Genomic DNA, 140,432 nt, shown 5'->3' on the forward strand with positions numbered 1-140,432 from the left:
TCCTCAGGCGAGGACTACCAACAACAAATTAGATATTTCTTTGGTGCTGTGCTTGCAATACCAGGTGATCACAAAATGTTCTTTAAGAAGCTCATTGTACTTATGAGACTGTAAGAAGCATTTACAAATATTAACTCATTGAATATTCCCATTCTTTTATTCCCAATTTCATGAGGAAATTGAAGCAGATTAAGTGGCTCACCCAAGGTCACATGCACAGAAACTGTTGGTATCAGGATCCAAACCTAGGCAGCATGACTGCACGTTTGGCAACCATCGGTATGACTGCCTACGTGCAGAGAAAGGCCAGAAAAGCCTGTTTGGAGAGTCTAGACAGGTATGTTGCAAGATGAAATTTAGCAGAAAGGGTGGGGCCTAGAATACCCGCTGACAGCTTTGCTTCAGCTCCACTTGCACATCGAGAGAAATGAATACAGGTATTTCCTGTCTAGCATTAGCTATCCAGCCCTATCCTGAGAAGTTGGTACGAATCATTAAGATCATCTTTCTCTGGTTGTAGGGAAAAGCGAACACTATACTGAGCCCCTACTTTCCAAAGACAGTATGTGGTAATGACACCGAGGTCAGCACTGGCTGGTCCTGGGGATAAACAGGATCCTGCCTTACATCTGGCTCGCTTCCAGGAAGCCTGCAGGAGGTTGATGCTCTTGTGCAGGTTCCACTTTCAGTTGTGAATTTGGGCAATGGAGTCTTTGTTCAAGTTTTCCCATCTGAAACTGGGTTAGATTAATACCCATTTCAGAGTTGTGAGGATTAATATATGCAAATACTTAGAACTAAGTATTGCAAGTGCAGTTAGTTTAAGCAGACCATCTACATGTTGCTTTATCAGTTCAAAAAGCCAACAAGCTGTGCTCTCCCTAATTACGGCTACAGGAAATAGCTCCCATTCCCAAATCTATTATCCTCTGGCCCTGAATACCATTTGTGAAACTATCTGGGCATTCCACACAATTTGGTCAAACCCACCACCCAAACCCCAAATACACACTTCCCTTAAATCTGACCACAAAGGCTCCTAAATGGTTTAATGGCTATCTGAACCCCAAGCACCAGGATCGACTCTACCTTCTAGATGGTCTCCATCCTTCAGGGCCTATTACATCCCATCCCTACAAGGCTGGCAGTCTGTACAAGGGCTTGACAAAGCTTCCATTGTGACCCAACCTCACATCACCCATGGCAGTGGTCTTCCAGGCTTAAGGGCTTGCTACTTGGACACCAGTTGTCTAGGTTTGACTAGCCTAACAGCAGTGGGATTGTAACATTCCTAACAAATCTTGTAGTTGCTAATGTAGGTGAAACATTACCCAGATTTTAAATTTTAACCAGGTATCCAACTACTTAATGAAAATGAGATCTAGCCAGGGAATCATATAAAGCTAAATACAAAGAGCACAAGACAAAAGCTTAGGGTCTTTAGGGTGCAACTAATCAGGCATTAATTGCTATAGCACTCCATTATGGAACACTATCTTTGGCTATCACACACTCCTATATGAAAAAAGAAACCACACTAGTAAGTATATAGTCACCTTTATTATAATTCACAAATACATAAGGATTTTAAAAAACATTTAGACTTACATGGGCTTCTGTTCATTTAGCTATGCAATTAGAAAACCAACTTTGAGGATAAAAAAAAACACAAAGTATCATTTTAGTTTCATTTTTTTGCATCACACATTCTGACAGGTTTTCTGGGCCTTTTCAAGGACCAATACTGTCTCAATAAAGCCGCCCAGCCCTAGCCAGTTTGGCTGCGAGTAGAGCGTAGGCTGAAGAGTCCCAGGTTTGATTCTGGTCAAGGGCATGTACCTCGGGTGCAACCAATAGATGTTTCTCTGGCCCTGACCTGTTTGGCTCAGCGGATAGAGCGTCGGCCTGTGGACTGAAGGGTCCTGGGTTCGATTCCGGTCAGGGGCATGTGCCTCGGTTGCGGGCAATATCCCCAGTGGGAGGTGTGCAGGAGGCAGCTGATCAATGTTTCTCACTCTATCCCTCTCCCTTCCGCTCTGTGTAAAAAAAAAAAAAAAAAAAAAAAAAAAAAAAAAAAAAAAAAAATCAATAAAATATATTAAAAGAAAAAAGGCCAAAACCGGTTTGGCTCAGTGGATAGAGCATCGGCCTGTGGACTGAAAGATCCCAGGTTCGATTCTGGTCAAGGGCATGTACCTGGGTTGCGGGCACATCCCCAGTAGATGTGCAGGAGGCAGCTGATCGATGTTTCTCTCTCAACGATGTTTCTAACTCTATCTCTCTCCCTTCCTCTCTGTAAAAAATCAATAAAATATATTTAACAAAAAGAAAAGAAAAAAGAAAAATATACTCTGGTGAGGATTAAAAAATAAAAAAAAGCTGCCAATGCTCAGTGCCTTCTGTAATGACATAAATTTCAATGGGCCATCCTATTAGTCTAACAGTTAATACAGATCTGGGAATGACAGAATTTGCATTTAATTTTCCTTTTACTCCAAAGGGCAGCTACTTATCCTCCAAAAGCAGCCATCACTTTAGAGGAATCCAAAAAGCATTAACTGCCAAAATGGTGAGGTGGCTCCTCTTCTTTCCTAAATAAAAACAAAAAATGATTAGAATCACAGACTCTTAAATTTAAAAATTTCACATTTTAGCGTACAAGATGTTTCCTGCATGGTTTGTCTCCTCAGTCATTGTCCACAGGACTCTGAGAAGCTGTAGGAATATGCAGGCGCAGACTCAAGGCCCAGCTTTCTCTCCAACGTTGTGGAAAGGGACTGTACATCACGGGGCAGAGCCCTCCGCTCCCCTGCGCCACCTGGACAGAGCCCGGGGAGAGTGACCTCCCGGGGTATCCACGTTGGGAGCGTCTGATAATCAATTACAAACAGTAGTAATTACAGTACAGCTAAACAGCATCACCCCTCAAAACTTCTTAGATTTTTATTACATACGAGAGGCCTGATGCACAAAATTTGTGCAAGAGTAGGCCTTCCTCCTTTGCCCACGCACACCCCATCCCTAGCTTAGTCCAAGGAGGTCCGGTCTGATTAGCATATTATGCTTTTATTATTACAGATCACACTACATGCAGTTGTTGGTTCAGTAACTGTTTTTAATCAATTTCAAACAAGTCATTACTATGTACTATTTCACGATTTACTTCATCAGTTATTCCTTGTTGAAGGCGTATGCAGACAAATATGCCCAGCTTCAACTCCAGTATCATGAAAAGGGTCTGTGCATGAGACCAAACCCTATCTCCTGTGGATGGACTGTAAGGGGCAAAACCGATAAGCCAAAAGCAATTCAGATGTACTTACCCAAATCAAGTTATTTAGAATCTTGACCGAAGGCTGCAAAACAAGGTAAAGAGCTTAATTCAGCAGTACAGTAAAGCTGGTTAAAGCAAAAAATTCACTTCTGATCAACCTATATCCAGATAGGAAGCTCCAGAGCAGCAATTGTCAACCTTTTTCACCTCATGCAGCACAAATTACTAAAACTGCAGCACACAAAAAAATATGTATTTTACCGACCTGCCAAAACAGGTAGCATTTTTAAATATAGGTTTTTATCGATTTCAGGAAGATAGAAATATCAATGAGAATCATGGATAGACTGTCTCCTGCACGCGCCCACCCTCCCAATTGGCCATGTGCCCCGACCCTCTGGTTCATGGGTCAATGCTCAACCCTGAGCCAGGCCAGGCCAAAGGTAAAATTTCAATTGATTCACACCAATTTCTGTGTTGGATGTTGATTTTAAATTTGACAATCCAAGGGAAAAGAGGTCAGTGCCCATGACTAAACTGGCAGGTTTTCAATTTCGTGCAGCACACCGGTTGAAAATCGCTGTTCTAGAGAGATGTTTCCTGCATGGTTTGTCTCCTCAGTCATCGTCCACAGGACTCTGAGAAGCTGTAGGAATATGCAGGCGCAGACTCTAGGCCCGGCTTTCTCTCCAACGTTGTGGAAAGGGACTGTACATCACGGGGCAGAGCCCTCCGCTCCCCTGCGCCACCTGGACAGAGCCCGGGGAGAGTGACCTCCCGGGGTGTCCACGTTGGTCACTACACTTAGATTCAGACTACGGTGCTAGAAATCCCACCCAGCGACAGCGATACCTAAATCCCCCCAAAGTCGTCAAAACTCGAGTTCAAGACTGGCCAGAAGTCCTGCCAGGAACCTAAGTTCACTTTCAGCCGGGCGCCGCAAACACACATCTAGAAACAACAGCCATCAGCGCGCTCCCAGAGAAACGGCAACTGCAGAGCCTTTCAGGCAGCAGTTAACCTTTCCATCTTTAAACCGGCCTCCAGCCGTGAAATTACCCCAAATGTTACACTGGCAGCACTAAGAGCCATCGGTTTCGAAATCAGGACTCACACGCGGGAGGGGCCAGGAATAAAATATCCTGTGTGCAACTCCCCCGAGGGCAACGCGGCTCCCGGGAGGAAGGGCAACGACTGGGCGGGGTGGCTGCGTTCCCGGCGTCCCGGCGCGCAGGGTGCAGGTCGGCGCGCGCGCGCGCGCCCCAGCCCCAGCCGCCCAGCCCCTCCGCGCGGAATAAGGTAGTTGGCACGGACGCCGTCGAAACCAGCCCTTCTAAGTAGCACCGTTTCCACCGGAAAGGCCGGCTGGCGGGATCGGGCACTAGAGCTGAAGCTGACAAACCAGGGGGATACACACACTTACCACACACCACGAACGCTGAGCAAAGGTCTCCCCCTAAAAGGCTGAGCGACTGCGAGGCGTCCGTATTTATACCTTTTGAAGCGAGCGGATATGTCTACTGCGCCTGCGCCCCGCCATGCGCAGTCAGCGTATCGGCAATTCGCTAGATTAAGCCCCACCCCCAGAGGATTCTCGCGATACGAGAGCCTTCACGCGCGACTTTGCTGAGGAACGTAAATTACAGAAGTTACGTACGTAGGCGGGTACGTTTCCAATGGCAAAGTTACCGTTCTACCCTCGGTTCACGCCGTCTGGGGAATGTGCTGTTAAACTCGTCAGAAGTAGCTTTGGTGTCATAACTATGCAAAATAGAAAAAGACATCTAGAAAAACGCGAGAAGTCTAAAAAGTGGTTGCATCTGCCCTGCACACTGAAATAGACATTTGACAAATGCGTCGGTAAAGATGACGAGTGCTCGTACGCGAACTGGTTAAACTTCAAAGCCTCTTATGCACAACTACGGGAATATACTGTTGAACTGTACACTTACAAATGGTTAAAATGGTAACGTTTATGTTAAGTACATTTTAACACATACATCGCTAATCTAAAGACTTAGGCAAGTAAAGAATTCCGAAGATATATATTGCAGTAAGATGTTACAAATGGGATAGAATTTCGGATATGGTGTTAGGTGAATAAATGTTAAATGGACATAGAGCGATCACAGCTGGACTCTAACGAGTAGAAATATTTATGGTGTTCCTTCTAGAAGATGTTTGTGCTGGGTGGTTTACATACATTCTTTACTGTCACAGCAATTCTAAGACATTGGAATTATTACCCAAACTTTAAGATGCAAACAGGACCAGAGCAGTGGTTCTCAAACTGTAGTTGCTAGACCCTGGGGTCTCTGAGACTCTTTTGGGGGTCCTTGAGGTCAAAACTATTTCATAATAATGCTTTCTTTGCCTTTTTCACCGTGTTGACTCTGCACTGATGTAAAATGAAATAGTGGGTAAACTTGGCTGGTGCCTCAGTATGTTTCAAGGCCTTGTCATCAAACTGTACTGGTTGTAGTGTTTTTCATTATCAAAGATATACAGTATTTTATTTTTAAAATATATTTTTATTGATTGCAGAGAGGAAGGGAGAGGGAGAGAGAGATGGAAACATCAATGATGAGAGAGAATCATTGACTGGCTGCCTCCTGCACACCCCCTACTGGGGATTGAGCCCACAACCTGGGCATGTGCCTTTGACCGGAATCGAACCCAGGACCCTTCAGTCCACAGGCTGATGCTCTATCCACTGAGACAAACCAGCCAGGGCTGGACTTCCCCTTTTTGATAGTGGTTTTCCAAACCTCTCACTCTACTACAGTCCTCCCTCTCCTGGGATATAGAAATCTAAATCCATAAGAACTCTAAACTCATTTATTGTTTCAGCCAACACTGGGCAATGAGCACAGGCAACAATGCTTAACCTCAACAAGAGGGTAATGGCAACTGAGGCCTCTTTGGAGGACTTGAAGGAAAATCTGGGAGCAGGTGGAACCCAATGACATGAGCTCTGACTCATGGTTTCTTTAAATCCCGGGTAAAGGGTGGTGGACTAACCAAGGCCAGTCTCTGAAGTGACAAGTAGAAAGTGAGTCACTGGTGAGGCCACCATGAATGAAACTGGGCTGCTAGCCAGAGAGGAGTATACGAAATATGACCTGTCTTATTGTGATGCCAGCCTGTGGTCTAATATATGGTCCATACAGAGTAATCCTTATAGGGATGATTGGGATGCAATTGCTTGTCCTCGAATATATGCAGAGTGGTCACACGATGTGCTTTGACCTTGGGGAAGCAACTTCCTAGGTTCTTTGCTGGTAAAATGAGTCTACTTCTACTTACTTCCCAGACTAGGGGTGGGATAAATAGGATAAAGGACCGAGAGCAGTACCTGGTACATACTATGGGGTTCACAGTTGGCTTTCCTCTCTGCAGCCTATTCTTTTTCTGTATGTGTGCATTCATAAACATGACTGCGTATCTCTGGCTACACTTAATGTTCTTTTTTTCTTTAATATACCTTTACTGATTCCAGAGAGGAAGGGAGTAGGATAGAGAGATAGACACATCAATGAGAGAGAATCACTGATCGGCTGCCTCCTGCACATCCCCTACTGGGGATCGAGCCCACAACCCAGGCATGTGCTCTTGGCCAGAATCGAACTTGGGACCCTTCAATCTGCAGGCTGACACTCTATCCACTGCACCAAACCGGCTAGGGCTACACTTAATGTTCTTCCTATTATCTTTTTCCCCTCATCTACTTCTCACTGAGGCTGTCTAGCAGTATTTTAGGTATCATTTTTAAGGAGGCTTAAATCTTTTGGAATAAGGTAGAATATAAAATAAACACTTCATACCAGAATAGTATAGTTGTTTTTTTTAAATTCTAAAATACTTTAATAATTAATGTTGGTAGGAAGACTGATATACAATGCAATTACTTATTTTACAAGATTCTGTACATCAGGGAAGCATTTTAAAGTACAATACATCAGACTTTTATTTCTTCTATACATTATGACTGTAAATTGTTACTTACAAGGAAAGGACACAAAATCCTTTATATTTATATGTATATATATAAAAATCACCTGAAAAGACTTGACCCCCAAAGTATCTTGTTTCAAAAGAACATGAATGAGATGAAAGATGAATTAGATTTTCTTGGTGGCACATAGAAAGCAAACAAGAAGCTCAGGAAATCAAATCCTATTTCAAGCTTGGCACATTAAGGGAAAGAAAGGCAGTAAAGGGTTTGAAAATGTCATCTTAAGCCACAGAGAATTCTGACATAAGCCAAGTAATCTCCAAACCAACAAGACAGAAAAGTTAGAAGTCAAGTTAGCAGTTAATGTGTTCCCACCTTATATACAGACCTCTGACAACACTGTGGAGCTGTCTCTTATCTTTCCCCCATACCACAGGTTAATTAGTTTCAAGGAGATGTGAACCCAGTATATTTCCATAGCCATAAAGCATTTGACAGTCACTGAGAAATCCAATACCTCCTATTACCCATACAGAGAGAGAACACTACTTTTAAGGTCACTTTAGCGTTTTGTCTTAACATGATATTCTGACTTCACCAAATCTTACATGACATAAAGGAGAAAAAAGGAAAAATCTACTGAAAGATTACATACAGAACAATGGGGACTGCAGAAGAAATCTATAAAACAGCCACAATTTCCTGAACATTAAAAAGAGAAAGCTACATTCATTAGTTAACTAGAAACTATTTTTTTTCTTCCATTAAGTGTGGATAGGAATTAGAGGGAAACAGTGAGGCTGTAAGGTTTTCAATAAAAATTCAAAGAAAGCAACTGAATCTTGTTTTAGGAAATCATATTAATATATATTACAAAAGGGGGTGGGGGCTAAGCCAATGGCCAGGCACCGACTCCACTGGCTCCAGCTTGGAAGAGTAGGGATGAGTGAGGTGGAAGCTGCCAGAGCGGCAGCAGGAGGACAGACATCTGTGTGAGGAGGAGAGGAGCAGTGGGTCATGGTTGTGCCCCTCCTAATCGCTTCTCCGAAGACCTGATTTAGCACCCAACAACCCTAGGACTTTGCTATGATTCTGGCTGGACGTGTGGGGGCCAATAGCATGCAACTCCCACAGAGTTGCTACAACTCTGCTTTATGGAGGAGAATGTATCTATTGGGCAAAATGACTTACAGTATCATTTGGTGCAACAAACGGACAACAGCTTTTAACATTTAAGCCATGAGTCAGTTTTCTGCCAAGTTAGCATTAACATAAAGGCGTGTTTTGGTTTTGTGTACAGGAAACACATGCTTTTGCCTTTTCCCAACTTGGAATCTGGTTGCAGGTGAGACTGAACATAAGTTTCCATCACTTCCAGATTAAAATAATAATAAAAAAGGAAGCACTTGACAGATCCTGAGCTGCTTTCAGGCTGTGCCTGCAGAGGACGGTATTGCTGTTACCAGAGGTAAGTGCAAGGCTGACATGCCAGTGTGGAGGAAGCTTCCCCGAGAAGTGGGGGCCCCTTTGCTAGAAGGTGGGGCCCTCTCGGTTTTCCCCCCCACCAACTAGATTCAATGGCTGGAATTTAGCGCCTACACAAGTGGGTCCCACAGCTGGACAGAGCAGGTAAGGCTAATGGTGCGAACTGTGCCTCGGCACAGGTAGTCACATTGGTGTGGTGCAGCCAACAAAACGCGGAACCTGCAAGTGGCCCAGAACGTCTGTGGCTGGGGAGGGAATACCCCTCAAGTACGCTGCAACAGTAAAAGGTTCAAAGCACTGGCAGAGTTCAGTTTTGTTCAAGGCAGCACATGCGAATCCATTCCAGTGAAACGCTACATTCATAGAAGTGCTGTTCACCCCAGAAGACTCAATTCTGGCTGTGCTGGTAAGCGCTGACGTTCCCGCCGTGTCATTCTGGAGACTGAAGCAGCAAAGTAGCCCTGTTTTGGGGGGTTGTTTAGTTCCTCTCAAACTTCAGCATCACGGACGATGGTAGCTAAAACAGGTAATCAAAAAAAGCTGAGTTACCAGATATTATAGATTGCTTTGCTTTTTAAAAAAATATTTTTTATTGATTTCAGAGAGGAAGGGAGAGGGAGAGAGAGATAGAAACATCAATGATGAGAGAGAATCATCGACTGGCTGCCCCCTACTGGGGATCGAGCCCGCAACACAGGCATGTGCCCTTGACTGGAATCGAAGCCGCACCCCTTCAGTCCCCAGGCCGATGCTCTATCCACTGAACCAAACCACCTAGGGCAGTGTGCTATCTTTAGATCTTGTTTTTCCTTGCACTCTAGGCTGAATATTCAACTGTCTCCTAGGCATCTCCTCTTTAATGTGGCACAGACTCGTCAAGCGCAACATAGATAATTTATTTTCCAGTTTGTTTATTGCCTGCCTTTCTCTATTAGAAGCTTGTTAAGAGCAAGGACTTGATCTTGTTTCCTACTACGTTCCGAGTGCCTAGCACTGTATCTATCATGTAGTAGCTGCTCAATAAATATTTTACTGAAGAAATGTCCTAAACTGTTCAACTGCACGCCTTATTGATATCGGAGACCTCAGTAATCACAAGTTAGACATCTGAGTCATTCTGACTACTTCCTTTGATTCATACCTGGAATCAACAGATTGCCAGGCGTTCAGATCTCTCTCCCTTGCACTCTCTCCATCACTTCCCTGCTTTGGGCACGAGGATGCTTGCTATGGCTATTCCAGTTCCTTCCTAACTGCTTTCCTGCTGCTCGTCTCTCCATCCTCCCATTTCACCTTCCACAGTGCCACCAGAGCCTGCTCTGAAATACACACAACGCCAATGTTTCCAATATCCCAGCATAACAGTCAGAGTTCTTCAAAGTGTGGCTGCACCTCATCTTGTGGGTCTCAACTTCATCACACTGTCCCCATGCATCCTCTGCTCCAACTACACTTCCTGTTACCCAGAAACATCTTTTTTTTTTTAAAATATATTTTATTGATTTTTTACAGAAAGGAAGGGAGAGAGATAGAGAGTTAGAAACATCGATCAGCTGCCTCCTGCACATCTCCCACTGGGGATGTGCCCGCAACCCAGGTACATGCCCCTGACCGGAATCGAACCCGGGACCCTTCAGTCCGCAAGCCAACGCTCTATCCACTGAGCCAAACCGGTTTCGGCTACCCAGAAACATCTTGTACTTTCCTACCTCCCATAGCCTTGCTAAAGCTGGTCCTTCTGCTTACAATGTTCCTTTCTTCCTTCTTGTCCAAATCAATTATTTTACACACTCCAAGATCCAGCCTAAATGTCGCCTTCTCTATGACTCTTTCTTTTATTGTTGTACACTATAGTACTTTCTTTAAAAAAAAAGTTATTATTGATTTCAAAGAGGAAGGGAGAGGGAGAGAGACAGACAGAAACATCAGTGATGAGAGAGAATCACTGATTGGGTGCCTCCTTCAAGCCCCCTACTGGGGATTGAGCCCGAAAACCTGGCATGTGCCCTGACCAGGAATTGAACCATGACCTCCTGGTTATGGGTTGACACTCAACCCATGAATCACACCATCTGGGTGTATTCAATACCCAGAATATCTAGGGATGGACCCAGGCATCAGTGTGTATCAGTGTGTATCTAGGGATGGACCCAGGCATTCGGTGTATTCAGTACCCAGTGCCTCCTTCAAGCCCCCTACTGGGGATTGAGCCCGAAAACCTGGCATGTGCCCTGACCAGGAATTGAACCATGACCTCCTGGTTATGGGTTGACACTCAACCCATGAATCACACCATCTGGGAGTATCCTTCTTTTAAACGATGTCATTAGAGTCTTTCCTATCTGAACAACTCTGGTGGTATGTTTGCTTTTTAAGAAATGTTTAGCTCACAGTATTTGGGTCTTTTGGCTCTTACCGTGTAAAATGCTTGCTCTCTTCATGAACCTCCATCTCTGAGCTTTTAAATTCATTTAATTCTTTTCTGATGGCAGCCTGTGGAGAAAAAGTGAAAATGTTTCAGCATTTTCTGTCTGCTATAGTATAGCAGTGGGATTTGCCATCTAGTCTCTATTGTACTTAACTTTGTGAGTCATTGTAACCCTCAGCAGGCAACCCAGAGGGAAGAAAGAAGCCAGGGCAACACATAGGGTGAAACACTGAGCTAATAGCCACTGCCTTCCCTGACACCAATCATCTCATAATAAATTTATAATCTCAGTGAAATCAAAACACTTGGGGAGTTTAAAAGAGATACTATAACTTTTATAGTTTCCACGCATGTAAAAATGCCTTTCCTGTTTAAAAAGTGAAATATGGTAATTACTAAAATATGCTACCCAGACTCTCTCCAACCAACATAATCACCAGTAAAAATATGTCTTATTTCCTTCCAGATTTCTGTACTGGGATGTAACAGGGACTTTCTTCCAGTTTTGGTGGTGGTGGTGGTATCATTAATATAAAGTTTTATATTTTGTAGCTTCGATTATAAATTTAACATTATTATTAAAAATAGAAATTTTGTTTATGTTTTCCTTTCCAGTTAGTGTTTTGCATAAAGAGAGAAAGAGAGACAGACCTTGTCAGCAGGGGTCAGTTTGGTCCAAGGTTTGTCTGCTCGCCGGTCATAATCTTGAGCATCTGTTACCTCCACATATTCATTAAACCTCAGAATCTTCCTGGCAAGGAGTTCGGCCACAGTCGGCCTTTGACTTAGCTGAAAGAAATGGAGCCTCTTAGTTGACTATGCCAAGTCAGGTATCAATCATGCATTCAAATTGCCTCTAATCCAGTGGTTCACCCTTCGCTGTACACTGGAGTCACATAGGGACCTTCAAACACTACTGATGCCTGGGTCCATCCCTAGATATTCTGGGTATTGATACTGTTGTTTTTTTTAAATCCTCACCTGAGGATATTTTTCATTGATTTTTAGAGAGAGTAGAAGGGAAGGTGTGAACCATCGATTGAGAGAAACATTGATGTGAGAGAGACACATTGATTGGTTGCCTCTCAAATGAGCCCTGACCAGGGCAGGGATCGACCTGCAACGTAGGTATATGGCCTTGACTGGAACTGAACCTGGGATCCTTCAGTCCATGGGCCAGTGCTCTACACACTGAGCTAAACAGGATAGGATGAGAGGTTTTTTAAAAATATATATTTTTATTGATTCAGAGAGGAAGGGAGAGGGAGAGATAGATAATCACTGATCGGCTGCCTCCTGGGATGAGCAGGTAACCCGGGCGTGCCCCGACTGGGCATGGAACTGTGACCTTCTGGTTCATAGGTCAATGCTCAACCATTGAGCCACGCTGGCCGGAGGAGAGGTGTTTTTTTTTAAAGCTCCTGAATGCACAGCTAAGCTTGAAAACCACTGCTATAAACAAGTGTAAAGTATTACCAGTGCTTCTCAAACTTTAACATGCATACAAAACACTTGGGGGTCTGGTTAAAATGTGGATTCTGAATAAGCAGGTCTGGCAGGGCCTTAGATTCTGCATCTCTTACAAGGTCCTGGTAATGCCAATGCTGTTGGTCCATGGGCCGTGTTTTGAGAAGCAAAAGGATTAGGGCTATAATCTCACATATAATACATTAGAAAGTGAATATATTTAATATGAAAACAATATCTAGTGGGTAATATTAAGGGTGAATTTCTTTTCAACATGAACGATGTCCAGGACAGCGGATTCTGCAACACATTATGATTTAAGATTGCACCATCAGGTGACCTGCACATTCTGAAGGCAGCGAGTCAGTCCAGCTGTGGCCTCTAGCTACCCTAACTCTATCAAAGATACTTCTAATCTGGGGGAGGGAAGAAATGAGGAAGAAAATGTCTAGATCCCCTCATTCTCTTGTGGATTATTATGTTTAAGAAATATCTAGAGCACTCAGACCAAATCAGAATCTACAGGAGGCAATTACAAACCACTATGGTGAGAAGAAAAGGAAAACAGGTATTAATCCTAGAGCAGTGGTTCTCAACCTTCTGGCCCTTCAAATACAGTTCCTCATGTTGTGACCCAACCATAACATTATTTTTGTTGCTACTTCATAACTGTAAATGTTGCTACTGTTATGAATCATAATGTAAATATCTGATATGCAGGATGGTCTTAGGCGACCTCTGTGAAAGGGTCGTTCGACCGTCAAAGGGGTCGCAACCCACAGGTTGAGAACCGCTGTCCTAGAGCTTTAGAGCTAATAACACACGTCTGGTACAGAAAAGATTCTACCCTAACTGATCTGGGATCAAGGAAAAAATCCTAGTTAGTTTTTCATGCTTTTCAGATATCAATAAGGGTCAGTTCATTCTTTCCCATATTAGAAAATAGCCAGCTTGCCTTGCAGAATTGAATGTTACACAATCCTGTTACCATCTCTATACTTAAACAGATTTTAGAATCTACATCAAAATCCCAGGTCTACCAAATAAAAGGTAAAATTTTATGCATGTACTGAGCACCTTCTTATGCCAGGCTTTCTTTAAAATAGTAAAAGTGAAGGGAAAAGAAAAGCTCTTGATAATGCTGTGTTGTTTTCTATATTTGCATCACGTATTCTATTTCATAGCAACCTATGGCAATTCAAGTCAAGTGATTTCTTTCCAATCAATAAGGTTATTCAAATATAAGACATGCACTCAGGAGACAGACAGAAACCGAACACTGGGCAATGTACCTTTCTAGTGAGCCGACGTTTAATCTCCCGTTTTTCTGCCTGACGATCAGCTTCGTTTTTCGCTACAGTTGACAGTCAGAAACAAAAAAGATTACTTCACAATGGCAACCTGCATATCAAGCTTTTCACTAATTATAGTGCAGGTATTTCTTACAGACTCCAAGTCAGAATAAAACATGAATTTTGGGGAGGCTAACCAAGACAATTTTCTTGTCAACTGGTAGTCTAATACTCAAGAGCAAGGGTAGCAAAAATGGTACCAAGTCCGGATAGTAGCCTATATTTTTACTGCCCGTGAGCTGAGATTGATTTTTACATATTTTTAAAAAGATCTTTCCCCCCCACTGTGCTTTATTTTATTTTAAGGTTAACTTCTACCTCTGTGTTAAATATGTTTTTACTGGTTTTTAGAGAGAGAGGTAGGGAAAGAGAGAGAGAAACACTGATGAGAGAGAAATATCAATCAGCTGCCTCCTGCACACCCCCCACCAGGGATTGAGCTCGAAACTCAGGCATGTGCCGTGAGAATCGAACCAGTGACCTCTTGGTGCCTGGGTCGACGCTCAACCACCGAGCCACACTGGCCGTGTTGGTTTTTTCACATTTTTAAGTGATTATATTTGAATGGTTTGATAAGTACCTAAATAATAGCTTCCTTTTATTTTGGCCTGCAAATCTGAAATTATTTACTCTGTGTCCTTTAAAAAAATCTTTGCATCCCTGGTCAGTGTGGCTCTTTTGGTTGAGCCAACGAAAGGTTGCCTGTTCGAATCCTGGTCAGGTTGTGGGCTCGATCCCTGATAGGTGGCCATCAATGTTTCACTCTCACAGTGATGTTTCTCTCTCCCTCCCCATCCGCCCCCCACCCCCCGCCTCTCTAAACATCGATAAAAAAATCTTTAAAAAAAAAAAAAAGATCTTAAAAAACAACAAAAACCCCTTTTCAGATTCTTGCTCAAAGGTAACCACTTAGAAGGGAGATCACATTAAGTTTTGCGTGATAGGTTTGTAAAGACTCCCACACTTTAAAATTTACTAAGTGATTAAGTTGCATATATCCGAATAGCGATGAGAACAAGGTCAAACTGAGCATGCCCCCAAGTAACCCTATGAAGCCTAATCCTCTTTGGTGTGTGGAGGTTTTTAAGTCCAAATTTCACCCTATAATATGGAAAAATAAATCTGACCTAGATTAGAATGCTGTTTCAGGAAGTTAATTATGTATGGGGAGGGGGAGATAAATACATGGTCCTATTTTGTGACTTTAGAGATATGAAAGTCTAAAGAGATGAAAAAGGCAGCGAGTCTGCTGCCCTTGGAGTTGCTTTGGGCCCCAGCCCTTAGATCACACTAGGAACAGGAAGGCCCCTCCAACTGCGTGGCCACTATTTGCTTCCTTGAAGAAAGAGAAAAGTTGGGCAGCGTCTACCACACACTGTGAAATCCTCCCAAGTGCCCAAGGCAGTCAGTCTCAAGATACTGTAAGAACATTAAAATTTTCTGTAGAATCCCAGTACACTAAGCAATACTATTATGTTACTTGGAAAGAAAGTTTGGGGAACTCTGTTCCTTCAGGGGGAAAGCTACAAAAAGTCCTTCCTGGGCGGGAACACTCTCTCCTTGGCCCTTGCAGAAAATGCTTCTCTTCTCTGTTATATATATTAAAGTTGGAAATATATACAGAAAATCTATACAACTTTATTTTCATAACTGGACTCACGTTGTAGTATATTTCGTTGTTCAAGTTCTTCTGGTGTTGGTCTTTGACTCAGTCGTCTAAAAAGAGATAAATAAGAATATTATCTATGTTAAACCTCTCAATCCTGTTTATAAAGACCTGTTTTGGTCTTAGTTTATATTAGTCCCTACACTGGCAAGAAATCAATAAAATCTCAAACTGTTTTGATATTTCATTTGTTTATCTGATTCACTGTTTATGAAACAAGTTTCACATTGAAAGTGTTCATACAGATGTTACAACATAAAAAGGAATTGTATGTATAAACAGGCGGCCAGAATTCTAGTTCTAGCTCTGACATCAACAAGCCCTAACACTACAAAAAAGCTCAGTCAGACTCTGAAAGTACTCATCTGTAAAATGAATGTTTGGACTGTACTGGTGGCTCCCAAAACGATTTGCTCCTTCAGCAAATCTGTTAACACAGATACTCCAGGCATATTAAAAATTTTGATTCAGGAAACCAGGATAAGGACTGAGATTTTAAAATATAAGGTCCTCTCTATCAAATATTTTATGAAGTTTCTCATCCCCTACAGTTCTGAGATGTTACCAATGATGTATCATTTTTGGAATCAGAAAATTATTCATTTATTACCATCTATCTATATATAAAACCCTAATATGCAAATAGACCAAACGGCAAACAACCGAACAGCCGGTTGCTATGATGTGTGCTGACCACCAGGGGGCGCGCGTGGAACATGGTGGGCGTTGGCTGCAGTGTGATGGTGGAGCAGGTAAGCGGGGGAGCCAGACCACGGTGGGGTGCCCACTGCTGTCATGGGGGCAAGCCTGTGGTGGTCACTGAAAATTCTTTGCTCCCGCATGCCGTGGTCCTGCCAGGCACTCACACCCGCTGCTGGTGCTGGCCCCACTCGCACCCGCAGCTAATGCTGGAGCCGCCACTCACACTTGCTGCCAGTGCTCGGCGCCGGTCTCAATTGCTTGGTGCCATCAGCAGGTGCGAGCGGCAGCTGCCAGCCCCAATCGTCCCTGAGGGCTTCTCCACCTCCCCCTGCTCCTGCTGCTGGCGCTGGCCCCAGTCTCTGCTCTGTCAGTGCATGGGAGTGGCAACAGCGACAGGAGTGGGGCTGCCAGCAGATAGGAGACCACGGGCCGCAGTGGGAGGGGTCGGGTGGGGGTGCAGAGGATGGGCCAAGACCTGCACCTGTGTGCCCACCACAGCCTCTCGGCCCACCGTTCCTTTCAAGGTGCACAAATTCATGCACTGGGCCCCTAGTTAATTTATAATTCTCAGACAGTCTTTGAATTACATGCTAATAACTATTTTTTTTAAAGTATTTTTATTGATTTCACAGAGGAAGAGAGATAGAAACATCAATGATGAGAGAGAATCATTGATTGGCTGCCTCCTACACATTGGGGATCAAACCTGCAACCAGGCATATACCCTGACTGGGAATTGAACCATGACCTCCTGATTCTTAGGTCAACACTCAACCACTGAGCCACGAAGCTGGGCAAAGATCCCCATTTTAAACTAATTCCTAATTTTGATGGTCTCTTGGTGACAATCAGAGGACCACAGTTTTGCATTAAGAGTGCCAACCTGGCCAATAGCACAACAGGTGTGTAAGATAGGAGAGGAGAATATATTTTAGTTAATGAACATCCTTAATTACTTTGTAAGTAATGTGTCACCAGTTCCATCTCCTTTTCCTCATTCTATCAAGAGATACATGTGAGTTGGGAAAATACCTGTCTATATACCTGGACTCTAATGTGTATTATATGTGCAGGTAATTGGCCTGCATTCAGTTTCTCTATGCGTTGGGTTCCAGCTGACTTGAAAAATATAGTAACTTAATGGAAAAATATGTATACTAACACTTTGAAAGGAGGCAGTTACATGGAACATGTGTAATAGATATAATAAAAAATGTGGGTGTGCTCTTTAATTGGGCTGGCATCTCATGCTTGAGCAACTGGATAAATGACAGAGGAGTCTCGCTATTCTGGGAACCACCTGAATTCTCTAAAACTTAAAACAACAACAAAACGTATCTTATGGTTTAATTGCCAAGTTCTTAGAGAATACTCAACTGGGCACAATAGGGTTTGTTTGTTTGTTTTTAGAATATATTTTTATTGATTTCAGAGAGAGGAAAGGAGAGAGAGAGAGAAAAACATCAATGATGAGAGAGAATAATCGATCAGCTGCCTCCTGCACACCCCACACTGGGGACTGAGCCCGAATCCAGGCATGTGCTCTGACCAGGAATCTAACCGTGACCTCCTGGTTCATAGGTCGAAGCTCAACCACTGAACTATGCCAGCCAGGCCACAATAGGTATTTTAAAAATATTATACTATTTCTAAAATTTAAAAAAAAAAAAAAAAAAAACAGTAACAAAAAGATAAATGAAGCTTCACCACAAAATAAGTCTCCAACATACATACTGTCCAAATCAAATCAAATCAAATCAATGTATTCTAACCAGTGGGCCTACCGGATCAGCGTGTTCCCAATCTGGTGCCGTATTTCATTCCACTCCTCTTTGCTTTTTCGAGGCCAAGAATTCAAGTTCAACTCTGGTTCACTCGGTCTGTGATTCAACTTCATTGCCAGTGTGTCTTTCCTCTTCACTTTGTTGGCCAGAGCACCTTTGCACAAGAAAAGAAAATGTTGAAGCTTAAGGCTCAACCTCACCTGCTTGAGCTTCAGGCAAGAATCTGAACAAATAATATCCTATCTCCCAGCTTCCACATGACCTCCAATCGTCCAGCTAACAAAGAGGTGGGGGTAAAGCTAAGAAGACATCTAAAAATCTCAGCCAGATGGCCTCAGATGGGCTAAAGATATCTTCTCCCTTTTACCAGTCCTCTACACTTTCATCCCTAATAAGAATTGCTACAGGAGACAATCTAAGCATGGGACAGCCCTCTGAATTATAACAAAAAGTATTCACACTAACACACCTCATAAAGTTCCTATCTTAAGGCTGTTCTCTCACTTTCAGGATGCCATTATTAAAAACAGATGAAAAAACTGAAGGATGCAATCTACTTGGCTCCCGCTCACGGCTTGTTATAACAATGGCAATATCAGAGACAAGAGTTCTTCATAAGCCAACATCAGGCAGTCAGATGGCTCATGGGAGAAGGTGCCTGTTTTTCACTTGCTAAGACCAGCCAGTAGCTTTAACTATAAAAGAATTTTCTCTTTTGCTTTCCCTCCTTTTCTTACTGTTCTGGCTTTCATCCTCATCCTCTTCGTCTCGGTACTGAATGGGACCTTCTGAGTCTGAGTCGCTCTCCTTCTCTTCCTCTTCCTCCTGCAGACACTGTGGGAGTGTAGGAGTGACTGAGGTAGGAGGCATATCTTCACTGAATGCAGATGGGTGGGTTTGCTCCTCTTCTTCATCATCTGGACTAAAAAATTAACATAATTACATAACCTTTCAGAAAGGTTAAAGAACATACAATACAAGCTAGTAAGTAAGAGATAGAGCTGGGATTTGAACCCAGAGCTAGCTTACGCCAAAATCCATGCTCTTAAGCACCATGTATCAAAAAATACAGGGGTTTCAATTTTCAAGTATAACAGTTTATAATTTTTATATCATCATGAAATTGTCTGCTATGGAAACCATGTTATAGAAATCAGCAGGGTAAACAAAGTTCAAATTCTAGAACATGTCTTATTTGTTGAGTATTCTTTTTACTTTAAATTTATTCACATTTTTTTTTTATAAGTAATTTTTTTCCAAGAAGGGCTAACTAAAAAAGGAAAGTAAAGGAGAGGAAACAAGAGGCAAACTTTTAAGGCACTCACACTTTCAGCATTTCAATAGTGACGGGAAGTGACCTGGTACGACCCAGAGTATTGCTGTCCTCAGAAAAGTTGTCACTGTTCTCGAAGAGCAACGAATGAGCTCTGTGAGAGCCCTCCAAGGAGGAAGAGATGGGAAGTGGGCTGGTCAGGGCCTGTTGGATTCGGATATGCAGTGGGAGTGGGGGCAGCCTAGAGGTTACATGGGGCTCCCCAAAGCTGTGGTCCAACATCCTCTTGGGTACTTCCTTCTTCTGGTCTTCCTGCGGGGAAACCTCCTGGGGTAGATCTGAAGAAGGTGCAAACTCAGTTTCTGGCACAACTTGAAAAGTCTTGGCAGGGAGTGGAGGGGACCGTGGGGGCTCTGGCGGTATATGAGTGGGTAGTGGGGGGGAAGGAGAGGGAGGTGGGATAAGCAGCAGCTGTTCGGAGCCCCCAGAGCATGTGCTCTTCTCTCTTTGATCACTTGGTGCTTTTGTGGTGGTGGTGGCGGCGGCAGACTCCGAGGTGGGTACCAAGGTTGATGGAATGCCTCTCTTCGGTGGTAAAGGTGGGGATGGTTTAGATAACAATGTTCCACTGTTTACTGCCGGAAAAAGAGAGAGCAACATCTCACTATAAGATGGCTTTACAATGCTTTACAATGCTTTGAAGGGCCAGCCCAGGGCATAGAATTAGAGCTGAGCTGTCTTAACCTTTCAGGCAAAAAATTACATGTCATGCCTTTGCCATTCCCTAGATACCTCATTCTAAATTACCCTTCAATATCTATGAGACCTTATACATGTATAGAGGTATAGGAAGACCACTATCCTAATAGTCTGATAAGAAAGTTTTACCAAAAAGAAACAAAAACAAAGAAATGTTTTAGTTTTTTAAAAAGAAATTTATGAGAGAGAGAGAGAGAGAGAGAGAGAGAGAAAGGGAGATATCAACTTATGATCAAACCCACAACCTGGGTATGTGCCTAACTGGAAATTGAACCCACCACTTGGTGTATGAAATGATGCTCCAACCAAATGAGCCACACAGGCCAGGGTGGTAATCTGATGTTTTACTGTAATTTATCGTGTGTGTGTGTGTGTATATATATATATATACATACATATACACACACACACATATATGCATATATATGTATATATACATATACATACATACATACATACATATACATATATATATATGTATATATATGTATTTTTATTGATTTCGGGAAAAAAAGGGAGAGGGAGAGATAGAAACATCAATGATGAGAGAGAATCACTGATTGGCTGCCTCCCGCACAGCCCCCACCAGGGATTGAGCCTAGAACCTGGGCACGTGCCAGATCAGTAATCAAACCATGACTGAATCAATACTCAACCACTGAGGTACCTCGGCCGGGCTCATCGTAAGTATATTTTTAAAAGGACTTTCAGAAAAATAGCGCATACACATTAAAAAAAGGATTCAGCCCTAGCCAGTTTGGCTCAGTGGTCAGAGAGTCAGCCCTCAGACTGAAGGGTCATGGGTTTGATTCTAGTCAAGATGACGTACCTTGGTTGTAGGCTCCATTCTGGGCCCTGGTTAAGGTGCATGCGAGAGGCAACCAATTGATGTGTCTCTCTCACATTGATGTTTCTCTCTCTCTCCTTCTCCCTTCCATTCCCTCTTTAAAAAAAAAAAAAAAAAAATCAATGGGAAAAGTATCCTCGGCCCTGGCTGGTTTGGCTCAGTGGACAGAGCGTCAGCCTGCAGACTGAAGGGTCCTGGGCTTGATTCCAGTCAAGGGCACGTGCCTGGGTTGCGGGCTCGATCCCCAGTGTGGTGTGCAAGGGGTGTGCAGGGGGCCGCCGATCAATGATTCTCTCTCATCACTGATGTTTCTACTGGTATTTCTCTCTCCCTTTCCCCTTCCTCTCTGAAATCAATAAAAAAATAAATTTTAAAAAAAAAGTATCCTCGGATGAGGATTAACCACAACAAAAAGGATTAAGCCCTGGCCGGTTTGGCTCAGTGAATAGATCATCAGCCTGTGGACTGAAGGGTCCGGGATTTGATACCAGTCAAGGGCACATGCCTGGGTTGTGGGTTCCATCCCTGGTAGGTGGCATGCAGGAGGCAGTCTGTCAATGGTTCTCTCTCATCTTTGATGTTTCTATCTCTCCCTCTCCCTTCCTCTCTGAAATCAATAATTTTTTTTTTTAAAAAAAGGATTAAGCCGAAACCGGTTTGGCTCAGTGGATAGAGCGTCCGCCTGCGGACTGAAGGGTCCCGGGTTCGATTCCGGTCAAGGGCATGTACCTGGGTTGCGGCACATCCCCAGTAGGAGATGTGCAGGAGGCAGCTGATCGATGTTTCTCTCTCATCGATGTTTCTAACTCTCTATCTCTCTCCCTTCCTCTCTGTAAAAAATCAATAAAATATATTTTAAAAAAAAAAGGATTAAAAAAAATGTAAATCTTAGGATCAGTGAAAGAGATACTTTTGGGTAGACTGGGCTATTGCTGCCTCTCTAAAAAACAGCAGTTGCTTACCCTGAAAAGAGTATACTACTGGTTTAGAGCAGTGGTTCTGGTCCCTGTATATGCAGCATCAGCATCACCTGGGAACTTCACAGAAATGCAAATTCTCAGGCCCTATTCCAGACTTACTGAACCAGAAACTTTAAATGCAGGGTCCATCAATCTGTATTTTAACAACCCCTCCAGGCGACTGTGATGAGAACACCTGTCTTGACAACCATTTGCGAACACAGGTGTATAGAACAGATCTGTACCCAAGAGTTGAAAAACCTATGTTTGATTTCTATCTTTCACTAACTGCAACCTTGAATTGAGTCACAATTTCTTCTTGTTCTGCTTGCCCTAATTATATAATAGATAAAATCAATTTCCTACTTCACAAGGAGATTTTGAAAATAAGTATATGAAAGCTTCTCAAATTCCTCAGAGATAAGTCAATCTAAGGTGGTGATAACAGGATAATAATAATAACCTTCATCCTGTTTTTATCAAGCTACTCCAGCTTGTCATACAATAAATTCTAAGCCTGTTTTTCAAGGTTCTAGTCACCCCACACAACTTGATGGTTATTAGCCATTTAACAAGCATATATATATTTTAAATCCTCACCTGAGGACATGATTGGAGAGAGAAAGGGAGGGAAGGACGGAGGAAGGGAGGGAAGGAGGGAGGAAAGAAGGGAGGGAGGGAGAGGGAGAAACACTGAGTGGCTACCTTCTGCATGTGCCCTAACCAGGGATTGAACCTACATCCCAGGTACGTGCCCTGACCGGGAATCGAACCTGCAATCTTTCTGTGCACAGGACGACGAGACACTCCAGCAGGCATACTTTTTACTCCTCCAATCATTAACAAAAACTTAAACAGTACTAAGCCTAGTATCATTTTTCCTGAAAAACTATCTTCCTTTCTCTCCTCCTTTTCTTGAAAATTCCTCTAAGAAGGTATGCATTTATATAAAGAAAATAGACCTAAAAAGGATTTCAGGTAAATATAAAAAATTTACTAAAACCAATTATCCTCCCTTTCTCTCTTCCACCACTGATTTTACTCAGAGTAGCATTTTTAACTCTCAAGATAAAACATGATTTTATCAGAACCATTTAAATAATATCTTTTGCAGTTCCCCTTGAAGACATTATGCCAGATTCTGAACCACAAGTTACACTGGCATCTATACAATCATCTTCTCATCTACTGGGCTTATGCTGGAGGAATGCCCTGGCAGTTTAAAGTAGGTTAAAATAAATCTTTTCTTCGTGCTGGTCAAACCTGTTGTGATTTTCACATGCCCAGTCCCCCAACTATAGACGTATTCCAGAAACAGTTTAAGGAAAATAGATATGAATCCCCCACACCTGACCTCATTTTAGTGGTTTCTGACTTCAGAAGCCTGTTGCCGCTCATAGTCGCCTGCCTCATTTTAAGACTTTTCTATAGAGTGCATTCAAAGGGACAAGATATGGAAACTCCCTCACAGACCAAATCAATATTGGATCAGCTATCCTATAAAATAACCATCTAAAACCCAACCCAACCCAAAATGGCAACCTAAAGACTTACTTACCAGTGACAGGGTTGCTATTTCTGTGAGTTGGTTTAGGGGGAGGAACAGGGGGCTGCTTGGCAGGGAGGCTGGGGGGAGCAGTAGTGTTAGTGCTGACAGGAGCAGCAGGAAGAGTCCTGGGTGCTGGGGTAGGGGGCACAGAGGCATTAATAACAGTTTTTGGTAGGTTTGTGGCGGCAGCAGTGGCAGCAGGTGCTGTGGTGGGGGCGGCGGTAGAAGTGGAGGAGATGGGCCTTGCTGTGCTGCCAGAGCAAGTGGTATCCTTTGCTTGCCCTTCATTTGCTTCATGAGAAGAGGACAACGGTCTTTTAGGGGGAAGTAAAGGCTGTTTGGGTGCATTCTCAGGAACGAACTCTGCTTCAGAATTAGGCCGGCTTCCAGTTGAGCCTGTGTAATAACAGATATGATTTAAAAGGAGAGAGTAACAAGACAGACTCAAAAAGCTAACAATTTATAATCAACTTCACCCATTATTTAATTTATAGATGAATTGACAGGCAAGTTTCCCAACCTCAAGATACTTAAGGTAGATGACACTTTTTAAATCAGGAAGTGAAACTTATTATCGTAGTGATTTGTCATACAAGAGCCAGGAGGAGGCACATTCGATAGAATGCCTTGGGTGGAGGAAGAAAAATGTGTATCTTAAAAATGTCCTACAGTTATCTGATACTTAACATCCTCCATCCTTGAGAATCACAAATATATGTACTTTGTGAATAAAAGAATGAGAAGGGGGAAATTCTACTTAAAGTTACAACTAGTTGGAGAATTGCTAGAGAGAATTCCCTCTGGGTTTTATTTCTCCCCTTGCTCTTGCAAACCCTTGAGGTAAATGAGAATGACCCATGGCTCTTTTTAAAAAAATTTTAAATTGATTTTTACAGAGAGAGGAAGGGAGAAGGAGAGATAAAGAGAAACATTTAGCTGGGCATGTGCCCTGACCAGGAATTGAACCAGTGAGTGACCTTGTGGTTCATGGGCTGACACTCAACCACTGACATACTGGCCAGTCTCTCTCCCCCTTCTCTCTTTTTTAAAATCCATGGCTCTTAAACTAAAAAATCCAGTTTCTTACCTAGTTGCTTCTTTGTGTCCTCTTCTGGAACAGGTTTTCCAAGACTTGGTATTCTTTCTGGCTCTTCCTCTACTGGGACTGGACTAGAAGATCTGGCATCCCCAATGGGGGTGGTGTGGCCATTCTTTAACATGGCATGGTTCAACTTTCCTGGATCCTCACCATCTGCAAGGTCCAAACGGAAAGGGCAAACTGATGAAACTGGCATGGTCATCTTATCCCATTTCCTCCTCTTCCTTTTAGTTTATCATTTAGATCTAGGTTGTTATTATTATTATTATTACTAAAGGCCCGGTGCATGAAATTCGTGCATGCGGGCGGGTGTCCGTCAGCCTGACCTGCACCATCTCCAATCCGGGACCCTCTGCCTGCCTGCCTGATTGCCCCTAACCACCTCTGCCTCGGCCCCGCCACCATGGCTTTATTCAGAAGGACATCTGGAAGATGTCTGGTCTATCTGGTCTAATTAGCATATTAACCTTTTATTAGTATAGATTTTTTTTATTATTTGGATCCTTATAGTAGTGGAAATTAAGTAATTCCTTTTTAAAATAGACATTTGATTGCCTATTATGTGCCAGCTGCATTGCTATATGAATAAGATGGACTTATTATACATGTAATTACAATATTAAACATTAAGAGCTATAATGGATGAAGTGGTAGGAATAAAGAAGAAATAATGATCCTGTGGTGGGAGTGGGGTTAGGAAAGCTTCACAGAAAGTGATAGCTAAACTTGGTCTTAAAGGAAGGATAGGAACCTACTAGACTGATAATGAGATAGATTCTTTAATGTATCTAGGAAGAAGGAACAGCATGTAGAAAGATGTGAAATTATTTGACATTTTTGGGAACTGGCAACTAGTTAAGTCTGGCAGTAGAATAGATGCATATAAGGAAAAGTTGTGTACAGGACTGGAGAGGCAAGCAAGAGCCAGGCTATGAAAAATACCAAACATCATGTAAAAGAGCCCAGACTGAATCCTGTAGGTAACAGGAAGCTAATGAATTAAAGTAGGAGAGAGATCTGATCTGACCTACCTTTTAGAAGGTTAACTCAGAGCTGTGAGGAGGATGGATTGCACAGTGATTGAACAGGAAAACAATTAATGAGCTACCGTTAGAATATATAGGTGAGAAGTAGCAGAGGGTGCCTGTGCGTATTATGGGTCGAGAGCAAGGGGTAGAACTGACAGTGCATCAAAGGTAAATATGAAATACAAACTAAACTGCAGGAATCATCACTAGGCTGAAGGCTTTGGGATGACCACTCATCACTATGAAAATTGTAGGTAAGATTCCTTCACGGAGCAATTAGACCAACATTCTCAGCTACTGCTAAGGTTTTTCTATACTCCTTTGGAGGAGAAAACTAAAAAAAACACACCACCACACCTAAGGTTGGAGACTAAAACCTCTGTCTCAGCTGCTAGTGTGCTGACTGGAACTAGATGCTTTCTAAATGGTGCCCTTTATTAGACAGTGTTATTCTTCATGCAGGCTAAATAGGAGGTGGAGTTTGGGCTAAAAGTAGTGAAGAGACTAAGGCAAATGAGCACCAAATAAAAATGTACTTCTAAAGCTGAGATTCTGACACTACTTTATTTTTTTAAAAATGGGGAGGGGCAAGAGCCCAACAATTATGCAAATGTAGTAAGTTATTACTTATGTTAATTCAGACCAGCGTTAACAAAAACAGGTCTTTCTGGAATACAGAGCAATGAATCATTTCAGTGCCAACATAGACTGCTACTTTTGAAAGCAATGTAGTGAAAGGTTAAGACACATTATTAATTGGTTTCTACTCAGCACATATTAGTAAAATATATGTAAAAGCAATCAGTTCTTTTCCAAGTTACTTAATCAGGATTGCCTACTTTTAAGTAAAATTTCTTATATTTAGGGTTTCTGCAATGCTAGCAGAATGAAGCAGAAGTAGTATTTGGCTTTAATGCCTCTGAATAGCCTCCCTCTCAGAAAGTCTATTAAGTATTTTAAAATACAGTCAAGTCAAAACCATAATCAAGCCAAATGCCATATTCAAGTATGAAAAGAGCGTTAAGGTTCAAACACTGCTTTGGGGCTAAACTGGCTATATGTCAGGCCCTGAGGTCCATCTCTGAGTTTCTTCTTACAGAATAAAGCTTAGGTCAGTTTTGTGATTGGCATAATGGCATCTTGTCCAATGGCTGCAATTCATTCATCAATTGGGCCTTTGAGCTCCTAGGCAAAAACAACTTTGAACCAGAGCCAATAGGAAGCAGAGGGAAAAAGAGACTGAATGAAGGTGAAAACCTGGCTGGTGTAGATCAGTGGTCAGAGTGTCGCCTCCACACACTGAAGGGTCTTGGGTTTGATTCCCAGTTCCAAGGGAGGCAACCAATCAATGTGTCTTTCTTATATCAATGTTTCAATTTCTATCTCTCTCTCTCTTTTTCCTTTCCCTCTCCTTCTCCCTTTCCCCCTTCCACTCTCTAAAACTCAATGGGGCCCTAGCTGGTTTGACTCAGTAGATAGGGCGTCGGCCTGCGGACTGAGGGTTCTTGGGTTCAGTTCCGGTCAAGGGCACATGCCTGGGTTGCAGGCTTGATCCCCAGTAGGGGGCGTGCAGGAGGCAGCTGATCAATGATTCTCTTTCATCATTGATGTTTCTGTCTTTCCTCCTCTCCCTTCCTCTCTGAAATGAATAAAAATATATTAAAAAAAAAAAACTCAATGGGAAAAGTATCCTTGGGTGAGGATTAACAAAAAACAAACAATAAAAATAAGAAAGAAGTAATGTACAGGGTTTTGTGGTGAGTGAGCAAGAAAGGTGAGAGGCATGGAGTGAGGAATGGCTATTAGAAAAAAAACAAGGGCCAAAGGTGCTGCAACTGAGGGGTTAGAATTTTAAACACCTACATACCTGGAAGATTTTGTGTCCTACTGTAAAAACAAGCAGATGCATGATAAAACAAAAACTACATGTGCTCATAACTAACCATGTAGAAAATTCATAAAAATAGAAAGAAAAAAAATTATTCCCATCTCATCACCCAGAGGTAACCAATGCTAATAGTATTTTTCCTTCAAGCTTCTTTCCTCTGCTTACTTTTTAAAAAAATATATTTTTATTGATTTCAGAGAGGAAGGGAGAGGGAGAGACAGAAACATCAATGATGAGAGAGAATCATTGATTGGCTGCCTTCCACATGCCCCACACTGAGGATTGAGCCTACAACCCAGGCATGTACCCCGACTGGGATTCGAACCATGACCTCCTGGTTTATAGGTTGACGCTCAATCACCGAGCCATACCAACTGGGCCTCTGCTTACATTTTATAAGGTTGAAATAATAAATCTTCAATATACACAACTTAATTAAATTGTGTGAATAAGCAATACATTCACACAGTTCAAAACCTAAAAAGTATAATATGCCATCAGTTTGGCTCCTTTTTCCTATTATCCAAAGGATATGGTATATTTTAAAAACTTGGTTTTCAGATTTTTGTCTCATAAAAAGTAACTCTAATGAAGAGAAATAAAATGCAACCACTGTACTATATAGTCTTAACTCCTAAGTTGCTTTGTAAAAGTCAGACATTGGAGAAAGTCTTGACATTATTAAACCAGCAATGACTGTTGAAATACCAAAACATGATCTTTATGACAGACTAAGATTAGAGCAGCAATATGGGCATGAGACAAATTTGGTCAAAAAAAAGTAGAAGAAAGAGAAATAGATAGATAGATAGATAGATAGATAGATAGATAGATAGATAGATAAAGAGAGGAAAGAAAAAAAGAGAGGAAGAAAAGGAGAAAAGGAAAAGAAAGAGAAAGAAAAAGAAAGAAAGAGAGAGAAAGGAAGGAAGGAAGAGCTGGAGAAACCAATGACCAAGTACTGCAGCTGGCACAGAGAATGTGTGCTCCAACGATCTTCACTCAATTTCAGAGGTAAAGATCACAGCCAGATAATTTAGACATGGACTGAAAGGTGAATAGTTGCCCTCTACCCCTGCCAGAAAATGGACTTTAATAAAATAAATTAGGAGGTAATTATTAGAATAAAATAATTTTATACTTATACCCCTAATTTGACATTTTGTCCAAAAAAGAAAACAAAACCCAAACACTCCGTTATTCTCACTTACTAGTATGTTTTAATCTTTCATTTATTAGATATTTTCATTTCCACAAAAACATATGCCTTCCTTAAATAAATCAAAAATAGGTGAAATGGCATTAATTCTATAAAAATATCTTATTAATACTTATTTTTTTCATCATGTATAATATCAGTAGAGAAAAATGCACAGAACATAAATGTAAATTTCAATGAAATACTACGAGGAGAACACTTGTATAATCATCATGGACATTAAGAAATGTTTCCAGACCCCAGAAACCTCCTTTTCTGCCTAGTAACATTCCTTTCCTTTTCCCACAAAGCAATCACTCTCCTAACTCTGTGACAATCCTTTGTTTTTCTAATTATAGTTTAACCAGTTAAACGCACATCTCCAAACTCTATAGTTTAATATTGCCTATTTTTCCTTTACATTTACAGAAATAATACAACATATTTTTTCATAACTGACTTAATTGCTCAATATTACTTATGAGATTGATATTACAGCATGTAGGTGTTTATTTTTAAAAATATATTTTATTGAATTTTTATAGAGAGGGAGAGGGATAGAGAGAAACATAGATGAGAGAGAAACATCGATGAGCTACCTCCTACACACCCCCTACTGGGGATGTGCCTGCAACCAAGATACGTGCCCTTGACTGGAATCAAACCTGGGACCCTTCAGTCCACAGGCCGACGCTCTATCCACTGAGCCAAACCGGTTAGGGTAGGTGTAGTTTATTTTCATTGCTGTGTAAGTATTTTATTTTATAAATGTATCACATTATGTTTTACTATTATAGGCATTTGGGTTGTTTCCAATTTTGCTCTATTGTTAGTAAATACTACTGCTACAAGTACTTTTGTACATATCTTGATATAAATGCATACACATTTTTGTTGGATATATGCAAAGTTCTGGACATACCTGCACATAGGTTTATATATATCCAGCTTTCACAGATTCTTTAGTGAATTCAATGCTTTTGCAGACTTTCCTGTTGAGGTTTTTTTCCTTTTTTAATGGACATTTAAAAAAACATATTCTAGATGTATGAATAGTTTTTGTTTTGTTTTTAAAGTTGATCACCCCCCCCGACCCCCATCAATGGCAAAAGAATGAAAGAAAATTCAAATACCTAGTCAGAACCAAAGACCAAGTACACAGACAGGCATATGCCATTGGTGTGCAAACTCACCCTGTTCAGAGTCTTCCAACAGAACCCCTCTTTTAACCAGCTCTTCTCTCGGTTTTCGCATAGATATTTTTCGCTCTAAAACTAACATTAAATTGGAAAACAGCACTCAGAAATGTGGCAGTTAAAGGTTAACTTTAAGCATTCTAACTCCACAGGTAAAAGTATAAAGTGGTTCAATTTTCTAGTCTCTGGAAAGAAAAGAACAGGAAAACTACCTTTATAATAAAAAACTTAATTTTTTCATATGCTGTGTTATCAGGAAAATAGTATTTCCAAAAGGAACTATCCTTATATGATTTTATCTTTTTTAATTAAAATTTCAACGATAAGGTATTTATGAATATACTTTCTCTGGGAGGACGTGGCCAGAGTAGAAAAAAAGAAGCATCTAAGATTTGCTATAGTTTAGAAACTCCATTTACCACTTGATAAACTTTAGTCCCATCAATATTTCAACTTGGGAATGAGGCTATAATATATAAGGCTTAGTGAGTAACCATTGGTTTTTAATTCTAAAAGATTCAATTCCTTCTTCAAATAGGGGGTTATCAAAGCCTGGGAAAGGAATGAAAAGTTAGGTAACTTCCATAATAAGGACCTCTTTAACTCAGAACATATATCTAAATCTTTATTTTTTCACATATATGTTTTTATTGTTGATAGTATTACAGATGTCCCCATTTCCCTCTCCCCTGTATCCCCCTTCTCCCAGTCCCTCCCCCGCTCCCCCCAGGTCATCACCACCCTATTGCCCATGTCCATGGGCTATGCATATAAGTATGTAAATTTTAATATCTCACCTTCTGATGTCTCTTTGAATTTATCACTACTTTTTTTTTTCCGCCATTTCCAGGGCTTGAAGATCTTGCCAAAGCCTGAGAACTTGCTCTTCCTTTTGGTGGGAGGCGTCATGTCTCCTCCTGCTTCCACACTGTCCATGATCATGCCTGGGTCGGCAGTGGGCTGGCCTGCTTCTTCTGTTGCATGGTGAGAGGGAAGAGAATAGCCAATTCGTTATTTCGGCATAATCTAGAAATTGTCCCTGCCCCTTTCTTCCTGTTGTAGTTGGAAAGGATCACAGCAATGATAAACAATCATGCAGAGACGGACTCCTTGACATCACATAGACACCAAACATCCAAATCCATGACAGATAAACTACTGAGGAGGAAAACGAACCAAACCAAGTTGACATCATTTTAGGACAAAAATTCAATGAGATGATTATAACCAGCTCAAAATCTCTTAAAGGCACACATACAAATGTGGATGTCTTCCCAATAGGCATGAGATCTTGCCCCATGAAGCCTACTGTTGTTAGTCTTCTCATTCTTTTGGCATGGGGAAGGTCTTCCCCAGCTAACATACTATCTCCCCTGTCACTGAAGCAGGGAATTTCATCATTTGTGAGTGAGTCATTATTCTTTGTTAAACACTACCCTCTCCCTATCCTCCTCTTTCAGGACATAAATAGTTCAGAGAGGGGGTGACACATTAAGTGTTAACACCTTTCTTACATCTGTTTTTCAGATTGTATTCTGCCTTCACAAGACCCTAGGGAGTTCTGGAGCACTGTAAGGGGACTAAGGTGGGGGGGCAGGGGGGAGGGGCATAGAAGGATAGTGGTTTAAAATGGAAGGATTTTTACTTTTATTTTTGTTGGGGGGGAAAGTAGAGGTGAGATGAAATTCCAGTTTGCTTATCACAATATTGTCTTAGGGACAACTCTGATTTTAAGGATTTCACAAAACATAACTGACATGGTAAATGTACAGGATTGAAATGAAAGACCATAAATAAGTCCCTCATAATGACTATACATGCAGGGTTTAGTTAGGTAGCTTTAGTGGCAGAGAAAGGAGCAGCCAAGACTGGGCCAAGAATAATACTTCTAAAAAGCAGGAAGGCAACAAAAAAAAGCAGGAAGGCAACACAATATAGTTTTGCACTCCACCTACTGTCCCAGGGTTCTCTGGAGAAGTCTAGAGGAGAAGAAAAAAAGAGAGTCATGTGGAATAACAGTCCTGAAATTAAAGTGGAACCTTTACTTTATAGAAATATATCAAGGACCACATACTGTATTATCACATGTAATAAGTTAATATATTTATTGTAAAAAAAAGTTTCCATCTGGAGTAAATAACACTTTCTGGGGGGATATAAAAGGACATAACTTCACTAAAACTAATTTTTAATACTGTAGATATATTTTCATAAGAGAAAATATACAATCAATATGCATTAATTTTTTTAAAAACAGTATCAAAATTAGTATTTTTCTAATCAATAGATGTGAGTCTAGGAAAGTCCACTGATGAAGGTCAGATTTCCATAACCGTAATTACCAGAGTGAATATAGCAATGGCTGCTGATGCATTATTTTGATGTATCCAGATTACAGGGCCAAATAGGGTCCTGGTCACTGAAGTACAGCAGATCAAGAGGACGGAGGACAGGGACTCTTTTCTTCCCAGCTGCATGATTTAGTTATGGGCATCCTGGGTCTCAACTACTTTAACTCCCATATGAAATGCAGTGGAATCTGATTATAAAAGTGGACCATATTTTAAAAAGTGTCGTTGCCAGAGACATTAGAACTCCTGTCATAACAATTCCCCCTCAATGGTACCCTGAGATGAACCCCCAAGAGTGAACACATGGTATTGCTTTCAAGAGTTAGTGCTTTAACTAAGACATTATTCTCCCAATTATGGAATGTCAATCAGACCTCAACATAGCATAATATTTAACATATGTTAATGTAACCCTTTCAGAATAGAGCTAAGTAACATAAACTTATCATTCTCAAATTGTAACCTTACTTGCAGAGGGAAGGAGGGACTAACATTTTAAATATCCTAACTGAAAAAACTTCTAAAAGACAATAGGAAAATGCTTGTTTACTTAAGAGTAATGGGGTAGATTTAAAAAAAGACAACCCAACCACAAAAAAAAACACACACACACACAAAACTCCCAGACTAATAATACTTAAAAAAAAAGGTTAGTAGTATTTGATGCTTTTACAAAGGAAAAAAACCACGAAAGCTTTAGAAATGTTAGATGCTAATATCTTCACAAAAAAGTCCCTGTCTGTAAAGTCCTTAAGTGAAATATAGCCAATCTAGCCTGCTCCCATTGTCTTCTCAAATATCTAATCATTTCTAAAGTAGAACTTAGTTCAATCCAATTTAATTCTTCATTATACTGAACAATATATTTATGTCTCCCTTTTCTCTTAAATATTAAAACAATAAAATCATGATATCCTTTTAAGTATATTTATGCCTGCTAGCATATGAACTAAAAACAAGTGTTGTTTATATAAAAAAAAAAAGTACAGCGTGTATAGAAAATACCAACAGCTTATGATTAAAAAAATGAATGTGTCCACTATTACATCTATTGCTAAAAAGAGCCTTCTTCTTTCTTTATGTAAAGAAAGTCATTGAGCCCTAGCTGGTTTGGCTCAGTGGTTAGAGTGTTGGCCTGTGGACTGAAGAGTCCCGGGTTCAATTCTGGTCAAGGGCACATGCCCGGGTTGCAGGCTCAATCCTCAGTAGGTGGCAGCCAATCAATGATTCTCTCTCATCGCTGATGTTTCTCTCTCTCTCTCCTCTCCCTTCTTCTCTGAAATCAATAAAAAATATATTTTTTAAAAAGTCACTGAATATAGTCAGTAAAAAGAGTATTTTTTTCTTTGATGCTTTATGCAAATGTACTTAATTTTAATGTTTATATAACTTTTACAAGTGGGTATGCCTCTTGCCTCATGCAGTGGGGTTCAGCCATACCCAACCCTGAACTAGTGATTAGTCCAAATGTATTCATTCATATTCTTATATTCTCATGTTCTTTTCACTCCACCTCCCTCTTCTCCCTATGACAAGCAGAACATTATTTCAGTGACTCCCAAATCTGTTCAAATACTTTGGAATCAGCCCAGTTACCCTTTCAAAATACAGAATCTCTGGAAGGTGGGACTTAGAAATCTGTTTTCTTTTCTTTTAAATATATTTTTATTGCTTTCAGAGAGGAAGGGAGAGGGAGAGATCGAAATATCAATGATGAGAGAGAATCATTGATTGGCTGCCTCCTGCATGCCCCCTACTGGGGATCTAGCCCACAACCTGGGCATGTATCCTTGACTAGAATCGAACCCAAGACCCTTCCGTCTGCAGGTTGATTATCTATCCACTGAGCCAAACTGGCCAGGACTAGAAATCTGTTTCTAAAAGTCTTCACAGGTGCCCCATGGGTGTGGCTCAGTGGATTGAGCATCATCCTGTGCACCAAAAGGTAACCTGTTAAGAGTCCAGGTAGCGGGCCTGATCCCCAATAGGGGAGGGGATGCAGGAGGCATCTGATTGATGTTTCTCTCTCACATTGATGTTTTCCTCCCTCTCTTGCTAAAATCAATAAAACATATTTTTAAAAATATCTTCACAAGTGATTCTTATGATCACACAGGTTTGTTAAACCCAATCCCAGATTGTTATCTAGAAACCTGACACAGGTTAAAAGAGACAGAGACAAACGTTCTCTGCATGCCTGTAACCGAATACATTGTTGATGAAAAATGAACTAGAAAATCATGGCATCATTACAGTGTTTCTTACTCATATACAATATTCCTACAGAATTGTGAGGGGCTCCCTGAGTTTCTTAGTTTCAGATATAGTTTAAACTAAAAATAAACAATATAGTTCTGGCTGATGTGGCTCAGTTGGTTGGGTGTTGTCCCTTGCACCAAAAGGTTGCTGACTGGATTCCTGGTTAGGGCACATGCCCAGATTTCCGGCTTGATCGCAGGTACAAGACAAGCAGGTTTCACTCTCACATCAATGTCTCTTTCTCTTCTCTCTCTCTCTCTCCCTTCCTTTCTAAAAATCAATAAACACATTAAAAAATCAATATAAAAGTTTGCAGTTATTTTAACATAGTATGTCCCATGTGCACTTGGAAAGAAAGTGTACTGTGCAATTACTGAGTGAGTGTTCTATACATGCCAATTAGGTCAAGTTGGGTAATCATCGTGCATAAATAATATCCTTCTGATTTGTTGTCAGCTTACTCTATCAGTTACTGAGAGAAGTATGTTAACATCTCTACCAATGAAAGTGGATTTGTCTCTTCTTCTTTTTAGTTCTATTAATTTTTGCTTGATATACTTTAATGCTATGTTATTAGGTATATACAAATTTAGAGTTATATCTTCCTGTTGAATAGATCCATTTATCACTAAATCCCCATATCACTCTAATAACACTTTTGCCTTGATTTTGTTTTTCTATTTAGTTTGACAATTGTTGTCTTTTAGAGTTTAATCCATTTATAGTTAATGTATTTACTGACACAATTGGGCTTAAGTCTACCATTTTGCTCTATTTTCTATTTGTCTTGCTCTGTGCATTCATTGTTCTAAAACTGATTTTAGAGAGAGGAAGGGGAGAGAAAGGAGTGGAGAGAGAGAGAGAGAGAGAGAGAGAGAGAGAGAGAGAGAGAGAGAGAGAGGAGAGAGAGAGAGAGAGAGAGAGAGAGAGAGAGAGAGAGAACATTAATTTGTTGTTCCATTTATTTATGCATTCATTGGTTGCTTCTTTGGCATATTGGACACTGAGCATATGGGATGATGCTCTAATAAACTGATTTACTCGGCCAGGGCCTGTTCATTCTTAACTGGTTACCATCTACATTAAGTTAGTATGTTTACTACTTATTGCAAGAATTTTACAACATTTCAACTCTATTTGCTCTTTGTGTAAATAGTCATGTCTTATTACATATACATAACAATAAAACAGAAATTATTGTTGTTTTAACAAACAATATTATTTTATATTTCCTACATATTTGCTTTTTCAGATACTCTTCATTTCTTCCTGCAATTCTATGTTTCCAATTAGGATAATTTCAGTTAATCATTTTTGAAGGATATGTGTACTGAGTATGATATTTTCAGTTGGAAGTTGAGGTGTTTTTGTTTATTTAACTTCAGCACTTCATACTGTCATTTGGTTGGCTCTCGCCCCCCGCCCCCCGCCATGGACTGCTTTTCTTTGTATGCTTCATTTTTTAGGTGCTTTCTATTTGCACATAGCATAAGTGATAGAAGCGGGATGCAGATCTTTATGTTGTTGATAACATACATGGGAAAGAAATCTGAAGTCATACTATTAGGCATTTTTGGTGGAGACTAGTCTGGGAGGGCTCTGGAAACTCAACTTTTAGCGATTATTCAAGAGCAACACCTATAACTGATTAAAATAAAGTGTTGATAAAATTCTTCCCACACATTTTTTGCTTAGGTAGGTACCTCCTGAAAGAAAGAAATTCTGAATCATGAGAGTGTTCCCATGCATGAAAGATATTAGAAAAAATAATAATAAAGAGAAGTAGATTAATCATTCCTAATGAAATGGGAAAGAAGTAAATCATCTTTTCTTTTCACACTCAATCCATTATGCTGACACCAAAGGGAAATCACAAAAACTTGATTCTATCAAATGTCCTACATAGGAAGGGAAGGACCTTCAAATAACTAAATGACAGTGGGGAGCAGCCAGTCAAGCCTTCCCTAATTAAATCCAAGAGTATTTTCAAGAAGGAAACGTAGCAGACTGAAAGTAGACTAATGGTAAAATTCATAGGAAAGTCCTACTCAGCAGTCTGCCTAAATCCAACTTTGAAGAGTCCATGAATCAGGTATTGGTCTCTCACTATTGAATTCCATTTGGGCATATCTTCTTTGTTATCTAACTAGGTATTACTTATAACTAGAATAGTGGCTAGGGTCATGCACATATTTTTTTCAAAATTTTAATTCCAACTCTATATAAATTATATGATTATTTTTTCTAATAAAAGCTTCTCAAAGATGTTACTTCTGATAGTGCTATTTAGGGTGGTAAATCATTGGGGATGAGTTGAAAGTACAATAATAGGTATATGAACAAACTGAAAATTTTATATAAAACAGCCCTGGCTGGTGTGTCTCAGCGGTTAGAGTATTGGCCTGAGCATCAGAGGGTCTTGGGTTTGATTACTGGTCAAAGGCACATACCTGAGTTACAGGTTCACTCCCTGGCCCTGATCAGGGTGAGTTCGGGAGGCAACCAATTGATGTGTCTCTCTCCTATCTATGTTTCTCTCTCTTCCCCTCCTCCCCCCTCCTTATTACTCCCTCTAAAAGTCAATGGAAAAAATATTCTTGGGTAAGGAGTAACCAAAAACTAAAAAAGGGGGAAAATTAATATAAAATAATATATAATCATTAAAATGATTTCTAGAGTAATAATCCTAGATTAAAAGTAGAATATAAATATATATGTAAATTACACATCACATTATTTAAACTATGTTAATTTTTGTTAAAAGGAGAATGAAGGAACTAAACCAAAATGTAAATATATTGTAATGGTAGGATTATGAGAGACTTGTGTTTCTTCTTGCTAGCTTCCTATATATTTTTTAACAATAAACATGTATGGCTTTTATAATTGGAAAAAAACATTTACTTTTTACAATGGGAAGTGAGAGCTATCAAACCATCACAGTTAATAAATGAAGTCCAGCATATACATAAATACACAAAAGAAAATAATTCTTTCTACACATTAAGCTTCCAAAAAAAAATTATTTACCACATAAAAATCATAGTCTGAAACAGTAAGAAAATTAAACCACTCAAGGATATATTTTTTTGGTATTTAAAGTAGTGACACATGTTAAAGTGAGCAGATTTGGATTACCCAAACGACACCTTCTAGTCCTGTATTCTTTAAGTGTACCACCCTTGTTTGCCATGAGTACAATCTTGTGCTAAATAAGTTAGAAACTAAATTTAAAAGTGATCTAAATTCACCAGCTGTAAACTTTCCAGCTATAGAATGAAGGGCTTGAAAGTATGCATAAATCCTGAGGGCAGGGCCTGACTATATCTAACTGAAGTCACTAATCTCTGGAGCGTTCTTGGATCTATTAAAACTGGTACACTAGTCCAGGTTTCTGACTATAAATCTTTGTCTGATAGGAAGAAAATTCAATTCCATCACTTAGAAAACTGCAATAGAAAGAGAAACTAACAAATCAACAAATTGTACGACAAAAAGTATATTCATGTAACTACAAATCATCCCTCTTTTTTTATTTTTGATACAATTATACCTCAGATTTGTTATCCTATATAATAAAAAGCCTAATATGCTAAGTGTCTGGTCGTCTGTTCAACCAATCAAAGCATAATATGCTAATGATATGCTAAGGCTGTTCAACCGCTTGCTATGACGGGCACTGACCACCAGGGGGCAGATGCTCCGACCGGTAGGTTAGCTTGCTGCTGGGGTCTGGCTGATCCAGATTGAACGAGATGGGCCAGACATACCCTGGCGCCCTCCTGCGGCCTCTCTCCCCAGCCAGCCCCGCCCCTAATGGGCCCCCATCGGGGTAGGCCAGCTGGATCCCACCTGTGCACAAATTTGTGCATTGGACCTCTAATATACCCATAAGAGATGTGAATTTGAAACTGTTCTTAGGCAAATTTGTACATGAACCACTTGTTCTCAATAATTCTGATTTTACGACCATCTCCCTCCCATTTCCAATTTGACAAGAAATACAGGCTTGGAGTCACATTTGGGTATTCCATTATTTCTGTTTAAACTAATTATGAAGTTTAAAATGGCTTTATAACCCCATTCTTTCCGTGAGAGCCAACACAAGGTAGTTTCCCTCCAAGTTTCCTTTTGTTTGACAGAAAACAGGGTGTAGGATGCTGGCTTTAGTTTTATGATTGTGTGTTCCAAAGAAAACATCTTTTTCTTTGAGTCATACAGCTACAGGCAACTAGGAAAGCAATTCACAGAGTTGGAGGTCTTGATGTTTTCTGGAGGGGGCGGTTGTTGGGAGAGGAAGATAACTAATCAAATCAGAGTTTGGAGTTTCCAGTTTGAGTAATACCCTGAAACTATGCCCTGATATTTAAACTACTTTACTCCCTCATTCAAGTTGTAGCACCTCACATTTAGTCTTGTTTCTATATTATGTATTATGCAGAGTTTTAGTAGTTTCTTTCTTCAACTCCCAAGTTTTTATGGCCAACATTTAATTCAAGTTTTTTAGTTTAAGTTTAGTTGTTCCAGGTGAATTTCTAGGGTGATTTTTAAATAAATGGATAGTATTATTAAAATTTACTTAGCCTTTTTCATCTTCAATAAAGTTATCATTAATTATTTGCTATAGATACATTATTATACCTACTTTACTTTCTAGAGATAAGGGATAAAACAGAGTTCAACAATAAACCCTAGGCCAAAGACAGTGTTCATTTTAGAATCCGTATTACAACCAATTCTTTTTTTTTTTAAATATATTTTATTGATTTTTTACAGAGAGGAAGGGAGAGAGATGGAGAGTTAGAAACATCTATTAGAGAGAAACATCGATCAGCTGCCTCCTGCACATCCCCTACTGGGGATATGCCCGCAACCCAGGTACATGCCCTTGACCGGAATCGAACCTAGGACCCTTCAGTCCGCAGGCCGACGCTCTATCCACTGAGCCAAACCGGTTTCGGCTACAACCAATTCTTAATCAACCATGTTGGAAGGCAAGGTAAGGTACAGGCAATTGGGAGTCCATAGAAAACTTACTTTTCAACATAGCCTTCACTACCTTCTCCCCGTCACTAGGTTTGGTGATAAGCAACAAAATTACTGAGTCTTAATTCTACCTCTACTTCTTATACCTTATCGGGTTTAAAAAAATATCTAGATTTAAAGTGTATAAAGTCTCATTTTACCCATGAAACTTCAGTTGTTTGTCCAAAATTTTAAAATCTATAGTTTTTTGCAACCAGATACTTACTCCATTATCTAGAGGTGCCAATTTCTTTTTTTTTTTAAGTTTAAGGTGTACAGCATAATTATTTGACTTACATATATTGTGTTTCCTTCTATTTATAATCTAATAGTTTCATCTGTTTATTTATCTTTCATGTCCATCTAGCTTGTAACAGATCTTGCTTTTACACAGCATTTTAACAGCATCAGAACTTTGTAAATGGAAAACATTAATTTACAGTACTTACATTATTGTACTGACTCACTTATGCCTTCTAAAAAAAGATTATTATTGGATCTAAAGAACTATTTTAGAAAACTGCAACAGAATTAAAGAAAGCAAAAGCTGTCACTAACGAACAAAGCAGGCTTTGTCCAGTACAGGTCCATAGCTTTCCTTGGAAGCATTGCATAGTTCTGGCCTTTGGGAAATAGAATTGATAGTCAGGGAGAAGGTCTTTCTACTAGTATGTAATGTCCTTGCAGGTATAAATAGTCCTGAGATTCAAACTCTGGGAAAACAGTTTTCTGACCATAATTGCATCAAAAAGTGATGCTGCTTCGCCCTTGGCAACTTGATATACACACTTTTTAAAAATGTATTTTTTTAATTGATTCCAGAGAGAAAGGGAGCAGGAGAGAGAGGCAGAAACATCAATGATGAGAATCAATGATTAGCTGCCTCCTGCATGCCTCCTACTAGGGATTGAGCCCGCAACCAGGGCATGTGCCTTTGACCGGAATCGAACCTGGGACCCTTCAGTCCGCAGGCCAATGCCCTATCCACTGAGCAAATCCAGCTAGGGTGATATATATACTTTTTTGATAACAATTCCAAGTTAATAGGAAGGTGGGTTTTTTTCTTTTTAAATTGATTTTAGAGAGAGAGGAAGGAAGAGAGAGGGAGAGAGAAACATCAAAGGGTTGCCTCCTGCACAAGCCCCCACCAGGGATTGATCCTGAAACCTGGGTATGTGCCCCGGCTGGTAATTGAACCCGCCACCTTTTGGTGTACAGGATGACACTCCAATCAACTGAGCCACACTGGCCAGAGCGAGAGTAAGTTTTGGTGGTGAGGTGATAGAATATAATATATTTTCTCATTAAAAACAAAACAAAACAAAACAAAAAAAACCTTAAACTTTCCAAAGTTTTACTTGCAAGAAGAAAGAAGGATACATTCTTGTGACAATAGGTTATTCAGAAAATCCAATGGAGTAGAAAGAGAGGGCAATAATTTTTTATTGCTATTCCACATTCAAAAAACAGAAAATTCTATAAGGAGTCCACGACAGACTCCTATACTATCGCTTCCTCCTCATTCCTGGATTTTATGCAGAAAGTATGCCTGTTGCTTCTTTCTTAGAAGAAAGCATTTATTGTTAGACCTATATAGATATATGTCTCCAATGCCTTTGATGACTAAATAATGCCAAGTGTTTTTCTTTAAAGTCCTATGAAGTTTATTTTTAATTAACCCATCTACTATTTATTCCTATGTTAACACTGTTATTCATCCAGCAGTCTCCTTACTAATTTTGCCTCGAAAGAATGATACATTTTGAAATCACCATTCCCAGAACTACTCTCATTATCATGTACAGATTTTAGAGCAAAATGAATCAAGTGACAATGGAAAAAAGAACGTAAGTGGAAATATTATAATACAGTATCTTTTAAAACAATAAATTCCTATGTAAAAGCAAAAAAAAAAAAGAGGCTAATTAATTAAAAAAAGGTATGTGAAGAGTCAAAAAAGAAGAGAAAAGCTAAAGATAGGAAATGGAAGGCAAAGAGAAGGAAAGTTCCAGACTAAATGGTTGGGGAGAGGTTATTAAAATTCTTTGGTCTTGTGCCTAATTTAAGGACATGTGCACTGGTTGTTTTAATATGATACTAAGTAAAGAATTCTAGTAAACAGAGAAACAGCTCTTATGTTGATCAAGAACTACGAAGCATTATTTGAAAGTTTTTAAAAATACATTTTTATTGATTTCAGTGAGGAAAGGAGGGAAAGAGAGAGAGAAACATCAATGACGAGAGAATCATTGATCGTTGCCTCCTGCACGCCCCACAATGAGGACTGAGCCCGCAACCCAGGCATATACCCTGACCAGAATCGAACCATGACCTCCTGGTTCACAGGTCAATGCTCAACCCCTGAGCCTCGCTGGCTGGGCTGAAAGTTTTACCTGAGTAAATCTACAGACTTTCTCCTACGGACATATTTCACTTAAGGATAATTTTTAAAATATGAACTTCTGAGGATGACTACTTATTTCCTTGAATGGACACTACAGCATAAATTCCTACTCAGCAGTCGAATACTCAATTAGTTCACCAGTTGTTAAAAAGATCCTATGGTAAAAACTGTTTGGGTATTGACAGCTCATAAATTTGCACATGAGTCTCAAAGATTATTTTTTTGAAAGCAGGCTCTTTTTGGTTAATAGCTCTGGACGTCCATCATAAGTCAAGGGAGTCAACTAACTTAGAAAAAGAAATATGTTTATCTTAAACAAATTTATTAATATTTTGAATTCAGTTATTTAAATTCTTAACTAGATATGAGATATTCCTATAATGGTTTACTATTATATTCACAATGCCTTACAAATAATAAATTAATTCAATATATTCAGTAACTTATTTTACATCATTTGGTTTGTCCAAAACTAGTACTATCAATTTTAAAATTCAAAACTCATTACCATATTATAGGCCCAGAAACATTAAAAAATTATTATTATTATTATTTTTTTAAATATATTTTATTGATTTTCTACAGAGAGGAAGGGAGAGAGATAGAGAGTTAGAAACATCGATGAGAGAGAAACATCGATCAGCTGCCTCCTGCACATCTCATACTGGGGATATGCCCGCAACCCAGGTACATGCCCTTGACCAGAATCGAACCTGGGACCTTTCAGTCCGCAGGCCAACGCTCTATCCACTGAGCCAAACCGGTTTCGGCTAAAAAATTATTTATGTCTTAATTCACTTTGGACATCATCGTTTCAAAGAATCTGATAAGACTTTTCAGACCCCTTACCCACTGAAATGCTTTTTGAATTTCATTAAAAATTGTTACGTTTGGTAAAAGCCTTTAAAACAATGGTATAAGTCCCCAAAGTTGTCAATGTTAAACCTTCATGACCCAATCCTGATTTACTCGAATAGAATACATTCTAAGTTATAAATACTATAAACAGAGCCTGTCCATTAAAATAGCTTATAGTCACCTAGAAATTATCTAGGTAATAGGAAATAAAACCCCCCAAATTAAATCTAGAGAGAATATAAAAATTTTTGTTAGATACTTGAGTGATTTCTATTTCTTCTTTAGCAGTCTCTTATTAGGGATACGTGGTAGTTAGAAAAATCTATGAATTTGATTCTCATTTTTCTTTAGAAGCATAAGAAATATCAAACTATCTACTCAAATGATTTTTTGTGTGTAGTATATAGATGTTAGATGGGCTTTCTTCATAAATATCACCACCCATCATTAAGTTATACCTGCTTACCCATTTCTTGCTTTTCAAACGCTCTCATTTCCATCTCATAAATAAATGCCTAGCATTATTTAGGTCCTTATTATATTTGTAAATAAAAAACTAATCTTTGAAACCACAAGAGAATTTAGTGGCCCAAAACTATTCTCACCAAGTTCTTTTTTTTTTTTTTTAATATATATTTTATTGATTTCTTACAGAGAGAAAGGGAGAGAGATAAAGAGTCAGAAACATCGATGAGAGAGAAACATCGATCAGCTGCCTCCTGCACACCCTCCACTGGGGATGTGCTCACGACCAAGGTACATGCCCCCGACTGGAATCGAACCTGGGACCCTTCAGTCCGCAGGCCGACACTCTATCCACTGAGCCAAACCAGTCAGGGCACCAAGTTCTTTTTTAAAAAAATATATTTTTATTGATTTCAGAGAGGAAGGGAGAGGGAGAAAAAAAATAGAAACATTAATGATGAGAGAGAATCATTATTGGTTGCCTCCTATATATCCCACACTGGGGATCGAGCCCATAACCAGGGCATATGCCCTGACCAGGAATCAAACCATGACCTCCTGGTTCACAGGTTGATGCTCAATAACTGAGCCACAACGGCTGGGCCTAATATCACCACATTCTGGAGAGTGGTTACCTCTGAGAGCAAAGGCTCAAAATGTCATCGTAAGTGAATGTGGACACAGAGAAAGGGGTAAGATAGGGTGGGACATATCTCTGTTTTAGATTTCATTTCTAAAGCTGGGTAGTGGCCCCAGAGGGTCCTTTATATTCTTTTCTACAACTTTCTCTATTTATAAAACTTTTTTTTTTTTGAGTTAGTGAATTGATATGGACCTAGCCCTGATGATCAAGGAAGGTAAAGTGAGCCAAGTCCTGACTGCAGTGTTAAAAATCTATTGTTAAATGACTCATGTTGCAATCTGTGTGCCTCAGATTCAGTAAAACATCAGAAATACTTTGTAGGAATTTCATCTGGCAAGTTTTCAGGAGAAAACTTACCTTTAGAAATTAAATCATGAGACATTTGGGAGTGTTAATCTGTGTTCCCACTCTTTTATACTTTTCTTTAAAGTCAACCACATTTTTCATTTTTGAAGAAAAAAAAAAAGCAACCTAGGACTGAACATGTTTTCTGCTGCTTCCTAAGTGTAAAAAAAAAAGGTATACATCTTTTTAAAAATAGATTAATGTCAAGAAATGATTCACAGGATTTCCTCCACTGTGCTTATATTTAACAACCCTTTAATGAATATCCATTTAAAATTATTTTTCCCTCCTTTCTATCTTCATCTTATACAAAACCTCAGAAGTTTGGAAAAATAAGTCTTCAGTAACAATGGACTTCCACTTCACTTAAAAGCTCTGAAACTCTGAGCTACACTCACAATCATCAGCCTGATCTCTAGCTATCTCTGAGAGAATAACACTTCAAATGTAAAGTACTGACTTCAGAAATATTTATACCAAAGTATTGCCTCATGAGAAATGGAAACACCAGCACAATGGAAAAAGCCTGAGACTTATTTGAAAATTGTATAAATCAGTCTAAAAAATTAAATCAACTCTTTAAAATGGTCCTGTTTATAGAAGTCAACAGGTCTAGTTCTACACCATATATACCTATCAATTGCCCAAGCCCTGTAAAATACTAGTAAAACACCACTGAATTCTAAATATGAGTTTCTTATAGCACTTATCTTCTGCAAAGTCAAGAAATTAACAGATGGTTTCCTAGCAATATTATAGATTAAAAAAAACTTCAAAGGGACAAAGTAAAACAACTATGTGTGGTAGATTAATACAACTAAGTGAAAAATAACTGATATGTTTTCATTTATTCTTCACAAAGTTATAAATGTCCAAAGTTATAAACGTCAAATTCCTTACATTCAAATCCCATTAAAACATTCAACTTCACCTGTAGATCTGCCTTGTCTGTCAAGATTTTATTTCTTTGCCTTTTATTACTCACCAATTGCATCTGGATTTACCGGTCTGGAGACATCAGCTTGCCCCATGATTATATTGTCTGATGTATCTCACGACAACAAACTGTCCCGGACCAAAGCGAACTTTTCTTAAAAGATAAATCCACATAAGGAGGGGACGTGCATTCCTCTCTCAGTGTCACTGCCAAACATCAGGAAATGGCATGAGGTCAATCTGCCGGAGTTTCTCTGTCCCTGTATCCCGGCCTGGGCACTGGAGGTTCTTATAAAAACGTCTTCACGCTGGCTCTCTTCACACAGGAATGCCTGTCATTCCAGGGTGCACACTGTGAAGAGCAGAAGTGCAGGAAGGGGAGGAGACTGCCAACCACATTCTAGCTGCTGAGCGGCAAGCCCTAAAAGTCCACACCTACTTTTCCTGATACTGAGCTTGGTTCCTGCTCTCCAGACTTGAGACACAGAAGAATGGGCGCTTACGCAAGAGCCTACCAAAGAACTTATAAATTTAAGCACACAAAAAACCATCAGGGTTATGCATAGCAGGCTAATGGGAGCAGACATCCATTCAAAGGTATGTTTTAGATACAGGCTTGCCTAAAAAGTATCAGACTGTTCTCACATTTCCCTGCTTGCTCTAAAATTGTATTTCTACCTCTGAGTGGCATACCCAAATCAGAAAAAGATCTACGTACTGGGAATTAATAACATGAGGAATGTTATTTTAGGATTGAATATACTTTTTCTAAAAACAAGAAGAAATGTTTCTGAACACTTTGCTTACTAAGATAGTAAACTTGACATAAATATTTGGAAGGTATTATACAATATTTGTCTTTTTTGCCATAGCTCAATAACATATTTGATCTTGGGGAATACAAAGGAGTAGGCCCACATTTTTGGTATAATACATGGACATATCCGCTAACCACAAGTAGCAACCAAAAGTCCAGTTTACATACTGACATTTCATTTTCATTGATATAATTTACATATAGGCAGCATTAAGAATACAACATGATGAATTTTTATTTACATACATGCCTGTGTATGCTAACGTTAAATTTTCTAAATGTAAAAAAGCCACACATAACACAAACTTACCAGTGTTTGGCCAAATGCTCTGGAGTATTTCACTAACACGTGAAGATGAAATGGGGAACGAACAATTTGAGCATTGTATTAAGGAGTTTTACGTAGGTTATTTCATTTCATCATCATCACAACTAACCATGTGTTGTGAAGAATATATGATTTACTCTATTATCAGATAAGAAAACTAAAGCTAGTGAGGTCAAATCCCGTGATTGTCACCAACTTTTTAAGTGCTGAAGCCCTAATATTCCTTTAACAAATAACAGCTACCCCAAAACACAGAGCTTTTAGTTTAAATCCTTGTTCTCCAAACTGAGATCACAGGAAGATTTCTAGTACCTGGGCTTTCCTTTTGCCTTTTCTTAGGTAGCTTCTCCCCCCACCCCCATTGTCTTATCCCCATTATCTGCTTTGATACAGGGGGGAAAAAAGAAAAGAAAAGAAAAAAGCAAAGGTGGCAAATAAGAAAATGACAATGCTAAGGCATCAGTAAGGAAAGAAAGTGAATACTCAGCCAACATTTAATTGTTAATACTGATAGTAGTCAGAAAAATGGTATACATTGACCATTAAAATAGGAAAGGGAGTAAAAGGAAAAATAAATTGAAAAAATGCTCCAATGTAAGAATTTCTAATACCTTCTAACTCTGGCACTTATAATAATAAATATATTAGCCTAAAAGTGTAACATATGCAATAACAGTTTCTACTACTGTAAAATGGGGGAGGCAAAAGGGGGCAAATAAATTGCCCAGTACCCAGTAGGCACTTAACATATTATAGTTATCATCACATCACCACCATCATCATGAAGATAACACAGCATACTGCTTAAGAGGATGAGCTTTGGAGGCAAATGAAATTTTAATTTCAAATCTATTACTTGGTGGTAACACTAGGCAAGTTACTTCACACCTCTCTGAGCCTCAATTTTCTAATTTGTAAAACGGGCAATACAATACTAAACAGTACAGGGCAGTTATAGGGATGAAATGACATGAACATTTAAAAAAAGCCCTTTGAGCCCTGGCTGGTTTGGCTCAATGGATAGGGCGTTGGCCTGCGGACTGGAGGGTCCCAGGTTCAATTCTGGTCAAGGGCACATGCCTGGGTTGCAGGCTCCATCCCCAGAGGGGGGCATACAGGAGGGAGCCTATCAATGATTCTCTCTCCTCATTGATGTTTCTATCTCTCTCTCCCTTTCCCTTCTTCTCTGAAATCAATAAAAATAATATATTTTTAAAAGCCCTTTGTAATGTTCCTGGCACATGAAAAGCTCGCAATAATTATCACAGTTCTTACAGGAAAAAAAAAAGTCATAAAGGACAGGCCAGGTTAAGAGCAGCCAGATAATAGTACATGACAAAAAACTTAGTCATTACAAAGAGGTTAGTCAGAAACGGAAGATGACATTTCTGCATCATGAATCCAAAGAGCAAATTGGAAGACACAGGCCAAGGGGGAAGTGTGAACACAATAAGGGTTGGTGCACAGAAACATCAAGCAGATGGAACAGTCCAGACAAAAATATTACTGTCAGTAAGTTTAAATCAGGTAAATTACACACACACTCACACACACACACACCAGAAACAGCATTGTAAAATCTATGCTGACAGGACCACAAGAGTAGAACAGACAGATTTATGGATCTTGGTATAGCTGCTTTTTGCCACCCACCAAATTTAACTGTCCATCTTGGCTTGCCTCAAGGCTGATTTTAAGTTATTGTGAAGGTGGCAATAAAACCTAAAAGAATGACAAGATTCTTAGTGATCATTTGGCTCAATCTCCTACTCCTTACAAAAAAGAAAATTGATGGTCAAAGAGGTTAAATGCCTTGCTTACAGCCTGGGCTAAAACACAAGTCTCTTGATTCTAACGCCAGGACTCACTTCAGCTCTTGTATAAGTGGCCAAGGAAATATTTACTTCCTAAAGATATACTCATTTCCCAGGGAAGTCCGTATTTTACAACAAGATTTCTCTCAAAACTGCTAATTCTGTTGCCTATGTAACCAAGCCAATAAATGTTCCTTGACCAACAATATTTACTTTGTGCCAACTGGAAAAACAGACAAGCAGAGAGAGGGGAAGATACTGGCCCATTGACGGCTTTAAAATTTAACAAAGCCTTGAATACATTCTAGTTTTCCATGCGTTATATACTATTCTAATTGTCATCCAATAAAAGATACTCTTTTTAGAGTACTTTTCCTCCAAGCTCCTTGCCTCAAGGAATGGAAGAGTTAGATAAAAAATTATGAATCTTTTCCTATTTTGTTTAGGGAAAGAGCAAGCAGGCCTTATACGAGTAAAGGTTAACAGGTAAAGAAATTTAAGTATAGCTCAGATTAAGACAGCACTTGAAGCCCTCTAACCAGAGCCTCATTTTATTAAAAACTATTTGTAAACACTGCATGTAACCTACAAAGAGCTGAGCACACAGAACCTTTAGTGACAACTTTCTGTTGGCAAGCATATCATATCATACTCTAACATAAAAACATGCTGTATATTTTCAGTCAACAGTTTACAAGACCAATCAGAAGAGAATTTTCATTTAAATATGCTTTATAGCCCTAACCAGTTTGGCTCAATGGATAGAGCGTAGGCCTGCGGACTCAAGGGTCCCAGGTTCGATTCCGGTCAGGGGCATGTACCTTGGTTGCGGGCACATACCCAGTAGGGAGTGTGCAGGAGGCAGCTGATGGATGTTTCTCTCTCATCGATGTTTCTAACTCTCTATCCCTCTCCCTTCCTCTCTGTAAGAAATCAATAAAATATATTTTAAAAATAAATAAATAAATATGCTTTATGCTAAAGTACCAATATAAATTGGATTACCTAGAAGAGTAAGCTTTTAGCTATTTTAATCACATCTCTCTCAGCTTAATTCGGCATACTATTTTCTTATTGCATGAGATGTCTCAAGGAGGAGAGTTCTAGTGGGAGGTATGGGAAAAGTGACTTTCCTCTAGGAAAGGTTGACCAACAGAAATTATTAAAAGGCCACACAGGTACATATTCAAGTAAGAGACTAATTTTCAACTTTTGCATTTATAATTGGGGGAAAGAGCAGTTTCCTATTCTGTACCCCATGATCTAATTCTAATCTAATCTAGTTGGCTCAGGATAGTTTAGGAGATATCCTACAACTAATAATCTGTGTCTAAAAATTCATGTGGAAATTAGAAAGCCTTGCTAGTCATTTGTAAACACTTCATGGTCTCATCTACTTGTAGAAATTGTTCCCTTGGCCTGAAATTTTTTCCCCAGATCCATGTAGGAAACACCTATTAATCCTTTAAGAACTGGCTCAAATTTTCCTTCCTTCCTTCCTTTATTTATTTTAACAAATAAAGAACATTTATTTGTTTTTCACTACGACTTTATCTTAGCACATAATTAAACTGTCACTACCCCCATCCCAATTTGAAGAAGGGTTAGTACAGTGAATGTTATAAAACAGATATAAAGGATTGGACTCAACATTAACTGACAAAGAAAAACTTCCTTCTAAGTCATCATAACAATGTTTAAGTAAAAAGAAAAAAAAGAGAGAGAGAGAAAGGGGGTGATGGGAGTCCAGTTGAACAAGATCCTCACATTTCATCTAACACATGCAATCCTGGCTAGAGTGTACCAAAAGGAAACAGGATTACTATAATACAAAACTTCCAAAACAGATAGCTGTACACACCTGTGTTCCAAGCCCACCCCCAACCCCAAATGCTTGCAACACAACTATTTCTTTAATCCAATCTCTGTTGTAAGGCTGGTATGTCTGGGTATCAGCTCGGTAAATAAGACAGCTGAGGTCTGCTAGATCATCAATAAAATCAAACAACTGGCTGATATCCTATGTGATAGAGGGGCTGTTAGGATTCATTCTCTTCAGATGTTCTTCATGCATTTTACAAACGCCTTCCATGCACTCATTCACTGATTCACAGTCAGCATAAGTTCTGCCTTCTGGTCTCTTGGTAGGCTGTACCAGCAAAATGGTGTGAGCCATCGCACCAAACTCTTTCCCGGCAGCTGCCGCCGCCACACCACCACACACACCACGAGCTTAACCACAACGCTGCCAACAGCCAACTCACACCCCCCCCCCCCCCCGTGAGAGGACGCTTCCATTATTATAAACCTTTCCTTAGTCACTCGAGCAAAATCCCAATAAAGATTTTTTCATCATTGGTTATGTGCTCAGCAATGTGTTGGTGCTGAAAACAACAGTTCTTGCCCTTATAGGATCTACAATAGAGTCTGATGAGTACTTAGGCACGACGCAAACACATATTGGGGTGTGGATGCCTATTACTTTGTCCTGAGAGGTCAGAGAAAATACCTTGAAAGAAGTAAGATCTAAACTGAAAGAGTCAGTCACAGAAGGGATGACAGAGATGAGAAAAAGGAATAAGCATCCAGAGATAAGGCTGGAGAGGTAAAGAGCTAGTCAGGACTGATTGTACTGTTTGGACTTGTACCCGAACTACAGTGATCTTCAGACTTTTCTAGTGGGCTAGAAACAGCCCCTGAGCAGGGACCATGATGTGTCTATCCTTAAACTCTCTTGGCATAACTTAATGGATAGTGGACATGCGACAAGTATTTATTAACCTTGAGTAGAAGGGAAGAAACAGCATTCTTCGATTTTAAGCTTTACTCAGAGAATTTAGTAACAAAAGACAACTAAGGTGAAAAGCGCTACAGATGGAGGCGAGAGTCCATGGACCAATTCTATCATTCCGAACAACTCAGATTGCTGTGAGATCTCACTTTTGTGGGGAAAAATGGCATGTTCATGATCGTTTTTGAGAATTTATTGTTTTGCAAGTAGTAACTTTCAAAGGAGACAAATCTGTCAGGTGAATATTTACATCAAGCATGTCAAACTCAAAGGCTAACATGGGCCAAATAAACAAGGTTTAAGTTTATGTGGCCGCAAAAAAACAAAAGCTTCAATTTTCATAGAAACGGTTTATTTCGATAGAGACATGCTGAATACAAAGGGCTGAAATAAATGAGTAATTGTTAATATAAAATAATAGAACATTTTAATAAAAATTAATATTTTTTCTTGGACGTTAACTTACCAGACACTGAATAACTGCACAAATAAGTGTAACGCAAATAAACCTGTTTTTCTTGTTCTCTGAAAGCAAAGTATTTCCTGTTGCGCACACCAAACAAATCAGTGCAAGACTAATGATGTGGCCATCGGCTGCTAAAATATTCGCTGCTGGTATTACTGGAGAGAAATGGTGCGCCTGCATGTAAGACGCATAAGGGAAATGAATGCAACACGATTATAGTAATCAGTCATTAGCGAAAGCTGTAGTTCGTTATTAATAATTATGTATAACAGGATATTGTAAAAATTAAGTTACGAAGATTTTATTAAAACGTTTCTTATATACCATTATATGGGCTGGGCTGCAAAAATATTCGTTGTGGGCCACATGCAGCCCACGGGCTGAGAGTTTGACATGCTTGATTTACATAAAACCTCATATAATCACTACTCTTAGGCTCAAGATACTCAGCAGAAGGCATTGTACTTCATGTGAACTAGCCTGAAAGAGACAGAGTCAGTTAAGGTTGATGCAGGGCCAGTGGTATCAACAGATATTCATTCACTTACCCCAAATAACACTGGCTTCTTTCTGTGGCTAGCTCATTGGATGCAAGAAACAAACAAACACACCTGCCTCCTTTTCTATATCAAATACTGTAACTCTGGTTCCCATGCCTTCTTTCTAATATGTTAGATGGTGATAAGTGCTATAGAAAAAAATCATCGAGGAAAGTGAGGTAGGGTAGGCTGAGAGAGAGAATGCCGAATTATAAATTGTGTGTGCAGAAGGGTCTCACTGGGAAGATGACTATATACAAAGACCTGAGCCCTAGCCTGTTTGATTCAGTGGTTGGAGTTTCAGCCCAAGGAATGAAGGGTCCCGGATGTGATTCTCAGTTGCAGGCTTGATCCGGGGCGGGGTCAAGGCACATGCAGGAGGCAACCTATTGATGTGTCTCTCACAATGATGTTTCTCTTTCTCTGTCTCTTCCCCTCCCTTACATTCTGTCTAAAAATCAATGGAAAAAATATCATTGGGTGAGGATTAAAAAAAGAAGGGGGGAAAAAAAGACCTGAAGTAAACAACTAACTCCTCAATTAACTTTCTCTGTCATCTTCCCAATACTATACATAGTTCTTTCAGTTGTTTATTAAAGATATTTTTTATCGCCCTGCTGGTGTTGCCCAGCGGTTGAACCTCAAACTATGAACCAGGAGGTCACGATTTAATTCCTGGTCAGGGCACATGCTTGGGTTGCGGGTTCACTGGATCCCCAGTAGGTGATGTGCGGGAGGCAGCCTATCAATGATTCTTTGTCATCATTGATGTTTATATCCCTCTCTCCCTCTCCCTTCCTCTCTCTGAAAATAAATTAAAAACAACAACACATATTAAGACAGAAGGGTCCCGAGTTCAATTTCAGTCAAGGGCACATGCCTGGGTTGCAGGCTCTATCCCCAGTAGGGGGTGTGCAGGAGGCAGCCAATCAATGATTCTCTCTCATCACTGATGTTTCTATCTCTCTCCCTTCGTCTCTGAAATCAATAAAAAATATATTTTAAAAAACATATTAAAATACTTTTATTAATTTTTAGAGAGAGAGAGAGAGAGAGAGAGAGAGAGAGAGAGAAACATCGGATATCAGTCGGCTGCTTCTTGCACGCCCCCCACCTGGGATCAAGCCTGCAACCTGGGCACATGCACTGACTGGGAATCAAACCGGTAACTCTCTGGTGCACAGGATGACGCCCAATCAATTGAGCCACACCAGCCAGGGCAGTTCCTTCAGTTTTAACCGATACAAAATAAAAAGCAACATTTCCAAATGTACTAAAAATAAATATTAATTACACTATAATATATTTTAACGACATAGTTATCAAATGTGCTGCTCAGTTCCCAACTATTTAAAGATGTTTATACTATGGTCAATACTGCCCAATACTATGACCACTAGCTACATATGATTATTTACATTTATATTAATATTTAATATGTTTATATTAAACACAATGTGCAATTCAGTTTCTCAGCTGTGCTAGTGACATTTCAGGTGCTCGATAGCCACACTGGACAGTGCAGATATAAAATATTTCCATTACTGCAAAACGTTCTATTGGACACGCTGAACCTAAAGGAGTTTTAAAACACACAGAAATCTTTCAGTAATAGCAAACCAGTATTTCAAAGCACTAACTCCACGTTTCATCAGCATGTGGTATCTATTTCCATGGCACCAACTACTAAATATCAACTACTAAAGGCAGTATACTCTGAAGGAATCTTGACGGTTAAAAAAAAAGTTTCCTGCCAAAACCGGTTTGGCTCAGTGGATAGAGCGTCAGCCTGCGGACTGAAAGGTCCCAGGTTTGATTCCGGTTAAGGGCATGTACCTTGCTTGCGGGCACATCCCCAGTGGGGAGTGTGCAGGAGGCAGCTGGTCGATGTTTCTCTCTCATCGATGTTTCTAACTCTCTATTTCTCTCCTTTCCTCTCTGTAAAAACTCAATAAAATATATTTAAAAAAAAAAAAGTTTCCTTTTACTAGTATTCAGTACAAACTGCTGAGCTATTTATAGTCTTTCTTTTTGTTTAAAAGGCAAGGCCAGAATTTATTGAGAATTTAAAGTTTGGTTCAGCTGGGTCTTTCTTTTTTGTACTCTTTCTTTAGTAACTGAACTACTACTTCTTTTTCTATTCTCAGTTAAAGTCTTTGACTATTAATAATTACTCAAAGCCTAAGGAAAAAGAATGGTTTTATTTCAATTTACAGAACTACTGAAAATTACATCCATTTGTTATCAACCAAACAACATTCATCTTACTGGCCACCCATTTAACAATATTCTTTCTACTCCAAATTGTACTTTTTCAAGAGCTGAAGGTAGATTTTATGTAGTGACAATGAAAGTGACTGAATAGTCTTATCTTAAAGGAAAACATGCTTTATAAAATCACAAGACATTCATAAAAACTAAATCTCAATTGGCCTCTATTAAGGAACCAGAAGGTATCAATGATGTGTAGAAACTAACCAGTCAGAAATCAAGTCATGTTCCCCAGTAAAGTGGCATTCATTGCTGGTGACTCAGAGAGATGACTACTAGCCACTGCCACTTCTCTCCTTCCTCCTCTCTCTTTCATAACTCTTTGAAACTCATCTGGCCCTTAATTTCACATTAAGTGACTGAGAAAGGAATATTAATATTACCAACACTCAGCCACATATTCAGTGAGAATACAAGAAATGTCTGATGATAGCTATGTTTGTAAACATTATTCAGAAATTTCTAATAAGGAATCTCCTTACACATCCTTTTCCAGCATATGTGCAGGAGAATATAACCATCTTCTACCAAATAAAAATTCTCAGTAATTAACACCTGGTTACACTATGAACCAAAGTAATTCCTACAAAAGAACCAAGGATGACTACGTGAAGGGTATTTCTATCAAACCTGCTTTAGCCAGTAATTCAAATGCACCCTATTCTTTGTTTTCCAATAGGAAATATCCATCTCTTTTATACCACTCCTTTCCCTCAAAACCCTCAGTCTTTCTCCCTTAGGAGGTGAAGCACAGAAAAAAAAAAAAGTTATGTATACATTAACTAAGTTCAAAGAGAGATAATGTTTTGGATTATATATACCTTCCTAAATCTTGTTTTTAAAACTGTAACAGTGAAAAACACCACTCTAGGAAAATAATCCAGTGAGGTGAGAGAAAATGTGGACAACTTGTGCCTTTGCTCACCTGTCTATGCTACAGCAACTAGCTCAATCCTAGTTTCACTTTTCTCAAAAGCACATCTTTATTAGTGCTACTACAACTGTAAAAATATAGCTACCAAATAAAGCCTTTTAAGATGCTCCCTGGCTCAGTTGGTTGGAGCGTAGTCCTGTGCACAAAGGCTGCAGGGAACATATCGAGGTTGGGGGTTTGATCCCTGGTTGGGGCATGTATGGGATGCAACCAATTGATGTTTCTCTCTCTCTCTTCCCTCTCTCTAAATCAATAAAAAATATCCTCAGGTGAGGATTAAACACACACAAAAACACACACCTTCAAGATGCAAATTTGATTGTGTTTTCAACGTGAAAATAATTTATTTTATTGAAAAAGCCCTAAATTTAAACAGTATCCAATTAGCTGTTAAACACTGTACCCATACTTGCTTTGTTTCCAGGCCTGGGCACCAAAAGTCTTCAGCATACCACCTATTCTAAAATCCAAGGAAGAGCTGACTACCAGTTTGTTGTGTGGCTTTAAAAAGAAAAATGACAGGTCCTGGTCGGGCAGCTTGGTTGGTTGGAGCGTAGTACAGATGAGCCAAGGTTGCAGGTTCCAGCCCTGGTCAGAGCACAGTCAAAAAATAACCAATGAAATGCATGAACAGGTGGAACAATCTCTCTCTCTCTCATAAATAAATGAATAAATATTTAAAGGAAAAAAGATAAAGGGCTGAAATGATTTGCCTGGGATTAGTTTACTTGGGGCAAATAGTCTTCTATATGTTTAAACAGTTTTCTAAACCTTCCTGGTCTGAAAGAATTGTGTGTGGAACACAGCTCTCAAATTTGACATCCTCCTGTGTGTGCTTAAAGCAATAATAATTTCTTTCTACCTGCCTCCAGTTTTGTCCCTTTCTAATTAATTCTCAACAGTGGTGACACGGTGATCTTTAGAGCAACACAAATCTAAGAGTTTGTCACATCTTACAAAAAAATCCTTCAAGACCTGACCCAATGACTATCTTTCTATCTAGTCTCTTATCTCACTATTCTCCCATACCTGCTATATTTAGTCTTAGTACTTGTCTTGAGTCCTATTGAACCACTTAGAGTTTCTAAATGGTAACATATTCTCCCAAGTCTATCAACCTATTCATTTGCTGTTCTAGCTCTCCCTCCCCACATTTCTTAATCTGGCTAATTGGTGCTTCTTTAAAATTCATTTTATCTGTCACTTCCTCTGGGAAGTCTTCTTTTCTACACTTATGGCTGTGTTAGGCACCCCACTTCTGTCTCCAATTCACCTTCCATATACCTCTACATATAGGGGTACATATCACTTTTATTATAATCATATATTTACTTTTATTATAATTACCTGTCTTTGAAAACAGAAATTATCTTTATATGCTCAGCAAGTAACATACTGCTCAGCACATAATAGATATTCAATAAAGATTTGAAAAAAGAGGAAGGAGGCAAAGGGAGAATAGGGTCTTTCACTAGTTTAACTTATAGGTGTTCCTTTTAAGTTATGGAGTGTGTACATTGGGAAAAGAATCAGGTCTGTAGGTAAACAACATATTATAACAAATCACTGAACAATTTCTTGGCAAAAGGGGAGGGGGAAAACAGACATGACTGAGATTCTCTTACAAGCTAGGGGTTATATATATATATATATATATATATATATATATATATATATATATGCCTAAGCAACTGTTAAGACAGAATGACCAGTCACTATGATGTGCACTGACCACCAGGGGGACAGACGCACACTGACCCCCAGCCCACAGGCCCTGATCACCGATGGGGCCTGCCTGCCAGCCAATCTCTTGGTTTTATCTCGCCAGCTGGCAGGCCCCGATCACCCAACTGGGGCTGGGACTCCAGGGCTGGGATGGGGAACCTGGGGTGGGTCGCAGTGGACACAGCCCCTTTCCCAGGAGGGTCAAGGGCCATCTCTCTTCTTGGAGTTGGCGACCAAACCTCCCAGGTCCTTCCCCCTAGTCCTCTCCCGGCTGGCAGGCCTTGATTGGCCTGCCGCCTGCCCCTGCGGTGGCAGTTGACCCCTCTCCCAGCCAGCAACTCCTGATTGCCTGATCAGGGCCAGGCTGGGCTGGGACAGGGAACCAGGGGTGGGTGGCGGTGGAAACAGGCAGTGAGGGAGGAGGAGTGGGGAGGCAGGGAAGCAGGGAGCTTCGTGGTGGTGTTGGTGCGCAGGGCAGTGAGGGAAGAAGGAGGCGGAGAGGTGGGGAGGCAGGGAACCTGATGGCCCTTATTGCCGGCCAGGCCTAGGGACCCCACCTGTGCCTGAATTTTGTGCACTGGGCATCTAGTGTTATAAATTCACTCCCACAGATGCTTAACAGCAACATCATCTTTTAATTATAGTTGCTTTTAGATTTATAAAAACCTATTTTAAAAAAGAGAAACACTTATAAGGACTAAAGTAGCACTGCCAGTTTTTAATCTCTTAAAGCTGATTTCTAGTTTCTGTTTCTTCTCCCTTTCACTCCTGATTCTTTCTTGGTTTCTGATCATTTCACTAAGTGGCAAAAGTTTTCATCAGAAAAATCAGAACATAAAGAAATAATACTAAATTCAAAATAATCAAGTCTGTTATATATGAACATCTCTAACAAAAGCTATAATAAAAAAGAAAGCTAAAACTTAGAAAAAAATAAACTAAGTTCAATTTGCCATACATTCCTTTTCCCCATTCTCTATGAATAATAGCTAACATTAATTGAGCATGTATTATAATGTCAGGAATTATTTTAAGTATTTTACATGTATTAACTTATCTAATTCTTGGCAAACATATCAGAAGGATTCCATTTATTATCCTATTAAATTGATGAGGAAACTGAGTCACACCAGAGTAAACTTTTCAAGGAGTTCAGAGCTAATAAATGGCAAAGATAGGGTTCATAGCTAAGTCATCTGGATATTAATCTCCATTCCTAACTACTACACTATAGACCAGTGATGGAGAACCTATGACACGCGTGTCAGAGGTGACACGAAAACTCATTTTTTTGGTTGATTTTTCTTTTGTTAAATGGCATTTAAATATATAAAATAAATATCAAAAATATAAATCTTTGTTTTACTATGGTTGCAAATATCAAAAAATTTCTATATGTGACACGGCACCAGAGTTAAGTTAGGGTTTTTCAAAATGCTGACACGCCGAGCTCAAAAGGTTCGCCATCACTGCTATAGACCTAACTATACATTGGGTTTATACAATACTTCCCAGATGTTTAAATACGAACACTTATTTTAAACCCTATAAAAATTCTAGTTATTACTTTAACAAAAGTAAAATTCAGACACAGAGCAGTTATGCAAATTGCCAAAAATGACAATGTTAAAATAAAAAAGCAAACATTTGTTTTTTTAGGTCACCCCTGATATTTCCAGTGTGATCATCAACAAGAATGATGCTTCTTATCTCAAAAATCAATTTGTAAAGGAATTTCTTAGAAAATAAATGAAAGATCTAAAATAAAATAAAAAGTTGGCCATTTGGGACAGAGACATTTCTACTATTCTTCAAACTAAATCTACAATAAAAATACTCCTGCCCCAGTATTTCATGAGAAACCCAAATTACTGAAGCACAGGTTTAAAACACCTTTAACCCAAATTATGCAACTGGGAGCATTATTATTAGCAACATACAAGTATGTTTCATTACCAAGTGTTGTCTATTTACTCTCCCTAAAGCAATTAGGAAGACCCAGTTTTCCCTATTTCCCCATGTTCACCAAATTCTCCTGTTAGATACAAGACAAAAACAATAAAACAAAAAGCTCATTAAAGATACAGAAAAGGAAATATAGATGCTATAAAAACAAGTTTTGTTTTAATAATTTCCTTAAGCACAAGTCGTGCTGAATAATATGGCATGAAATTCTAACATAACTATTTTTATCTGTTTATTCATTTTGCCTTGCATTAATGGTTCTTAATCTCTTTTAGAGCTAAAATTGTCTTATTCATTTTATTGTTGTTGTCTATGGCAGGTAGGGTAGTGTACCAACAAAAATTTATTGAGTTATTTAATGAATCAATCATCCATCCATTCATTCATCCACCTTTTCACCTTTTGGTTAGGGTTAGGGTATGTAATGAGTATGAAATAAATATTCAAGCAAAACTAAATGGGCTTCATTGTAACCAACGTTAAGCTATTGCCTTGGACACATTATAAGATTAGAACCAGAACTAAACAAGCACACACCTTTAGTATTAAGCCAAGCTTCTCATCCTAGCAAGAATGTCTTTTCTTTGTTGCCACTTTTTTCTCTTGTTATTTACTAGTAAAACATAATTCTTATGGGTTCTTGCTATTCAAGCCCTTTGATGATTGATTTATAAACTGAAGAGGGAAGAGACAGATTCGGGGGGGGGGGGGGGGGAGGATGGACAAAAGAAAACAGCCAGACCCACCTGTTTTACAGCATTTAAATTCTTTTGGGAGATCAAAGAAGAAAACCAGAAAATATAAAATCAAAGGAAACTTAAATATGAAAATTTAAATATATAAAATATTTAAATGGTCAGGTGAAATGCAGTATTTAATCTTTCTACGCAATGAAAAAAAGGAAAGCTGTAGCTACAGATTGCAATCTATATATATAAAAGCCTAAGTGACCTTTACGACCAGACGACCAGCCAGTAACTATGATGTGCACTGACCACCAAGGGGCAGACGCTCAACACAGGAGCTGCCCCCTGGTGGTCAGTGCACTCCCACAGCCAACCTCTAACAGCGGGCCAATCTCCAGTGGTCCCTTCCCTGCCCAACCCCCGCTCCCGGCCTCGATCACCAGCCAGGCCGAGGGAGCTCACCCATGCACAAATTCGTGCACTGAGCCTCTAGTCTGATATAATGTCACTGACTACCAACAAACTCTGGTTTGATGAGGAAAAAACACAACACACATATAAACCTTCAATGAAGAATTAGAGGCCATTAGTACCATTCTACTAGCTAGCCCAATCTACTACTATCACCTTTTAACAGAAGTCTCTATTAAAAGGTAGGTGGGTGTGTGCAGGTGTGCATGTGTTTTGTATTCCACTTTGAGTCAACTCAAAGCTCTATCATGAAAAGGTCATTTTTAACATTTAGAACTCTAATTAGGGAAAGAGTGAACATTCCTGTTTTGTTCTTGCTCTAGTGGACATTTCTTCAGTATTTCACTAGTAAGTGTAGTAGTGTCTATTGGTTTCAGAAAACTATTCTTAGTCATATTTAAGGACTATGTAAGCACATTGTAAAATTTTAAAAGTGAGCTAAAAGGCCTGGCCAGTGTGGCTCAGTGGTTGAGTGTTGGAACTCTGAACCCAGAGGTCATGGTTCGATTCCCAGTTAGGGCACATGCCCAGGTTGTGGGCTTGAGCCCCAGTGGGGGATGTGCAGGAGGCAGCTAATCAATGATTCTCTCTCATCATTGATGCTTTCATCTCTCTCTCTCCCTTTCCCTTCTCTCTAAAATCAATTAAAAAATGTTTTTAAATGAGCTAAAAGGATATTCATAGTATTCATAATATGGATTATCACTGGGCAGTGGTGATCAAAGCAGATTACAAAATGTGTCCTAGTATTACCTATTAGTAGAAATGGAGGTACTTATTAAATATATGAGAATAAAAATAAATTATCCTACTCTTAGTGTAATAAAAGCTTTTAGCTAAAATAGTTGAATTTTCAAAAAATAATTTTATATACAGAAATGAGCATATCATTTTTCTATTTTGTAATAACTGATGTACTAATGTGTTTTTATTTATAGATTACTTAATATAAAATCCTTAGATTCTGAAAGAAATACTCTTAGTCATATTCTTTTAATATAATGAAAGACTTACAAAAAAGAAAAAAATATATATATATACAATGAAAGACTTGACATATAAAATGGAAGAAAAGCAGTTCTAAATTAGTATGTTAAAAATGTATAACTACTACATAGATAACTGCTCTGGAAAAAATCATAGAAGTAGATATAACAAAATAATTACCAGTAGTTTTATTTTTGTACCATCTTTGTTAGCTTTTATTTATCAAGATTTCATTAACTTTATAAAATAAAAGGATATGTTTTCTATTTTTTTCTCTGCTCTACATGGTTGATTATAATTAAACTATAACTAAAACTGCCCATAAAACCCACTGGGCTAAGATGCATTTTAATTTCCTTCTGTGACTATTATAGTCTATATGGGATTTTTATTTCTTGAGTCACTTTGGTAAATTATATTTTCCTAGAAAACTACTTATTTCATCAGGAACTCAACAAAGGTGCTAAAGTAATTCAGTGGATAACAGAGAATATTTTCAACTTCGTACCACATCCAAAAATTAAGTAAAAAAGAATCACTGAACTAAAAACTATAAAACATCTTGGAAAAAAAATAGAGAAAAATCTTTGTGACCTTGGGTTAAGCAAAGATTTCTTTTTATTTATATATTTATTTTGATTGATTGATTTCAGAGAGAAAGAGAAACATTGATTTATTGTTCCACTTATTTATGTACTCATTGGTTACTTCTTGTATGTGCCCCGACCAGGGATCGAACCCACAACCTTGGTATATCAGGACGATACTCTAACCAACTGAGCTACCTGGCCAGAGCCAAGCAATGATTTCTTAAAAGACAAAGAGCAAGTCATAGAAACATGGAACAGACTGTCAAACCTCAGAGGAAAGGCAGGGGAGGGTTGGGAAGAGGGGGTAAGAGATCAACCAAAGGACTTGTACGCATGCATCTAAGCATAAACAATGGATACAGACAGTAGGGAGGTAAGGGCATGTGCTGGGGGGCAGGAGTGGTCAGGGAGTGGTCAATGGGGGGAAAAGGAGACATATATAATACTTTCAACAATAAAGAATTTAAATTTTAAAAAAAGATAAAAGAGCATTAACCATAAAAGAAAAAAACAACTGGATTTCATGAAAATAAAAATTTCTGGTCTTGCCTGGCCAGTGTAGCTCAGTGGTTGAGCATCGACCCATAAACCAGGAGATCACTGTTTAATTACTGGTCAGGGCACATGCCTGGATTACAGGCTCCAACCCTAGGAGGGGGCATGTAGGAGGCAGCTGATGGATGATTCTCATCATTGATGTTCCTATCTCTCTCTTCTTGCCTTCCTCTCTCTGAAATCAGTAAAAACATATTTTTTAAAAAACAGCCGAAACCGGTTTGGCTCAGTGGATAGAGCGTCGGCCTGCGGACTGAAAGGTCCCAGGTTCGATTCCAGTCAAGGGCATGTACCTTGGTTGCGGGCACATCCCAGTGGGGAGTGTGCAGGAGGCAGCTGGTCAATGTTTCTCTCTCATCGATGTTTCTAGCTCTCTATCTCTCTCCTTTCCTCTCTGTAAAAACTCAATAAAATATATTTAAAAAAAAAACAAAAAAAAAACACAGCCCTAGCTGGTTTGGCTCAGTGGATAGAGCGTTGGCCTGTGGAATGAAGAGTTCCAGGTTTGATTCCAGCCAAGGGCACATGCCTGGGTTGCAGGCTCGATTCCCAGTAAGGGTCATGGAGGAGGCAGCCGATCAATGATTCTCTCTCATCATTGATGTTTCTCTCTCTCTCTCCCTCTCCCTTCCTCTCTGAAATCAACAAAAATATATTTTAAAAAATTTTTTTCTCTTAACAAACAACCAAAACCACAAAAAACCTCTGGTTCTGACTTGGTAACCAATCAATGTCTCTCTCTTTTCTTCCCTTTTACTTGCTCTAAAAAAAATCAATGGAAAAAATATCCTCGGGGTAAGGATTAACAACAACAACAACAAAAACAGATCTTGCCCTCCATAAGTTTATAGTCTTATAAGATGACAGAAGATATTTAATATATGTTCATAACAATGCTACATTAAGTTTCTACTGAAAATCCAGGGGGGGAAATAGAACTAACATCATTTAATTCCAGAGGCATGTATCTCCTACACCGTAAGGATTTCAAAACTAATTAAGTTCATATTTTGTCCTTCATTCTTAAAGAGAAGGGAGGGAAGGACTGTGTCGTCAGCACATTTTGAGCTTCAAATGATAACAACATAACATCACAAAATTTTTTCCCATAAACTTTGAAGTGAAGTGCATGTATTAGCTTTGAGCATGGCTTCTTTTTTAAAAAAATATATTTTATTGATTTTTTACAGAGAGGAAGGGAGAGGGATAGTTAGAAACATCGATGAAAGAGAAACATCAATCAGCCGCCTCCTGCACATCTCCTACTGGGGATGTGCCCGCAACCCAGGTACATGCCCTTGACTGGAATCGAACCTGGGACCTTTCAGTCCTCAGGCCAATGCGCTACCCACTGAGCCAAAACAGTTAGGGCGAGCATGGCTTCTTAACATATGTCCTTAACAGCTAGGAAAAAACCCTTTATAATATATGATTTATAAATTCAGATACAGAGTAGGAAGGAAATAATTTATTTCATTTGTTTAGGATAGAGCTTCTGTTTTCTACCTCAACAAACTGCTTCTCCTATTTCCTATGTGATATAAATTCTAATCTAAAGAAATTACCTTGTAAATCTGTTTCCAGAACACCACGCATAAGAATAACCTAGTTTCAAATTCATATTAATAATCTACTCATTAAATTATTTCATCAAACACATACCAAAAAAATTTTAAACAAAATTGTGTTCACTTCTACAGAAACTTAATGAAGTCAGAAGATTTAAAACATTTTGGGAAGGCAATTTAGTATACGTACAGACAGATCCTCTCCTGTATCAAAAAACCTTTAGCCCAGGTGCCATCTCCCTGTCTCTTGAACCAATGCCCCTCCCCCACCCCACCCCTGCCTTTCTTTCTTTCCTTTTTTCTTCCTTCAAGGTGCAGACCTTTGCTTTCTCCCTCCTAAGCTCTAAGGGCCCTTCTTTCGCCTCTGTAACTTTCTCCCTGAGTTCACACAGCCCAGCTGGCTCACTTCTTCCACAGCTCATTTCTTCATAAAAAAACCCAAACACTTGCCCGGCTGGCATGGCTCAGTGGTTGAGCATCAACCTATGAACCAGGAGGTCATGGTTTGATTTCCAGAGAATACAATTCAGCTGTGGGCAAACTACTGCCCGCGGGCTGGATCCGGCCCGTTCGGCTGTTCCATCCGGCCCGCGGAGCCGAAAGAGCGGAGGGTTCTCTTGCTCTCCCCTCCGCTCCTTCACCAGCAGCAGTGTTAACATGGCAACGTCGGGAAACACGGCCGCAGCTCCTTCTTCTGAGTCCAGTTTAAGAACCCATTGTGGCCCTCGAGTCAAAAAGTTTGCCCACCCTTGGAACACATGCTGGTTTAGGGCGGGATCCCCAGTAGGGGGCATGCAGGAGGCAGCTGATCAATTATTCTCATCATCTCAATTATTCTCATCATCGATGTTTCTATCTCTCTATCCTTGTCCCTTCCTCTCTCTCTGAAAATCAATAAAGGGGAAAAATTTAAAAAGAAAGAAAGAGGAAGACATAAGATTCAGGAAACGAAAGAGGAAAAACAGGAGAGAAGCAGTCACCAGGGAACTCGGAATATTGTAGGGTGACAGCTGTGAGCCACACACAGAGGGCACCAGTCCAGATTGGAGCAGTCTAACTCAAGAGACATACTGAGGTCGGTCATCACCAAGAGCTCTGCTGCCATTATCCTCTTCTCAAAGATAAGAACACAGTGTCCAGGTGAGCCTGGCCGACAACTTGCCTTGACTACATACTGGTGAGTTTCTTCTCAAAACACTCACTTGCCTAATGAGCTCAGAACACTCATTTCACTCCACAAAAGTGTTCTTTATCCGACAGCTGTGCGTAGGTCACACTCAATTTAGGAAATACCACAGAACTACTCACTCCCTCTGACCCTATTTCTGCCAAATGTCCAACAAACTGTGTTCACTTCTGTAGAAGGGAGAGTACTACAGAAACTTAATGAAGTTGTCAGAAGCCTGGTCCTACTCAATACAATTTCCAGGACTAAGTCTTGACTTTGCTCCTGATTTTCACAGAAGAGCCTCTATGAACCTCAGGAAGCTGAAGTAAGTATGGTCCATCAATCCCTGGGGATCCCTGAGATCCTTTTAGGAGTCTAAGAGGTACAACTATATACTTAATAATACTAAAGATGATTTGCCTTTTTCACTGTGTTGACATTTGCACTGATGATCCAAAAGCAATGGTGAGCAAAACTGCTGGTACCCTAACACAAATCAAGGCAGTACCACCAAATTGTAATAGGCCTCATATTCGTCACCACTATATAATTAAAGTTAAAAATAACAGCTTTAAGAATGTCCTTGATAAAAATATAAAAATTATTAGTTTTAATAACTCTCAACCCTTCGGTACATGTCTTTTATTATGTGTGATGAAATGATAAGAAATGCATAAAGCATATACTTAAGTGCAATGGTTACCTTCAGAAAAGGCACTTGTGTGATTGAGCTGCAAGCTGAGCTAGCCAATTTTTTTCATAAGATACCATTTTCAAAGGAAAGATTGAATGACAAATTATGTTATTCATGCTTAGATATTTGACAGACATTGTCTCAAAATAGAATAAAAACAAAACAAAACCTGATAGTATGCATTGTCAGCGATATTAAGTCAAGCTTTCTAGAGAAAATTTAAAATTTGGAAAACATATCCACTAGAGTGAGCTTGACAGCTTCTCAAGATTTAAAGACTTTTCCAATGAGATCAGTAATGGTATTTACAAATGTCAATACTAACAAAATTAATGGATTTTAAACTGTAAATAAAATGTGTAAACATTTGTCCTGGTAGGAAAGGTCCTAGAAGCCATAGGTTAGTCCCACTGGAACTTGGTGGATAAAAATCCCTCATTTTATTTTTAGAATAGAAAACATAATTCTTTTTCAATACATCTACATAATTGTTAGCCAAATCGACTTAACAAAATTCTCACCCATATTATACAGACTCCATCTTCTTAGAAACAAAACTCATTTTACAGTCAGAATCTTTACTTTGTCAAATGGCATTGAGTGGACTATAACTCAGTAAACCAAATTCTTATCATATATATGTTTTGTAAGCAACGAAGAAAAAAATCAGTATAACATTTGAAGAAGGAGTGGAGGAAAAAGAGAATGAGACTGGTTGTTAAATATGTAACTATGAATCATTTCCATTTTTTTCTAAAATCCACATATGAATGTAAATGTTAATTTACAAATTCCAAGATTTAAAGTATTAGAGGAAAAATCTTCTCACTAGCACAGAAGACAACTTTTTTCTCATATTAGTGATCAAAAGTACATTTCAATTTATGTTTCAATTGACTATTGGCCAACTTTAACTTCCATAGCAACTCTCACTATGTTATCCTCTAATAAATTTAAGTTATAACGTTAATTTAAGTTAAATTTAATTAGCTTAATGATAAATTTAATTACTTACATTAAATTAAATTTAAGTTATCCTTGAGTTAGGTGATGTAAGTCAGAGAGAAAAATAAGTTTCCAGTAAAAATCTTTGGAGTTATTGTATGTTACTCTTATTGGCCATATACTAGTAGACATGTTCTTTAGGATTTGTCACCAGGCAACTACAATCAACTCAATTTACTAAGTTAAATTGTTCATAAATAATCCTCTCAAGAACTAACTTGGGCCTTAGCCGGTTTGGTTTCAGTGGATAGAACGTCGGCCTGCGAACTGAAAGGTCCCAGGTTCGATTTTGGTCAAGGGCACATGCCTGGATTTTGGACTCGATCCCCAGTGGGGGACTTGCAGGAGGCAGCCAATCCATGATTCTCTCTCATCATGGATGTTTCTATCTCTCTTTCCCTCTTCCTTCCTCTCTGAAATCAATAAAAATATATTTTAAAAAACACACAAATGTATTATTTAAAAAAAAAGAAAAGAATTAACTTGGTAATGAAACTAAACTGCCCTCTGGTGTTCAATATAAGGATTTCACTGATGAACTAGATGTACGTACCCTCTCTTCAGGGGGGAAAAAAAAAAAGCAAAGATCCTAAAGAAGCCACTTAAGATCATTAAAATCAAAGGAGACTGGCCATGGTGGCTCAGTGGTTGATCATCGAACTATGAACCAAGAGGTCAGGGCACATGCCTGGATTGCAGGCTTGATCCCCAGTAGGGGGCATACAGGAGGCAGCCAATCTATGATTCTCTCTCATCACTGATGTCTCTCTCTCCTCCTTTCCCTTCCTCTCTTAAGTCAATAAAAAAATACTTAAAAAAAAAAATCAAAGGAGAAATTCTGATTTTGTAAGATTTTCAAGAACAGTCTTCTCACTGAACCGAGTGGCTCAGTTATCTGAAGCATCATCCCATACACCAAAGGTTGTGGATTCGATTCCCCTTCAGGGCACATACCTAGGTTGCAGATTCCATCCCTGATCGGAGGCAATGTATGAGGTGGAACTGATCAATGTTTCTCTCTCTCCTCCCCGCTTCCTCTCTCTCTAAAAGAAGAAAAAAAAAAGTCTTCTCAAAGCCCGGCTATTAATCTGAGCTATTACTTGTACAAGTAGGTCAAAGTGCCTAACTAACCACAGTCATCTATGGTAACTGGACGTGACAAGAATATAAACTTGGTAACATTTTCACGATACTTCTTCAAGTTACACTGGCATTTTTTCCCCATTTGGTAAAATATATTTACCAATGTTACATCTAATAAGGAATTAATTTACAAAATATATAAGGAACTCATGTAGCTTAACAAAGGAAGACAAATGATCCAATTAAAAACTGGGCAAAGAACTTAAATAGACACTTCTCCAAAGTGGACAAGTAGATGGCCAAGAGACATGTGAAAAAATGCTTCAAGTCATTAATTGTCAGAGAGATGCAAATTAAAATGACAATGAGGTAGCACCTCACACCTGTCAGAATGGCTATCATCAACACATCAACAAATGACAAGTGCTGGGGAGGATGTGGACAAAAGGGAACCCTAGTACACTGCTGGTGGTGGGAATGCAGACTGGTGCAGCCACTATGGAAAACAGTATGGAGTTTCCTCAAAAATTAAAAATGGAACTGCCATTTGTATAGTGATCCCACTTTTATGAATATATCCTAAGAAACCCAAAACACCATCAGAAAGAATATATGCACCCCTATGTTCATAGCAGCACAATTTACAATAGCTAAGATTTAGAAACAGCCCTAGTGCCCATCAATAGATGAGTAGATAAAAAAAGATGTGGTACATTTATACCATGGAATACTATGCAGCCGTAAAAAAGAAGGATCTCTTACCCTCTGAGATAGCATGGAGGGACTGGGGAGTATTATGTTAAGTGAAATAAGTCAGTCAGAGAAAGACAAGTATCACATGATCTCACTCATCTATGGAATCTAATGAACAAAATAAACTAATGAACAAAATAGATCCAGAGACATAGAAGCATGGAACAGACTGACGAATCTCATAGGGAAGGCGGGGGTGGGTGGGGAGAAATTAACCAGGGAACTTACAGGCATATGTATGCATAACCCATGGACACAGAAAATAGTGTGGTGAAGACCTGGAGAGAGGCGGCGGGGGCAGGGTAGAGGAGTCATTGGGGAGGAAAAAAGGGAGACATCTATAATACAACAATAAAGATAAATTTTTTAAAAGTGTAGATGATACTCACCCAATGGATCTTCCATGCCACTATTAACCAGTTTAGAGAGGTAGGGTATAGTTTCTAAAAAGAGAAAATAGTAAATAATATATTTAAAACACAAAATCCATATGCTTAAAAAAAAAATAAACCCAGTTCAGTACCAGTGATTATCATTTAAAACTGGAACATAATAGAAATGTACAACTAACTGAGAACATTGCCAACTGGGATTTATTTTCAAGGGGTTGAAATACAGATTCATAATATAAAAATATCATAAACTTGAAGGGTAATTTTCATTTTAAAATATATCATTTTCAGTTTCCTCAAATAAGTTCCCTTTCCAAACCCCAGCTTGATTTATTAGAGTATAAAAGCCAAAATTTTATGTTATAAAAAACAAAAACAGCCCTAACTGGTTTGGCTCAGTGGATAGAGCGTAGGCCTGCAGACTCAAGGGTCCCAGGTTCGATTCCGGTCAAGGGCATGTACCTTGGTTGCAGGCACATCCCCAGTAGAGGGTGTGCAGGAGGCAGCTAATCAATGTTTCTAACTCTCTATCCCTTTCCCTTCCTTTCTGTAAAAAATCAATAAAATATATTAAAAAAAAAAACACCTCCGAAACTCACATAAACACCTGAGAAAGGATATGAGCATATCTTAGAAGGAAGGAATTGGTTTGCCTAAAGAAAGTAGAAGTTATTTTAGATACAGGAGGATGGTTCAGTAAGTTATAAGTTTAGAATGATCAAATATGAAAATAAAGCAAAAAAAAACTTTTGAAAGAACTGTGACTAAGTATAGATATCCAACCTCCTTCACCCTTAAGAGAAGGATCAAATCTGCCAATCTTGCTTCCTGTCTCTTTCATGGTTTGGATCCCAAGGGAATTCCCTAATAAACAGTCTGAATTTTAAACTCCAATTCAGAGTGTATTTTCAGAGAACAAGTACCTACTAACAGTTGGTGCCACATGCGATCTGAGAAAACTGGAAATATGATGTGGTTCTGGAGTTGAATTGCTCACAGACCAGATGGCAATGAGGACTCCATCACTGGTGGTGGGTGTAACACAGATAATCCATGGCACAAGGTGCTGGTCTAATTCTTACACTTTCACCAGTGATGATAGTGTTGTCTGTCTGTGGAGTGGAATACTCTAGTTGACTGGATGTATCAGGCATGTGAAAAGTAAGGGGAAACAATGACTATGACAATGAAATTGAATAGCTATTATTAAATTCAATTGATGCTCTAGAAAAAGATAACAAAAAGCTAAGAGTGATTAACAGTCAAGTGAAAGTCAAATACGAAAGCCATAGGACCTCCTAGGTAAACATACAAAGAGGCTTTTTTTCTGTGACAGCAGGAGGACAGAAAAAATTGAAGATCAGGCTCATCAGAATAGCCCAGCTCCAAAGAAAGTTAACTCTCAACCAGGGAAGTATGCTATGCCAACATCAGGACCCTGATTAGGAAAAAGGGACTCTAATCCACAAGATGGAGACAACAGAGTTGAAACCCCTCCAAAATCTCAAATACCCAAATACTCCTTAACTCCTTCTGACTACAAAAGTGGCCCTGTAAGAGCTAGCGCTCTCTCCTCACATGAAGATAGTGCAGAGGGCTCCCCTACCTGTTCAATAAAACAGTGCCCCTCAGGATCTGCCACCTCCATGCCCCCTGGCTCATCGGCCTTTAATTTATAGGAGGTCAGTACTGTGTCTGATAAGGTCAGAACTACAACCTCAGAGAGTTACGAGAAAGACTTAGCCAGCATGCACCAGGGGAGTACGAATGTGACCGAATTCTGAGTGTCTGAACATGAGGATCAGCACATCTATATATATATAAAAAGCCAGCATTCCTAACGACCAGAACAACCAGTCGCTCTGACGCCCACTGTGGCCAGTGAACTGGCCCGATCAGCGGGCAGGGCCAGCGGCCAACCTCCCGCAGCCCCTCCCACTGGCCATCCCCATCCCTGATTGGACTCTCCCATCCAGATCGATGGCGGGGTGGCTGGCCAAACCCCCGCGGCCCTTCCCCCTGACCAGCCCCACCCCTGATACCTCCCAACCCCAATAGGAGGTGGGGCTGGTCGGCTAACCTGCAGCCCCTCCCCTACCCAACCCCACCCCCTATCAGCCCCACCATCCCCATTGGCCCACAGCCCCTCCCCCCAGCCAGTTCCACCCCCAATCAGCCCCCCACACACCAATTGGGGTGGGGCTGGCTGGCCAACCTCCCACAGCCCTCCCCCGGCCACTGACCCCCCCAGTTGCCCCCCCACACCTCATTTGGGGGAGGGGCCCGCTGGCCAATCGCCCACAGCCCCTCCCCCAAGCCGGCCCAGCCCCAATCGAGCCGATCAGGGAGGGCCGGCCGGCCAACCTCCTGCCATCTCCTCCTCCCCACGGGCCCAGCCCTGATCTGCCCCAATTGGGGATGGGCCAGCTGGACCCCACCCATGCATGAATTCATGCACTGGGTCTCTAGTATAAGATTAAAAAGGGAGGTGACTGATCATTCTCTGGAGATACAGAATTTAACACCCTGGTCAAAAACTTCAAGATCTGGTGTGAACTTACTACCACTAGGATGGTTCCTGAAAGCTAGAAAAGTGATGGTCCATGTTAAATAAAGTAGCAATGCCAAAACTGTAGTGGCAGACAGTGGAGAAAGGGATTAAAAGTTTCGGGGAAGTAGGCTTGTTGAAGTGGTCAGAAAACCCATCAAAAGATTATGTTCCTTGGAATAGCCAAGAGGATATCATCAGGAATGTGCTAGTGAGAAGGAGCACCAGTATTAAGAAGTTAATAGCTGTTCTCCTCCATAGGAGAGGTTGTTACACAACTAACCTCACTGACAGCAAAGGTGATGGATGACAAGACCCTGACACAAAGGAGACCAGCCTGTGGTACTTAACTGTTAGAAGCTAGATGGACACAATCCTATATAATAAAAGGCTAATATGCAAATAGACTGAACAGCTAAATGACTGGTCGCTATGATGTGCACTGACAACCAGGGGACAGATGCTCCCCACAAGGAGCTGCAAGTCAAACATCCCCCGAGGGTTCCCGGACTGTGAGAGGGAACAAGCCGGGCTGAGGGAACCTCCCCCCCCCCAGTGCATGAATTTCGTGCACCAGGCCTCTAGTTACTACATAAAGACCAGCAAAATCAGAGTGCCAGTCAAAGGGATCTGACTCAAATGTATGGAGATAGTTAATAAAACATGATGTCACTAGCAGCAAAATGACAAGCAGCCAATAAGAGCAGTTCTCTATCTGTAATCTATGTATATGAAAACCTAATATGCAAAGTGTCCCCTCGGGAGTTTGACCGACCAGGAGTTCAATTGCTCGCTATGACGAGTGCTGACCACCAGGGGGTAGCGCAGAACAAAGGGAGGCCCAGGCCAGCAGCCGGCTGCCACTAGGACCCTACTTGTGCATGAATTTTGTGCACTGGGCCTCTAGTATTGACATATGAACATCCAAACCTGGCCCTGGCCAGGTAGTAGTTCAGTTGGTTAGTATCCTCCCGACACGCCAAGATTATGGGTTCAAACTCCAGTCAGGGCACATACAAGAATCAAACAATGAGCGTATAGCCCTAGACGGTTTGGCTCAGTGGACAGAGCATTGGCCTGCGGACTGAAGAGTCCCAAGTTAGATTCCGGTCAAGGGCACATGCCTGGGTTGCAGGCTTGATCCTTAGTAGGGGGTGTGCAGGAGGCAACCAATCAATGATTCTCTCTCATCATTGATGTTTCTATCTCTCTCCCTTTCCCTTCTTCTCTGAAACCAATAAAAATATATTTTTAAAAAACACACACAAAAAAACAATGAGTGTATACTAGTAAACAAGTGGAACAAATTGACATTTCTCTTTCCCTTCCTCTCTTTAAAATCAATAAATAAAAATTTAAAAAGAACATCCAAACCTGTAGAAAATTTTATGAGTTTATTTGAGCTAAAATGGATGGCAATGGAAAGGAAGCAAGATCTCAAATGTTTCAGAGAATGACAGTTTGCTGTTTCTTTTATGCATTTGGAACTAAGAAGGGAATGTAAGAAAGATTACATGAAAGTGGGAGAAAGCAAGGCAGGGATTGGATCACAGGATAGTTAAGATTCTGTGCTCTCTTTCAGGAGTCTGGAAAAGAGAATTACTTCTGGCATTTCAAAGGTGTGCTAATCTATATGCACAAGAACAATAAACAGGCTTGCCCAGCCGGTGTTGCTCAGTGGCTGAGCATCGACCTATGAACCAGGAGGTCACAGTTTGATTCCCAGTCAGGGCACATGCCCGGGTTACGAGTTTGAACCCCAGTGTGCAGGGGACGGCCAATCAATGATTCTCTCTCATCATTGATGCTTTTCTCTCTCTCTTCCCTCTCCCTTCGTCTCTAAAATTATACATATATATGTGTGTATGTGTATATATATACACACACACAATAACAACAACAAAAAACCCACAGGGCTTGCTTAAACCTTTTACTAAAGAAGTTACAGGCCTGGTGCATAACTACCCACTATGACCTGACCAGTTAGGAATTTATGATCAGATCATCCTATGAGGTTACTTTCTGTTAGATTTATTACAGTGCCCCCTTTTCATCCGCAGTAACACCAAAACAAACCAAGGATAGATCAAGATGCTGAGGGCAGTCACCCCAATAAAAAACCAGACCCCTACGCCCAGTTTCTGGACCTGAACCAATTTCAGATCCTGAACCCACTGACTGAAGGAATCCAGGTCCCCAGGAGAAAGGAACCAGTTAATACCAAAGCAAATGTAATAATTCCCTAAGAAATCTATAGCTCTAAGACCTAATATGCCCCTGCACTTGTTTAATACTATGCAGTTGCTGTCTTGAAATTCTTAATAATTTTATCTGTAAATTAGTGTACTGTAAGTGAAGTCTGATGGGGAAAATGAAACGTGCTGGGGGCTTAAAGCTCACACACATGATCAATCTCCTCCTGTTTTCCCAGGAGGGGCCTCTTGGCCACACCCTCTGGCCCCACCTGGCCATCCTTTCCTTGCCTGGGCTTGGGAGAACCGTGGCACTTTTAGTGGGCAATTTCTCTTACTCATTCTCAATCCAGGAGTACTGGGCACACAAATAATGTAGTTGGTCCTGCTTATGGCCATTCATTCGGGTAACTGTAAACTGTTTTGAGGACAGACTGATATTGACATCTGGAGTCTAGAAGTGTCATGGACTTAAGAGGACCAGGAAATAAATTGAGTCCTGGCCCAAGATCCAGCCCACTGGGTCTGTGGACCTACTGGTGGTCATTTCCCAGGGCCCCGAGTATATAACTGAAAGAGATATACTTGGAAATTAGCACACCCTCATTTTTAAAATTTTTTGAGAGTACATTTATTAAAGCTGGGGACAATGAAACAAGGAAGGGCCTAGGATAGAAAAAGCAACGACTCTCTAGAAACAACGTGGTAAAGAAGTGAGCTGTTAGCTCACCGGGGATTCAGAGAAAAGGGGGCCTTGGAGGCAGATTCAGGAGGTTAGCCCAGGATGAGCTGCTGCTACCCATTGGCCCTCTGGGCAAGTATCGTGGGGACCCTTAGAGTTTAGGAGGAAAAAAATTCACTTGAATAGGAGATCCTATGGGTGTGCTCCAAGGAGGGTGTGCCAGTGCAAACCCCATTCTGAATGCTTGGCATGTGGGATATTATCCAATATTTATAACTATTAAACTGGAAATATATTTATTTTAAAATATTAAAATCCATTATTAGTAAGGTTGGTTGTGAATAAACAAGAACTGTAAATTGTTCGTAGTACTGAATATTAGAGGACTGATGTTGGCAAACAATTTGATAATACCAAGAAAGCAATATATAAATGTATACCTGCTAATTTCATATTAAAAGAAAAGCACATTACAATAAAAAGACCTCTATGTATCATTACTGGTAATAACTATTAACCATTTGTAATGGTTAAATTGAAACCAACAACATGGGAATCTTTAACTCAGTTTATTTGCACATACGGGTACTGTTTAGTAGGGAGTATAAAGAGATAAACAAACTACAAAGGGAAAAGTGCCTATAGATATATAGACAAAGTGCTTTGGGATCACTCAAGCTATGGATGAATAATTAATTAATCCTTTATACCAATTTTTAAAAATGTTTTTATTGATTTTTAGAGAAGGAGGAAGGGAGAGGGAGAAGGAGAGGGAGAGGGAGAAGGGAAGGAGAGAGGAAAAGGGGGAAGGGAGAGAGTGGGGAGAGGGGGAGGGGAAAAAATATCAATGAGAAACATTGATCAGCTGCAGGAACTGGGGATCCAGCCCGAAACCCAGGCATGTGCCCTGACAGGGAATCCAACCAATGACCTCTTGGTGCATGGGATGACGCTCAACCAACGGAGCCACACTGGCCAGGGCCTTTATACCAATTTTTGACACTGTGTTGCCAACCAAAGTGAACGAAGAGAGTAAGCAGCTGGGTAGGGAAAACCAAGTACACTGGTTATCAGCTAGATGGCATGTGCAGGGTAAAGTCTGGCTAGGGAGTCCTCTGTAACAGATTAAATGAGTTTTATCAGAATTAGTTATCCATAGAGGAAATAAAGCAAGCAATGCACTGTTCTCTCAGACAATCATAAAACTGTTATCTACCTTTAAATAAAATACAGTCGACATCTTTCTAAAAAATACTCCTGGAAATTTGGCTGACAAGTACACATTTGAGAGAATAAATGTAGAAAATCTTTAACAATGGAATTTTTTTAAAATATATTTTATTGATTTTTTACAGAGAGGAAGGGAGAGAGATAGAGAGTTAGGAACATCGATGAGAGAGAAACATCGATCAGCTGCCTCCTGAACATCTCTCACTGGGGATGTGCCCGCAACCAAGGTACATGCCGTTGACCGGAATCAAACCTGGGACCTTTCAGTCCACAGGCCGACGCTCTATCCACTGAACCAAACCGGTTTCTGCAACAATGGAATTTTTTTAAGGCATAGATTTGATTCAAGATTAGATTATTTTTTAAATGTATACCTGAAAAAACATCTAGCAGCATCATATACTACAAAATGAATTTCTGAACTCAGTGCACTGACAGTTCACACACCCTGAGAGATTTCCTTACCATAAAGTACTCCAGAGTCAAAGGATGCACTTTAAACTAGTGCCCCCTCCCTCCCTCTCTTCCTCCTGCGTGCAGCACTCATCACACTACAACCCCCTTTTCCTTTGCCAGAGAGAATAACTTTTCTCATACTTATTAAACAGTTTACAATGACCTCTTACATCCATTATCTCATACCTATGAAGAAATTATTATCCCTATTTTATAAATGAAGAAACTAAAGTATAAAGAGGTTAGTTGACTAGGACATTCACAGCTAGGAATGTCCCAGGTCTTCAAACTCCAAAGGTAGTAAATGCATTATATATTGAGTAAATATGTCAGAATTTTCAAATTGTCAAAATAAACACCTGGTGCTTTACACAATAGAGAAGTTAAATTGCAAACCAAACTTGAATCTGAAAGCTGTATAGGTTCAACCATCTCTTCCCTAAAACAGTCAAATAGCCATGACTAATAGTCACAGAGCGGTCTATAATGGAACACCAGACTCTCTTAGACCAATCTTCTCTCAATGCTCCTTTTCCTTTTCTGAGAGTAGTAACAGTAACTTACTACAGGAATTTGAAGGGTATAATACAACCCTACTCGCTTCTGGAAACAATTCCATAAGCTAGGTACAGCAGGAATCATTATGCCCATGTTAAAGATGAGAAAAATAAAGTTCAAAGATGTCACTTAGCCCTCAAAGTTGCACAATAAATAAGACAGGATTTTATTTATTAAGTCCTTACTTGCTTACTGTCTGATTCCTCTTTCATCCCATTCCTAATCAGTCTATAAGCTCCCAAAGGGAAAAGACTTCTTTTGTTTTCAATGCTTTATCCACACGGTTGGTCTACAATAGTATTTAGAACACAGTAGGCTTTCAAAAAGCCTACTGTGTTCTAAATACTGAATGAATGAATGGTTTTGAAAATGAAGAAGACCAACAGCAAAAAACAAAAAGGAAAAAGTTCCTTCCAGCCCTGGCTGGCTACCTCAATTGGTTAGAGCGTTGTCCCAATATGCTGAGGTTGCAGGTTCAATCCCCGGTCAGGGCAAATACAAGAATCAACCAATGCCCATACTACCCAAAGCAATCAATAGATTTAATGCACTCCCCATTAAAATACCAACGGCATATTTCACAGACCTATAACGAACTCTCCAAAAACTCATCTGTAATAAAAAAAAGACCCCGGATAGCTGCAGCGATCCTGAGAAAGAAGAACAAAGTAGGAGGGATCTCAATACCGGATATCAAGCTGTATTTCAAAGCCACTGGTTCTCAAAACTGCCTGGTCCTGGCACAAGAACAGACATATAGACCAATGGAATAGAAAAGAGAACCCAGAAATCGACCCAAACCATTATGTTCAATTATTATTTGACAAAGGAGGCAAGAACATACAATGGAGTCAGGAGTCTCTTCAATAAACGGTGTTGGGAAAATTGCAAAAAAATGAAACTAGACCACCAACTTACACCATGCACAAAAATAAACTCAAAATGGATAAAGGAGTTAAACGTAAGAAGGGAAACCATAAAAATATTAGAGGAATCCACAGGAGCAAAATCTCAGATACATGCCAAAGCAATATCTTCACCGATACAGCTCCTAAGGCAATGGAAACAAAAGAAAATCAACCAAGGAATGCATAAATAAGTGGAATAATAAATTTATGTCTTTCTCTCTCTCTCCCTTCCTCTCTTTAAAATCAATCAATAAAATTTTTTTTAAATTCCTTCCATTAGGATGGCATAGTAAGAGACTTGAAACAGGCTTCTACTAGTTAGAAAGGCTAGACTAATTTTACTGACTCAATTCCATTGGCATGTTATGTACTTTACCTAAAAAGAATTTAAGTAAGAGAGGTGAAGTAGGTTTCTATTTCTGATGTCACAATCATGGCATGTTCTGACATAAATCTAAGACTTAAACTGCAGGTTTGAAACTGATTAAATTTTTACTAAAAGCAAAAACTAAAGGTAACATTTTCTTGATTGATTGTTGACTCTTTGGCTAGAAAAGTATCTGAATTTCAGTTATTTCTTCAATGTTAGTTCCAGCAGCCAAAACTGCTTTATATAATTTGTTCTCCAACACATTTCTCATAAACTTATAAGCAAAGATTATAAACCTTTTAATAATGAAATCTTTTAGTAATAATTAGCGAAAACCTCAGCCTAAGAACTGACCATCCTTTCCCACCTCTCGGGATCCATAAAATTGCCGTTCTGTCTAGGTACAAAGTAATCCAGAATACCATAAGACAAAGTAATGGCACCAACTTTCAGTATGACATTGTTTATAATTCTAGAAACTACAATTCCTTAAGAATCAGCTTGCTCTGACTGGGAAATATTTTCATTATTTTCTCCAATATTTAAATTTCAGTAAATCACAAGGTGCTGGTGGTGGTATGATGTGTAACTGCAATAGGTGTGAGATAATGGAAAGAGCACTGGGCTTGAAGTATGGTTTACTCTTTCCTACCTATTGCGCTCTGTGACCTTGGGCAAGTCACAGAACATTGTAGAGGCTGCAGATTTAACATCAGTCAGCCATAACATGAGAGAACCACCACCTCACAGAATTATAGTGAAAATGAAATCACATAATGTATACGAGGCCCTACCCAGGTAGCTCCATTGGTTAGTGTGTCCTCCCCATAAGCCAAGGTTACTGGTTCTATCCTCGTCAGAGCACATGCAAGAATCAACCAATGAGCCAAAACCGGTTTGGCTCAGTGGATAGAGCGTCAGCCTGCGGACTGAGGGGTCCCAGGTTCGATTCCAGTCAAGGGCATGTGCCTGGGTTGCGGGCACATCCCCAGTGGGAGATGTGCAGGAGGTGGCTGATCGATGTTTCTCTCCCATCGATGTTTCTAACTCGCTATCTCTCTCCCTTCCTCTCTGTAAAAAGGATCAATAAAATATATTAAAAAAAAAAAAAGAATCAACCAATGAATGCATAAGTGGAACAATAAATCAATGTTTCTCTCTCTTCTCTCCCCCTTCCTCTTTCTCTTGAAAATCAATCAATAAGATAATAATAATAATATATAAGATGTTTTAAAAAAATAACAGTCCTGGCATGTTTGAAGAAGAAGGTAACAGCTGTTCCTTAGTTTTTTAACTACTAGAACAATTCTGTGGATGCTTCTTCAAAGTATAGCCAGGAAAATACTTCTTCAAAGTATAGCCCACTCATTGCTAGATTAAAAATTGAAGAACAACTGTATTAAAGACCTCTATCCCTGCCCTAGCCGGTTTGCTCAGTGGGTGGCGCGTGGGCCTGCAGACCATAGGGTCCCTCTTCCATTCCAGTCAAGGGCGCGTATCTTAGTTGCAGGCTCCTCTCCCCCCCCCCCCCCCCGCCCTCCCCCGATCCCGGCGTGTGTAGGAGGCAACCAATTGATGTGTTTCTCTCACATCCATGCTTCTCTGTCTTTCCCTCTCTTTTCCACTCTCCCTAAAAATCAATGGGAAAATATCCTCTAGTGAGGATTAACAACAACAAAACACCTCTATCCCTATACAATACTACTAACACAATCTGAGAATCTCAGAATAAATCACTTCCAGTATGAGCTTCCATCATGAGATATGTAAATAATAAAGTACAAAGGGCTTTGTCTGCCTACATGGCTAACGTGGGAATTTAACCTACATAACTTCCATAACCTTCCCTGATTCCTGTAAAGCAGTCCTGACCGTCCTCATGTCAGCGACTTGAAATACTGAATCTTTTCCAAAAGGAATACCTGTGTTATAAAGCGTTATCTTAAGCTAAATTCCGGCAATTCAGTCTTCCAGCCGGACGTACATAGCTACCATTACCTACAAAGTTGGGTCAAATCCACAAGATTCACGCGTTGCAGTAAGGACCGTAGTACTCACTGCCTCTACTCCAGCAAACTGGCTTCATTCCTTTTATTTGGTGAAATAGACCTTTTTTTTTTTTTTTTTTTTTTTTTTTTTTTTTTTTTGCTTTCTAGAAGCCACTAAGTTTGTTTTCTCTATAAAGCAGGCCCTTCTATTAATGGACGTTTTCGTTCGTCCTTTTAAGCAGAATAAATAGAAGATGTTGGGACTGAGGTCCTGCGGTCTGGTTCCGCACGCGATGAATGAAAGGCTGGTCGCCGCTTAAACCACTTTCTCTCCGAGTTTCGAGAGGCGCTGCCGCTGCGCCCATCCGCACGGGCGCTTGGGTTCCCCGATCTCAGCGGCGCCCCACAGACATCGCAGCACAGCCTAACCTTTCCCCGTTTCCCCGCGAGTGGGCTCATCTCTTTCCCAAAGGACAAGTCCCCGACCGAAAACGTGCCCGAGGTCCGCGCCCTGGGTCGCCCGGGGCTGACGGTTAAGAGCGAGACAATCACCCCGAGATTTTCCACCGAAACTCCGTCCGCCTCCGCCCGGTTCCCGAGCTTCCGCTCTGCGCAGCCGGGATGCAGAGGTCCGAAGCCGGGCGGTTTTGAAAAATGGACTTTGATCCGATCCGGTTACCGTAACCGGATCCCCAGGGGCCGGTCCCCGTCAGGGACTGGTCCCGGGGGCTCCCCCGAGGAGGCAACTCCAGGCACAGGCACAAAGGGACGCAAAGCAGCCCAGACAAAAGGGCCCCGCCAAAGCGCCTGGGGCGGAGGGAGAGCCCGCGCGGGGCGCTCAGCAGGCGGAGCAGTCCCGCCGGACCGTTGTGGGAGGGAGGGCGCAGGAGGAGGCGGCGGCCCCAGCCCGTCCGGTCCGCCGCCCGCGGCCCGCGCCCTGTCCCTCCCCCGGACCGCGACCCCCTGGCGGAACCAAGAACGCGACCCGAGCCTAAGGAGCGGCCGCAGCCGGACCCCGGGCACTTCCCGCTCACTTTTCCTTGCTCGTTGAACTCACCGGGGTCGCCCCGCCGCCTCCTCAGCCTCCACAGTAGTTTCCCCCGGAAATCCTACTTGGCCCACCGGCCGCCAGCGGCTGCCAGAGCCTGCGGCCCCCCGGGAGGGGGGAGAGAGGGAGCAGGCCGGACAGTGAGGGGGTAGGAAGTGTCGCCGCGGGGGCTCACGGAACTTGTAGTCTCCAGCCCCCCTAGCCAGCTCTGTTAGGGCCGACAAAATGGCGGAAACGTCTCGCTGTTTGCTCTCCGGGCGGTCGCCCCACGCGGCCTCTCTGGGCATGCGCCGCCCACTGGAGCCCCGCGTGGAAAAGAATTTGGGCACTTTTCCTGGTATTGAGGCGGACAAAGGTCTATGGACTTGGAAGGACAGAGTTCAGTATACTGAGCTCCAGGCAGTGCCTAAGGTGGCAGCTGATGTAAGTGTTCTGTTTGAGAAAACTGTGCGGCCCAATTTCAAGTATAATCTCCCCAAAAGAAAAAAACAGAAACTACTCACGGCCAATTTGAAGTGCAAAAAATTTAGAAGCAAGTTCCCTCAGGTTTGTGCATAAGGAAGAAACTCTTAATACCTTCAGCCCGTTAAATCCAGTTATTCCGCATCGCAGATATCTCAGTTCCTCCCCATTGTCTCCGCTACCGTCACCGGGAGGAAGCCACCAACGTCGCTCCCCAGAACTCACTAGTTTCAGGCTCCAGGAGAGAGCAGGGCAGGGAAACCTCGCCGTGATGGCGAGCCTTTTGAGCTCCGCGTGCCAGCATTTTGAAAAACCCTAACTTAACTCTGGTGCCGTGTCACATATAGACATTTTTTGATATTTGCAAACATAGTAAAGCAAAGATTTATATTTTTTATATTTATTTTATATATTTAAATGCCATGTAACAAAGAAAAATCAACCAAAAAAATGAGTTCGCGTGTCGCCTCTGACACGCGTGTCATAGGTTTGCCATCGCTGGTAGGGGATAGTTAACAAGGTAATGTGATCGCTCCCCCCTTTTTTTCCCCCTTTCATTTATTGATTCTAGACAAAGAGAGGAAAGGAGAGAAGAAAAACATCGATGAGTTGTTCCACTTATTTACGCGTTCATTGCTCGCTTCGCTTCTTGCGTGTGCCCTGCCCAGAAGCCAAACCCGCAGTGTTGGGTTATCAGGAGGATGCGCTCAGCAGCTGGCCTCTGTGCCAGGGTCCGGTGCGCTCTTCAAGGTGGTTGTGCTTCCCAGGAGAACGGAAAAGAGGCTTTTCAAAAGTGTGTTCACCTTGATGCGCAAAAACAACGGCCCGGACTTGCTTCCTGCAAAGATAACCTTTTACTAGGGAGGTGACAGGCGTGAGGGTGACTACCCTTCCTGACCTGCCCCGTTAGGAGCTTAGGGTCAGACCATCCTGTGAGGTCACTCTCAGATTTACTGCAGAGCCCCTTTTTCGTTCACATGGAGATATTCAGTTTGTGGAAACTCGTCAGTTGGGATATAAATATTTTTGTATACTTATCTATACTTTTCTGCATGCATATTATGCCCCCAGTATAACTTATTAAATGGAAAGTGGCCTGGACCAGGCCTCTCTTGTCTTCTGGGAGGCCAATTAACAATAAAGATTATTTCTAATCATTATTATTTCTGGATTTAGGGCTTATGGGCTTTGTTGGAGCATAATGTTAAGAGCAGAGGCTTTGGCAACAAACCTGTTCTGCCACTTCCGGTCTGTGTGCCCTTGGCTAAGTTATTTAAACCCGTTAGGATTCAGTTTTCTCCTTGTACAATAGCAAACATAATAGTACCTAATATATAGGTTGGTGTGAGAATTAAAGTTAATGCACATAAAGTGGCCAACATGTTAAATGCTTAATAAACGATGACTGTTATGGAGGGTAATATTAGTTTTCATCTTTTTTTGTTTAAGCTTCCAAATTTTCAACAAAGAACATAGACACAGGCTACAGGAATAAGGATGTTCATTGTAGCACTATTTGCAGATAATAATAATAATAATAATAATAATAATAATAATAGAGCCTTAGCCAGTTTGGCTCAGTGGATAGAGCACTGGCCTGCGGATTGAAGGGTCCCGGGTTCAATTCCGGTAAAGGGCACATACCTCGGTTGCAGGCTCCAGAGAGAGAGTGCAGGAGGCAACCAATTGATGTGTCTCTTACGTCGATATTTCCCTCTGTCTTTCCCTCTCTCTTCCACTCTCTCTAAAAATCAATGGAAAAATACCCTCGCGTGAGGATTTAAAAAAAAAACACACAGAACAGATAAATAATAAAATAAATTTAAAAATAATAATAATAGAGTGGGCAAATCAATTGTGATATATTCATAATATAAAATACTACAAAACAGTTAAAGTGAATAAACCAAAACTACAGGTATCCACGTGGATAAAATAAAATGTTAAGTTGCAGAAGGTTATATACAGCTTGATACCATGTATATAAAATTTTTAAATATGACAGACAACACTATATACTATTTAAGGGTTCATACATACGTAGTTTTTCATGTTTTGTTTTGCTTTTTAATATGGAACGCTTCACGAATTTTAATGTCATCCTTGTGCAGGGGCCATGGTAATCTTCTCTGTATGTTCCAGTTTTAGTATATGTGCTGCCGAAGCAAGCACCACACGTACACAGGACAATGCAATTCTGAGGAGAGAGGAAAAGGAATGGGTGAAAGGAGGGATGCATTGGGGCTTAAAACATAGATCTGATATTTCATTTCTTTAAAAGACTTGAAAGAAAATAAGGCAAATTATGAAGATTTGATAACTTTGGTGAAAGGTGCTTAGGTGTTCGTTATAAAAACATCTATTTTCCTATATGATTGAAATAGTTCTCTAAAAGAAAGCATGGAGCAGAGCAATATACAAAATATGCTACCTTTTTTAAATAAGGAAAAATGGTAATGTATAGCCATAACCGGTTTGGCTCAGTGGATGGAGCATTGGCCTGTGGACTGAAGGGTCCCGGGTTCGATTCCAGTCAGGGACATGTACCTTGGTTGCGGGCACATCCCCAGTAGGGGGTGTGCAGGAGGCAGCTGATCAATGTTTCTCTCTCATCGATGTTTCTAATTTTCTATCCCTCTCCCTTCCTCTCTGTAAAAAATCAAATATATATTTTTTAAAATGTTAATGTATTTATATCACCCACCTCTGTTATGCCAACCTGAAATCAGTGGCTTTCACAATAGTAGTAGTGGTGGCAGAGGGGGAGTATAAAGTTTTTGTTTTTAAACAGTTTTTTTTTTACACACAGTGAATTTCATTCTTTTTGGTGTTCAGTTCTATGAGGCAAATGCATACACTTGTGTAACTACCACAATTATCATTTAAATTATCCATTTACTCCAAATACTCCCTCATGCTATATTTTATAGTCAACCTCTCCCCCAACCATGGCATCCACTGATCTGTTTTCTGTTCCTGTAGTTTTCCCCCAGAAAGTCATACAAATGGAAGAAAAAAGTATAGCTTTTTGAGTCTGACCACTTTCACTTAGAATAATGCATGTGGAATTCATCCATGTTGTTGCATGTATCAGTAGTTTGTTCCTTTTTATTGCTGAGTAGCATCTCATTGTATGGATGTATCATAATTTGTTTCTTCATTCATAGTTGGGGACATTGGAATTGTTTATAGTTTTTGTTGACTGTGAATGAAGCTACTGTAAACATTTGTGTATAGGTTTCTGTATAAACATAAGGTTTTATTTCTCTTAGGTAAACACGTAGGAGTGGGATTGCTGAGTTGTATGGTAAGTGTACATGTAATTTTATATTTAAAAACCCAAATTTTTTCCCAAAATGGCGACACCAGTTAGAATTTTCGTAGCGAGAATGAAAGTTCCAGTTGCTCTGTGTGCTTATCAGCACTTGATATTGTCAGATTTTGAAAGTATTGTTTTTAGCCATTCCAATGTGTGTGTAGTGGTACCTCCATAAAACCAACATTTCCTTAATAACTAAGGATATTCAGCCTCTTTTCATGTGCTGATTTGCCATCTATATATTTTCTTTAGTGAAGTATCTGTATTAGTCTTGTGCCCATTCATTTACAGGGTTGTTTTCTTATTGCTAATGCGTTGTGAGAATTCTTTTTACATTCGAGGTATGAGACCTTTATTAGGTAAGTGATTTGCAGATGTTTTCTTATGGTCTGTGGTCTGTTGTAGCATCTTTCACAGAGCAGAGTTTTAAAATTTTAATTAAGTTCAGTTTGTCTTTTTTTCTCTTGTGAATCATGTCGTAGCTAAGAAATCTTTGCTAAACTCAAGATCACAAAAATTTCCTCTCATCTTTTTTTTTTTTTTTTTTTTTTGGCTAATTGTTTTATAACCACAACAAATGAATGCCCTGTACAAGACAACACAATAAATGCCCTGGCTGGTGTGCCTCATTTGTCCTGTGCACCAAGAGGTCACTGGTTCAATTCCATGGGTTAGGGCACGATCAATTGATTGCCTCCCATACTCGAACCCACAACCTGGGTATGTGCCCTGACCGGGAATCGTATCAGCGACCTATTGGTGCACTGGACAATGCCTAACCAACTGAGCCACATTGGCCAGGGCTTACAGAGTTTTTAATACACTGGAGAGCGTTTGGCTTGCTAAAAACAGTAGGTTACTCAAATTTTTCATTTTCTTTTGGAACCTCCATTTAGACAACACCCTAGCTGAGCTACATTTGGATAAATCATAATTCTGTTTATCCCTCAGTTTGCCACTCAAAAGATTACATGAGCATTCTGTTAAGATGCTTTGGGCCCAACTGGTATTGCTCAGTGGTTGAGGGTCAACCCATGAGCCAGTAGGTCACAGTTCTGTCCAGGCCAGGGCACATGTCTGGATTGTGCACTCAATCTCCAGTAGGGGACATGCAGGAGGCATCTGATTTTTCTCTCCTTCTCCTTCTCTCTCTAAAATCAATAAAAACACACCCTAACCAGTTTGGCTCAGTGGATAGAGCCTCGGCCTTCGGACTCAAGGGTCCCGGGTTCGATTCCGGTCAAGGGCATGTACCTTGGTTGCGGGCACATCCCCAGTGGGGAGTGTGCAGGAGGCAGCTGATTGATGTTTCTCTCTCATCGATGTTTCTAACTCTCTATCCCTCTCCCTTCTGCTCTGTAAAAAATCAATAAAATATTTTTTAAAAATAAATAAATAAAAATAAAATCAATAAAAACACTTAAAAAAAAAACACTAACACAATAAAAGCTTCAAGATCAAGGTGTTCCTTTAGGCAAGGCTGAAGATTTCAGTCTCTGGTATTTAGAATTAAGGCTGCAATCTTATTTTTGGGTGGATCACTGGGTGTGTGGGTGCTATCCATGCTTTTAATCAGATTTAAACAGAAGAATGGCCACTTGGCCCAGATAGAAGTAGATGAAGTGTTTGTGTCACATAGCTACCGAAGTTCCTTCCCACAATGCAGTGCCAGGTGGGGTGGTACTTCTTGTCAGATTCCTTCATAGTATGGGCCACAATGTCCTTCTCTGTGTTATATTTCTTCAGTGCTTGAGTAGCACATTCCACGGAGTCCTGTTGCTTCTCCTCCTACATGTCAGCATTTTTGATCACTGCCTTTTGGTCACACATGGTTATAGTGGAGCAGGGGCCGGTTGACTGCAACAGTCTCCTGAGGGCGGGGTGGTCCAGGTTCAGATCCAGAGAAGCCTCCCCCTATATTTTCTTATAGTTTAGTTTTAGGTTATCATTTATTTCTTTAGGATTTCTGCATATACTTTTATATTCTTGATCTATACCTTGAAGAATACACAAGCTTTCCTCTGAATGGGAACATTGTGTGACTTGGGATAAGCATGATATAGAGCAGTGATGGCGAACCTATGACACACGTGTCAGAGGTGACACGCGAACTCATTTTTTTGGTTGATTTTTCTTTGTTAAATGGCATTTAAATATATAAAATAAATATCAAAATATAAGTCTTTGTTTTACTATGGTTGCAAATATCAAAAAATTTCTATATGTGACACGGCACCAGAGTTAAGTTAGGGTTTTTCAAAATGCTGACACACCAAGCTCAAAAGGTTCGCCATCACTGATATAGAGACTAGCTTTACACTGTGTACACTTTTGTGCCATTGAATTTTTCCTTAAATGTATATCTTACCATACCTTAAAAACAACAGCAAACTAGGGAATTTTTTTTTTTTAAGCTAAAAGCTCAAAAAGTGTTGGGGGACTACTGAAACACAGTTCCAACCACCATAGTTGAAAATCATCAGGATGATTGTTGGACTGGAAGACTTCACCATAGTTTCCAGTCCTTTGAGCTCTCTTCTGTCACAGCTGTGAATGGCTCTACAGGCCTAGCAGTTCTTACTGGGCCAAGAACCAAGTCCAATTAACTGGTAAAGAATTAATTGGGCCGAGCAGAACCTCTCTGGAGGGAGACCAGAACTTGGCTGGAGATCCTGGCTAGGCTGCTGATCAACTGAACGCTGTCTCTGTGTCATTCCCTCTTCGCCGACTCTGTCTACGCCTTTGGGAACCCCTGGACCTGCTGGGGTTGGACCCCGGCACGAAAGGTTGCATGCTTAGTTGGAAACAGGAAAGTGGATTCAGGTGGGATAGGGTGGGAGGGAGTCCCAGCTCTGTCTCCACTGCGGGGCCCACGCCATCCCTGGAGAGGGAGGTGTTTTCTGGTGGAGGTTGGTGAGCCCGTCCCTCTGCTCAGAGTCCCTCAGGTGGACATGGGAGGTCAGGGGGTCTCAAACCTTGGAGTCCATCTTGCCTTTGAACGCTCTGACCCGCGTGTGATTTTGCAGCGTCACTGGAAAAACAGGGACTCCCTGGGCAGGTCTCACTGATACTGACGCGTTGCGTTACATGCATCAGAGTCACGGGCTGATGCACTGCGGCCGCCCGAAAGGCCTGGAGGCCTCGGGAAGCCGTCCGGCTCCGGCGGTGCTGCGTCTCCCAGGGCCCTGGTTTTCTGGAAAGTTCACATCCTCTCATTGGCAGCACATTCTGCCCATTGTTTTCTTGAAGCGACAGGCTCACTCCATTGGCTGTTAGGGAAGTGATTCCAGGCCTCGTGTCTGAGTGAGTGCTGGTCTGGGCTGCTCTGCTGGGTGGAAGCGGTTCCCGCCTAGCAGCTCAGGGCCCAGGCTCTGCCCCGGGGGCAGGTGCGCCCGCTCTGGCCAAGGCGCTTCGTGAGCGCTTCTGTCCGTCCCACAGACTATAAAGGCGCATGTTCGTGAGGGTTGAGTTTTCATAAAATTAACATGTTTTGAAGCTTCGTCAAAGACATTCTTATGCGAGCTGGGCATTTTTTACTGTCAGTGACAGCAAAGAGCATAGGGACTTGTTGCCACCTCCCTTCCCCCCGCGGCCCCCCCCCCCCCCCCCCGCCCGCCCCAACTAGGCTACGCCCCAGGTCAGCGCAGGGACAGAGGCAAACGTCTCGGTATTATTATGAAAATCGTTTTGCTCTCATGGACTTCCTGAAGGGGCTCAGGGATAGTCAGGGGTCTTGGGACCAGACTTTAAGCACTGCTTGCTGCCCGGCTGGTATGGCTCAGTGGTTGAACATCGACCTCTGAACCAGGAGATCGAGGTTCAATTCCCGGTCAGGGCACATGCCTGGTTGAGGGCTCCATCCCCAGTGCAGGGCGTGCAGGAGGCAGCAGATCGATGATGTTTCTCTCTCATCTCATTGATGTTCTATCTCTCCCTCTCCCTTCCTCTCTCTCTCTCTAAAAATAATAAAGTCAATCAATAAAAACCTATTTTTAAAACACCAAAAAAAAAAAAAAAAAGAATTAATTGGGCCAATCAGAGAACAACATGCAAATGAGTGAATCTGACTACTATAAAGCTTCCTCAGGGTAGCTGAACATTGCAGAATTTAGAGACGTGGGTTTGCTGCCACCCAAAGGCCACATCTTTCAATAACAGATTCATGGAACTAGCCGAGGGAAGGGGCAGAATCCCTCTCAGAATTGAGTCCTCTAGGGGACTCTGGATTGGAGTAAGAGTGATTTATAAAATTTTCCCTTTTCCCCTTCAGCTCAAACCCAAATTGGTAAGAGGGGCTCCTAAGAGTGGCAACTGTGGCATCAGATTGTCTAGGTTTGAATCCTGTTTTTACCTTGGGTAAATCAGATAACCTGCTCTATACCTGTTTCCTGACCTATAAGATGAGGATGATAACAGTAGCTCCTTGGTATGTTGGGAAGATTGAATCAGATCATGTAAAGTGTTTAGCACAATGCCTGCCGCATGGTGAAAACACAAGAAATAGTAGCTGTTTTTAGGCAGAACTTGAGAAACCCTGGTCATTGTAAACCGAGAGACTGTACCTTGATGCACAGGAGTCCATTGGAAAGGCCTGTAGCCTCTAACTCCACCAACTCCACCACTTAAGGCTTGTAACTTGGAGCAAGTGTCTTAACCTCTCTGAACCTTACCTCTCCTCAGGGGCGTTTTTGGATGTTACGTGAACTCATCCACATAAAGCACCAAGCACAGTGCCTGGCATGGAGTGGACAGTTAATACGTGGAGAGAATCATTGACTGGCTGCCTCCTGCACACTCTCTACTGGAGATTGAGCCGGCAACCCAGGCATGTGCCCTAACTGGGACTCAAATAAGAACCAAGTTAAGTTGGACACCAGGGTGAATATTTTATGTCCATTTTAATAGTGGAAAAGTGAGAAGAATAAAGATTTGGCCAAGAATTATATATAAAAAATGAGATACAGAGCTAGATTCACAATACCTACCTCTAATGTGTTGCTCCTCTAACTATATTAGTTTTCTCAAGGTGAATAAACTCAGCACCAATACTATGTTGTTAATAATAATACGTACCTTTTATTGAGATCTTGCTAAATTTAGCCTCTGTGTTTGTGTGCACTATTATCTTATTATTTCACTCAGTTTATAATAGAGTTCACCCAAAATACTATGTACCAAGGGACTGTTAGGCACTGGGGACACAGGAATGAATGAAACAGTCACCATTCCTGTTCTGTGGGAGTTCACAATCCAGAAAGGAAGTGAGTAGTTGAAGACATAATTATAAAGGGTAATTGGCAGGTACTACAGAGAGCGTATAACAGTGAACCCAACCTACCATGGGCAGCAGGGAAGCTTTCTGAAAGAGGTGCCTATTCTCACAATAATCTGGCAAGGTAGGTGCTATGAATATACCCTTTTCACAGATGAGAAAACTGATGTTCTCAGAGAGATTAAGTAACTAGGCAGTGCTAGAGCCCGGATGTAAGCCTAGACCTATATATACCTAGACCAAAGCTCATTCTTTTAGCTGCTAAGTTATTTCTTAGCAGATATTTCCATTAGTTTGTCCTTTCATTCTGGGTCATGTGAGTGGAATGAACTATTAACTGAGATGTCTGCAATGCAGGAAGTTGAAGTCATGGCTTACAAACTGTGCAAGCATGTCTGTGTCAGGGTTGGCTGTCAATTTTGGAATGACAACTATTTAGTGATACAGCTCTTTTGCTAATGTTTGAATAGATGTTCAGGTCAATGGAATATTATTCAACAGCTATGTACTGAGTGCCTACTATGTACCAGGTGCTGGGTGCTAGGTGCTGTTAGAGTTACAGTGATGATAAAACAAGTTCCTAAGTACTAGGCTAAAGATTGTCTTAATCGCTAACAAATAAAAACATTTAAATAACAAAGCCATAATCCTGGCAGTTAGAAACTGTAGGTAACTTACTGTAATAGCTACCAGGTTTTGAGCATCAACCATGTGCCAAGCATTGCATGAGGTACCTTAAGGAAAATAAACATGATCATGATCATAATTACTAGTAAAAACTAAAAGACACCTACTGTGAGATTGTGTTGAGCAGTTTACATTATCTGTTTTAACTCCATTCTCTTAATCCATGTTCATTCTATAATGCTAATATCGCAGTAATAATGATGCTAATATTGCCCATTCCATAGAGGAGAAAATTGAACTTCAGGGATTTTTGCCTGAGTTCCCAAAGCTAGTAAATAGAAGAGCTAGAATTCAAACCCAGGTCTGTCTGACTCCAAAACTTAGGCTCTAGACGAGCCGTGGGCAAACTACGGCCCGCGGGCCGGATCCGGCCCGTTTGAAATGAATAAAACTAAAAAAAAAAAAAAGACCATACCCTTTTATGTAATGATGTTTACTTTGAATTTATATTAGTTCACACAAACACTCCATCCATGCTTTTGTTCTGGCCCTCCGGTCCAGTTTGAACCCATTGTGGCCCTCGAGTCAAAAAGTTTGCCCACCTCTGCTCTAGACCATTGCAACCACACTATATCTGCAAGGAGAATTAGCTTGTAAAAACCAGAGAAATCTGGTATGATCTGCATAGCCAGATACACATCCAGACAGGAGAAATAAATATCAGTGCTTTTAAAACCCTCCAGGGAAGGGAAGAAGCAAGGGGGAAAACCCAACAATGGGTCTAGTAATTAGATACTAGTTAAGTCCTAAAACAGAGTGTCCACTCGAAATATTTATACAATTATGTATATCACTCAATTCTGCTTACATTTGCCTCCTGAATTATCTTTAAATTTAAGTAGTAATGAAAGCTCAGAATTTTTGGTATTAAGATACACTTCCTGCCCTAGCCGGTTGCTCAATGGTTAGAGCGGCAGCCTGCAGAATGAAGGCTCCTGGGTTCAATTCCAGTGAAGGGTACGTGCCCTGGTTTCGGGTTCGATCCCCGGTAGGGGGCATGTAGGAGGCAGCCAATCAATGATTCTCTCTCCTCATTGATGTTTCTCTCTCTCTCTCCCTCTCTCTTCCTCCCTGAAATCAATAAAAATATATTTTGTAGTCCTAACCAGTTTGGCTCAGTGGATAGAGCATTGGCCTGTGGACTGAAGTGTCCCAGGTTCGATTCTGGTCAAGGGCATGTACCTTGGTTGCGGGCACATCCCCAGTTGGGGGTGTGCAGGAGGCAGCTGGTCAATGTTTCTCTCTCATCGATGTTTCTAACTCTCTATCCCTCTCCCTTCCTCTCTGTAAAAAATCAATAAAATATATTTTTAAAATATATATATATATATATATATATATATATATATATATATATATATTGTAAAAAAGAAATACACTTCCTTCCTTCCTTTGGTTATTTATTTATTAAAATTTTAATATTCAGGACATGTTTTTATTGATTTTAGAGAGAGGAAAGGAGAGAAAGAGAGAGAAAGAGAAACATTGATGTGAGAAAGAAACATCAATCAGCTGCCTCCCATAAGTGCCCCAACCCAGGATCAAACTAGCAACCTAGATATGTGCCCTGACTGGGAATTGAACCCACAACCTTTTGGTGCACGGGATGATGCTCCAACCAACTGAGCCACCCAGCCAAAGCTAGATACATTTCCTTTAATTCTTGTTTTATATCTATGTGGGAAAGAAAAGAAACTGTAATAAAAATCAATGTCAAGCAAATAAGTGACCCCATTCAGGATGGGGTGCAAGCTGTGCTTAGTAAACTGGGAAGAAAAAAGTTCCCTAAAGGAAGCAGCCATCAGCCATGGGCCATATGAACAGCCTGTCTCCATGATTACTTGTGGCTGTGGGCAGGGATGTATGCAGCCTCATTCCAGATATTCAAATATGGCCAGAGGTGAAATCTGTGTAGATAAGGAAATGCCCAGAATTGGCTCTGTGACAAATGGACCAGGAAGATCACTGTTGCGTTCAAACATATGATGTGTACATTTTACCTACTTATTTATCCTTTGTCTCAACATAAAAATGCAAGAAAAGGCCCTATCGGTGTGACTCAGTGGTTGAGCATTGACCTCTGAACCAGGAAGTCGAAGTTCGATTCTTCATTAGGGCACATGCCCAGATTGTGGCTCGATCCCCAGTGGGGGACATGCAGGAGGTAACCAATAAATGATTTTCTCTGATCATTGATGATGATGTTGTTTTTTAATCCTCACCCAAGGATATTTTTCCACTGATTTTTAGAGAGAGTGAAAGAGAGGGAAAGACAGAGAGAAATATTGATGTGAGAGAAACACATCGATTGGTTGCCTCCTGCACGGGCCCTGGTCAGGGCCTCAGCCAGAGAAGAGCCTGCAACTGAGGTAGGCGCCCTTGACTGGAATCGAACCTGGAACCCTTGGGTCCGTAGGCCGATGCTCTGTCCACTGAACCAAACCTGCTAGGGTTCATCATTGATGTTTTTATCTCTGTCTCCCTCTCCCCTCCTCCCTGAAATCAATAAAAATATATTAAAAAATAAAAAATTTTTATTTTTTTAAAAGCTAAAAGCAATGAAGTACAGTTAGATTTTAAAAAAGAAAATTACAAAAAAAATAAATTACCCATAAACCTACCTCTGTAATACAACCACTATCATTATGGTGTGTTTTGTTTATCTTTCTTTAATATACAGTTTTGAAAATAGTAGTAATAGTGTACAAATAACTTGTAACATGTTAACCTAAGTTAATATATCTTAAACGTATTTTCATGTTGCTGTGGAGTCCTCATAATAATAATTTTAATGGGTGTGCCAGAATTTACTTAATCACTAATATCTAATTCTCTTTTGCTGAATATTTAGGTTGTTTCAAGTTTCTTTTTTTTTTAAATTGAGGTATAATTGACATATCTATATCTATCTATATATATATATATATATATATATATATATATATATATATATATATATAAAGCCCAGCGACCCGAATGGCAGAATGACCGGTCACTATGACGGGCACTAGAGTGGCCAACCATCCTGATCTGGGCCCTGATTGGCACCCCCAACCACCTGTGGCCCCTCCCCCCAGCCGGCCTGACCCCATTTGCCCCCCTACACCCTGGGGGCATAGCTGGCGGCCAACCACCCATGGCCCCTCCCCCTGGCCGGCCGCAGCCCCTCTCCCCGGCCTCAGCCCCTCTCCCCAGCCTGCCAGCCCCCCCATACGCCGTGATGGGGGGGTTGGCTGGCCAACCTCCTAGGGTCCCTCCCGCCAGCTGGCCGGCCCCCTGATAGGCCTTGATTGCTGGCCAGGACAAAGGACTCCACCCGTGCATGAATTTGTGCACCAGGCCTCTAGTAACATAATATTAGTTTCAGTTATACAACATAATGATTCAATATTTGTATATATTGCAAAATGATCACCATAAGAAGTCTACTTAACATCCATCACTATACAGTTACAAAATTTTTTCTTGCAATGAGAACTTTTAAAATCTACTTTCTTAGCATGCAATACAGTATTATTGACTTCAAGTTTTTTATTATATGGATTATGTAGCTTTTTCCATACTTTAGCTTATTTCCTCAGCCTAGATTACTAGATGGGGAATATTGGGCCAAAGGGTATAAGGACTTAAAAAAAAGGGGGGGGGGGAATAAAGATTTGATGATTCTAGATATTTACTTACAAATTGCTTTTGAATAGGTTTTTACTAATTATAATGACACTAGAAACATTAGAATCCCATTTGACTGCATTTAAAAAAGCACTTGGTATCACAATTTAAAAAATATATATATATTTTTTATTGACTTCAGAGGAAGAGAGAGGGAGCGATAGAAGCATCAATGATGAGAATGATTGATCAGTTGCCTCCTGCACACCCCCTACTGGGGATCGAGCCTGCATTCCAGGCTTGTGCCCTGACCTGGAGTAGAACCTTGACCTCCTAGTTCACGGGTTCACGCTCAACCAGTGAGTCACACCAGCCGGGCAGTATCACAATTTTAATACATTAGGAGCCAGAAAAATATTTTATACAAACTGATTTTGAAGTCAATAAGTTTGACTTCCCTTTCCCCCTGCAAAATAAAAAATAAAATTTATTTGAACAAATGGTAAAATTTGTAAATAAGCGTGTGTGTTTCCAAAATAAGTACTTTGAAGGGAACCAGTTATTTAGATGTTTACCTTCTGATGTATTTGTTTTTTTAAATTAATCTCATCACTTCACACTCACACCTCCAAGAAAAAACACAGAAACAATTGTAGTCAACTTGACAAAAAATGCCAATGTGATGACTCACATCCTGTCTACCTCTGGAGTTCAGCCTTGGCTCCATATTGTTGGGCCCCATGTTACTAAGAACCCGTCACTGTCTAAGAGCATCCTGGGTGTGGGAGCTTCTCGTCTTTGCAAGAGGTAGGATCACATTTTAAAGTGAATTGAGAAGGCTGACCCCTCCTTCACATTCTTGTACCAGCTACACTGGCTGAAAATCAGAGCACAGATAGGATTGGAAGTTCCAGAAACCCTACTAAAGCAATAATCTTTTCTATTTTGTTTTCAGTTATTATTATTTTAAAATTACACAAGAAATATAGTCATCGTAAAAAAGATAGGCAAAAACAACAAAAAGTACAGCAGATTTCCAATACCACGCAGTAACTATTAATATTTTTAAGTATTTACTTTCATACTATTTTCACTATGTACATGGTTTTTTAAATATTTTTTTAAGGATTTCAGAGAGGAAAGAAGTTGTAGAGAGATACAAATATCAATGATGAGAGAATCATTGATTGGCTGCCTCCTGCTCAACCCATACTGAGGATCAAGCTCGCAACCCAGGCACGTGCTCTGATTGGGAATCGAACCAGTCACCTCCTGGTTCATAGTTTGATGCTCAACCACTGAGAGACAGACGCCAGCTGGGCTCTATGTAAATGTTTTATAAAAAATGGCATAGCATACATGTTGTTTTGTAACTTTGTTTTTCACATAACAATTACAGCTTATATCTATACTAGAGGCCTGGTGCACGTTTGTGCATGGTGGGGGCGGGGGACGGGAGTCCCTCAGCCTGGCCTGCACCCTCTCCAATCCGGGACCCCTTGGGGGATGTCTGACTGCCTTTTGCAATCCGGGATCACTGGCTCCTAACCACTCGCCTGCCTGATCGCCCCTAACCCCTCTGCCTGCCTGCCTTATCGCCCCTGCTTCCCCTCTGCCTTGCCCCACACTCAGGACCCAGGATTCCCTCCTCCAGCTATCACAGGCACCCAGGACCCGGGCTTCCCTCCCTCTGGCTGGCCACAGGCACCCAGGACCCAGGCCGGCTTCGCCCAGCCTCAGGGGACTGTGGGCAGGCAGCTTTGCTGGGCCGCAGCCACAGGCGCCCAGGACTGTGGAGTGTGCGGCTTGACACTCTCCCAGGCCACAGCCCCAGCCGCTGGCGCCCAGGACCGCAGGGAGGGTGGCTTGTCCCTCTCCCAGGCTGCAGCCTGGCTGGTCCCCATTCCTCTCTCACGAGCTCATTTGTGCCTGGCTGGTCCCCAATCCTCTCTCCCCAGTGTTGAGTGTCTGAGCCGTTATGGCGTGAGGGCATGATGACTATTTGCATATTAGCTCTTTATTATATAGGATAATGTTTACCATAGGCCAGGTAGGCTAAATGCCCTCAAAAACAGCTGCATCAGTTTTTATTTCCTCCAAAAAGGTGATCCTTTCTCCATATTCTCCATGATCTAGAATGTTTTAAATTTTAACACTTTTGCCTGCAGCAACTTTTAAAAATTAATTTGACCAGTTTTGATAAATAAATTAGAGCACTAAAGGATGAGTGATTTCTCTAGAGTAAAAAAAAGCCATGCTATAAAAAGTCCCCCTTCCCATAATCTCCTCCAGCTTTTTGCAGATGCTGAATCTCATGGCTTACACACTAACTCATCACAGAGGAATGAGGGGTGTTAACCTGGGACAAACCAGCTCACACAGGCAAGATTCTTGTGGTAGGCAACTCAACATTCACTAATTCACTCACTCATTCATTTAATAAATATCTGAAAGATTATTATATGCGTAGCACTTAGGTAGGCAAGGGTTATGGGGTTCACAGAAATAAGATATTTAGAACAATGTTAAATAAAACATTTAGCACATTACCTGGCACATAAGAATTGATGAATAAATCAATATTTATGCCAGGCACTGTGGTAAATGTTAAAAGAGTGCATTATCTCAATAGAACCCTTTAGGAGCTGGGTTCTATTGTCCTCCCCGTTTTGCAGATAAGAAAACTTAAGGCCTAGGAAGGTCTACCCAGCTTGAGCAACCGACTGTAGCTGAGTCCAGTTTGAACTCAAGACTCCAAGGTCTGTGCTCTTACGTTACAGTACCACAAACACAGTTCCTTTCCTTAGAAGCATACAGTCTTGTTAATAATACTAAAATTGAAACTGGCTAAGTATTAAGCACTTATGTGTTAAGCACGCTGTTAGGTCTTTATTTATATTGATCATTTACTTCATATGACCACTCTATGGCATAGGTATCGTAATTATGATTTTTTTAAAATATATTTTTATTGACTTCAGAGAGGAAAGGAGAGGGAGAGAGAAACATCAATGATGAGAGAGAATCATTGATTGGCTGCCTCCTGCACGCCCCCTACTGGAGATTGTGCTCCCAACCTGGCATGTGCCCTTGACCAGGATTGAACCTGGGACCCTTCAGTCCGCAGTCTGACGCTCTATCCACTGAGCCAAACCAGCTAGGGCTGATTGTTTTACAGGTGAGAAAATAGACATTTTGAGAGTTTAAATAATTTGTCCAAGATATAAACAGCTATTAAATTGTAGCACTAGAAGCCAAGATACAAAGAATTACTGTATGGGGAACACGATGAAATGTGCAACAAGTGATGCTACTTAGCTGCCATCAAATATCAGAAGTCAGAGGAAAGAGACTTTGTGATCCAGGAATAATTGCAGAAGGACAGAAAGGGAAAATCCTGGCGACTTGTCAGGCATGTGTCGAAAGCCTTCACATAGGTTAGTTCATTGTGTCCTCTATGTGATGAAGGTATTATTATTCTCCATTTGACTGATGAGGAAATGGATTCTTTGGGAGGTAACGCAATGTGTCCAAGGTCACATAGCTAGTAAATGATATGGCTAGAATTGGAACCTATTTGTCTCTCAAGCCTGAGCCCTTAACCTTTATGTTACATGCTTTCCATTGTTGGATCTTGCTTTTTGGTTGTGTAGGAGTCACGCAGGCTGATCTGAGTGGAAAAGGCAAAGGTGAAAGGGCATTAAGCAAGGGTACTGAGGTCTATCCAAGGAAAGGGAAGCAGACCTGCTTGGTCAGTGCTGAATATGTATTTGCTTTGGGAAGGAGCCTTTTGTTCGCACAGCTTTTATGACTATACAAATTGTATAAATGTCTGTTTCTGCCATTATAATGGGCACTGTTAAGGACAAGGACTGTATCTTAGCCATTGCTGTAACCCAGCATCTCACACAGTGCTTACATTAGCGTTCCAGGGAGAGGTTGGAAAAATAGGGAGTAGTCACATTGCATATATCTCTGGATGGCAATTAAGGTAATCCACAATGCAAATATCCTAAACAAAATAACAGGTACTCAAATCCAACAGTGTATTTAAGAGATAATATCATGATGCATAGGAATTATCCCAGGAGTACAATAGCCCAACACCAGAAAATCTTTTGATATAATTTACCACATTAATGGACCAAAGGATAAAAATCACATGATTTTTTTTCATCCTTAAAAGAGAAACAATCCAATAGCATTGAGATTAGGACTACGTTATGGATGCTCATTATTTAATTGTTTATTTTTTTAAAAAAAATATATTTTATTGATTTTTTACAGAGAGGAAGGGAGAGAGAGTTAGAAACATCGATGAGAGAGAAACATCGATGAGCTGCCCCCTGCACATCTCCCACTGGGGATGTTCCCGCAACCAAGGTACATGCCCTTGACCGGAATCGAACCTGGGACCCTTGAGTCCGCAGGCCGACGCTCTATCCACTGAGCCAAACCAGCCAGGGCTGGATGCTCATTATTATCACCAGTGTTATCTAGAGTATTTGAGAGTCTGCACAATTCTTTTTGTTTGATTTTTGTTAATCCTCACAGAGGATTTTTTTCCCATTGATTTTTAGAGAGAGTAGAAGGGAGGGGGAGAAACAGAGAGAGAGAGAAACATTGATGTGAGAGAGACACATAGACTTGGTTGTCTCCTACATATACCTGACCGGGGCCTGCAACTGAGGTACATGACCTTGACCAGAATTGAACCTGAGACCCTTCAGTCCACGGGCTGACGCTCTATCCACTAGGGCTGCCCATTATTTTAGACAAGAAAAGGTGAGAGAGATATGTACTCTTCCTGCTTGCCACGCTTGCCAGTGATATGATAGTCCATATGGAAAACATCAGCAGCAGGCAAACTACCAGAACTATGGAAGAGTTATTAATCTCGTTTTTAAGAATAGAAATCATCTTACAAAAATTAACAGTGTTCTTTTAAACCAGAAATAACTACCTTAAGTGAAAGAAAACTATAACAGAATCAGTAATAGCAACTAAATGATAGTTTATAAAGGTCAGCAAACTTTTTCTCTAAAGGGCCAGACAGTAGTTTCCACATGGTCTTTGTTGCAGTCATTGTAGTACAAGAGAAGCCATACACAGCCTGACCTGTGTCACTCAGTGTTTGAGCGTTAATCTATGAACTAGGAGGTCACAGTTTGATTCCCGGTCAGGGTATATGCCCAGGTTGCAGGATCCCCAGTGGGAGGTATGCAGGAAGCAGCCGATCAATGATTCTCTCTCATCATTGATATTTCTATCTCTTCCTCTCTGAAATCAATAAAAATATATATTTTTTAAAAGCCATGCACAATAAATGAATGCATGTGGATGTTCCAATAAATCTTTTTTAAAAAATAAATTTTATTGATTTTTTACAGAGAGGAAGGGAGAGGAATAGAGAGTTAGAAACATCGATGAGAGAGAAACATTGATCAGCTGCCTACTGCACACCCCCTACTGGAGATTGAGCCCGCAACCAAGGTATATGCCCTTGACCGGAAGCGAACCTGGGACCCTTCAATCCACAGGCTGACACTCTCTCCACTGAGCCAAACTGGTTAGGGCCCAATAAATCTTTATTTACAAAAACAGCAGGCTCACAGGTATAATTTGCCAACTCCTGATCTATAGTAATTGGCCCAAAAGCAATGCCCAAGAAGTTTATCAAGAAAAAATTTAAACTCCATTAAGGGACATAAGAAGACCAGAATAAATGTCACAATTAGGATAACCTCAGTAGTGTAAAGAATTTATTCATTTGTTTAACAAATATTCAGAGTGACTACCATAGGCCAGGCATTGCTTTGGGTGCTAGGGATACAGCAGAGAACAAAGTGCCTATCATCATGAATCTTACATTCTGGTAGAAAAGCAGTGAGTAAATAACCTAAAGTCGTTTAGTAGCAAAAGCTATGAAAAAGATTAAATAAGATAAAGAGAGAGTGATGAGGAGTGAGTGTGCTACTTAATTTAAGATGATCAGGGAAGGCTTCTCTGACATGTTAGCAGAGACCTGAAAAAGGTGAAACAAGCCTACCACGTTGAATTCTGGGGAGGCAGTGTTCCAGTCAAAGAGGTCAGTTCCCCCCCCAAGTTAATCTATACCTTTATAATAAAATTCCAATAGTAATGTTGAGAAACTAAAACTTACTCTAAAATGAATGTGAAAGAATAAAAGGTCTATGAAAGCCAAGTCTATTTTGACGGGAAAATAGAAGTAGGGATACCTGTCCTACAGGTAGAACTGGCTCTACCACAAAGCCACAGCAATAAAAAACATTTATGTTGCTGGCACTGGCACAAAGAAAAAGACCAGTGGAAGAGATTGGAGAGCTTAGAACTTAAGTACATACATGGGAACTTAATATGTGATAAAGGTGGCATCACAAAGCACTGAAAGATTGTTTTTCAGATGGTGACAGAAAAGGGAATTCACCATATGGAGAAAATAGCTGAATTTTTACTTGAAACCATGTTACAGGTGGACTCCAGATGGATTAAATACCAAAATGTGAAAGTTAAATAAAGCTAATATAGGAACATACGTATATATTACCTAGGAGTAAATACAGACTTCCTAAACAAGACTCTACACTACAAGGCCAAAATTTAGGACATCTGTTTAATTAATGACATCACAAAGTTAACATTAAGGAAGGTGACAAAATGGGAGACAGTATCCGCAATGTTTAATACAAACACAGAATAATGTGTAGAAAACACACAATTCCTGCAAACCAACAAGACAGGCAATCAAACAGAAAAAAATAGGCAAGGACATAAATAGATACTGGGAGGAAGTATTTGCAATGTTTAAAATTAACAAAGGATTAATGTCTAGAATATACCAAGGATTACTACAAATCAAAACAGGAAAGCAAACAGAAAAATAGGCAAAGGTTATAGATATCTTAGTTTCACATAGTAAGTAGTCTATACAATTTCATATATAAAAAAAGTACAGAAAAAAAGGCTCTAATTTCATTGTAGTCAGAAAAATGCAAATCAAACAACCAAGAGCTTTAGGGTGGTTGAAATGGATGAAGGGGATCAGAGGTACAAACTTCCAGTTTAAAATAAATAAGTCACAGGTATATAATGCACCACATGGGGACTATAGTCAGTAATATTATTAACTTTGTATAATGACAGAGGGTAACTAGACCTATGGTGATGATTGTTGTACAATGTATAGAAATATCAAATCAAGATGCTGTACACCTGAAACCAATATAATGTTGTATGTCAGTTATCCTATCTAATAAAAGACAAAAAGGGTAATTAACCATACCTCCACTATGCTTCCCATTGGCTAATCAGGGCGATATGCAAATTAACTGCCAACCCAGATGGCAGCCGGCAGCCACGCAGCTGAAGTGAACATGAGGCTTGCTTGCTCCAGTGATGGAGGAAGCCAAGGTTCCCTGCCTGCCGCAGCCTGGCTCTGAGCTCCGAAAGCAACAGCTCCAAAAGCAACAATGTTTCAATTATAGAAGCTAAACAAACCCCAGATACCTGCTTTCAGCTGGCTGGCCGTGGCCTCAGAGTTGGGAGCGCCAGTGACGGCAACAGAGTTTCAATTATAGAAGGTAAATAAATCCCAGAATAAAAAAAAAAAGAAAAGAGAAAAAGGAGAGGCTGGGAGCTTTAGTCTGGCCAGCCTGAAAACGGCCCTCAGCCCCTCACCCAGACTGGCCAGGCACCCCAGTGGGGACCCCCACCCTAAAGGGGGTGCAGGCAGCCTGAAAACAGCCATTAGCCCCTCATCCAGGCTGGCCAGGCACCCCAGTGGGGACCCCCACCCTGAAGGGTGTGTGACCAGCTGCAAACAGCCATCAGCCCCTCACCCAGGTTGGCCAGGCACCCAAGCAGGACCCCCACCCTGATCCGGGACACCCTTCAAGGCAAACCAGCCGGCCCACACCCGTGCACCAGGCCTCTATCCTATATAGTAAAAGGGTAATATGCAAATTGACCCTAACAGCAGAAAGACTGGGAATGACTGGTCACTATGACACACACTGACCACCAGGGGGCAGATGCTCAATGCAGAAGCTGCCCTCTGGTGGTCAGTGTGCTCTCACATGGGGGAGCTCTGCTCAGCCACAAGCCAGGCTGATGGCTGCCAGTACAGCGGTGGTGGTGGGAGCCTCTCCTGCCTCCTCAGCAGCGCTAAGGATGTCTGACTGCATCTTAGGTCTGCTCCCTGCTGGCAAGTGGACCTCCCCCGAGGGCTGCCGGGCTGCCAGAGGGATGTCTGACTGCCATCTTAGGCCCAATTCCCTGGGGAGCAGGCCTAAGCCAGCAGGTGGTCATCCCCTGAGGGGTCCCAGACTGTGAGAGGGCACAGGCCGGGCTGAGGGCCCCCCACCCAGTACACAAATTTTTGTGCACCGGGCCTCTAGTCTATATAATAAAAGGCTAATATGCAAATCAACCGAATGGCAGAATGACCAGTCACTATGATGCACACTGACCACCAGGGGGCAGACACTCAATGCAGAAGCTGCCCCTGGTGGTCACGGCGCTCCCACAGGGGGAACGCTGCTCAGCCAGGAGCCAGGCTCATGGTTGGTGAGCACAGCGGCAGTGGCAGCAGCCTCTCCCACCTCCGCAGCAGGGGTCCTGGACTGCAAGAGGGCGCAGGCCAGGCTGAGGGGCCTCTCCCCCCAGTGCATGAATGTTGTAAACCGGGCCTCCAGTACTTTAATAAAAAACAAACAAATAAAAACAATAAAAACAAAAAATAAGATATACCACTTTTCATCCATCAAACTGGCAAAAATGAGGAAGATGGATAACACCAAAGATTGGTGAGGATATTGATATGAGTTCTTGTGCACTGGCAATAATAGTACAACTATTCTTAAAAGTAATCTGGCAATATTTGGCAAAAATTGAACATGCCCACAGATATATGACTCAGAAGAATATTCACACAATTATAAATTTCTTATTTTAGCATTTTTTATGGTAATAGAGGTGAAGACAATCTAGGTTTCTATCTTTAAGTGACTGAATGAGTAAAACATGTTGAACCCACAGTAGTTATGTTCCTGGATTCTGGAGCTAGGCTGCCTGAGTTGAAATTCAGGCTCCACCATTTATTAGTTCTGACTCTGAATAATGGAAGTAGATAATTTTATTAACCAATGTCACCCCAATACATTAAAAAAAAAAAAAAAGAATGGAAGTGGAAAATTTAAGTAACCTCTCTGTGTCTCACTCTCATCTGTAAAATGAGAGTAATAATATTATCTACCGGATCGCGCTGCCTCCCGGCCCCAGCCCGCAGGCCCCCGGCCCCGGCGTGACGCCCGCACTCGGCAGCCTCTCGCGGCCGTGCCCCGCGCCCGCGTCGCATCCGGTGGTTACCGGCCGGCCGGCGATGGCCGCCGCGGGGGGCGCCCGGCTTCTGCGCGCCTCCTCCGCGGCCCTGGGCGGCGCGGCCCGGCGGGGGCTGCTCGTCGCGGGAGCCCGCGTGGGAGCCGGCGGCCTCCCGGGGAGCCGGGCGCCGGGCGGGAGCGCCGAGCCGGGCCTGGGCGGCGGCGCGGCGAGGCGGCCGCTGAGCCTGTCGGCCCCGGCGCGTGGCAGCTCAGAAGATAAAATAACAGTCCACTTTTTAAACCGTGACGGTGAAATACTAACAACCAAAGGAAAAATTGGTGACTCTCTGCTCGATGTTGTGATTGAAAATAATCTAGATATTGATGGTTTTGGCGCATGTGAGGGAACCTTGGCTTGCTCTACCTGCCACCTCATCTTTGAAAAGCACATATACGAGAACTTGGAAGCAATCACTGATGAGGAGAATGACATGCTTGATCTGGCGTACGGGCTAACAGACAGATCTCGGTTGGGCTGCCAAATCTGTTTGACAAAGTCTATGGACAAAATGACTGTTCAAGTACCGGATGCCATGTCTGATGCCAGGCAATCCATCGATATGGGCAAGAACTCCTAAGACAGAATAAATGGGAATATTTTCACAGAATGTTACCTGTTTTTATAATTATTATTTCTTAATTAAAGGAGAGCATGGATGAATGAGTTTACTATGATGACCTGCTTTACTACTTTAATTCACCTTGTATAATTACTGAATTTTATAGTCCGAACGTATGCAATCTTTATTTTGTTTAAATTATAAAAAGCAAATCAAATATTAGAAAGCATAGGATAAAATGGCACATATTTTACCTTACATTTGTTTAGCAACTTTAGCAAAATGTTTTCATATAAATTCTATGCCTATTTGCCTATAAAGTAGGTTTAAAAAGGCACTATCCCTGTGAGATGTGGGTGAAGGCAGAGATCTAAGAGTGAATTAGAAAATCTGTACCAGAACCCACATCCTGTTACTACAAATTTTACAAATTTAATGTTTAGATTGAAACTGGAGAAATTATGAATATCTTATTTATAGTGGTAATTAGTGTGAATGTGAATGGAAAAAAAACTGTTGCTTTGTTCACTGATTCATTTCAAAGACAGTTGTAACCTTATAAATATTTCAAAATTTAAAAAAAAAATAATAATGACTTCAGTCTACGGACCGAGTCGGCGGGAGGCTCTGTGGGCAACGCTGTCCCGCTGATCCTACAGGATCCAGGCGTGGGCTCGGACCCAGCCTCGGCTTCAGTCGCGGTCCGGCGAGGCGATGGCCAAGGTATCGGTGCTGAACGTGGCGGTGCTGGAGAATCCGAGCCCTTTCCACAGCCCTTTCCGGTTCGAGATCAGCTTCGAGTGCAATGAGGCTCTGGCGGACGACCTAGAGTGGAAGATAATTTAGGTTGGCTCAGCTGAGAGTGAGGAGTTTGATCAAATCCTAGACTCAGTGCTGGTTGGCCCTCTCCCAGCAGGGAGACACATGTTCGTCTTTCAGGCCGATGCTCCCAACCCATCCCTCATCCCTGAGAGCGACGCCATTGGTGTGACCGTGGCCCTCATCACCTGCACCTATCATGGGCAGGAGTTCATCCGTGTGGGCTACTACGTCAACAATGAGTACCCCGACCCAGAGTTGCGGGAGAACCCACCCCCAAAGCCAGACTTCTCTCAGCTCCAACGGAACATCTTGGCCTCGAATCCCCGAGTGACCCGTTTCCACATCACCTGGGACAACAACACGGACAGGCTGGAGGCCATAGAGAACCAGGACCCTGCCCTAAGCTGCAGCCTCCCCATCAGCTGTACCCCTGTCAAGGGCTTGGGGCTCCCTGGCTGCATCCCTGGCCTCCTCCCCGAGAACTCCATGGACTGCATCTAACTGAGGTCTTAACTGGGGGACTCCAGGCCCTACCTGGGGCTTGCTAGGACTATGGCCAGTCTCCCAACACATCTGGAGTGGGCAGTTAGGCCTCCCAGAGAGTCCTCTGGGGGCCACCTGGAAGACTTTGGGGCCATCAACTATATTCAGCCCTATCACATTGATCCCTGAGGAAAGAATGGGCCTCAGGTCTCTCCCAACCTCAGCCCAGAAAGATTCTCTCACCTTTACTGCCCTGGCCTATAAAAAGCAGGTGCTTTAGTTCTTAATTCTCTCTAACTTGTGTCCTTTCTCTCTTTCACACATAAGCCATTGTGTCACCAGACTCCCATGTAAGTACCATTGACCCAGACCTCTTCCCACAGACCTCCCTGGCCTTCCTTGAGGCTTTCTTGGTCAATGGTTCCAGCCCTGTTGGACCAAAGGCTCTGTCATTTCCCTTCCCAAACATTTGAGTAGATCCACCCAGCTTTCTGGAGTCAAGGAATCTGAGTTAGAAGGTAGACTTGGACACAATTTCTGTCCTTTTCCCAGAAAAATTTTTAGGTCTTTTCAATCCAGCAGCCCCTGGAAAACTCTGTTCGCAAAAGTGTGATCAGCTGGATGCTGAGGAATAATGGTTGATTCTCCTCTCAGTCACAACCACCTTCTTTTTTTTTAAAAAAAATATATTTTATTGATTTTCCACAGAGAGGAAGGGAGAGAGATAGAGAGCTAGAAACATCGATGAGAGAGAAACATCGATCAGCTGCCTCCTGCACATCCCCCGCTGGGGATATGCCCGCAACCCAGGTACATGCCCTTGACCGGAATCGAACCCGGGACCCTTCAGTCCACAGGCCGATGCTCTATCCACTGAGCCAAACCGGTTTCGGCACAACCACCTTCTTGTTACCTCCTAACTGGACCTGGATTTCCCTGGAGGCTGCCACTGTTGGAGCAGCCGCTGACCAGGCTTTGTTTTGGCATCAGGACCTCTGGCTGCCTTTGCCCTCTGCTAAGACCTTATGCTCTCACAGGCTACGGAGTGATTGCAGGCATGGGAAACAGTAGGGACCCTGAAAACCACCTTCCTTAGCCATGTTCCCCATCTCTTCGCTGCTACGTGGATGCTGTTGATTACAGTTTGTATATTAAAAGGTTTTTGTATTAAATATGTTTGGTTGATCTAAAAAAAAAAAAATATTATCTACCTCATATGGTGGTTGTGGGAAATATGAGTTAAAACATTTAAAGCACCTACCACAGAGTTAAGATTATTTAAATGTTAATATTACTGTTAATATGAAAGTATATGCAAGGTGGAAGTTAGTATATCACAAAAGGAATGTTAATTTTAAAAAGAAAAAGAACATTTATAGCACAATATCACTTACGTGAATTGAACATATTCTCATAACTCTACACATTTTACAAGATGGGTAGCACAGATATACATCGAACATATCAAAATGGGTGCCTATAGGATATAAGGGATGAGAATAGAGCTTAAGAATAAAAGGAAAGACTACAAAACAAGAAAGGGGCTTTTCCTGAATCATTAATACTAGAGGCCCGGTGCATGGATTCGTGCACTGGTAGGGTCCCTCGGCCTGGCCTGTGCCCTCTTGCAATCCAGGACCCCTCGAGGGATGTCGGATAGCCGGTTTCAGCCCAATCCCCACAGGCCTGATCCAGACAGGAGGGAGCCCAATCCTGTGCATTGAGAGTCTGCCCCTGGTGGTCAGTGCACATCAATAGAGACCAGTCGACTGGTTGTTCAGTCACTTGGGCTTTTATATATATAGATACTGTGAAAGGAGGAACAAGATTTATCCACTTACACAATCTATAACTGAGGGGGGAAAACCAACTATCTTTAAAACATTTACAGAAAGCCAAGAAAAGGACCCCAAAGCCAGAGAAATGACCAACCAACCAACTTGGCAGTCACCCCATCTTAGAACTTATCATTAGGTGAGATATCACTACTCCTACTGTGTAAGGCAGAAATAGGTTTTCTGTTACTTGTAGCCCAAAGCATCTTAACAGAGTATTCATGTAATCTTTTGAGTGGCAAACTGAGGTATAAACAGAATTATGATTTATCCATATGTAGCTCAGCTGGGGTGTTGTCTAAATGGAGATCCCAAAAGAAAATGAAAATGTTGAGTAACCTACTGTTTTTAGCAAGCCAAACTCTCTCCAGTGTATTAAAAACTCTGTAAGCCCTGGCCAGTGTGGCTCAGTTGATTGAGAATTTTCCTGTTTACCGGTTCAATATCTGATCAGGGCACATACCCAGATTTCAAGTTTGTGTACAGGAGGCAACTGATCAATGTCTCTCTCACACCAAGGCAACTAATAGTTTCTCACATCAATTTTTTTTCTGTCAAGTCAATAGAAACATATTTTACAAAAACAACTCTGTAGATATTAAAATGATCAACATTTATCCCACTAAGACGTTACTCTAAAAGAATCCATTAAAAGTCAAATAAGTGGGAAAAATTACATAAAATCTTCTCTCTTTTTAATATATCTTATTGATTTTTTACAGAGAGGGAGAGGAATAGAGAGTTAGAAACATCAACCAGCTGTTTCCTGCACACCTCCCACTATGGATGTGCCCGCAACCAAGGTATATGCCCTTGATCAGAATCGAACCCAGGACCCTTCAGTCTGCAGGCCAACGCTCTATCCACTGAGCCAAACTGGTTAGGGCACATAAAATCTTCTTACAAATTAATAAAGATGAGCAATCAAGAAAAGGGAATTTACATAAGAAAAAAATGCCCACTAAAGATAAAAATTTAAAGCTCACTGATGAATACTTTGAAAATTAAGATTTCATAGCCACACCCACTTTTGCCAGCAATGTGGGAAACCTCATTTACAGCTGGTAGGAGTGGAAACTGGGACATTTCTGGAAGGCATTTGGCAATGCATGGCAGAAGTCTTAAAACAGTGCATGTAGCCCAGCCGGCGTGGCTCAGTGGTTGAACATCAACTTATGAACCAGGAGGTCACAGTTCGATTCCCGGTCAGGGCACATGCCGGGTTGCAGGCTGTCCCCGGTGTGGAGCATGCAGGAGGCAGTTGATCGATAATTCTCTCTCATCACTGATGTTTCTATCTCTCTCTTCCTATCTGTAATCAATAAAAATATATTTTAAAAAAATAGTGCATGTAGTGCATATCCTTTGACTCAGCAGTTCCCTAGAATTTAAAGAATAATCGTAGATGTCAACAAAGATTTAATTAAAAGCACTAGCATTGCAGGACTGTTTACAAAAGCAAAGCATTGGGATCAAAGTAAGAATCCCAAAGTAGGGGAATCAATGTAGTTATAGAAAATCCATGTGATGGGATGTAATTAGCAATTAGAATTCTCAGTATTTAAATATCCGCTCTGCTGATTAGTATCTGTATAGCTCAGGGAAAGCTAGTTAATCTCTCTGCATTTCAGTTTCCCTGTTTATAAAACAGGTCTAATGTGAAGATCAACATACATAAAGCACTTAGGATAGTGCAGTCATATGTAAGAACTCAATAAATGAGTTTTGTGTTTGTTTTTATAGAAAGACACCATAGCCTAATATCCTAGAAAGATGTTAATAATAAACAAAAAAGGTTATAAACCAGTATGCACAGAGTATTTTTACAAAATAAGTGTATCTCATATACATAGATTTACAAAAATAAACACTAGGAAGATATAGTATACAGAAATAGAAATAGTACATCTCTTTCAATAATAAAATTACAGGTTATTTTTCTTATTTTTGTATTTAAAAATTTTTCAACAACAAACACATGCTTTTATGAGAGGTAAAAACAATCATCTGTACCAAAATTAAAACTGTTAGTTTTTTACTCCAAATAATAATGAATCCGTCCCAAACTAGCAGAGTAATTGGGTAGAGTCAGAAATGCAGACATTTCCCTTCATAGCCTTTATTATCACATAATCTGAGCTCAGTCTTATTTTACAAACCTTATACACAAATGGCAAAAACAATTAAGAGATCTTTCTTTCTAGAAGTTAATTTATTCTCATTTCCTCTCTTTATGCATGTGATTCTCTTTATGCAATAGATTCTCCATGTTTTCCTGAGCCTTTAATTTAGAAAAGCTGTCACAAAAGTGAACTTGCCACATGAGGAAAACAGAAAAGAACCAATTAAGTTTTTACTGTCCTCTTTCCTGAGGGAAGAATGCCTGGCTGGCAGTAGTGAAATGGGACAATTATAGTGTCTTTTTTGTAACAGGGGAAGATAAGCCCCAATGGTGGACAGATGTCTTAGTCACATGAGCCGTTTGGGGTCTATTTTCTCTAGGTGAACTAGGGGTTTTAGCTGCTCTGCAAAGTTCCTCATGTCATCAGAGACCATGTCCTGCCCCGCTGGTGCAACCACACTTAGTTCCACAAGATAGGAGAGTGACAAGGCTTCAGTGCTCTCTGTGCTTCCAGGCACCAGGATGCGGAAGATCTTGTACACCACAATCTTCATGATCCCCTTACGGAACAAGTGTCCCTTGGCTACAAACTCATGGTCCATGCGGAAGCCCATTTCCATCAGGAAGTCAGTGAGGTTCTCCGATGTTGCAATGTCCACGCAGTTCCTCACCAGGGCGTGGCGGTTCTTGTCTCCCACCTCAGGCTGTCCCAGGTAGCGTAGATGCCAGGGTGCGCCTGCCCTATCCATAGAGCGCCGGGCCCTCAGAACAAATGGACTGGCCTGCTGGCCTTTAAGGAGAAATACCATCTCATGGTCCAGGAAAGTCTCCGGTTCCATGTTGTCACACAAACCACGAAGGCGATGGATAAGGCTTTCCAAGCTGTGATCTAAAACGCTTCCTTAGGAAGGAAAAAGCACAATTGAGTCCATCTTTCATTTTGGGGATGGAATTATTAAAAGATTAAAAAAACGTAAATGAAAAAAAAAAAAAAACGTAAATGAAACAAACAGTTTAGTGCAGTGTTTTGTAAAGCATAGGCCTAATATATGAGATTTTATAGGGATTATGCTGCCAAGGTATTGCATAACATGAAAAAGTTAATCCTTTGTCAATGTTTTGACTTGTCTTGTTTGGTACTAGAAAGTCTTTAGGCCTTCTCTAACAATGCTAATCTCCAGCAGGCTTGGGGCACAAAATCTCTGTCTCTTGTTCTAGAAGACGGAGCTGATAACAGTATCATAGAATTACCATATAATCTAGTAAGCTCACTTCTAGGTATATATCCAAAAGAATTCATAGCAGGATCTTGACAAAGTATTTGCATGCCCGTGTTGACTACAGCATTATTCACAATAACCAAGAAGTGGAAATATCCCAAATGTACATCAACAGATGAATGGATAAAAAAATGTGGTATGTACATAAAATTATTCAGCCTTAAATAAGGACATCTTGTCATCTATTACAATATGGATGAACCTCTAGTACATTATATTAAGTGAAATAAGCCAGTTGTAAAAAGACAAAAAACTGTATGATTCCACTCATATAAGGTATCTATCTAAAGTGTCAAAATCAGAAACAGAAAGTAGAAAGGTTGCCAAGGGCTGGGGTAAGGAGGAAGGGAAATTAAGTGTTTAATGGGTACAGAGTTTCAGTTCTGCAAGATGAAAAGGTTCTAGAGATCAGCTGTACAACAATGTGAATATACTTAACACTACTTAAAAATGTTTATGATGGGAAATTTAATTTTATGTATTTGTGACCATAAAAGATTTTTTTAAGTCTATTGGCATGCAGAAACTATGCAGGCTGCCTTTGTAAAACAGCATGTCGTCTCCACAGAAGCTGAATAGCCGAAACCGGTTTGGCTCAGTGGATAGAACGTCGGCCTGCGGACTGAAGGGTCCCCGGTTCGATTCCGGTCAAGGGCATGTACCTGGGTTGTGGGCACATCCCCAATAGGAGATGTGCAGGAGGCAGCTGATTGATGTTTCTCTCTCATCGATGTTTCTAACTCTATCTCTCTCCCTTCCTCTCTGTAAAAAATCAATTAAAAAAAAAAAAAAAACTTCTTAAAAAAAAAAAAGAAGCTGAATAGAAGAGGGGAAACTGGTCATCCAAGCTCCCTGGTTCACTCACCCTGCAGCAGGTACTCCATCATGTTAATGGTGCCCCCGGTAACAGGCATCATCGTGACGGGGGGTGCCTCCATGGTGTCTGGTTAAGTTGAAGAACTCAGGCTGGATTCGGTGTCCCCAATCAAGTAAAGCACAGGATAGACCTGCAGAAGACTTACACTTGTTAATACATCAGAGATGTGGAGACGCCAGATGTGCTTATGTCATTGACCTCGACATAAAAAAAAAAAAAAAGATTCATCATCCATTCAGAGCTTTCTGAGTAACTGCCATAGGCCCGTTGCAGGAACTGATGATACAGAAATACAGAAAGGAGACCTGTTCCTGGAGTCACAGCATCTTCTGGTCTCAAGGTCTGAGACCTCTACGTTTTCCGTGTGATCTTGAGGAAGCCATCACACCTCCCCCTCAGCGTCTTCCTTATGAAATGGGGCCAGCGACATTTAAGACCCCCAAAGCGCTGTTGCTCAGACAGCACAATGAGCATGCAGTAACACTCAGAAGAACTCAGTGGTGGCGGAAGGGACTTGTTCAACTCACCGGTGAGGATACTGAGATTCAGAGACGGAACAAGGGCACGAGCAAGTCGCGGCAGAGGCCGGACCAGAGGACGACCCCGGCCTCCCGCCACTGAAAACCCTTTAGAGCGGCCGGCGGAAGCGCGTAGGTGCTCCTCCGCCGGCACCGGAACCCGCGTCCACCCACACCTCCGCGTGCGCCGCAGCCCCTCTCCCACGCGAGGAGCTACGTCCACCCAAGCATCGCGGAGCTTCTGAGAAACATTTGGCCCCCAGCCCTAAAGTGAAAGCGCCCTGTACAGGGCAACACTTCCTCCTCCTTTCCCCGCTCCCGCCACACAGCCGCCCGCGCCGTACGGGTACCGAGAGGGCTTAAAAGTCGCTCCTCCGCCCGGCGAGCAGAAGCGCATGCGCGGGGTGCGCTGCCGGCGGAAAGATGGCGGCCGCCTCTGGAGTGTGACGGCGGTGAGGCGGGAGGGGGCGGGATGACGTCATAGGCGCGCCTCCCGGAAAATATTTGTTTTTTTCCCCGAGTTCCAGAACACGGGGATGTTTTCGTCTAGAAAATCTCTTGGAGCTGACGGAGGAAAGAGAGCCTGGGGCAGGGCACTGCAGACAAAGGAGAGACGTAAAACACTTCTTGTTGGGGACCTGCAGGTGAAAATTAAAAGACCCCTTTACCGCTTAGCATCATGTTACGAACAATTAGGGAGCTCGGCAATATACGTAATATTTGTTTGCTGGGTATACTTTACTTCAATTTAAAGATGCAGGGAGGTAAGTAAATTCAAGGAATATTTATTGAATGAAGTTTATCTGTAAAGTGGGCACTAGAGTTGGGTGAATGAGTCAGTCTCCTACATAGAAAACTGTAGCAGCGGTTCTCAACCTATGGGTCGCGACCCCTTCGGCGGTTGAACGACCCTTTCACAGGGGTCGCCTAAGACCATCCTGCATATCAGATATTTACATTACGATTCATAACAGTAGCAACATTACAGTTATAAAGTAGCAACGAAAATAATTTTATGGTTGGGTCGCAACATGAGGAACTGTATTTAAAGGGCCAGAAGGTTGAGAACCACTGTGTGTAAGGGGACACCAGGAATCTCAGTAGCTAAGAGAAATAATATTTCAATGCAATATTTTGCTAATTTAATACAAAAGAATCCTTAATAAACAAAATAGCAAAAATTTAAAATTGATCTTCACAGCAGCCTGATGAGCCAAGTGCAGTTAGTACTGTAATTTTACAGATGGGGAAACTTAGGCAAGAGAACTTAATAACATGCAAGGGGTGGAGAGCCAGGGATACAGATATAAGCTGCTGACTTCAGAGCCCACCTCTTAATTATTCCACAATCTGCCATTTCTAGTCCTGACCAGTGTGGCTCAGGTGATTGGGTAGATCCCCAATAGGGGGCGTGCAGGAGGCAGCCATCATGTTTCCCTCTCACATCCATGTTTCCCTTTTTCTCTCTCTAAAAATCAATTAAAAAAATTTTTAAAAACAGTAACAACAACAACAAAACCCTTCTAGTTCTAGTCCCCCCACTGTAACCTGTACTACTTTTCATTCATTTGTGTGTTTTTAAAATTATTTTTATTGATTTCAGAGAGGAAGGGAGAGGAAGAGAGAGAGAGAGATAGAAACATCAGTGATAAGAGAGAATCATGGATCGGCTGCCTCCTGCATGCCCCACACTGGGGATTGAGCCCACAGCCAGGGCATGTGCCCTTGACTGGAAATCAAACCGTGACCTCCTGGTTCATAGGTCGAAGCGCAACCACTGAGCCATGGTGGCTGGGCTTGTGTGTTTTTTTAATTGAATATTTCTTGAAAGTCTAGTGTGCTTTAGATATTGACTTCGTCTCTGCCCTCAAAAGAATTTACTAACAAAGACAGTACCATGTGGTTGATTCAATGGGACATAAACAGTTCAACCATTTTGGAAGCAATCAGGACTCTTGATTCATCTTGGGGGCATAGAGAAGGATTCCCAGTAAAAGTAATTAATGCCCAAAATAACTTCAAGGAACAATAGTGTCATCCAGATAAAGGAGGAAAGGGACATCCAGGTAATGGGAACAACATTTACAAAGGTAATTGAATTAAATAGAATTGGGACATAGAATTTGAGGTTGGGAGGGGTAAGAAATATCTGGAGAAGGGGTCAGGCCCAGATCCTGGAGGACTTTACATGTCAGACTAATGCAGAGATGTGAACTTTAAAAGGATCACTCTGGCGCTCCCTTGGAATATCCAGTTGGTTGAGCATCGTCCTGTGCGTGGAAAGGTTGCCTGTTTGATTCCCCATCAGGGCACATACCTGGGTTGTGGGTTCCATACTCCAAGTGGCAGTGTTCAGCCAGAATTCAGAGGAGAGAGAGCTGGGCTAGAGGTAGAGATTTCATAGACAGAGCTTCATAAATGGTAGCTAAAGGCATGAGAATAAATGAGATCATCCTGAAAAAAGTGTAGAATAGGAAGAAAAGATGGCTAAGAGCTGGACTTTGCAAAAGACTCTGACAGTTACTAGAGCCGCATATACTCCAGGGCTCAGGATATGCCCTCTGGTCAGCTTGGTGATTCACAGTATTGGTCAGACTGACAAGCTCCCAGTGCAGTAATTAGTGATTAGAGGAGGCTGTTAAATTGCTGGGCTCTCTTTTCCTATTCAGACACAAACTTCAGAGTGGAAAGCTCAGTGAATTTATGAGTCCTTAGAGGCATCATAGTATTATTCAAATTTTAGCTGGCATTGTGAAGTAGGGTTAAAATTTTTAAAAAGGTAAGAAATGGGTGAGCAATATAGTAAAATTTGGACAAGGCCTAGGAGTTACAGGGATGCTTCTCTGATAAGGATGTGAGGTCTGGAGCTTAGAATGGGGCTCACTTCTGTTCTCTACCACTACCCAGCTATGCAGCCTTGAGCAATTCACTTCCCCTCTCTGAGTCTCAGCTTCCTTTTTTGTAAAATAGAGATTTAACAAACTTTCTAAGGCGGAGGTTGCAAAAATGAGATGTTTATGAAACTCTTAGCATAGTGCGTGGCTTATTGTAAGCAATAAATAAGTGGTAGCTAAACTATATAATAAAAGGCTAACATGCAAATCGACCAAGCAGCAGAACCACCATCACTATGACGCGCACTGACCACCTGGGGGCAGACGCTCAACACAGGAACTGCCCACTGGTGGTCAGTGCACTCCCATAGGGGGAGCACCACTCAGCCAGAAGCCGGGCTCACGGCTGGCTAGCACAGTGGTGGTGGCGGGAGCCTCTCCTACCTCCGCAGCAGTGCTAAGGATGTCCAACTGCGGCTTAGGCCCACTCCCCACAGGAAGCAGGCCTAAGCTGTCAGTTGGACATTCCCTGAGGGCTCCTGGACTGCGAGAGGGTGCAGGCCGGTCTGAGGGACAAATTTCGTGCACCGGGCCTCTAGTTATTATAATATTTTATATCTCTCATTTGAGCAAGTACATTCTGTCTTACTGAATATATTATGTGCATGTCTCATCTCCTTGGATAGATTGTAAACATCTTGGAATGGAGGAATCATGTATGTTCTTTATATATGTGTGTCTTAGCACAGGCTAGTATAACAAAATACCACAAATTAGGTGGCTTTTAAATAACGGAAATTTATTTTCCTTGTTATTACAATTAATGGCAGCAAAGGAGGAGAAAAGTTCAGACATTAATGCGTCCCAGCCAATCACTAGACTGGCTTAAAGGTGTAGGATCAGGCCAGAACCGGTTTGGCTCAGTGGATAGAGCGTCGGCCTGCGGACTGAAAGGTCCCAGGTTCGATTCCGGTCAAGGGCATGTACCTGGGTTGCGGGCACATCCCCAGTAGGAGATGTGCAGGAGGCAGCTGATCGATGTTTCTCTCATCGATGTTTCTAACTATCTCTCTCCCTTCCTCTCTGTAAAAAATCAATAAAATATATTTAAAAAAAAAAAAAAAAAAAAGGTGTAGGATCAGTTCTTGGCCAGCCTTCATCAGGATAGTAGACCATCAACGTGGATTGCAAGACACACATACATAGTTCCTTCATTAGCTTTCTAGAATGACCTTATGGATAAGAAGATCTACCCCTACTATTGGTATGCAATGCCAGGCTCTCACCTTTAGTGTTGCAAACTAATATTTCCCCAGGAATGAGCTGACATTGAGTGCTTCCTATATGCATGCATAGCCCTATGTGAAAGGTATAACTGCTTTTCAACCTAATTATCTCCAGCAATCCTCCACTCAGAATTCTCATTATGCCTACATGATCTGCCCCCATCACCTGTTTCCTCTTTGACCATATTCCAACCATCCCCATCTGTGCCTGCTCACTCCCCATCCACTCAGCTCTAGCCACTCTGTTCTCATGGCTCCTATTTGAACAAGTCAAGGATGCTCCCATTTTAAGTGTTTTGTACTTATTGTACAGTCTGCCTGGAACTCTCCTTTTTCACTGAACTGCAGCATTCACTCCCATGCTTCCTTCTGGTCTTTGCTCAAATCTTTATTAGAGAGGCCTTCCCTGGCCACCTCTTTCAAATTGTAGCCCACTACCTGCCCCGCCCCCGACCCCCATACTCTGCTGTATTTTGACTCGGTGACACAATGCCTGGATGAGAAGTAAACTTCCTTCCAGTGGAAATATTAAAGCAGAGATTATGGTAGAAGAATTCTTCCCTAGACCGGGAAACTGAACTATTACATTGTCTTATGCCGGGGTCCAACCCCAGCAGGTCCAGGGGTCCCCAAAGGTGTGGACGGAGTCGGCGAAGAAGGAATGACACGGAAGCAGCATTCAGTTGATCAGCAGCCTAGCCAGGATCTCTAGCCAAGTTCTGGTCAGGATCTCCAGCGAAGTTCTGGTTAGGATCTCCAGCCAGGTTCTGTGTCCATGTTCTCTTGCTAGGTTCTCCAGCCAGGTTCTGTAGCCATGTTCCCTCGCTAGGTTCTCCAGCCAGGTTCTGTCCAGGTTCTCCAGCCAGGTTCAGTAGCCAGGTCCTGTCCAGGATCTTTTGCCAGGTTCAGTCACCAGGTTCTAGTCAGGTTCTCTTGCCATGTTCTACCCAGGTTCTGTAGCCAGGTTTTGTCCAGGATCTTTTGCCATGTACTCTCCAGCGAAGTTCTTCTGTCTCTAGGTTCTGTGTAGGTTCTGTGTCTAGGTTCTGTGCCAGTTTCTGTCCAGGATCTTTTGCCATGTTCTCTCGCTAGGTTCTGTCTCTAGGTTCTGTCTCCAGTTTCTGTCCAGGATCTTTTGCCATGTTCTCGCCAGCGAAGTTCTTTTGTCTCTAGGTTCTGTGTAGGTTCTGTGTCTAGGTTCTGTGTGTAGGTTCTGTGTCTCTTGGTTCTGTCTTCTAGTTCTGTCTTGTTACATCTGTATTTATACCAGTTGATTCCAATCCTATCAATCTCTATTCCAAAGGTTAGGGCGTTTCTTATCTCCATTCCAGGAAGTAAAGATTATGTAGCTTAAGCATGATTGTTCGTAGTTAAAGTGATTAATTACCCACCTGGCACTTAGTTAAGAGGTTTTTTCCCCTCCCTAACTTCAGGGGAAAATCCCTACCTGGGGAAGCAACCTTTCTCAGAGACCTTGGTTAAAACACATAGTGCCTAGAAGGGGAGCAAACATATTAAGAACAGTATGCCATATATGCCAGGTCCCTTGAAACAGCAAGCATGGGCCGGCTCCCGGCAGTCTTAGTTCTTACCAGTACATACTCTCCATTCTAAGTCACAGCATTTACTTAATAACAGAGTTTCAGGCAATTGAGAGACACCTCCATATACATGTACATATGTATTATCAGACAAGGCCTAATAAACATGGACACAAAGTACATGTTAGAGTTGAAAAAATATGGTAGTTGAACATTATGATTTCATAATTCATAGAGATACCTAGTTTAGTAATTCTTCACCTTTGGATTTTTTCCAATTATGGAAATGACAGCATCATTATTAATAGTAACTACTAAGAGCAAACACCCAATGACAAATAAATGATACAATTCTTGCTCTCAAGGAGTTTGGTTTCTGAGAGACAGGTAAGACATGCCAGATAATTTTGTGCCTAGTAGCCTTCATCGGCTGCTGACTCAAGAGTTACCTCCCTACCCAGTATGACAGGCAGCATCAGCCATTTCACCCTTTTATTCATCTTAAGGCAGGGACCTATGAAAGTCTGGCAGAAAGGTAATTGACCTATTTACTTGCTCTTTTCCACTTAGCCCAGCCAGCCCAACCCAGCCTCTGGTTGACCAGGTGCTGAGGTGCCTCAAGGGGGATAGACTATAATAGTTAATGTATTACACATATCCATCAAAGATTAACGATGAGCTCTGTTTTAGCTGAACTGTAACTGTCTGTCTGGGTTTCTCCCCTCCCAGGTCTGTCTGGGGAAGTCTGTTGTTTTCTGTCTAAAGATAATTAACCCACTGGTTCTTGAATTTCCTAGATGGAGGCCCTTTGGATAGCTCCCCTTTAGTGCGTGCTTACTGGGGCCCATAACAGCTCTGGGGCAAGCACTTTCTGTGAATCCGGATCATTCATTTACTTCTCATACCAGCCTTCTGAGGCATGTGGCGTTTTCCAGTCTCATAGCTGCAAGAATTGTGTCTGTCCTGCAGTATGTTTGTCAGTGAAAGGATTTATTTCTGGTCCCTTTCATCATCATTAACCCCTTCCTTGGGCCAGATGGTCCTATACCATCATCTATACTATCAACTCAAACAGTTCCTGGGGGAGACTCTTTGTACAGTCCAGAGGAGATGAAGAAGACTGCATGGAGAAGCAGAAGGGCATGGGGTAGCATGCTAGTGTGTAGTGTTTAAGATGGGCCATGGAGTCAGGCTGACTTGGTTAACATTTCTATCACTGTCTAGCCATGTAAGCTTGGGCAAGTGACTTTGCCTCTGTGAACCTCATATTCTCAGCTCTCCAATACGGAGAATACTAGTACTTCCCTCTAAGGTTGTTATGAGGATTTGACTGATACATGTGGCACAGAGCAAGTATCATTAAAAAGTCAAACTATTCCCGCCGAAACCGGTTTGGCTCAGTGGATAGAGCATCGGCCTGCGGACTGAAGGGTCCCAGGTTCGATTCCGGTCAAGGGCATGTACCTGGGTTGCGGGCACATCCCCAGTGGGAGATGTGCGGGAGGCGGCTGATCAATGTTTCTCTCCCATCGATGTTTCTAACTATCTCTCTCTCCTTTCCTCTCTGTAAAAAATCAATAAAATATATTAAAAAAAAAAAAAAAAGTCAAACTATTCCCAATATTGTGGGATTTGGACTCTACAAAATGTGGGTTAAAAACAAACAAAGATGCCGAAACCGGTTTGGCTCGGTGGATAGAGCGTCAGCCTGCGGACTGAAGGGTCCCAGGTTCGATTCTGGTCAAGGGCATGTGCCTTGGTTACAGGCACATCCCCAGTGGGGGGTGTGCGGGAGGCAGCTGATCAATGTTTCTCTCTCATCGATGTTACTAGCTCTCTATCCTTCTCCCTTCCTCTCTGTGAAAAATCAATAAAAATATATTTTTTTAAAAAACAAACAAACATGGGCCATGTCTAGACTCAGCTACATGAAGGTGTGTGACCTTGACCTAGTCACTTAATTTCACAGAGTCTGTTTCTTAATCTGTAAAACAGGAAGATTTTCTACTTAATAGGAATGCTGTGAAGAGTACAGATGGTTTATACATGTTTAGCATATAATAGGTGTTTTTATTTTATTTATTTTTTTAGAGAATGTTTTCATTTTATTTATTTATTTTTGTTATCCTCACCCGGAGATATTTTTCCATTGATTTTTAGAGAGAGTGGAAGGGAGGGGGAGAGACAGAAAGGAAGATCAATGTGAGAGAGGCACATCGATTGGTTGCCTCCCATACATACCCTGACCAGGGCTGAGATGGAGCCTGCAACTGAGGTATGTGCCCTTGACTGGAATCGAACCTGGGACCATTCAGTCTGAGGGCCGACACTGTATCTACTGAGCCAAACTGGCTAGAGCTGTAATAGGTGTTTTTAGACACTGCCTCAAGTAGCTTGTCTGGAGAGGCAGGATGTAAACATTAAAGAGAGAACTAATGCAAAATGTTAAGGAGAATTGGCATGTCTCTATATGAACATAGCCAGGCAATCTGTAGAATACAATTCAGTCAACACTTAACGTGTGCCCTTTGTAGGCCAGGCATTATTCTGGGCTCTTGAACTATAAGCATAATGATGACAGCCCTGGCTGGGTAGCTCAGTTGGTTAGAGTGTCATACCAATAGGCCAAGGTTTCGGGTTCGATCTTCAGTCAGGGTACATACAAGAATCAACCAATGAATGTATAAATAGGTGGAACAACAAATCAATGTTTCTCTAAGATCAATTTAAAAAATCAAGGAAAAAAAATCATGGCAGCCTAAATTCTTCCCTTGATAGAGCCTACATTTTAGTAATAAAATATTAGCATTGAAAATGGTTACAAAAGAAAAATGTGAAAAATGCTTACAATGTCAGCTAAAAAAGGCAATTACAAAGTCATATGCGCCATATGATTTTAACTATATAGAGTCTCCAGAACATCTGAGCAGAGAGGAAAGAAACAAAACATCCTAATGCTAACAATAATTGTCTTTGTTTGGTTAATGAGGCAAGAGATTATTTTTCCTCCACTTGCCTCTGTTTTCCAAATTTTTGATGAGTATGTGTTACTTAAAAAACAAAACAAAACAAAAAAACAACTGGAAACAGCCCAGCCAGCGTGGCTCGCTATTTGAGCGTCGAACCAAGAGGTCACTGAACATGCCCTGGTTTGGGGCTCAGTCCCAGCAGGAGGCAGTTGTTTGATGTTTCTCATCTATGTTTCTCTCTCTCTGTCCTTCTTCCTTCCTCTCTCTCTCAAATCAATAAAAACATTTTTAAACACTTAAACCAACTGTCCATTTACAGGTACATGGATAAACAAATTATAATATATCCATAAAATGGAATGTTATTCAGCAATAAAAAAAGAACAAGCTACTGATATATGCAACATGATAGATTAATGTTACATTCTAAGTGAAAGAAGTCAGACACAAAAGAATATATCGTTTGTGATTCCATGTATATGATGTTCTAAAGCAGATAAAACTAACCTATAGTGAAAGCAATTAGATTTCTGCTTGCCTCGAGTGAGGAATGGGAACTATTGATTGCAAAGGGACACGGGGAACTTTTTGGGAAGATGGAAATATTCTATATTTTGATTGTGGTGGTGATTACTCAGGTATGTATATTTGTCAAAACTGATCAAGCTGTACATTTAAATTGGTATAAATAAAATTGATTAAAATAATGAAAAAATTACAGTTATTTTCTGGTTACAAAAGCCTTACATGCTCAGCGTAAGAAATTCTAACTTTTTATTTTTTACTTTTTAAAAATATGTTTTTATTGATTTCAGAGAGAGGAAGGGAGAGGGAAAGAGGGCTAGAAACATCAGTGGTGAAGAGGATCATTGATCAGTTGCTCCTGCATGCCCCCTATTGGGGATTGAGACAGAAACCCGGGCATATGCCCTGACCGGGAATCTAACCATGACCTCCTGGTTCATGGGTTGACGCTCAACCACTGAGCCACACCAACTGGGTAGAAGTTATAATGTTTTAGAAAAAAATTCTAATATTTATAACAAAATTCCTTCCTACATTTTGAAAAATTGGAAGGTCACTCTAAGCACAGGGCTGGTACACAATAAGTATTGATAAACAAATTAAAAAAAAAAAAACAGAGTAAGAGAGATAATTAACTCCATTAGGAAGCAGAGAAGAGTGAATAGAGTGGAATACCCAGTAAAATCTGTAAATCTAAGCGAAACCCTGCTGGAGGATGAAGATGTCAGGGATGATAGGATATGTGTGACCTCTGTAAGACCCTCACAGGTTTGGAAAGAAGGGAGAAAAAAGGCCAGAACAAGGGAACTGATAAGGAATTGTGTTTGCTTGGCTTTTCTATTTGTTCTGAGGGTTTTCTCTTCCCATTTCATTGGGGAAAGAATGAGAATGTGGCCATGGTAAAAATCATAATGGCAGAGAAAAGCTGAGAATAAGTGGAGGAGGAAATGGGCACAGTGGTATGTCCTGCAGCTGGATTGCTGGTATTATAGTCATCCCAATTTTATGGATGTGAACATGGGTCAGTGCAAGTCATGAAAAAATTATAAGCCAAAGCTGAGACTTCCTGATAAAGCGCCAAGCTAGAAGAATTCTTCATCAGTGTTTTCTGCCCTTCGCCCAGAAGAAGCAAGAATGGGCTGTGTAGGGAACAGAGGCCGTGTCTAATGGGTGACTTAGGGAAAGACCTTATAATATGAAGTCATAGGATAATAAACTTAAAAGTGAGCTTTCAGCCCCTTAGCCTAGCTCCCTCTTCTCCACCCCAAAGAATACAGAGGGAAACCAAGGTCCAAGGAGCAGAAGGGACTTACCTAAATGACTCAGCGTAGAATGGCAAGCCCTGAGCAGAATTTTTCTTGTTATTTCCTTCTGTACCCTAGCTCTTTAGTCATGTAGACTTGGGGTTGGTTCTTGACCCTGTACTAACTAGTTATGTGAAAACAACATCTCTGATGCTCAGTATGTGCATTTGTAAAAGAAATAATAGCATCTACCTCATTGGCTTGCGGTAAAAGCTAAATTATATAGTGAATGTAGGATGCACAATAATTTAAATATGTACACATTTCCCACTTTACAGATGAGGATCTGAAGCTTGTTCAAACTTTCTTTGGTTCAGGATTGTAGCTAAAGTCAAAAAGAGAGCCTAGAGCCCTAGCTGGTATGGCTCAGTTGGTTAAGCATCGTCCCGTAAACCAAAAGGTCACCCAGTTTGATTCTGGGTCAGGGCACATGGCCTGGGTTGTGGGCTCCGTCCCCAGTAGGGGGCATACAGGAGGCAACCCGTTGATGTTTCTCTCTCACATTGATGCTTCTTTCCCTCTCCCTCTCTCTAAAAATCAATGAAAAAATATAGTATATATACTATATATCCCACGTTCAAAGGCTGTTAAATCGCGTTGTTTACCCATATAGTCAGAAAAAAAAATCACTTCGACTGTCGTGGTAAACAACCTGCTTCCCTATTTATAATGGTCTGGCCCTCTAGCAACTTCAGCGTGAAATTATAGCTAATTTGCCTACAAATGTCAGGTGGTCATAATAATCTGGCCACTCAATGTATATATTTAAAAACATTTTAATTTCATATTTTAAAGAGAGAGAGAGAGCTAGAAGAAATGCAAGAAACTTCTGCGTGAGGATTGGGTGGGCACAGGGTGAGCCAAGCTCTCCTTGCACCTGTCTATCCAGGAGCTCAAGAAGACACTAGTCACAGTGACCTTCCCTGCCTCTGCCATCTCAGTGCACAAACAGGTTGTGAAACAACCTGGGCAGTGACTCAGCCGGAGGACCTGCTCTGCTGGTCAGTGTGGGCAGGCTGGGGCTGTTTGGTTGAGTCTTGAAAGGACATCATGTCTAACAAACACATTGCTTGTCAAATCCCTGACAGGGGTACCAAGCACAAACTGAACTCTGGTCCCTAAGGCGTCACAGATGACTGAACTGGGGTGCCTAAGTTGTTTACATCTCTTGGTTGTTATTCCGGTCTAACAACTGTCCAGGACAGTGTCAGGAAGAGGGGAGTGTGGTAGAGGCCGGGAAGCGCCTATTTCTCAAGAGGCTGCTTGACATGGTGACCAGGGCCTGGACTTCTGGTGTCCACATTGTGCAGACCTGCGTTCCGATCCTGGCTCTGCTGCTTGTTGTGTTTGTGACCTTGGGCAGATGGCTTACCCTTGCTAAGTTTCAATTTCCTTATTCTACAAAATGCCCACCTTGCAAAATTGTCTTTTAGAGACAAAAGACGTAAATATCCTGGAACATAGAAAACTCTTCAGAAATGGTTAGTTAGGATCCTGTGCCCCCTTTTCCACTCCAAACTGAAATCGCACCTCCTGAGCTAAGGGTTTATGGTGCAGTGGCACTGTCCCACTTAGCTAGACGTGGTGGAAAAGCAACCAGTACCATTATCATATACTATATACATGCCCAGGCTGGTTGTATCATTGCTATTCCATTGATCCCAATATTTATTTTCTAATACTAAATGAGAAAGACATTTTAAATTAAGGGGTATGGTAGACTGATAATTGGCCCCCGAAGATAACCAGATCCTAATCTCAGGTACCTATGAATGTTACCTTATAAGAGACTTTGTAGATTTGATTAAGTTAAGGATATTGAGATGGAGAGGTTATCCAGGTATGTCCTCCCCTCCCCCCCCCCCCTCCAGCCCCTGGGAACCACCAATCTGTGTTCTGTCTCTGTGAATTTATCTATTCTAAGTGTTTTAAGTGAATAGAATCATAAAATATATGGCTATTTGTGTCTGGCTTCTTTCACATAGCATAATACTTTTTGAGGTTTATCCATGTTGTAGCATGCAAACTTCATTTCATGGTTGAGTAATATTTTTATTATTCTATTTTCAAATATATATTGAATATATTTTATTTTTTTAATATATTTTATTGATTTTTTACAGAGAGGAAGGGAGAGAGATAGAGAGTTAGAAACATCGATGAAAGAGAAACATCGATCAGCTGCCTCCTGCACATCTCCCACTGGGGATGTGCCCGCAACCCAGGTACATGCCCTTGACCGGAATCGAACCTGTGACCCTTCAGTCCGCAAGCTGACGCTCTATCCACTGAGCCAAACCGGTTTCGGCTGAATATATTTTATTGAGTAATACTTTTATTATTATATTTTCAAATATAATATATTTTATTGATTTCAGAAAGGCAGGGAGAGGGAGAGAGAGAGAGAGAGAAACATGAATGATGAAAGAATCATTTATCCGCTGCCTCCTGCACACCCCCTACTGGGGATTAAGCCTGAAACCCGAAACCCGGGCATATGCCCTGACAGAGAATCAAACTGTGACCTCCTGGTTCATAGGTCAATGCTCAACCACTAGTCACACCAGCCGGGCAGTAATATTTTATTATATGTGTATATACACGATTTGTTTATCCAGTCATCCATTGATGTATACTTGGAACCATACAGTGTGTAATCTTTTGTGACTGGCTTCTTTCACTTACTATAATGTTTTTATTCATCCACCTATAATGTGTCAATACTTTATTCCTTTTTATTGCTGAGTAATATTCCATTATGTGGATATATATCACAAGTATTAATTTTTATAATTAATGAAACAACTACAGCCTTGATTAATTCCCTATTGCTGTTGTAACTATCACAAAGTTAGTGGCTTAAAATAACAGAAATGTACAGTTCTGGAGGCTGGAGGTCATAAATGAGTTTTATGGGGCTAAAATCAAGGTGGCAGAACTGGTTCCTTATGGAGGCTTCAGGGGAGAATTCATTTCTTGCCCCTTCCTACTGCTGGTGGCTGCTCAGATTCCTTGGCTTGCAGTCATAAAAAATTAGACAATATATATAATCAAAATGAAGAAAACACTTTAAGCAGTTATAATTCTACCACTCTTGGACACTCATATCAATTTCTGTGTTTTTAGCTGCAAGTGAAATAAAAAAACAACCACAATGAGATACCACTTCAAATGCACCAAATTGACTATAATTTGAAAAATGAGAAATCACAAGTGTTGGTGAGGATGTGGAGAAATTTGAAACCCTCATACACTGATGGTGGGATTGCACTGTGGCTCAGCCTCTGTGGAGAACAATTTAGCAGTTCCTCTAAAAGTAAAACATAGGAGTACCATATGACCCTGAAATTTCACTCCTTTCATACCCAAAATAACTAAAAACAGGCACTCAAACAAGTACATATACACATATGTTCATAGCAGCATTATTCACAATAGCCAAAGATGGAAACAACCCAAATGTCCATCAGCGGATGACTGGACAAACATATTGTGTACATACACATTCAATAAAATATTACTCAGCTATGGAAAGGAATGAAGTATCAATGCATGCTACAACATGGGTAAGCCTAAAAAAACATTATGCTGTGACCTTGGGCTGTGAAAGAAGCCAGACACAAATGGCCATATATTTTATGATTCTATTCACTTAAAACACTCAGAATAGATAAATCCAGAGAGACAGAACACAGATTGGTGGTTCCCAAGGGCTTGGGGAGGAGGGGGTGGGAGAAACATATAATGGGTTACGGGGTTTTACTCTGGAGAGATGGAAATATTTAGGAATTGGAGGTGGTAGTTGTACAACATTGTGAACATGCTACATGTCACTGTACTATGACATTTAAAGTGGTTAATTTTATATTATGTGAATTTCATCTCAATAAATTATTTTTTAAAACTACGCTCAGAGCTCTTGCTGGGTATTTCATTTGGTTAGAGCGCCATCTTGATACCCCAAGGTTGAGGGTTCGATCCCCGGTCAGGGTACATGCAAGAACCAACCAATGAATGCACCTCCCTCTCCCCACCCCTTCCTCTTTCTCTCTATAAACTCAATCAATAAGTACACATTTTATTTATTTTTTAAAAAAATTTTTTTTAATATATTTTATTGATTTTTTTTACAGAGAGGAAGGGAGAGAGATAGAGAGTTAGAAACATCGATGAGAGAGAAACATCAATCAGCCGCCTCCCGCACACCTCCCACTGGGGATGTGCCCGCAACCCAGGTACATGCCCTTGACCGGAATCGAACCTGGGACCTTTCAGTCCGCAGGCCGACGCTCCATCCACTGAGCCAAACCGGCCTCGATTCAATAAGTACACATTTTAAAAACTGCTCTCAGAATTGTTTAAGAAAAATTTATTGTCTTTCATATTATGAAGTTCTGAGTTAGAGAAGCTCTAGAATTACTGCAGTAGCTTAAAGATTTTGTCAAGGACGTAAGTTCGTTCTTTCTCCGCTTTTCCTTTCTCAGCATAGTGGCATTCTCCTCTTTTTTGTGATTGAAAGATGGTTGTCAAGCACTGTGTGCAGGTGTAACATCTAGCTCCAATAGATTATAGTGGAACAAAAATAAGGATGCCTATTCTTGTAAGTATCTATTTTTTAAAAATAGCAGCATTGTTGAGATATAATTCACATACCATACAATTTACTCATCTAAAAATACAATTAAGTGATTTCTACTATATTCAGATATTTGTGCAGCCATCACCACAATCAAGTTTAGAACATTTCCGTACTGTTTTGCAACTTGATTCATCATGTGATGATATACTGGCTATACCGTCCATGAACATACATATTCATTTATAACATGGTTTTAATGGCTAAATGACATTTGTGAGTGCTTTGAGTTCTGTAGCACAGAGAAGCCTCTCTAAGTTTGTGTTGGTACACTTAAAATCAGATTCATAGAAAGCATTTAAGTGCTGGCTCAGAGAGAAAGAACTGGATGATGGCAGAGACCAATTTATTGGATTCTCTGTCTCTTTAAATTATGGCAAAAACTCAGGAGCCTCTTTCCCTGACAAGAGGGATCCATAGGTGCTCCCTCTACTTTCCTATACTTTCATGTCAATTCCCTTACCCACTAGAGAGCTTGCTTCAGTAATTATCGCATCCTTTTCCTTCTTGCTGGCTATTTTTGCCTCCCTTTCATGTCTCTCTAGACTCTAAAGCCTATGTAAAACTCCTTAGAATGACATTTGAGACTGCCCTCCCGCCGCCCCATAATCATATTAGCCAGAAGTTGTCTAGTTGCAAGTAACAAAAAGCCAACCTCATGTAACTAAGGAGCACAGTTACAAGCCTGTCTAGATCCAGAGACTCAAAAACAATCATAAAGAATCTTACTTGCCCTATCTGGCTTGGCTCAGTGGATAGAGCGTCAGCCTGCAGACTGAAGGGTCCTGGGTTCGATTCCGGTCAAGGGCACATGCCTGGGTTGTGGGCTCAATCCCCAGTGGGGGTGTGCAGGAGGCAGCCAGTCAATGATTCTCTCTCATCGTTGATGTTTCTAGCTCTCTCCCCCTTCCTCTCTGAAATCAATAAAAAGATATTAAAAAAACCTCTCTCTTGCCGAGCCAGTGTGGCTCAGTGGTTGAGTGTAGACTCATGAACTAGGAAGTTATGGTTTGATTCCCAGTGAGGGGCGTGCAGGAGGCAACCAATCCATGATTCTTTCTCATCATTGATGTTTCTAAATCTCTCTCTCCCTTACTCTCTCTGAAATCAATTAAAAAAATTCTCTCTAGCCGAAACCGGTTTGGCTCAGTGGATAGAGCGTCGGCCTGCGGACTGGAGGGTCCCGGGTTCGATTCCGGTCGAGGGCATGTGCCTGGGTTGTGGGCGCGTCCCCAGTGGGGGATGTGCAGGAGGCAGCTGGTCGGTGTTTCTCTCTCATCGATGTTTCTGACTCTCTATCTCTCTCCCTTCCTCTCTGTAAAAAATCAATAAAATATACTTAAAAAAAAAATTCTCTCTAACTCTCTGTCTTTTTATCTCGTCTTTCTCTGTCTTTGTCTCTCTCTCTCTTTAATCTCTAAATTTGATTTTCCTTTCTCTTAGCTTTCCTGGTGAAACAGGGCTTCTTTTTTTTTTAATATATTTTTATTGATTTCTTACAGAGAGGAAGGGAGAGGGATAGAGAGAGTCAGAAACATCAATGAGAGAGAAACATCGATCAGCTGCCTCCTGCACACTCCCCACTAGGGATGTGCCCACAGCCAAGGTACATGCCCTTGACCGGAATCGAACCTGGGACCCTTGAGTCTGCAGTCCGACGCTCTAGCCACTGAGCCAAACCGGCTAGGGCCAGGGCTTCTTTTTTTACCAAAGTACCAACAAACATGCCCAGGAGGATTCTCACTAGCCTCGCTTGGGTTATGTGTGCATCTTTGATCAGTCACTGTTGTGCTGTAAGTGGGCAGACCAGACTCGATTGTGCCCCCACATCTGGAGACATACAGGTGGGGTCAGACCCACCAGAACTCTGTAGAATGAGAGCAGGATAAGTGGATCTCTAAAGCAAACTAGGATTGGCGGTTTCCAAAAGCTCTAAAGTCGTCTGGGTGGGGAGATGCTGACATCCTGTCAAGGATATTTAGCATGGTATTCGATTTGTCCCCACCAGCTTGGTCATGGGTTGTATACAACTCAGTATCCAGTCTAATCAGTTGGTGCCTATGCCCTTCTGGCTTTTGACTATTTTGGACATTACCCCTTTTCCATTTCCACCAAACAAATAGTTTTGCCCCGATTTATCCTGCCCCTATAGACACACATCCTATGGCCCAACCCACTGGTCATACTTCTTGGGACATCACTCCAAAGGAAGAAGCTGGTTACCTACTTTCAAGCCTACTCATCTTCAGAGACCACCAGTTGAACTGCCATTTCCTGCATGGAGCCTTCCTGATTGCCCCCCCCCCCCCTGGAACTGACCCACCCCAGCCTGCCCTACCCCACCTGAACGCTCTTGATAGCACCTCTCTCATTGTCTCTTTGCTTGGAATTAGACTTTGACCTGTCTTTACCTCCCCTATGAGACTCTAAGTTGCTATCAGACAAGGACTGCATCTTATTCATCTTTCTATTTTCCAAAAATCTGTCACAGTGCTCCTCTCCACTTAATTAATCCTGTGACATTGGGCAAGCCCCTTCACCTGTTTGACCCTTGGTTTATTCTTTTGTTTTTTTGGTGTGTATCTTTTTATTCTTGTTAATCCTCATCTGAGGATATTTTTTCCATTGCTTTTTCAGAGAGAGAAAGGGGAGGAGGGAGGAAAGAGGAAGGAACGGAGGGAGAAGAGACACAAAGAGGGAAACATTGATGTGAGAAAGACACATCCATTGTTTGCCTCCTGCACGCACCCAGACGGGGCAGGGGAGAGAACATGCCCTTGATGGGGAATCAAACTGGCAACCCTTTGGTGCATGGGCTGACGCTTTAACCACTGAGCCACACGTGACAGGGCTGGTTTATTCTTTTGTAAAATAGGGGTGATAATATCCCTTGCCTCAGATTTTTGTGTGAGGACTGAAACACACATACATGGTTTATTGAGCACATATGTACTAATGTGTGTCAGAGACGACATGCCTTATAAAGGTCAAATACCTCATGCTGGCAAACCTGGGTCTCCAATGTCCCTTTCTAAATAGACTCTGCTCCTAAACCACTATTCCAAATGGCCTCCCTCAGGGGAGAGGGACAGTGCCTGGCACACAATGGGAACGAATGAATGTTGCTAAATACTTAACTCCCGTTGAATTGAATCAAATTCTGCTTTGGCTGCACTTTCCCCTGAACTGTGGTTTGTCCCTCTCCAATTCATCCTGCCTGTGTCATCAGCCACATACCCTGGGGGCCCCACTTAATTCCTGCTGACCTAGAATATGTCTTCCAAGCACTCCTGTAAACTGGGAGGGACTCATGGGCGATAAATTCTGAATCTGGGCCAGCCCAAAGGTCTTTGTGTGCACTAACCCAGACAACAGCTGGAACTCTGGCCAAGGGAGATGCTGCCTGGGTGGGGAGGGGGGATGTGTGAGCCTTCCCACCCTCCCCAACCCAGAAGCGTCCAAGGTCCAAGGCTGAAGGTCTCCTTGAAGGTATTGCTCACCCTTTGCTTTCCCAGGTGTTTGTGGTGATAAAACCACTTCATTGTGAGCCTCCTCACTGCATAGCAGCCTCGTGGCTAGATATTTGGGGAAAGCCCCCTGAGGATCTAGATCCACCAAACTTATATTCCTGCTTCTGGAAAGATCCCCCCGCCACCCAAAGTTCCTTGTTTTCCTTTTACCAAGCAGTTGATATGTGCCAAGTGTTGTACTGAACATGATATGTACATTATTTAATCAGGATTCCTCAACCTCGAGACTATTGACTCTTTGGAGGGGTAATTCTTTGTTGTAAGGGACTGTCCCGTGCACTGTAGGATGTTTAGCCGCATTCTACTCACTAGATACCAGTAGCACCCTCCCAATTACACGGACCAAAAAAATGTCTCCACACTTTGCCAAATGCGTGGGGCAAAATCGTTGCGTGATGAGAACCACTCATTTACTAGTAACTGAATATACTCCACAATACACTGTGGTTGGGGAAAACAGATTGTAAAACAGACTGTTTAATACGGTGCCACTTTGTTAGCATATTTAAGCATAGAAGGAAGACCTACTTAGCAGAAGATAAATTCTACAAAAAATAACAGTAGTACTTTGTAGGGGTGGATTATTAGTAACTTTTGTTTTCTTTTTTTTTTTTAATATATTTTATTGATTTCTCACAGAGAGGAAGGGAGAGTGATAGAGAGTTAGAAACATCGATGAGAGAGAAACATCGATCAGCTGCCTCCTGCACATCTCCTACTGGGGATGTGCCCGCAACCCAGGTACATGCCCTTGACCGGAATCGAACCCGGGACCCCTCAGTCCGCAGGCCAACGCTCTATCCACTGAGCCAAACCGGTTTTGGCGGCTTGTTTTCTTTTTTAAAAAATATATTTTTATTGATTTCAGAGAGGAAGGGAGAGGGAGAGAGAGACAAACATCAATGATGAGAGAGAATCACTGATCGGCTGCCTCCTGCCTACTGGGGATCGAGTCTGCAACCCGGGCATGTGCCCTGGACTGGAATCGAACCTGGGACCCTTCAGTCTGCAGGCTGACACTCTATCCACTGAGCCAAACCATCTAGGGCTGCATATTAATATTTAAAAACCCTCAATAAACAATTATAGTGTTTTCAGTTTACGAAATGCTTTCAGCTCATTATCTCATCTGATTCTCATCTTAACCACCAACCAGTAAAGGCAAGGATTAATCTTCCCATTAAAAAAAATGTTTTTATTGATTTATTCTTCCCATCTTAAAGTGGGGGAAACTACGGCTCAGGAAGGAAAGAAACTTACCTAAATCTTATAGCCACAGATTGGAACAGAGCCCAGGTGAGTACCTGGGCCTCCAATGCTCCTTCCCCTATACTGTAGAGGGGTGGGTAGACATAGCACTAGCCAAAATGTCTAGGACCCCTGCTGCTTTACCTGGGAAATTCCTGGGCAAGTATTACTACTGCTAGACTTCAGCAGCCACAGCTGTAAAATTGGAAATCACTGCCTGCCTATCTCCCAGCATTGTGGTCAGGATTACCTAGAATAATCCCTGGATAATAAACAAGTGAACAATATTTATTGCAATTAAAAAACATTTATTGAGCCGAAACCGGTTTGGCTCAATGGATGGAGCGTCGGCCTGCGGACTGAAGGGTCCCGGGTTCGATTCTGGTCGGGGGCGTGTACCTTGGTTGCGGGCATATCCCCAGTGGGAGATGTGCAGGAGGCAGCTGGTCGATGTTTCTGACTCTCTATCTCTCTCCCTTCCTCTCTGTAAAAAAATCAATAAAATATATTTAAAAAAAAAACATTTATTGAACACTTACTCTTGGACTATGGTAGACACTGGGGATGTAACAGTGAACAAAGAGGCAGGTAAGAAAGAATGAAGATAATGACAGGTGCTAAAGCGAAAAGAAATGGGAGAGAATGGAGGTAGATTGAGGAACAAGGATCCCGTCAGAACTCTGATGAGATTACATTAAAGTGAGAACTTAAGATTTAGACAGAGCTAGCCCCACTCGGGTCTTGGAGAAGAACATTCCAGGTTGTGGGAATGCGATGTTACCTTGCATTTCACAAGTCCCATTTCACAGATGTGGAAACTGAGGGTGTTAGTCTAAGTATTACATTGACCCAATCCCTATCTTCCACCAAAGGGAGGGAGTAAATTAAACAGGCTCTCGGTAAGGATTTTCTCATTTGATCCTGACAATAATTTTGTATGGTAATGCTCCCATTTTGTAGATGAAGTTAAAGAAAAGTATCAAAGGTCATATACTTAGTTCTGTTTATTTATACTCTGCCTCATTCCAGATGGACTTGCATTCAGATTTGAGACTCATCTGTCTGGTTCCAAAGTCCAAGCTTTTTGCCGAGACCAACGCCAGACTGACACAGTGTCTGAGAGCTGGCGACACAACAGACAAGCAGCCAGGGAAAGACAGCCAGAGCAGAGGCCCAGCCCAAAGCATGCGGAGGCTGTTACTCCTGGAACACTGCTGCCAGGACCCAGCACTAGACAGGCATCCTGGTGGATACAAACAGATATTCGACACTTGTTATTTTTTTAATCCTCACCCCAGAGTATTTTCCCCTTGATTTTATAGAGAGAGTGGAAGAGAAAGGGAAAGATAGAGAAACATTGATGTGAGAGAAACACATCGATTGGTTGCCTCCTGCAGGAGCCCTGACCGGGGCCTGGGCCATCGAGGAGCCTGCAGCTGAGGTACATGTCTTTGACCAGAATTGAACCCAGGACCCTTCAGTCCGCAGGCCCATGCTCTATCCACTGAGCAAAACCGGCTAGGGCTCCACACCTATTTTATTTGCTCAGCCCCTACTACATGCCAGGTCCTGCTCTAGGGTCTGGAGATACCTGCTAAACAAAGCCCTCTGCTTTCCACAGGCTTGCAATCGAATGGGGAGATAAGTGAGCCACACAAAGGATTATAATATTAGACAGAAGGAAATGTCTTGGAAACACAGATGCAGTTGGTCAGCTTAGGTCAAAGGAGGTAGGTAGATGTATGCTCTGAGTGGGGGTGGGAGCTAGAGAACCCTCTTTGGATGAAAGGACTTTTAAATCCAGGTTCAATTACGCCCACCTATAAAATGGAGATAATGGACAATAATAGGCTGTACTGTATAGGGCTATTGTGAGGATTAAATGAGGTCATGAGGTCATGGCTGAGAAGTACCTAGTGGAGTACCTGGCACATAGTAAGTCCTAAATAAGCCTATTACTTTGTCTACTACTTCTTCTAATAAATATTATCTATTGTCTTAGTCAGTTTGGGCTGCTATAACAAACATACCTTGGAGGGAGCAGCTTAAACAATGGAAATTTATTTCTCACAGTTCTGGAGACTGCAAAGTCCAAGATCAAGATGTCAGCCACTTGGTTCCTGATAAGAGCCTTTGTCTTGGTTATGTCCTCACCTGGCAGGGAGCCAGAGGGAGGGAGAAAGAAGGGGAGGGGGAGATCTCTCCTCTCTCTTCTTATAAGGGCCTTATTCCCATTATGAGGGTTTCATGATCCTGCCCTAGTCACCTCCCACAGGCCCCATCTCCAAACACCAGCACACTGGGACTTGGGGTTACAACATATGAATTGGAGGGGGACATGAACATTCAGTTCATAACATCTGTTTTGTAATAAACAACAAAATTTCCTTTGAAGACTTTTCACTGCCCATAGGATAAAGTCCAAAATTCTTAACAGGCCCTGCAAGGCCATGCCAGATCTGCCTTGGGCTTCCTCCGTAGCCTCCCCCTTTCTCACGTTCTCTCTGCTCCCTCTGTCCCTATGAGGCCTTCTCCTCCTGCCTCACATCTTCTCCCAGGCCGTTTCCTCTGCTTGACTTTGTGCCACGCTTCTCTCTTCCCTCCCATCCTTTCTTATCTTTTAGGTCCAGGGTATTTCTCTGGGAACTCTCACTCCGTCTGTAGGGTTTCCCCTGCTGTATCTCCCATAGCTCCCTGTGCTGTTCATTCTCCCAGGACTCACCACAAGTTTTTGTGTGATGTTCATCTTTTCCACTGGACTTTAAGGCCCATGAGGGCCAGGACTATGTGTGTCTCGCTCACTGCTGTACTGCCAGCATCTAGCAGTGTCTGGGACAAAACAAGCACTCGGTGATGTTGACATGAACAAAGAAAAGGGGTTCCTTCTTGACATGTGAGTTTAGCTACTCAGAATTGGGACTGAAGCTCAAGGCCCCCCTCCCCCGCCCCCCCAGCTGGAACCAACAGTGAGGTCCGAGGTGACTCAGACACAAGGGGAAGAATTTCTGCTGCTATCACCAGCTGAGCCATGGGTTTTCTCAGGGCCAGGGACATCACACAGGCTGACTTGAGAGAACATGGAGCAGGCAGGCAGTGTTTTAACCTCCCCAGAGAGGGGAAGTGACTTGCCCAAGGTCTCCAGTCATCAGCGTGGGGATGGTCTTTCCAGCATTGCAGCTGTTGCCTCCAACCTCAGGAAGAGAAGTAAAGACAGGAAGTTGGAGGACTGACGCAGAGTGGTGACAAACTATGAAGAGGATCTGAAGGTCCAGGTGTGACCTCAAGCAAGTCATTTCCCCTCTCTGGTCTTTATTTTCACCATCTGTAATAAGAGCGTATCTTAGGTCAAGTACCTTGGTAAGCAGACTCTGAGATGGAAATTTGCATACGGGGGGGGGGGTATATTGGGAGCCAGTATCATAGGACAGTGGGAAACAGGGCTGGAGAGAAGAAATGGGACTGCAATGTTGGCCTTGGCTGATCCTGAAGGGAGCACGAGAGCTGGGAAAAATCCCTCAAGAGTTGTTTCAATGGAGGTAAAGGGGCCAGGCCTTTGTCTACTCCTGTCCCTCCAGTCAGTCATTGGAGGCAGACTGCCTGAAGGGGCATAACCATGAGCTAGGCAGCTCCCGTGGACTCAAGGCAGTTCCCAGAGAGGGCCTCCCCTGAGGCTTTTCCTGGTTGAGTGGGGGAGGGGGAAGGAATGAGAGACAGTCTGGGATGCTCACCACAGCTCCATGATTAGAGGAATGTAGTTTTCCAACTGTTCCATGGAGCCCTTGGGTTCCAAGGTGCTTCATTGGGCGGGAAACTGCTCTTCTTGGGTGTGTTTTAATTTCTGCAAAAGTCCAACACATTTCATTGGGAGAAAAAGCTCTACTGTTAGGTTGTAAAGCACCTTGTATTTCTCCTTGGAGGTGCCAATCACAATTACACAATTAGTTGTGTAATGATCTAATGTCTGTCTCCTGCGCTAGACAATAAATGCCAAGGGAGCAGGAACCGCGCCTGTGTTGTGCACTGTTCTGTGTCCAGGGCATTTACATATTATGCGCACAACAGCTATTGAATGAAAGCATGGTCTGGGCATCAGCACGCCAGGGAAGCTGTTAAAGACGCCAATTTCTGAGCTCTACCTCCAACCACTGGTCCTTTAAGAGATTCTGAAGCACAAAAAGTCTGTGAACCCCAGGTCTTCATTCCACTTTTCTTAGGGCTCTGACGCATGTGTGAAACCTGCTGGAGGAGACTCACTCTCAGCAGTCCTCAGTCCAAGCCTAGCTCCAAAGGCCACACAAACCACCAAGCCACTAACAACCTTCCAGGCTCCAACCTGGGTAAATGTGGTATCTTGGATGTCGGGCTGCAGAAGACCGAAACAGATTCACTAGATCCAATCTTGGGCCAAGAGTTTTCAATCCCACATGCAAATGGACTTGAACACTATTTTTTAAAATGCAGATTGAAGGCATAGGGAGTTTGGGGACAGAAGTGATGCTCTGGAATCAGACAGACAAGGGTTCAAATCCTACTTCAATTACGTGACGTTGGGCAGGTATCTGAATTCTAAATGGCTCACTAGTGCTGGGTGCTAGGTACCTGAACTGTGTTGTGTTTTTCATGCATACATTATTTAATTCACACAACCCTCCTCTGGCTCTAGGTATTAATCCCATTGCATAGATAAGGAAATTGAGGCAGAAGAATTTAAGTAATTTGCTTATGATCAGACATTACCTGTCAAAGCTGGAACTTGACCCCCGGTCGGTCTGTTAAGTTGGTATTCCCTAGACCAGGGGTGAGCAACCGCTGGCATGCATGCCAAACATGGCACGCCAGTAACTTTTGCTGGCACGCAAAACTCTCTTATAATCTTCCATTTACAATTTTTGTGAACATTTGAATGACTTAAATGTTAAATTACAAGGAACTGGCAAGACACTTGATGTTATGTTTGGTTACATAAAGGCTTTTGAAAAGAAACTGGAAGTCTTTAAGAGGGATGTGGATGGTGAGAGATTTAGATATTTCCCAAACCTCAAGAGGCACATCAAAGACCTCCCAAAAGGTGACAGAACAGACTGTCAAAGCCTTCAAAAGCTGTTTTTAAACATCATCGAGTCAACTATTGAGCAGTTCTTCTCAAGATTTGCGAAATTCAGAGAACTGGAAGAGACAGCAAAATTCATGAGGTTTCCAGACAGCATGAAACTGGAGGAACTAAACTTACAAATGTTTTCATGGATAGACATGGCTGACTTTGAAATGCAGTTGATTGAATTTCAGAGTAGCTCAGTTTGGAAGCAGAGATTTATTGACCTTAGAGTTGACTTTGAAAACATTGAAAAAAAGCGATGAGACAGGAGTACCAGAGAGAAGTGTCGAAAACGAACTATTGAGGACTTGGAATGCCATTCCAGAAAATTTTTTCTGTCTAAAAAACTTTGCAACAGCATCACTCTCCATGTTTTCATCCACATATGCTTGTGAATCTTTGTTCTCAGTGATGAATTTTGTTAAGTCTCATAATAGGAGTAGCCTGACGGATGAAAGTAGTAGCTCATGCATATCTCTGAAGGTCACGAAATATAAACCTGATGTAAAATCTCTGTCATCAGTGATGCAGCAGCAAAAGTCCCACTGATATCAAACCAAGTCATAAAGTTTTCTGTCGGACTATCAGTGTACATGTATACATTAAAAAATAAATGTATTTTTAGGAGAACCAAGATGGCGGCATAGGTTAACGCCGGAGTTTGCTGCTTTGAACAACTACTTCAAAGGTGAAACCAAAAAGCGGAAGGGACATCACCCAGAACCACTGGAACGCTGGCTGAGTGGAAGTCCTACAACTAGGAGGAGAGAGAAACGCATACGGACACTCAGAGGAAGCGCAGTGCTGAAGTCAAATTCTGAGGTGCGGAGTGCGCGGAGCGGGCTGGCGGCGGAGGGCGCGGTTGGCGTTTTTAATCGGGAGGGAGTCGCAGACTCTGGGCTCCGGATCCGGGCGAGTCTTTAGGGACCCAGACTCAAACGGGAGAAGCGGGACTGTCTGGCTTCGGTCAGAGCGAGTGCAGCTTTCTCTCCGAGGTTTGCAGCCATTGCTGGGACTCAGAGAGGCAGAGCCCCTGGGGACAGGACTGAGAGCCGCCATCACTGCTCTCTCCGGCCCACCCTATTGATACTGTGCGACCCGCCCCGCCCAAGCCCTGCACAGAGGCATTTATTTGCCGGATAGCCTCAGGCAAAGGCTAGATTAGCACCTCCCTAGAGGACAGAAGTTCTCTCATTGCAGAAACAGCTGATTCTCATAGCCACTTGGCCTGGAGGTCAAACCCTCCCTGGTATTAGCTACAACAATCAAGGTTTATAAGACTGCGCACAAAGACCACTAGGGGGTGCACCAAGGAAGCATAACAAAATGCGGAGACAAAGAAACAGGACAAAATTGTCAATGGAAGATATAGAGTTCAGAACCACACTTTTAAGGTCTCTCAAGAACTGTTTAGAAGCCGCCGATAAACTTAATGAGATCTACAAGAAAACTAATGAGACCCTCGATGTTATATTGGGGAACCACCTAGAAATTAAGCATACACGGACTGAAATAACGAATATTATACAGACTCCCGACAGCAGACCAGAGGAGCGCAAGAATCAAGTCAATGATTTGAAATGCGAGGAAGCAAAAAACACCCAACCGGAAAAGCAAAATGAAAAAAGAATCCAAAAATGCGAGGATAGTGTAAGGAGCCTCTGGGACAGCTTCAAGCGTACCAACATCAGAATTATAGGGGTGCCAGAAGATGAGAGAGAGCAAGATATTGAAAACCTATTTGAAGAAATAATGACAGAAAACTTCCCTCACCTGGTGAAAGAAATGGACTTACATGTCCAAGAAGCGCGGAGAACCCCAAACAAAAGGAATCCAAAGAGGACCACACCAAGACACATCATAATTAAAATGCCAAGAGCAAAAGATAAAGAGAGAATCTTAAAAACAGCAAGAGAAAGAAACCCAGTTACCTACAAGGGAATACCCATACGACTGTCAGCTGATTTCTCAACAGAAACTTTGCAGGCCAGAAGGGAGTGGCAAGAAATATTCAAAGTGATGAATACCAAGAACCTACAACCAAGATTACTTTATCCAGCAAAGCTATCATTCAGAATTGAAGGTCAGATAAAGTGCTTCACAGATAAGGAAAAGCTAAAGGAGTTCATCACCACCAAACCAGGATTATATGAAATGCTGAAAGGTATCCTTTAAGAAGAGTAAGAGGAAGAAAAAGGTAAAGATACAAGTTATGAACAACAAATATGCATCTATCAACAAGTGAATCTAAGAATCAAGTGAATAAATAATCTGATGAACAGAATGAACTGTTGATTATAATAGAATCAGGGACATAGAAAGGGAATGGACTGACCATTCTTGGGGGGGAAAGGGGTGTGGGAGATGCGGGAAGAGACTGGACAAAAATCGTGCACCTATGGATGAGGACAGTGGGTGGGGAGTGAGGGCAGAGGGTGGGGTGGGAACTGGGAGGAGGGGAGTTATGGGGGGAAAAAAGAGGAACAAATGTAATAATCTGAACAATAAAGATTTAATTAAAAGAAAAAAAAAATAAATGTATTTTTCATCATCATATACTGTGTTTTTGTTGCTTGAACGCATTTTATTATTTCTTCAAGGTTCTTCACATACGTACAAGGTTCTTCTCATACATACACCTTAAGAGATATCAAGTAGGCGTAACATGTTCTCAAAAAATTAGGGTTGGCATGCAGAAGAATTTTGAGTCAGAGATTTTGCTGGTTTTGGCACACACTCACAAAAAGGTTGCCCACCCCTGCCCTAGACTCTCCCTTGAAGTTCCTTTTCTACATCTATAAAATGGGAACACCACCCTTTCTTCCAGGGTTGTTGTGAAGAGTAAGAGATTAAATCTGAATACACCTGACAACAGTCACTCAATAGTGCTTCCTGGAAATGAAAACGTTTTGTGACTGTTTTCATGGGAGAGGCACAGTTTCCTCTTGCATCCCTTTGCCCCAGGATAAGTGACTGAGTCAGCACCAGATCCAAGTTTTGTACTCAGATCTGATTTACTCTTTCACATCCTCTTAAATGACTGTAGAAGGAAGAACAAATGTGAGAACACTGCAAAAATGAAAAGGGGACATGAAGTCAGTCAGGGAAGGCTTCCTGGAGGAGGCCATTTTCATTTTTGAAGGCAAGTCTTGAAGACAGCAGGAGAGTGCTTAACTCTTAGTCATGATGTGACTAGCCTAAGCTTACTGAAGTTCCTGGTGTCCAGAGTTCAAAAGCTTGACCAAGGTCATAAAGCTACTAAATGGCACTGGCATAACCTGGGGTTAGGGAGAGTCACATCTAACTCCTTATGCCTAGTTCTATCTCCTTGGTGCCAGAGAAGGAAGGATGAGAAGCAGATAAGCACAATGTGGTGGGGCAGGGGACAGAAGGGTAGCCCCCAGAGATTCTCAAACAGCCTGCCTCTGCCACAGGGGGAGCCT

At 41.4% G+C, this 140,432-nt stretch overlaps 2 protein-coding genes, 1 long non-coding RNA gene and 2 pseudogenes across 7 annotated transcripts; 2 read left to right on the forward strand and 3 right to left on the reverse strand.

Annotated features, from left to right (window-relative positions):
- Positions 1-1,543: 1,543 nt before the first annotated feature.
- LOC308517263 lies at positions 1,544-4,793 on the reverse strand. The gene is made up of 3 exons (XR_013995820.1): positions 4,698-4,793; positions 3,324-3,356; positions 1,544-2,591 (listed from the first exon to the last, which is right to left on the reverse strand). It is a non-coding gene; the product is annotated as an uncharacterized lncRNA (long non-coding RNA).
- A 2,329-nt stretch (positions 4,794-7,122) lies between these two features.
- Positions 7,123-112,397, reverse strand: LOC308516756 (mediator of RNA polymerase II transcription subunit 18). 3 transcript variants are annotated; one of them, XM_081087844.1, is made up of 14 exons: positions 111,492-111,579; positions 68,795-68,848; positions 30,707-30,883; positions 29,907-29,987; positions 24,588-24,752; positions 23,510-23,896; positions 19,439-20,021; positions 18,851-19,035; positions 18,114-18,267; positions 15,622-15,677; positions 13,902-13,963; positions 11,794-11,931; positions 11,131-11,207; positions 7,123-9,231 (listed from the first exon to the last, which is right to left on the reverse strand). In XM_081087844.1, exons 1-14 carry the CDS (start codon positions 111,562-111,564, stop codon positions 9,216-9,218), a joined length of 2,208 nt encoding a protein of 735 aa, XP_080943970.1. In that variant the 5' UTR covers positions 111,565-111,579; the 3' UTR covers positions 7,123-9,215. The 3 variants fall into 3 exon arrangements, with proteins under 3 accessions (XP_080943970.1, XP_080943968.1, XP_080943969.1); XM_081087842.1 differs by lacking the exons at positions 7,123-9,231; positions 11,131-11,207; positions 11,794-11,931; ... (8 more) ...; positions 30,707-30,883; positions 68,795-68,848 and adding exons at positions 108,628-110,247; positions 112,031-112,361 and having other exon boundaries at positions 111,492-111,633; XM_081087843.1 differs by lacking the exons at positions 7,123-9,231; positions 11,131-11,207; positions 11,794-11,931; ... (8 more) ...; positions 30,707-30,883; positions 68,795-68,848 and adding an exon at positions 108,634-110,247 and having other exon boundaries at positions 111,492-112,397.
- On the reverse strand, positions 86,127-86,388 carry LOC308516952 (dynein light chain 1, cytoplasmic-like; annotated as a pseudogene). The gene has a single exon. The product of its transcript is annotated as a dynein light chain 1, cytoplasmic-like (transcript).
- Positions 103,407-104,188, forward strand: LOC308516758 (adrenodoxin-like). The gene has a single exon (XM_081087845.1). The coding sequence runs from the start codon at positions 103,527-103,529 to the stop codon at positions 104,100-104,102; it is 576 nt and encodes a 191-aa protein (XP_080943971.1). The 5' UTR covers positions 103,407-103,526; the 3' UTR covers positions 104,103-104,188.
- Positions 104,799-105,407, forward strand: LOC308516757 (histone chaperone ASF1B-like; annotated as a pseudogene). The gene has a single exon. The product of its transcript is annotated as a histone chaperone ASF1B-like (transcript).
- Positions 112,398-140,432: the final 28,035 nt, after the last annotated feature.

This window comes from Myotis nattereri (genome assembly GCF_964212035.1).
Source record: "Myotis nattereri genome assembly, chromosome: 3".
Classification (NCBI taxonomy): domain Eukaryota; kingdom Metazoa; phylum Chordata; class Mammalia; order Chiroptera; family Vespertilionidae; genus Myotis; species Myotis nattereri.

Coding starts and splice junctions, on each gene's coding strand:
- LOC308516758 (XM_081087845.1), top strand. CDS start 103,527: ATGGCCGCCGCGGGGGGCGCCCGGCTTCTGCGCGCCTCCTCCGCGGCC.
- LOC308516756 (XM_081087844.1), bottom strand. CDS start 111,564: ATGGAGGCACCCCCCGTCACGATGATGCCTGTTACCGGGGGCACCATT. Junction 23,897..24,587: donor GGACACAAAGAAGCAACTAG/GTAAGAAACTGG, acceptor GTTATTACACAG/GCTCAACTGGAAGCCGGCCT. Junction 11,208..11,793: donor AACTGACCCCTGCTGACAAG/GTCTGTCTCTCT, acceptor TTTTCTCCACAG/GCTGCCATCAGAAAAGAATT.